This window comes from Pelophylax lessonae (genome assembly GCF_965119305.1).
Source record: "Pelophylax lessonae genome assembly, chromosome: 12".
Taxonomy (NCBI): domain Eukaryota; kingdom Metazoa; phylum Chordata; class Amphibia; order Anura; family Ranidae; genus Pelophylax; species Pelophylax lessonae.
Window position 1 is genome coordinate 106,949,290 of NC_138779.1, and position 144,179 is coordinate 107,093,468.

A 144,179-nucleotide genomic window follows, 5' to 3' on the forward strand; every position below is an offset into this window, starting at 1 on the left:
GATATCAACACTCTAACCGTAAGAATTTAATTAAAATATTGGCTTTTAAACAGTGACTTCTTTTAAAAAAATGCAGCTTGAAGGCAGTAATTTAGGACAGGAGTTAATAGCTCTAGCTCAACTTTTAAGAAAGCTTTATATGGATTACAGTGCAGTAAAATTGAGATATATTCAAAACTCAACAATATAAAACAAAGACTTCATTCAGATACAGTGAAAGTTATGTTGTGGGGGTGGGTAATGTTGCAACAAAAAGGACAGAGCAGTGATAATTTTGCACCCACTTACATAAGACAAAAACGCCTTAGTTTCACTTGATCCATGCTTTTGGCAATAAAACCAATGTATTGTGTTTTCAGCAACATACTGTACATTTGGCACGTTAAGGATCCAAACTATTGAATGATATATTGCGTCCTTTGCCAAAATTAGCCACATTTTAATAAAGCATCAACATTAAAGTGGAACTATAGGCAAAGCTTTTTTTTTACATTTTGGATAGAGCAAGGGAGGGTTATAAGTAACCCCTGTCAGATTTTTTTTCCGCCATCTGTGTCCCATTGGGGAGATTTCCCTTCACTTCCTGTGCCATAGCCAAACAAGAAATGAGAGGAAATCCCTGTAAATTAAGGTAATTACTTGGGGACCCCCGGGTCACCGGAACTAGTGTCCCCATTGGAAGACTTCCCCTCTATTACTTTTCTGGGGAATTTTCCATAAAATTTTAGATTTTCTTTTACTATCGCTGTCAATGATAATGGTAAAAAAGACAAATAGAGAGGGCAAATCTCCTTAACCACTTGCCGACTGCCGCACGACTATTTACATTGGCAGTCAGCCCCTCACAGGCAGAGTAACGTAGGGCTACGTCGCTAGCCTGTGAGGGTTTTGGGAGCGAGCGCGCGCCGCCGGAGGTGCGCTCCCGCGCGGTCACGGACCCGATGTCCGCCGGGCACTCGCGATCGTCCGTGACAGCGGGAGAAAGGCAGGCGGCTAGTGTAAACAAAGCCGCCTGTCAGTTCTCCCTGTGTAAGAATGATGATAAAATGGTTCTACTATGTAGGACCGTTGATCACTGTTCCTACAGCTCAAGCCACAGCCAATCACAGTTAGAAGCACGCCCCTAGGACACACTTAACCCCTCCCTCTCCAATACAGTTAACTCCTTCACTGCCAGTGTCATTTTTACAGTAACAGTGCATATACTGTATATAGCACTGATTACTGTAGTAATGTCACTGGTAACCCCAAAAGTGTCAAAAATGTCAGTCAAGGGTCCGATCTGTCCGCCCCAATGTCGCAGTCCTGCAAAAAAAATCGCAGATCGCCGCCATTACGCGCTAAAAAAAAAACAACAAAAATTACAAAATCTTTCCCTTTGTTAGTAAACACAATAACTTTTGCGCAAACCAATCAAAATACGCTTTTTGCAAAAAAAAATTGGCCTAAAATGTTAAAAAAATTAGATTTTTACATTTTTTTTGGGGAATTTCATATAAAAAAATGTGAAAAATATTGTTATTTTTGCAAAATTGACGCCCCTTTTTTGTTTATAGCGCATGATCAAAAAATCGCACAGGTGATCAAATACCACCAAAAGAAAGCTCTGTTTGTGGGAAAAAAAAGGACGCTAAATTAGTTTAGGTACAGCATCGCACGACCTCGCAATTGTCCGTTAAAATCACGCAGTGCAGAATCGCAAAATAGGCCCTGGTCAGGAAGGGGGTAAAATCTTCCGGGGCTTAAGTGGTTAACGGGGGCACAGATAGCAATACAAATCTAATAGGTGTTCTACTACCTCTCCATTCTATCCAAAACGAAAAAAAAGTTTTACCTTTAGTTAGACTTTAAGTGTAGACCTTCTGCTACATTATAGTGGTCCCTATGGGTCCTTTGTATTCCCAGCATCCTTCAAGGCCACTTGTAACTGTCTCTTTTCATGTCCCAACACCTTGATGTTTGATTGCTGCATTTTACATTTTTATACTTCTCATTCTCATACAGTCTTATTCAGGGAAGGGTTCCTAATTTAAGCTTTAAATCTTACATACAATATCCCACAGCAACCAATTAGAATTTATGGAGCTGAAGTAAGATGATCAGTATAAGATGGTCACAGATTGGTGGTTGTGGATTACTGTGTTTAAAGAGGTTGTAAACTCTGCAAAAAAAAAAAAAAGTAAAGGAAACCCTGTAAGACAAAGGCATAATGAGCTAGGATGCATTGCATACTAGCTCATTATGCAATACTTCTTGGAATGAAACTGTTCCAGCAGTGCCCGCCCACTGCTGACAGGGGTGACATTTTCCCTGGAGTTTCTTCCGGGTTCGCGGGCTCCGGTGCTGTGATTGGCCGGAGCCGCGATGACGTCACTCCCATGCATGTGCGCGGGAGCCGTCGCTCACGGCACGGGGCTCTGAAGGAACAACACCCGTGGCCATTCCTTCAGAGCGCATGCGCCAGTGATGTCACTGGTTGCATGTAAAGTAAATATCTCCTAAACGGTACATCATTTGGAGATATTTTCACTACCTATAGATAAGCCTTATTATAGGCTTACCTACAGGTAAATGTCTGCAGAGGAAGTTTACTTAGTCTTTAATTTAAGTAAAGGAAGTCAGATACTTCTGAATGCTGCTATGGCAATCACCCCTGAACCTGATATCCACCAAGAGTTCAGAGGTCTGATTTGGGTTTTTATGTCTGTAAAGGGAAAACCCAAGTATGATTTTGCAAAGTTGGATACAGTGGGTTCTCTTTACCAATATTTACCAAGTTGGATACAGTGGGTTCTCTTTACCAATAGATTTGGGCAACCCTAACTGCTTGATAATTAAAATAGAAAAGTTTACAGTGCATTATGTAGATGTAGAACATAACATACATTGTTATACCTTTGTACAGTATAAAATACATTCTTCCTGCATCTAAGAAGGTCGGAGGCTCAATCAAACAAGCATCCTTGTTATTCTTTTTGAGGCTTTATGAGCTCAAACAACTTATTGGGCATCACAATATGTCTCACCCAATGATATTAATTATTGTACAACTTTTTGCTTTAGAAAGTCTCATACTGATGGGCAGAGCTGGATTATCATAGCAGATTAAAAAAAGACTAGGGGTACTTGCTGTGTAATTCATCTTCTTTCACATTGTTTTTATAATATAAAGTTGATATATAAGTTTGAATTCCATTTTATCCATTCCACTGTCTAACGATAATTATACCCATATACTGCAGCTTTCTCTTGTTCAGTCAATGGCCTGAACGAGAGGAATCCAAGAGATTCCTTACAAGCTAAACAATGTGAATGAAGGAATCCTCCACACCGGGTATTGTATTCTGACAGCTGGCATTGAATGCTGTAAGAATACCCAAACAGTGACTGAATCTGATTGGATGTAGTCACTGTTTGGATGACAATTTTCCACTTGACTACTTGGCTATGCCAACATGACCAGTCATGGCTTGAATTTTGGTCTATTCAGCAGGATTCGGATGAAATATGAGCTTTCCATGGTGGCTTTAAAGTAAATTTATGGTCAATGAAAACACCTTCCTTTAATAACATCAGCATTGTAATAGCAATACAAACCATAGTTATTATTAACAATCCAATATAACCTTACTTGAAAATTCTCCTTTTTCGTGTTGTGAGTTCTGCCTGCCTCCTGGCCATCTCATTCCACAGTATCCTGAATTCCCTGCATGCATTGCAGCTTCCTCTCTGCTGCTCACTTTCAATTTCTAAGAACTGCATATCCCATGGTTAGGGATTTTTTTCTTAGAGAATATGTGCAGGAATTCAATCGCTCTCCCCACCTCCCCCTTAGGGGAGGCTTTAGCATACAGCAGCAAATGGTTGAGTCTTAGAAAGGGCATTAAATACCAGGAGTGTGATACATACAGAGGATTGTAATATATACACAGTGCATGGTTCACAAGTGTGCTTCATACAAAGAGCAGTTTAGGAGTGCACTGCTTACAGAATGCAGGGTTCAGGAGTGCACTGCTTACAGAATGCAGGGTTCAGGAGTGCACTGCTTACAGAATGCAGGGTTCAGGAGTGCAGACCTCACTGGTAAATTTAAACCAAAAATGATTCCCCCTTTCCCCACCAAATTGCCCCCCTCCCCCTGTACTTAGTTATCCTTCCACTCCCAAATCCCCCTCCATGTCATGACAGGGTGGACTACTGCCAGACCACCACAACTCTGTGCATCTCCTGTCCCCTCCTCTTATTTCATAGTGATGTGTACATTCTCTACCCCTTCTATGCTCTTATAGGTTTATACCGGGTCAGGGAGGTTTCAGTGGAGCCGCCATGAGAGGAGTGCTGTCACTGCTAACCACAGAAGCCACCAAGTTGAAAAAAAGTCCTGCCCAGGGTACTTTGAGGCCTACAAGCTGTGATTCCTGTACTGACTCCACCTTCTGAAGCCAGGTTCTGTGAAATGTGTGACACAGCAGTTTTTACGCATAGGACATATTTAATACATGTCACAGAGTTCAAGGAGGTAAATGTGCGGGGATCTTCGCAAAGTAAGTTGTTTTCAAACTTCTTAGATCATTCAGAATAATAGGGGTAGGCTAGAAATAATTGAAATTCAATGTGGAAATTAATAAATTGATTTACATTTTGGTCATAGATACCCTTTAGGACCGACATTCATGTCTAAACCTTGGGAGAGAAGCATATTATGAACACAAATGGCTCTGGCTTATGACAAAGTAGTGTAGAGATAGGGTTATCCCTCTATCACCACTCCCCCCACAAATTTGGTTTAGCCCAGAGATTTTTCACAGCCTCTCAAAACTGCACAGGCAGGCTGGTTACCTTTCTTTTTTCTACAGCAGTTAACCACTTGCCTACTGGGCACTTTTACCTCTTTCTGCCCAGGCCAATTTTCAGCTTTCAACGCTGTCGCACTTTGAATGACAATAGCGCGGTTATGCAACGCTGTACCCAAACAAAATTTTTATATTTTGTTTTTAGCCCTATAGAGCTTTCCTTTGGTGGTATTTAGACCCCGTTCACATTAGGTCGCTCTGACTTAGGGGGCGACCTGTGAAGTCGTGTGCAGCGCGACTTGCATGGACTTCACATAATGGAAGTCAATGCAAGTCACCTTCAGGTCGCCCCCAAGTAGTACAGGACCCTTTTTCTAAGTTGGAGCGACTTGTGTTGCTCCTATTAGAACGGATCCTGTACTACACAGTGGGAGCGACGGTGCACGACTTGTCAGGCTGACCAAGTCGCCTGACAATTCGTACCAGTGTGAATGGACACTTAGAGTCCATTCAGACTGGCGCGATCCGACTTCCAGGGGCGACCTGTGAAGTTGCGGTGCACAGCGTGCACCGCGACTTTGGCGCGATTTGCACGGACTTCATATAATTGAAGTCAATGCAAGTCGCTGCAGGTCGCCCCAAAGTAGTACAGGACCCTTTTTCTAAGTCGGAGCGACTTGTGTCGCTCCTATTAGAACGGGTCCTGTGCTAATCAATGGCGAGTGAGCGACCGCGACTTGTCAGGCGACTTGGTCGCCTGACAAGTCGCGCTAGTGTGAATGGACCCTTAGACCCCGTTCACACTGGGGCGACCTGGGCGCCTGACAGGTCGCCGTAGGTCGCCTGCCATAGATAAGCTGTGGACCCGTTCTAATAGGAGTGACACAAGTCGCTCCGACTTAGAAAAAGGGTCCGGAGCTTCTTTGGGGCGACCTGGAGCGACCTGCATTGACTTCAATGTTATGAAGTCCGTGAGGTCGCCCCGGCAAGTCGGATCGCCCCAGTGTGAACGGGGTCTAAATCACCACTGTTTTGTTTTTTTTTTGTTTTGTTTTTTTTGCTGCATAAACAAATAAAGATCGAAAAGTTTGAAAAAAAGAAAACAAAAGCTTTTTCATAGTTTGTTATAAAATTTTGAAAACTGGTAATTTTTCTCCTTCTCTGATGTGTGCTGGTTAGGCTTCACTGATGGGCACTGATAGGCTGCTCTGATGGGTAATTATGAGGCTGCACTAATGGGCACTGATTAGGTGGCTCTAATGGGCATTAATGGGCACTAATAGGCTGCACTGATGAGGTGGCACTGGTGGGCGCTGATAGGCTTCACTGATAGGTGACACTGATGGGCACTTATTGGCAGCACTGATGGGCACTTATTGGCAGCACTGGTGGGCACACATTAGCAGCACTGGTGGGCAAAGATTGGCAACACTGGTGGGCACTGTTGGATCAGTGCCCTGTTTATCAGTGTACATGTCCCTTTTAGAAAAGCCAGTTATTGGCTCTCTTATCCTCTCCTCATGCTGTCTGCATGAGGAAAGGAGTGCCAATAACCGGCTTTCTTTTACATCCGCGATCAGCTGTGATTGGACACAGCTGATCACGCGGTAAAGATCACACGGTAAAGAGCCACTGATTGGCTCTTTACCTCAATCTGTGATCAGCAGGGTCCTCCGAACACTGTAATCACAGAGTGCGCCACCCGCACCCCGCAGCGCGTTCGTGGCAGGCGCAATCACACAGGGGGCTGTCATATGACAGCCTCCCAGAACTAGCTGGCCACACTGTAGCCACTGTAACTTTTTTTGTTCTGACTATAGAGAGAGATTACAAAACCTGCCACATTTTTATTGCTGTCTGTGCCCCCCCCCCCTTAGGGAGATTAACCCACTCTATAAGTCCTGTTTATCGTTATTTTATTTATTACAGGTACTTATATAGCGCTGACCATTTACATATATATATCACCAAAAGTGAGCGCGAAAGAAAATCCCAAATTTTTGCTTTACATCAGAACACTAATAGAGCGGAAATCTTCTAATAGAGACATTCGGACTCTGGTGACAACTAGGGATTCCCTCACTTTGGAAAGATTTCCTAGCACATCCTGTTTTGGCTATGGGACTGAAAGTGAAGGGATATCTCTCCAATGAGACACAGATGGCAAAAAAACCCCCCCAAAAAAAAACAGAGATTGTTACTTTATCAGTAAGCAGCAGCAACAGCACACATGTATGCGCACACAGGGAGAGATTTACTAAAACTGGAGCACTCAGAATCTGGTGAAGCTCTGCATGGTAGCCAATCCGCTTCTAACTTCAGCTTGTTCAAATAAGTTTTGACAATAAAACCTGGAAGCTGATTGGTTTTTATGCAGAGTTGCACCAGATTTTTTATGCTCTGGTTTTTAGTAAAACCCCCCATAACCTTTCTATTTTTGCAACTTTATAAGATGTGTATATGCATCATGCCCTATTGACCCAGGGCACTGCCTTCCCCTCTTATAGTTCTGTTGTACATGGGATTGCAAGAAGGATCTCACCTGCTGTCTATTGTATTCAGACAGCCGACACAAGTCATAATCAGGTACTTAGTGTCCCACCCCTACCGAGGAAGTCAACATCTGGCGTAACGCGTATAGGGGGTGGAGCCTGTCCATCTATGTCACATTGCGGCCACGAGAGAGCTTGTTGTATCCACACTGCTGAAGTGCTTGTCTTGTAAGTTGCTGACTTTTTTAATAAACTTTTTGGATCTCAAACGGAGAGCACTAGATTTGTCTTTTCACCTTTTTGATGTATTTATGGCACAATACGGATTGAGATTGATTCCTTGATGAACCTGCCTAAGAGTATACAGCTAAAGATTCCCACCAGACTGCTATTATACCCAGAGGGGAAGTGCTTATCCTGACCCACTGGTGAGACAGGGTCAGAATGTAAGGTGAGAAGTTTAATTGCATGGGTGGCAGAGAAGCACTGAGCACTGAATTTTTGTGTATAAGCACTGAAGGTGGATGATAGTGTGTCAATTCCGACCCAACCTATATATATTTTATGAACATTTTATATTGCACTTTGTTTTGTACTGTTTAATTAATTGCTGTAGATATCTGGCGCAGCATTGTTTTTTGTGATTTATTGTATATTCAGGTACTTACACATGTTGCATTTAATATACATTTATTTTTTCTTATGAATATATAACTGCATTAAATTGTGTTTTTACATCTGCTTGGAGTTCAGCTTTCATTTGGCTCAAATGAGAAGAGGGCTAGGGATTTCTTTTATACTACGACAGGACTGGCGCCGCTATAAACATTATCTTTCCAGTGAGCACATTACCTTCATTCAGGTAATGAAAACACTACCCCAATACAAAAAAATATGAGCTTTAGAAGTATGATGCACCAAGGTTATTTTTAGTCATAGCCTGCTGCTGCTGAACAAGGTAAGCAACTTGATGAGCAGCAGAAGAATATGTAGTGTTTGCCTTTTTTTTTTTACAGTAAAAAAATATCCTAAACTATATATAAAGAATTCAAATGTTTGTTTTGCCTATATCAACCAAGCAGGTTCTTCTCTTCATTTTACAACTTGCATTTGGAAAATAACACCAAAAACCCAACAGTTTTCTTTTTAGAACATGAGCCCCACATTGTGATTAATATACAAATACATACCAGTAAATCTTGTGAAATATACTGCAAATTTGGATTTGTGAATAGGCTATGGACATTGTAATATTTACATTTGATTAATGTACAGTATATTTAAAGCAAGAGTTTTATTTTTGACAGAGTAGGGCCATCTGTATCTCATTGGGGAGATTTTCCTTCACTTCCTGTTCTGTAGACTCAACAGGAAGTGAGAAGATATCTTTTCAATGTAATGGTAATTCACATTTAGACAGCTGTCATGGGAACAAGTGCACACATTGAAAGATTTCCCCTTGTTCCTGTTGGCAAGTCCTAATTTTTGGATTTACCCTCACTTTTACTCCCAGATATACAAATAATCTGGGCAATTTAAATCAACCTAAGGAGTACAGACAGTGGTTTTACCGCCTCACCACTCTATCAAAATATAAAAAACAGTTTTCCTTTATTTATACTTTAACAATAAGTAAGTAAGCTTTAAAACAAGCATCTACCAACCTCTCTCAGACACCAGACACTGTGGAGTAATTCATTCGTAAATCTTACAAACCAAAAACCACTATCACTTTCATTTCAGCAACTCAGCTTATCTGCCCCCCCCCCTTCCTTCCCCAGCAGTGTGCAAGCTTTCTAGTGTCCAATGTAAACACAGAGCAGGTTCACAGGAAGAGAGGACCGCAGTGATTCTCTTGTGAATTTTGAGGATGTGTTGCTCCACAGACCACGCAGCTCCAAAGATCAGTGATGGCTTGTTTAAAAGTTTGTTTACCATTTGCCAGGATTATGTAAGTATCTAAATGTCAATAGCCTGGATAAAGTTCTACTCCAAATAGTGTAGCAAAAAAAAAATTGCAATGTCTTCCAATTAAAAAAGGTAGCAAAATACATTTAGAACCCTTTAAATTATTAGTGACCCTGTAAACTTTTTTCCTTCAAAACCATATTTTCTAACATGATAATAAAACATATTAGATGACTTCAGATTTAACACTGTGTATACACAACATGTAAAAGAAATAAACTATAAGTATTTTCATTAATAAAGCAAAGTGGAGTGTTTATATCCATTTTTACACTAAAGGAAGCAAAACCTAACTAAAATATTTTGAATATGGAATAATACTTATATTTTCACTTATGTGTAAATGAAATCTGATAGTGTTAACACTATTCAGACTTACATCAGCTCAATTTGAGAACAAGCAATTCCTTTTGTACTTCTTTCTGCTGTTCTTGGCCTACATAAAAACACTTTTTTATATGGCTTCTGTAGCATGGGGCTGTTCCCTGAGGGTATGCAGAAGCAGAAACCTATATTGCTCTGCATACAATAGCAACGCATATATGATCTAATAGGATGGGTTGTCTTCATGTGGAATGTTGATTAAATCCATTCTGAATCCAGCCGTACATACACTATACAATTTAGCATTATCCAGGACCTCATGGAATGGAATCCATGGAATGGAGATTGATAAAGATGACAACAGTGCCTTTGATTAATTTGATGGTGATGTTTAAAATTTGGCAGACCACAAGTTTCCAAAGCAGACTGATCCAGATGAACCCCAGAGGCAATATTCCATCCCACACAGTCTGGGCAAAGATCTCCTGATATGTGGAATAAGAAGATGTTTTACTGGTGTTACTGTCGTTTTCGCAGGTGGATGTACATGATTCCACTCACTAAACTGAGAGGAAAGGCCACCCAGGCCAGCACAAAGCAGTGACCAAAATGTCCTCCTTCAGGCTTGTTTTCATGAAACTCCTTCACATGGCTTGCGTAGATCACTGCTCCAGAGAACACAGTAAGACCTGTACAAAGGATTGGATCAGTTACTTATATTTTGATCATATAAATGTCAGACAGACAAAAAACAGATGAGTTGGAAAACAAGTCTGACCCCTAAAACCAGAAACCATCTGGGAGCCCTCCTAATGGTGGACTCTGTATAAAAAAAATCCCCCTTTATTGCTGTTTACTTAACCTTATTCCTCTAAGGCCTTCTCCTTTGTTTGCTGCCTATCGAACAAAAATTACAGAGTCCCTATTGACACCGATGGGGTCATGCGCAGGGAGTGGAGATCTTGCTAAAGAGAATTTTGTCCACCAGGCTGGAAACACTAAAAGAGGTCAAAGTTCTGGAACCAAGTAATTAGCTGAGGTTATGGTTGGCAGTTTAACTTGGGAGGTATATTTAGCAAATAAGTTTGTTGTAAAGGTACAAGCTGCCTTTAATTACTTTATGTAGTGCACTAAAATTATCATAAATATCAGTATAAACTACAAGGGGAGTATAATAAGAATGATAACAATGTCACTTAAATGTCTTACTTGCAAGTATCTGGAAGACACCTGTGGCATAAAAGAGTCCACCTTTCTCCATGGTGTAGAGCTGACACATGAATAGCATGAAGGCAAAGCTGGAGAATAGGACCGAGAGGACCATCAGAGCTTGAACAGCATGGAACCATTCTGAAGAAGACAAGACAAGCGTTAAAGATACAGTTTACTTGTGCATGCAGTTCAACTCTGGATATTATGATTAATGTTCTGTTCAGTAAGTTGACTATGAAGATAATTTAACTTAAAGTTAACTGAAGATGGCCTAGGACATTTTTAAAAATACCAACCACCTTGTAGCATCCGCCATTACCTCCATCAGTCTTTGTATGCATGTGCCCCTGTCAAACCCCTTGGATTCTTGGCCCAGACTGCATAAAAGGCCTCAAATTCTGACCATGCTGACTGCAAAATCATAAAACTTTAGTGAGCAGGAGATACTCTGGCATTTGATTGTTGAATGACCGAAGTGGATGTGGCTTAATCACAATCTAAGATAAAGTCAAGGTTCCATGTGCATCCTGGATCTACAACCAAGGAGGGCTTCACAGAGATACAAAGATCATTTTAAGGTACAGACACCATAAGGGTCCTGTGGTCCAGCATTGTTGTTACCTTAGAAACATTTCAGCTTCATTCCTAATATTAGTGTACATTTAGTTTCTGGCTAATACTCCTCCCTTTTTTAGTGGACAAACATGCTGAAATTCACACAGAAGGGAGTTACAAATTTTCCATGTTAGCTGTGGAAAATATCACTGCATATCTTTGGTGTACTGGGTTGGCATTTTAAAGTTGATATAGGTGCATGCCTTTTGGATAAAGCACTTAAGTCCCAGTTGCATTTTAATTGGTTCTGCAACAGTGGCTATTTGTCCAATTGCAAATTTAAAATAACACCAGGACCCAGCACTTCTCTTGAGTCCTGGTAGGGTTTGGTGTTGAAACCGCTGGCTCTCAGTGATAGCCAGGGTCCAGCACAAAGCCCAGAAACTGAAACAATCAGCTCTAGTCTTTCAATCCTGACAACTTCATTGGTGCACTCTAAAGCTTAGAATGTCAACTCAGTGATTCTGCAATGTATACAATGGAAGTAAAGGGATGTCACAAATGGTATCTAATCAATCATTTTTAGTATTGAGGCTCGAACAGAGCTGAAGCAGCTCGGCTTTGATTTATCCTGCAATAGCAGATCACTTCTACGATGATCGTTTGCTAGTTGATTGTAGACAGCAATATATCACCAGTAGAAATATTTTTTTGTGTGTGTATATATATATATATATATGTGTATATATATATATATATATATATATATATATATATATATATATACACAGTATCTCAGAATAGTGAGTACACCCCTCACATTTTTGTAAATATTTTATTATATCTTTTCATGTGACAGCACTGAAGAAATTACACTTTGCTACAATGTAAAGTAGTGAGTGTACAGCTTGTATAACAGTGTAAATTTGTTGTCCCCTCAAAATAACTCAACAGACAGCCATTAATGTCTAAACCGCTGGCAATAAAAGTGAGTATGCCCCTAATTGAAAATGTCCAAATTGGGCCCAAATTGTCAATATTTGTGTGGCCACCATTATTTTCCAGCACTGCTTTAACCCTTCTGGGCATGGAGTTCACCAGAGCTTCACAGGTTTCCACTGGAGTCCTCTTCCACTCTTCCATGATGACATCCCGGAGCTAGTGGATGTTAGAGACTTTGTACTCCTCCACCTTCCATTTGAGGATGCCCCACAGATGCTCAATAGGGTTTAGGTCTGGAGAAATGCTTGGCCAGTCCATCACCTTTACCCCCAGCTTCTTTAGCAAGGCAGTGGTTATCTTGGAGGTGTGTTTGGGGTCGTTGTCATATTGGAATACTGCCCTGCAGCCCAATCTCTGAAGGGAGGGGATCATGCTCTCCTTCAGTATGTCACAGTACATGTTGGCATTCATGGTTCCCGCAATGAACTGTAGCTCCCCAGTGGCAGCATCACTCATGCAGCCCCAGACCATGACACTCCCACCACCATGTTTGCCTGTAGGCAGGAAACACTTGGTTACCACCACACACGCTTGACATCACCTGAACCAAATACGTTTATCTTGGTCACATCAGACCACAGGACATGGTTCCAGTGATACATGTCCTTAGTCTGCTTGTCTTCAGCAAACTGTATGCAGGCTTTCTTATGCATCATTTTTAGAAGAGGCTTCCTTCTGGGATTACAGCCATGCAGACCAATTTGATGCAGTGTGCGGTGTATAGTCTGAGCACTGACAGGCTGACCCCCCTCCCTTCAACCTCTGCAGCAATGCTGGCAGCACTCATATGTCTATCCCAAAGACAACCCCTGGATATGACGCTGAGTACATGCACTCAACTTCTTTGGTCTACCATGGTGAGGCCTGTTCTGAGTGGAACCTGTCCTGTTAAACCACCGTATGATCTTGGCCACCGTGCTGCAGCTCAATTTCAGGGATTTGGTAATCTTCTTATAGCCTAGGCCATGTTTATGTAGAGCAACAATTCTTTTTTTTCAGATCCTCAGAGAGTTCTTTGCCATGAGGTGCCATGTTGATATTCCAGTGACCAGTATGAGAGAGTGAGAGCGAGAGCAATAACACCAAATTTAAAAACACCTGCTCCTCATTCACACCTGAGACCTTGTAATACTAACGAGTCATATGATACCGGGGAGGTAAAATGGCTAATTGCCCAATTTGGACATTTTCACTTAGGGGTGTACTCACTTTTGTTGCCAGCGATTTAGACAATAATGGCTGTGTGTTGAGTTATTTTGAGCAGACAGCAAATTTATGCAGTTATACAAGATGTACACTCATTACTTTACATTTTAGCAAAGTGTAATTTCTTCAGTGTTGCCACATGAAAAGATATAATAAAATGTTTACAAATATGTGAGGGGTGTACTCACTTTTGTGAGATACTCATATCTATCTATCTATCTATCTATCTATCTATCTATCTATCTATCTATCTATCTATCTATCTATCTATCTATCTATCTATCTATCTATCTATCTATCTATCTATCTATCTATCTATCTATCTATCTATCTATCTATCTATCTATCTATCTATCTATCTATCTATCTATCTATCTATCTATCTATCTGTGGTTACAAGCCTTGTGAAATAAAGGCCATCCTATTAGTTTGTATCCTTGACAACCTAATTTGATCTTCTTATGTAAATTTTAGCTGACTAATTTATTGTATGGTAGAATTTGGGGTAAATGTATGGGGCTGCACAAATTACGTGAAAGTTGTATAAGAAAAAAAATTTCACTATTCCTTCTAAATTAAAAGCTATAAAATAAAACGCACATTCCCAAATCTACAATCAAATTAAAGCCCTTTCTGTCCCAAGAAAAAAATCACATGATGTGTTATTGAGATATGGGGTGAAGGAATAAAATACTCTGGGACTCAAGGGGGTATAGGTAGAAAAAGTCTCCAGGACTTATGTGGTTAACAGCCATAAAGAAAAATGGCCCTGGATCTAAACCTAAAAATTGTATAATAGCAATTATATAATAGCAATTTTTTTTGTGATTTTCATCTGTATTTATGAGTTTTATACCTGGATAGGTGGATAAAGGTCACGTGTAATAGTCAGTGAAGGTTTTTTATTTTTTTATTTATATTATATGAGACTCTACAGACCTATAATATTTGCGGAGTATGTAATCTTTTGGTGGGAATGTACTTCTAAGGTCTCTTTTAGACAGGCAGTGCTTACCACACCTTGAAAAGTGTTCTGCAGTGGATCGTTTTTCAGGGAGCTGTAGAACAGCTGCTTGCAGGCATTCAGGAAGTTCTACTGCCGTCTCCTCATCTGATACCTGCTTTTTTTCCGATCACCTTGCTTTTTTAAACCCTTTTTTTTTAATTACCTAACAGCAATTTCACATTGTGGAATTGTGCCACAACTGTGAGCCAAGAGTTTGGATTGCAGTTGCAGTGTGACCCCATTGATCTCAAATGGCAAGTTTGAAACTGAGTTGAAAATGCCATGGCTGCAAAGCAAGGCATTGTGGCCACGCATTTACTGTATTCAGCCCTGTCAGGCTCTAATGTTAGAATTTGGGTAGTTGACCAGGGGGCTTAAAACCCAAGGCTCAGTGAAAGAGCCCTAAAAGAGCTATCAGTAAAAAAAGAGCTATGGACTAAAACATGTATTCGAAAAGCTGAAACAGTTTGCACAATCGAATAGATTTTCATCAAGATCACATTAGAATTGCAGACAGATCTTAGGAAGCTGTGTTCTCTTTATAGTTAATTGATCTTGATACCGTGACATTTTAAATGATTTAGTCATAAATTAAAGTGAAATGTTTTTCCGAAGAAAACATAAGTAATGAAAACAAAAGCTAGGTGAGGATGCCAAGAGGCCCTTGGCATAAAACACATTCTGGGCACTGAATGTTTTATTTTTCTGCTCATTAATCATCTTTCAGGGCTTTTCTAAACAGTACATCTGCTTTGTAGGCCCGCATGGAATTCACTATCTGTGCAACTAAAATAAAAAAAATAAAAAAAACGCAATGGAAAATATTTTAAAATACTTCCTAAACTGTCTTAAGCAGGGAAAGGCTAGAACCTTTGTCAGGTTTTTATTATTGTCAGGAGTCCCTACTGGGGACCATATCTTTCACATCATGAGATATATCTATAAAAACAGTGTGTGTATGATATATATATAGGTATATATATATATATATATACTATTGTCAAAACTATTAGGACTCTGCAGGTCAGTCAAGTTCCTCCACCCCAAACTCGCTAATCCATGTCTTTATAGACCTTGCTTTGTGCACTGGTGTGCAGTCATGTTGGAACAGGAAGGGGCCATCCCCAAACTGTTTCTACAAAGTTGAGAGCATACAATTGTACAAAATGACTTGGTATGCTGATGCCTTAAGAGTTCCCATCACTGGAACAAAGGGTCCAAGCCCAACCCCTGAAAAACAACTCCACACCATAAACCCCCCCCCCCCTCCACCAAGTGATTTGGACCAGTGCACAAAGCAAGGTCCATAAAGACATGGATGAGCAAGTTTGGGGTGGAGGAACTTTACTGGCCTGACTTAAACCCGATAGAACACCATTTAGGAAGAATTAGAGCAGAGACTGCGAGCCAGGCCTTCTCGTCTCAAATCAGTGCCTGCCCTTACAAGTGCACTTCTGGAAGAATGGTCAAATTGTATGGCGTGTGACTGGTGGCGTGCGCGCACCTACAATCGTTTCACCGGAAACCCAGCTTCTTCAGGACATAGCGCCCCCTGGCTGGGACGTGCTTAAATACACCTTTACACCCAGCTTGTCAAATTATTTAAAGGGGACATATATAATTTGCACAAAATATCAAATATAAAACATGTAAGTCCAAACAGTCACCAGACATTTATACTTGGCTGGTGGACATGCGCAACAGATGCCCACAGGGACATGCAATCAAAGACCATAAAGTAAAATCAACGCGGCAAAGCAGGAAAACTTTCTACCAGACTAATCATCCATGTTGAATATACTGTACCTCAACCAAAAGGATAAGGATAAGATTAGACAGAGTAAATCATTAGTCCAAAAATACCCATAAATTAGGTTCTTTTTTAGGGTATTAGATGCAAGAGTATTTAATTTAGAAATGCTAAATTTTTCTTTTTTGAAGAGGATTTTATCAAAATCACCCCGTTTATTGCTTAATTTAAGAGAATAAATACCCTTTACTTTTAAGCCAGTAGTGTTAGCTTGATGAAATTGGAGGACGTGCTGTGCCAAGGGACTATCTGGTTCTTGGTGGAAAGGAAGACCAGGAGGCGAGAAATGAAGGAACGCCACTGAGGGACAATCTTCATAGCAAAGTTCAGCATGCATAACAGGGACTACAGCTGTCTCTTGGTGCAACTTCGTAAGGTTGTGAATGACCGCCCTAATCCGGGACAGTTTGTCAGGGGGTAGGCTGGCCTGCATAGAGCAGGTGTCAAGGATAATTCCTAGGAAGGTGATCGACTGTGAGGGGCCTTCCACTTAAATTATTATATAATAATACAAATAATATATATATATATACAGTGGGTACGGAAAGTATTCAGACCCCCTTAAATTTTTCACTCTTTGTTATATTGCAGCCATTTGCTAAAATCATTTAAGTTCATTCTTCTTCCTCATGAATGTACACATAGCACCCCATACTGACAGAAAAACACAGAATTGTTGACATTGTTGCAGATTTATTAAAAAAGAAAAACTGAAATATCACATGGTCCTAAGTATTCAGACCCTTTGCTGTGACACTCATATATTTAACTCAGGTGCTTTCCATTTCTTCTGATCATCCTTGACATGGTTCTACACCTTCATTTGAGTCCAGCTGTGTTCGATTATACTGATTGGACTTGATTAGGAAAGCCACACACCTGTCTATATAAGACCTTCCAGATCACAATGCATGTCAGAGCAAATGAGAATCATGAGGTCAAAGGAACTGCCTGAAGAGCTCATGGACAGAATTGTGGCAAGGCACAGATCTGGCCAAGGTTGCAAAAAGATTTCTGCTGCACTTATGGTTCCTAAGAGCACAGTGGCCTCCATAATCCTCAAATGGAAGACGTTTGGGACGACCAGAACCCTTCCTAGAGCTGGCCGTCCGGCCAAACTGAGCTATCGGGGGAGAAGAGCCTTGGTGAGAGAGGTAAAGAAGAACCCAAAGATCACTGTGGCTGAGCTCCAGAGATGCAGTCAGGAGATGGGAGAAAGTTGTAGAAAGTCAACCATCACTGCAGCCCTCCACCAGTCGGGGCTTTATGGCAGAGTGGCCCGACGGAAGCCTCTCCTCAGTGTAAGACACATGAAAGCCCGCATGGAGTTTGCTAAAAAACACCTGAAGGACTCCAACATGGTGAGAAATAAGATTCTCTGGTCTGATGAGACCAAAATAGAACTTTTTGGCCTTAATTCTAAGCGGTATGTGTGGAGAAAACCAGGAACTGCTCATCACCTGTCCAATACAGTCCCAACAGTGAAGCATGGTGGTGGCAGCATCATGCTGTGGGGTGTTTTTCAGCTGCAGGGACAGGACGACTGGTTGCAATCGAGGGAAAGATGAATGCGGCAAAGTACAGTGTTATCCTGGACAAAAACCTTCTCCAGAGTGCTCTGGACCTCAGACTGGGCCGAAGGTTTACCTTCCAACAAGACAATGACCCTAAGCACACAGCTAAAATAACGAAAGAGTGGCTTCACAACAACTCCGTGACTGTTCTTGAATGGCCCAGCCAGAGCCCTGACTTAAACCCAATTGAGCATCTCTGGAGAGACCTAAAAATGGCTGTCCACCAACGTTTACCATCCAACCTGACAGAACTGGAGAGGATCTGCAAGGAGGAATGGCAGAGGATCCCCAAATCCAGGTGTGAAAGACTTGTTGCATCAAAAAGACTCCTGGCTGTATTAGATCAAAAGGGGGATTCTACTAAATACTGAGGAAAGGGTCTGAATACTTAGGACCATGTGATATTTCAGTTTTTCTTTTTTAATAAATCTGCAACAATGTCAACAATTCTGTGTTTTTCTGTCAGTATGGGGTGCTATGTGTACATTCATGAGGAAGAAGAATGAACTTAAATGATTTTAGCAAATGGCTGCAATATAACAAAGAGTGAAAAATTTAAGGGGGTCTGAATACTTTCCGTACCCACTGTATATTTATAAATATAATAGGTTTTTCCAACAATCACTGTGCTTCTGCAATACAGCCTCCCCATGAGGTTCCTGCCACAAGTTCTCAGTTACTGCTTATACCACTCATTACCCATTTACAGGCACCACAAGCTTCTGCTACACGTCCTTCTTCTCAAAGTTGTTTGCCACAAGCCCTCAGTCGCCACTCATACCACTCATCTGTTTACAGGCACTACGAGCTTCCGTAAAACGACCTCCCCCACGAGGTCCCCGCCACAAGCTCTCAGTCGCCACTCATACCACTCATTTGCCCATTCACACTTACAACTCATGCGACTTCTTAGGTTGCAAATGCCGACATGCTTCTGCACGCCTCTTTTCAGTGTCAGCTCATTTATTTACGTTACTTGGTCAGCATGGCCATGGTTATCCCCATACATCTTCCACTTTTTTCTACCGCTTGTTTTCGCCTCCCTTTGAAGCTACTTTCTTGCAACACGCAATGCAAGCTCGTCTCCAGTGGCACTCAACCCGGCCACTCACGTTTTCTTGTCTGTCTTTCTATATAGACCAGAGAGGTCAGGTTGTTCCATCCTGCATAAGGTTGGATGTTTTTTTTGCAGGTAATATGACATACATACAGACATGCAGGGCTTCACATGCTTTTGCCTGGGGGGGGTGGGGGTTGTCACATTTTAGGAGGAAGGTCGGGCTTAGGGCTCTTCTTCACGCCAGGTTAAACCTGGACCTCCATGTTATCTTTTTCAGGTTCCCGATCACAGATCAGTCTCGGCCACAACCAGGACCTCTATTCTATCAGGGCTCGAGTCAGGTGGGTAGTACATTGGATACTCCCCCACATCACCCTGCAGCACCCTTTATTCACCTTGATACCTCACATACACAAATTGGGCTGCCAATCTGATGCTTAGCTACTGTCTCATTTTTTTTCTTACCTATTTTCTGAAGGACATCACCTTCAAACTACCCAGACACCTGGTGACCTGTGGTTATCTGAGTTCCTCCCCTCTGCCCTGAGAAGACATGGGCTCACAAAAATTATGCTGTAGAAATGATGGTCTATACAGATTGATTTTAAAGATTATTACTGATTATGCAGGTAACATATTTTAAACACATGTAGTCCTGAAGAAAACAGTGAATGTTTAAAATGCGTCGAGCTTCCATGTGGACTGTTTTATCTGAGAACAGAAAATGTGCATTTTTATTTATCTACCCCTATTTGGAATACATGGATGTGGTCACATATGTGTCCTTTTTATTCTCTGTACAATAAAATGTGATGTTTTAACTGTTAGAATTTTTTGTTGCCACATTTTCTTTTTGACTATTCCCTTTAAAATCCTATGATAAAAATATAACCTTTTTAAAATAATGCCTAGGTTAGTCTTAAATTGATTCAGCAACTGTGATTTTTAGTTCTCTGTTGTCTGGACATACTCATGAAGGGTCTTCAGATATGTTTGGCTTGGTCTAAGATTTTTATGTGCATGCTCCTATGAAAACAATGACCACAACAGTTATAAACAGTAAGTAAACCCAACATGTGCTGAGATGTTTTCCCTTGCAGAATATTGATTTGTTAAGACTGTTTTAACTCCTTCAGAAATGTTATTACTTTATTATACTCTTCTGGCAGGATGGCCCTTTAAAATGCATGCACCAGATTAGTAAAACCCTATTGCCTGTTTCGGTAGCCTTACAATATCAGGTGGTTCTTAATAGCGCCTTTTTACAAACCGGCTATACAGGGCAGGGCAGAAGATGGACAGAGGGATCTCCACTACCCTTTAGTCTCTTCTAGGAGACACCCTGGCCAGCATGGGGGGACCTGGGCAGCAGTAGGCCTGAATAGCAATCTTTTCAAAAGCAGTAGGATTCCAGAGACAGTGTGAGTACCTCTACACTCACAGGGAGAAGAAAAGGGAGAAGGCTGCTAGATGCAATATCTAGCAAGCTTTCCAAGGGCAGTTCCAACAGCTAAACCCAATCCCTTGTCCTGGGACACTTTATGAGGCAGCCAGGTAGGCTGGTATTTTCAATAGAGGAGGCATAGAGCTCCTGCAAGTTTGGGACTTTGCTAAAATTCCACTATGGGGACGCAGAGCTCCTACAAGGGGAATTCTTATTGCCAATTCCAGAAAGACTTTTGTTGTTCCATCGGGAATACAGTCGAGGTGTTGCTATTTTGCGATGTACATAGTGAAGGAAGTTGTCCTCAAGTTGCTCTCCAAGTCAAGTTGTGCATCCTATAATCCCCATTTCCTATCCAAGTTGTTTTCCCCCAATAAAACAACAAAAACAAGCCCATGGACTGATTTATGTCTCAGAATGTAAGTTGGAAAAATGTGTTTTGTCTGGCTGTGCAGGAATAGGGGGAAGCAAAAATCCAGCAGCCCTCTTTGGGGTAGCACTACATAGTTTATTTTTACACAGCTCTTCACACCTTCCAGCAACTACTTCCTCTGCAGACTTTGGCAGTCAGTCATGTGACATCTCATACCTGGAACAGAAGTGCTGAAAAACCTCCCTCTGTCAGACACTGATAATGCAAGTCTGAATGGGGAGCAGGTAGTTAGATAGGGTCTAGCATATATCACTGACTCTGGTACCTGCTCATATAGTTGTCTGAATGGTGAAGTATCTTCACTCAGGGTCACCAACTTGATGAATCCTCTTGGTACTGGCCTGGGGGCAAAGATCACCCTATCGTCCATCCCATGGTGTTAGGGAATACTTAGAGAATCAAAGAAAGAATCTGGTCGTGCCAATATTTTCTTGCTTTAGATAATGTCATTTACCAGAAAAACAAAATGCAATGTGATAAATATAACTTGTTACTGGCATGGGACGATGATAGTGCTAGTGCTCCACGTGGCTTCTTCCTATAGGTAGTGACTCATCAAGTTCCATCTGCCTTGGTGCATTCCAAGGTATCCTCACTTATTGGACCTGTGATTGTCACCTTCTGAGTTGCTGGGGATGTCTTGAAAGGTGTCACTGTGGTCAGAATGGGACCGGTCACCTTACTGCCAGCAAGTTGAAGTGAAGATGACATCAGTCAATGGTAATGTTATCCTATCAATTCTACTGTTTATGCTGGAAAAAATACCAGCCTGGTGGCAAACATATGTGCACTAAAATGACAGCTAAATTCTGACTGGTTAATACGAGCAATATGCATTTTGTAAGGTGCTTTTAAAGAATGAGACCCCCTCTTTTTTATGGCCACAAAGCTAACATAACATTGATGACCTTTGCATATATAATATTTTTACATACCATTTCTAGATACAGAAGAGCACATCCAACTGTCTGAACTGTTGTTATAAATACAGTCATGCCAGAGGTTCAGTGTTTCATCTTCTGAAAGTACCCACCATGACTAGATTGGTGACAAGGGAAAAATAGAAAAAATTGTAACAGATAATTATGATAAACTGGCAATGACAATATACAGTACCTTTTTTTCTTAAAGTATAGTGTTTATTGAATGAATATATATTTGTAGTTATTGCAGTGTTTACCATCTTTCATTACCTTTAAAACACCATATATATATTTTATGGTATAGTGTAGCGGCTAAATTATTATTCTAGGTGGACAGTTTAATTAGGGAGCAGCAAAAAAGAATGTTACATAGTTGGTCGAAAACAAGACCATCTGGTTCAACTACTAAAAGGAAAATAAAAACCCTACAATACCCATAGTTGATCCAGAGCAGGGGTCTTCAAACTATGGCCCTCCAGTTGTTCAGGAACTACAATTCCCATCATGCCTAGTCATGTCTGTGAATATCAGAGTTTTCCATTGCCTCATGGGACGTGTAGTTCCGCAACAGCTGGAGGGCCGTAGTTTGAGGATCCCTGATCCAGAGGAAGGCAAAATAAAAACAGCAAAGCATAATCCATTATGCTCCAGCAGGGGGAAAAAATCCTCCTTCCTGAGCCCAGAGAGGCAATTGGATATTCCCTGGATCAACTTTACCTATTAATGTTAGTGTCCAGTTATATTATGTAAATTTAGGAAAGAATACAGGCCTTATTTTAAAGCAATCTACTGAGCTGGCCAGAACCAGCTCTTGAGGGAGTCTAGTCCACATTTTCACAGCTCTTACTATGATACTATTATGAAACCTTTCCGTATTTGGAGATTAAATCTCTTTTCCTCAAGATGTAAAGAGTGCCCCCTTGTCCTCTGTGATGACCGTAAAGTGAATAACTCAACACCGAGTTCACTATATGGACCACTTATATATTTATACATGTTGACATATCCCCCCTTAATCTCCTCTTCTCAAGAGAGAATAAATTCAGATCCTCTAATCTTTTCCCATAGCTGAGCTCCTCCATGCCTCTTATCAGTTTGGTTGCCCTTCTCTGCAATTTCTGGTGCCCATAACTAAACTGCATATTTCAGATGAGGTCTTACTAATAATTTGTATAGGGGCAACATGATATCTCTCTCTCTCTCTGCAGTCTACACTAGAGCCCTGCGCAGGACTGTTTTATTAAACCCGCACCCGCTGAATGTATGACCAGGACCGCCCGCACCCGCAATGTTTGTTTTCCACTCCCGCCTTCACCCGCAATATTTGCGTCCACTCCCACCCGTAATGTTTGCGTCCACTCCTGCAGTTTTGCCCTATACTCGCCGTAAAAAACTACCCCCTCTTCTGAGGCAACACCATTTCATAACATCAGTGGAGCCATCACGTCCCTATTAAATATTTTAGCCCGCTGGATGTGCCCTAATATGTACTGTAGCTTCTGCTACATACAGAACTTCTCTATAATTAATAGTTTAGCCCACTGGATGTGTATACAGCAAGCTTTGGCTACTTACAGAACATCCCTGTGCTGAAATACTCTATGTACCACGCTGAGCCAATCACGGCAAGCTGTGTATTCTATTATTGCATACAAAGTCTGCTCGGATTGGCAAAGGTTGTATAAGCCCGCCTCTCTGACTCAGCCAATCGGAGCAGGCTTTGTATGCAATTATAATAGAATACACTACTTGCTGTGATTGGCTCAGCACGGTACATAGAATATTACAGCACAGGGATGTTCTGTAAGTTGCCAATCACATCCAGCGGGCTAACATTTTTAATAGGAATATTCTGTAACTAGCTGAAGCTACAGCGTATAAGACGACCCCCGATTTTTGGGGTATCTTTTTTATCATTATAAAAAAAAGTCGTCTTATATGCCGGAAAATACGCTACACCAAATTACACCGTTCCCCGCGGGTACCCGCAAAATTTTTTGAACTGCCACTCCCGCCCGCAGCAGAGGTAAAACCGCCCGCTCCCGCAAGATTTGCATTGGGTCACGCGGGTCCTGCCATTGGCTCTTTACCTAGATCGGGGATGGGCTCTGTCCCCGATCGCCACGTGATTGACACAGCCAATCATGTGGTAAACAGCCAATTTCATTTCATTGGCTGTTTACCTTGATCGGGGTTGGGCTCAGTCCGAGGGACGAGCCTCACCCCCGATCACCCCGGGGGCGCGCAGTAGTGGCGAGAGCGGGCGGACGTCATATGATGGCCACCCGGATCGGCAAAGACTTCCTGCCGGCGTCATTTTATAATGGTCCGGTATGGAGGTGGTTAAGCAACTTGCCATGTTGTGGCATTGTGACTATTAGCCCTGTACCTGTTTCATGATGTACACTTTAGAAAATGTTGGTTGACCCCTGTTATTGTAATACCTTTAAATAAACAAGGAACAGACATATATTTTATCATGAAGCTCAGTTACAAATAGAAGAGCATATGATAAAACTTAAACTAATAACCATAGGCAAAGAATCTGCCTTAATCATTTTCCAATTCAAAGATTTATATTGTTTAGGTAAATAGTGGGCATTATGGTACAATCCAAGGGTATACATAAAGGAATAATCAATACAGGCACAGACCACCCTTACCAGATATGGATTACAATGAAGAAAGGATAGGGTGTTGACAGCTGAGGACTACAAGTAAGTCTGAAATGGGGAGGAGTGTCACTTGCCACATGTGTGCCACTGCTGCTGAACAAGAAAACATGTATATGTGAAAACGGCCCTCTGCTCCAGAACTAGGGACGGGAAAATCAATCCTACCCTCCGGGTATGAATGAGGCCACCAATTTTAGGCCCTTCTGGGAGGGCTTTAAATCAGGAGGGTGGTGGAGGGCTTTAAATCAGGAGGGTGGGACAAAAAATCTAACATAAATAATAGCTCCTTATTTTTGGAGTATTTGGCCCTGAGCCGTCACCTTTTTCTTTGTTTATTTATTTTATTATTATTTCTGCATTCTTTTTCTTTTTTTGGTGTTTTTTTTTCTCTCATTCCCTTCCCTCTTCTTTGCATTGTACATATGGCTATGTATATGTATTTTTATATTGGATATTTCACATAAATTTAGTTTTTAAATGTAAATTCCTTTTCAGGAGGTTTATAGATGCATTGGCATTTATATTGTTTCAAAATATGGATTCACCATCAGCGGGATCATGGCATGCAGTGAGGTTTTCTCTTTACTTCCAATTTTCACTGTTTTGTTTTTCTTTTTGTCTGTTTATCTTTTATTTTTGTTTTTCTCTCCTATCTTGTCTGTTTGTTCATTTCTATTCTGCTTCCCGGTGTCTCCCTCTTTCTGCAGTCCCTCCGCCTGGCGCCCAGGCGGCCATGGGTTTGCCGGGTTCCCCGCCAATGCAATGGCCGCACTTTTACCATCAGGGTGACTTCCTCTCTGACACGGCACGCGTCTGGTTGCTTGGCAACCAGACTTGCCAGTCAGATGTTTCCACCCCTCAATGCACCGGCTGTTTGTGGGCTCGGTAGGGGGCGCCAACGTCATTCTTCGGTGCCCCCCACGTGCAAACAGGGGATCTTCTGTCCCTTACAGGTGATGTTCTACAACTATGGGGATTCATTACCAATCACTTCCCCTATTTATAGGGAGCTATTTCTCCCTCAATTTAGGGGATGTTCATGGAGAATGCTGTTGTGCTGGTTGCTTTCAGGCTGTGAGCACAAACCACTGAGATTTTCTCTTTATCTTCGGGTTTCTATTTGACTCTCTGATCATACATAGGTAATGTATTTGGTCTTCACAGACTCTTCTATGCCTATATACCTTTGTATATTTTTTCAGAGCCATGAGCCTTTTTATTTTTTTTGATCCATCTATGACCTCGCTATATCTGTGATTTAAATAATACTTGGATATATGCACTATGTATTGTAGCTCATGCCCTGAACATATTTGATGAATCCCTGTTGGTCCCATTGGCCCTATTTGTTTATGGAAATACTTTTTTGATATATATATATATATATATATATATATATATATATATATATATATATATATATGTGTGTGTATGTGTATATCCACTTATTATTTTTAATTTGCATGGTTTACACACAATACTCATGTCTGCGGACACTATATACTCCTGGTGCTCTAATTATAGTCATGATTGCCTCTGGTAGTATATAGATTTTTATCTGTATGCTGTGGAGATATTAATTCTCACATGCATATAGATTTATACTCCACTTTGTCCTAGTCTTTCAGCTGCACGGTTTTTTTTTTTATCATCTTTTATCCAACAGACTTTGAGGTTTAGCCTTACTAATCCCCATGTGTTGATCCTGTTTTGGGCCTTTCGGATCTTGTTGGAGGAATTGCTGTTTGTGGGGGATTCTGGGATGATTTCTTCTTATGTGCTCATCACCCCCTGCTGCCAATTATCCCTCCCTTGGTTTTAAACTCTGGCTGTTAAGTATGTTCTTATTGGCTTTCATTATGTAAGTATTTATGGTTTCCATCAAATTTTGAGCTGGTCACCATCAGATTGACTACCTCTATGTACCGTAATTAAGCATTCACCTGCCTTTAATAATATGTATCTGTTTCTTAATAGAAACAACTAGGTGACTACAAGACGCATGTTACCCCCGCCCTGAAGAAGGAATAGTTATTCATTCTGAAAGGCGTTGGGTCTGTATGCCTTGTATTTCACTTGTCCATTTGTGAGCCATTGACCTTCATACATAAATTTTATATGTGCATCATGATTCTGCCATGTGAACAACCAGATTTTCATTGTCGTGTCTAATTTTGATATTTTATATTATCTACTCAATAAATGTATACCTTTTATATTATCTCTCTATGTCTACTTTTTGACTCCAGCTTGTCTTTTTTTCTATCAGGTTGAGGTCAGGACTATGTACAGGCCACTCAAATTTCTCCACCCCAAACTCGATCATCCATGTCTTTAACAGTAGATCTTGCTTTGTGCACTGGTGGGCAGTTATGTTGGAACTATCCCCAAACTGTTTCCACAAAGTTGGGAGCATGAAATTGTCAGAAATGTCTTGGTATGCTGACGCCTTAAGAGTTCTCTTCACTGGAACTAAGGGGCCAAGCCCAACCCCTGAAAAACCACCCCACACCATAATCCCCCCTCCACCCAGTGAGTTGGACCAGTGCAAAAAGTAAGGTTGTAAATATTAACAGCCAACTATGTTTTGTACATTTCTAACTTTTTTTCATTTTGACTGGATTGGTAGCTAATGATTTATTGTACTTTATACTTCAGCTTGTGTCTTCATATGCATTTATTAAATAAGCTACATTATATTATTGCTTACATTGTCAAGGGTGGCAACGAAGAGGATGATCAAGATGACGATGTGCAGGGCAGTTACTCCAAACAGCAAATAACTCATCTTTAAATCTGTAAGGGATGGAACAGAAAGCACAGTCAGTTATCACTCATTATTAGTGTTTTGTCCTGGGATTACTTCTTTTACCTTGGGAATACTGATGCCTGCTTGATGTATATGAGACCATACTGAGACCCCCAGGAAGTGATCGGAGAGGAGGCCCTCAGCCAGGGTGAACAGGCTCCCGGACCCCTGCTACATGGGAGCGATCCCCAATATCGAAAAGCAGTTTACCCCTGTAGGGGTATCTAGCTCTGGTAAGCGTGGGCTACATTGAGAGGGGAGCACAGGATTCTCACCCACACACCCACTCCGAATCACTTCAAGGGAGCATTCTATCAATTTTGTGGACTTTGCACCTGTACTGCTTTTGGACTCTTTTGCACATATACCGTATTTTCCGGCGTATAAGACGACTGGGCGTATAAGACGACCCCCCTAATTTTCAAGTTAAAACATAGGTTTTGGGCTATACTCGCCATATAAGACTACCCCCCTTCCGAAGCAAGGCAACACCATTGAAAAACATCAGATTTCTCATAGATCTCCAAGGTACGCCAAGTACTGTAATACATCTAATCTCTCATAATACTTAGGTTTCCTTGGAGATATTATACTCGGCGTATAAGACGACTCCCCATTTTTGGGGGATTTTTTTGAGGTTCAAAAGTAGTCTTATACGCCAGAAAATACAGTATTTTTATTTTTTATATATATATTTGTTTTATATTTTTATTATTTAATATATATTTTTTTATATATTTTTAGAATTTTTTGCATTTTTTGTATCTTTTTAAGGAGTTCTTTACACTTATTCTTTAATAGCTACCACACCACTTATTGAGTTTGCACCTTTATATTGGAACCACTAGTCTGTGGGTTTAGCACAGTTCTAGGAATCCCGACCACTATTCTTGGCTGCACACTGCCACTATCACCATAACTCTTATGTACCAGTTGTTTTGCACTTTATATGTCGGGATCTGTGCACACTGATCCTCCACTTTATTATTAATTATTGGTCAATTTATTCAGGATTGATCAAAACGAATTTATATATACATTTTTTCACTACCACTCAGCACTTTAAATCACTTAGATTTTTAATATATAATATTTATTTATTTTTTACCACTTGCTGTATATTGCACATATTGCACATTATATATTCTACGTATATGTGATATATGTAAGGAGAGTCCCTTGAATATATGACCACCTTATTTGCACTTGAGATATTTATGTGAAAACGTGTAGATATTTTTTGCACCTGAGATTTTAATCTTTATTTATACGACATATAGGAAAGCATTGGTCTGAGGCTACTGGTACACCATACACAGCCAGAGGACATTGATTGCTATTTATTGAATTAATGAAACCACACAAACTTAATAATACCAGTTTATTGGACACCATTTTTGGCAGCGCCATCACTTCACCCCCCTTTTTTTACACATTAGTGTTTAGTTTGCTGCTGCCGCTGCTGCTGCATATATAAAGTTAGTTTCTCATGAGGATCTGGAGATTCTGTTTTGCACTATATGGGTTATTTAAACATGTTAGGCAGATTGTTATACTAAATAATTCTACTGCGCAACCTAAACTCCGGGTAGGTAAAACAAAATATATATAAATGCAGCAATGTATTTATTATTAAATTACTACATTGTATGTTTTAAATACAGTTAGTGCAAATGCTTGATTTAACTAAGCCTAGTACATACAATAAAAATATTGGGTAAATGATTGTCCCTTTTTTTTTTGCATGCTAGTTTCATTGGAAAACCATTAGATTACTAAAGTTAAAACAATTCTCGTAGGACAGAATACAACTTCGGAAGTTAAGTAATGTATTGTATCATATTGTAATGTATTCTTTAATTTCTGAGAATGCGTAGCTTTGGCGACACAATTTTTTTCCTACAAATATTAACCACTTCCGGACCGCCCGCCGCAGATATCCTGGGGCAGGCAGCCCCTCCTGCGCAAACCGATGTAGGGGTACGTTGGTCGCGCGCCTGCAGCTAGAGGGTGAGCGCACGCGGCCGGTGGTGCGCTCCCATCCCCACTCCACAGCGGGGACTCCGATGCACGGGGCAAGTTGCTCCAATTGATGCCTGCCACCCGCAATCGCTCCCCGCTGAGAGAGAAGGAAGGGCAGCTGTTGTAAATACAGCTGACCGTTCTTCTCTCTGGAATGATCACAGAGCACCTGTGATCCTTCTACATAAGATCACAGGTCTCTATGGTCATTCCAAAAGCCCCACCCCCATACAGTTAGAATCACTCCCCTAGGCTCACATTTAACCCATTGATCACCCACAGTGTTAACCCCTTCCCTGCCAGTGTCATTATTACAGTAACAGTGCATATTGTTAGCATTGTCACTGGTCCCCCCAAAAGTGTCAAAAATATCAGTTAGGGGTCCGATCTGCCCGCCGCAATGTCACAGTCCTGCTAAAAATCGCAGATTGCTGCCATTACTAGTAAAAAAATAAATAAATAAAAATGACATAAATCTTTCCCATAGTTAGTAGACGCGATAACTTTTGCACAAATCAATCAAAATACGCTAATTGGGATTTTTTTAAATCAAATATATGTAGCAGAAAACAAATTGGCCTAAAATGTAAAAAAAAAAATTGATTTTTTAAAAATTTTTTTTTGGGAATGTTATATAGCAGAAAGCGAAAAATATGGGTTTATTTTCCAGGATTGTCACACTTTTTTGTTTAATAGCGCAAAAAAGTAAAAATCACACAGGTATTCAAATACCACCAAAAGAAAGCTATTTGTGGGAAAAAAATATGACACCATTGTAACAGAGAAAATGGTGCCATCTACCTGGTTGTGCTGTATGGCAGAGCTCCAAATCTCAGGTATGGATGGATAGAAATACAAAACCTTTGGCAGGTTAAACATCTCCCTTCTATGTATTTTATATGTGTTTTTAACAGTTTACCTAAAGGTAAACTTTTAACTTTGTCTTTTAACTATAAATTATGTTTTTTGGCTTTTATTTTTTGTCTTAGAATACGCTAACATATCCCAGTGACATAATAAAACAAATACATATAGGCCATTTGATCTTGCGAATAACTTTTTAAGTGTCTTTTGGTGAAAAGCATAATGTATGCAGATTTTAAATTGCCAGGCTCAAAATGGCCATTACCTAGTCTACTGCATAATTTCCAGCTTTATGGAGTGCACTGCTAAAATGTATCAAATATAATCAATCATCTATATGTACTGAACAAAATCTAAGAACTTCTTCTATAAAAAAATAAAAATAAAAAAATAAATAATACATATATATATATACACGTAGTGGTCACAACTAGTTTCCCGAGCTCTGCAGCCAAATTGTGCAGTTGGCCAGAACAGTATAATATTATACAACAAATGGCATTTTTCCACCTTCGATAACAGTACACTGCAGCTAGAAAACTGGGACTTTGTGTTTCCGTTCTTTGTGAAGTTTTAATCATCTGTTATTTGAAACTTTATGAGAAACTGTATGAAGTTATATTAAAAATCCAGCACTAGCTGCTATGTTAAAATAAATACAATTTAGGAATTGGCTTAAGGGGTGATCTACCAAATGCTCAAAGAAACACCAGTCCCCAAAAATGATTTGATTAGAAATTTGATTTGAAGAGACTCTGTTGTGTAGGAAAGAGCTGGCACTTTTTTTCCTATTGTGACTTTTGTTTTTTGTTTCTTTGCAATTTCCAAAGCTACAATTTTAACGCCATTTTGTCCCTCTCTGTCGTGCTCAAAGAAGCTTTGGGTAGTGTATAGTGTAAATCTCTAGATATGCAGTAACTTAGTAAACTTTAGTAACTTTAATAGAGTCTGATTTACAAATTTCTCACTAGGCTTCTGGTCCTTGAACCACACCCTGCAGATTTAAAGGGGACTTTCAATAACCCACCCCTTTTTGTTTTTCTCCTCTTATCTGTTATCCAGGGTTGTCTTAATTCACATATTCACCTGCAAAGCAAATCCTGCTTTGAACCACTGTGCAACTGCCACACATCTTGTCCTGCATGGCCATCTTTGTTCCCAGTATCATTTTGGAGCCTCCTTCTGGTTCAGGCAGCTCATCCCCTGATTATACACACCAGTCCTCCATGAAAGTAAAGTAAAGCATCCTGGGATATTTAACACACATATCCCAGAAGGCTTTAGAGCAGGGGTGTCAAACTCAATTTCATTGCGGACCGCATCAACAATATTATGGTTGCCCTCAAAGGGCCGATTTTATCTCTTTGGCTAAATGTCCAGAGCACCCCACCCCCCTTACATCACAGTGCACCCCCTTACCTTGTGCTATTGTTGGGAATAAGCTGGGGGGGCGGAGCTGGGAAGCAGAAAGTGCAGGGTCTAGAGGAGGATCAGATGAGGACTAGAGTCAGCTAAATTCTGAGACCAGGAGAGGCAGAGGTGCTTCAGCTGTACAGAGAGGCACAAAGTCTGTAAGAAGAGTTCTGTCCTCATTTCTGCTGTCCACTGCTGAAACAAGGTGGGGGCAGAGACAAGGGGGGGGGGGTATCACAGCTTCAGGAAAGGTGTGAGGGCCACATGAATGGGCTTGGAGGGCCGGATTCAGCCCGCAGGCCTTGTGTTTGACACATGTGATTCGGAGTGTTGAAGACGTAATTCTCACCTAGGCAAAAATGGTGGCCGGGGGTGGGGTGAACAAAAAATAATAAAAACTACAAACAAAGAAGAAAAAAAAAGCGTAGCTTTTGCATTGCAACAGGAGGAAGAAAGCAATGATGCCCAATGCATCCAGGAGATGAAGGTCCACTATAACTGAGCAGCTTCATAGAAGTCTGTGAGGATTTCTGAACTTTGTATTATGCTTCAAAACAGAGGGAAGGGTGCTGAACAATGAGAACACAGCAGCAGAAACCACACTTTAAACTGTCAGCCATGATTTTCTGGATTAACTGCTGTGAGTTCTGTCGCTCCTACAGTGATGATAGGGAGTTGCTAGCTATTCCACCACTCTATTCAGAAAAAGTCTTGCATTATTTTCACTAAATACAAGGCTTTCTCTAAAGCCCCGTACACACGTACCGATTGTCGGCCGTAAATATTCGGCGACGACCGATCGGCCGATTGTAGGCTTGTTAGTATGATGTTGCCGACAGCGCACTTTCGGCCGAAAAGTATCTGTCGTGTAGGCATTAAAATTTTTGTAGGCCAACACCAGAACGGCCGATTGTTCGCCAGTCAGTACAGATTTTGGCCGACAGACAGCAGATTTGCAAGACTGGGCATGCTCAGAAAAGAAAAAAGACAAGGAAAGTTAACCATCACATGACATCACTTCTGCAGTCGACTTTATGTGTCCACATCACAGCCCATGTATTTCAATCATAGTCAATGTAGTTCAAATCTATGTGACTTAAAGTTGCAGCGACTTTAAAAAGGTTCCTGCACTACTTTGATGTGACTTGAGTGAAACAGACTGCAATGTAAATTCTCAAAAGTCACATGAAAGTCGCATCTTATTTTTTCATGACAGTTGTGCAATAGTCAAAGCCAAAGTCAACAGCCAAAGTTGCATCCAAGTCACACTCATCCAAAGGTGCATTAAAGTTGCAATGCAAAGTCGCAATGGAACACGCACAACTTTGGAGTCGCATAAGTGTGAATGGAGCCTAACAAAGAAGAAAGGAGCCAGGAAATAACATTTAGCAGTAATTTGAATACTATTATTTTATTTAGAAATAAAATGGCTGGGATTCCCTTTAACATTAATACCAGACCTTATTCTATTTGAGGTCTGGTATGGATTGTAATGGGAACCCCATGAAACAAAACCCAATATAGGGTGCTCTCTAAGAACATATACCAGATTTATATCCTTGATGAGGGTCTGGTATAGTTTTTAAAAGGAACGCTACTCAAAAAAAGCTTGCCCTTTATTCCAAAATCCAAGTATGCCACACATAAAACAAGGGAAAAAAGCATGGCATCCCTCAAAAAAATCTATACCAGACCCTTATCCAAGCATGCAGATATTCAGTACCCCAACCCCCATGCAAATGAGTAAGGAGTACCCTTGGTTCAAAGAAGATCCACATCATCATTGATCGCCAACACAATGAGCTCCTAACAAAGTCTCACTGTGAATAATATTTCCTGGAACTGCAGCTGAATGTAAACAAAGTAGACCATATTTGGCCAATGACGTCACCTGAAATCCCCACCCCTTAGGTTATTGGGCCATGGATGTGGAGAAAGGGCCCTTGCTCCCATCAATAGGTGGACAATATGCTTAGACATAGGAGGTCCCCTGGCAAGGTACCCTCCACATGTTAAGGGCATGTAGGCTGATATGGTTTATGAGCGGGGGGGCGGGGCCCTTGCTGACCCACCTCCTTTCCAGGCAAGGCCAAGTTAAACACTCAGAAAAGGAACTGGTGTGGATTTGGGGGGGCCTGCTTTTTTTTTCCTTTGTGTAGAGAACCCCCTTAAATGTCATAACAGACCCCAAAAGGTTCTGGAATGGATTTTGGAAAGGACTCCATACTTTTTTTGTTTTTATTGTATGGGATTTTGCCCTAAATTCTATACCAGATCCCTATTCAGGATAAGGGTCTGGTATGGTTTTTGAGGGGAACCACTGTTGTTTTTCTTTTCAGACACATGGCTTCCTAGCAACCAATCATGTTATCAGTTTCTAGGACACATATGGTTAGCCGTACATAACATCCTTGGTTGCAAAATCTCAACTTTCGCTTTGATTTCGGATTGAGCCATGTTCGGGTTGGTCGTTGACAAGCAGAACCCCAGACACGATCGAGAGAGTGCAATGAATGCTGACAAAAGATCGGCAACTGACTCTACGATTGATGGAGGAGGAATTGGGCATTAGCAAGGATACGGTGTGCACCATCATCCGTGAAGATTTGGGCAAGCGAAAGATCTGTTCCCAGTTTGTGCAGCACAAGCTTACAGATGAACAGAAAGCTAAATGGATGGAAACCTCTGGAGATTTCATTACCATGTTTGACCAGGAACCATTCTATTTGCGAACAAACATCACAAGGGAAGAGACCTGGTGCCACCAGTTCGATTTGGAACAAAACAATTCCACACTTCCCTGATCTGGTGCCTGCAGGCTTCTTTCTGTTTACCCCCTGAAGAGCGTCATAAAAGGTGCACATTTGCAGACATGGCAGCAATCCAAGAATGTGTGACTGTGGTTCTGTGATCAATTCCTATTTGAGCCAATACAGGAAATGTGTTTATATCTACTGTTTTGTTTGTTTTCTGATATCAATCACAAAACCTTTTTGACACACCTCGTGCATATCAGCTTAAAGTGGAAATATAGACAATTTTTTTTTATTTTTAATTTTGGATAGAGCAAGGGAGAGTTATAACCCCTGTCAATTTTTTATTTTTTTTTCCCATCTGTGTCTCATTGCAGAGATTACCCTTCACTTCCTGTCCATAGCCAAACAGGAAGTCAGAGGAAATCCCTTGAAATTAAGGGAATTCCTTAGGGACCCCCAGTTTACCAGAACTAGTGTCACCATTGGAAGATTTCCCCTCTATTACTTTTCTGAAAATGAACCTTCCTAATGGGGGCACAGACAGCAATAAAAACTGATAAGCGTTCTAATTCCTCTTCACTCTATCCAAAATTTAAGAAAATCTTTTGCCTTTAGTTATACTTTAATTTACACTATATTAAAAAAAGTATTGGGACGCCTGACTTTACACACACATGAACATTAATGGCATGGATGAGTGAGTTTGGGGGGGAGGAACTTGACTGGCCTGCATCTCAACCCGATAGAACACCTTTGGAATGAATTAGAGTGTAGACTGTGAGCCGGCCTTCTCGACCAACAACAGTGCCTGACCTCACAAATGCTCTCTTGAAAAAATGGTCAAAAATTCCCATAAACACACTCCTAAACCTTATGGACAGCCTTCTCAGAAGAGTTGAAGCTGTTATAGCTGCAAAGGATGGGCCAACCTAATATTGAACCCTATGGACTAAGACTGGGATGCCATTAAAGTTCATATGCGTGTAAAGGCAGGCGTCCCAATACTTTTGGCAATATAGTGTATGTTACACACGTGTCTGTATTGACTCCTGACAGTATTTGCAGTTTCCCATTTGTATGTGTTCCCATCAGTGGTTGCATAGTCCTCATGTTTTGGTGTTGAGGACACCACAGATAAGTACTAATCCAGGGAAATGGAAGTGGGTTGGCCTTGCTTTGTAAACCTCATAGGTGCCTGGTTTGAAGTATGGGGACCGGGTGCATGGGTGTAAGGGAATATGGGTATGGGAGTATGGGTGAGGAAATGCATTATGCGCACACATGTTAGAATTATAGGTAAGGATGGAGCTACTTTTTCTTATTTGGATGTGGATCTATCATTTTTTCACTGCTTTAAAGTTAATTACCAAATCAGTTGGCAGTCATCTCATGTCTATAGCAGCTGAGATGTGTTGGTGACACTGGGGCAAATAGGAGGATTATGAGAATACATCATTAAAAGTGTACAAAATACAAAATGGAAAGCTCATGCATTAAAGACACAATGGGCTATAATTTTGAAAGATAAGAATTGCAACCACAATTTTACAGGAAATAATCACCTTTGAAATAACTGGAGGTTCAGAAGGTTAATTGCAAAAGTGATCAGGAGCTGACAGACATAGGGGTATGTTGAATATATACATAATGAGACAAATGGAAAAATGTGGAGGAGCTTGAGCTTTGCTGTTTGTTATAAACTACAGTAGATATATTTGTTCATCCTTAACTAGTTCAGATTTTAAAACGTGAAACCTACATATGGGTGAACTTAAGCAAATAAACGTAATATTCATTTATCCAATGCTGTAAGCCGCGTTCTAATGAATCGGTTTCAAACGGAGTCATTAGTGAAAAATGACAGAGTGAGTTCTGTCTATTATAATCACATTCCCTGTAGTATCTGTTCTAATACACTGTAATTATGATAAATGATACAATCTCCTACATCATATTTGATTTCAGAAAGAAGTCATAGATACATATATACATTTAACAAGCAAGAAAAAACTTTCAAAACTATATTTTTTTATTAACAGATTTTATATGCACATTTATTCCTTGTAATTTTATTTAATTGTGTATTTTATATATATATATATATATATATATATATTATAAACATATATATAGTCACAAAGCCCTCCATGGCGTCTCTTTTGTCCAAAACTCCCTTCTGCATTTCATTATGCATCCACCAACCCTTCGAAACCTTTGAAACCAATCTTTTGAGAAAGGCATAAAACACGACGTGTACCTACTGTAAATCTAAAACATTTTTTAGTTAAAGTCAAATGTAAGTTTTTTCTTCTGTCTGTGTCCATTTGGGGAGATATCCCTTTTATTTCTTTCCACAACACATAATATAAGGAGATCTCTTCCAAGTGAGGGGAGGTCCCCTCTTAGGCTCCATTCACACCAGCGCGACTCGTCAGGCGACTTGTCAGCCTGACAAGTCCCGCTCCCTCGCGGTCCATTGACTGCTACAGGACCCGTTCTAATAGGAGCGACACAAGTCGCTCCGACTTAGAAAAAGGGTCCTGTACTACTTTGGGGCGACCTCGGAGTGACTTGCATAGACTTCCATTATGTGAAGTCCATGCAAGTCGCTCCGAAGTCGTGGTGCATGGGAATGCACAAGTCGCCCCCGAAGTAGTACAGAGTCGTGCCGCCCCAGTGTGAACCGAGCCTTAGGGTTCATGCACATGGTCATATGATTTTATGTAGGGGCTTGCTGGCAGCTAGATACTTCATAAAATCTTGTCCTTACACTGTATGCAAGTAACGTTTGTACTATTGTTTACATGCATACACCATACAGCACAAATCCATGTCTTTGTGGACCTTGTTTAGTGCATGGGTCCAAATCATTTAGTAGAGGGGGATGATGGTATGGGGTTGTTTGTCAGGGGTTGGGCTTGGCCCCTTAGTTCCAGTAAAGGGAGCTCTTAAGGCATCAGCATACCAAGACATTTTGGACAATTTCATGCTCCCAACTTTGTGAAACAGTTTGGGGTTGGCCCCTTCCTGTTCCAACATGACTGCACACCAGTGCACAAAGCAAGGTCCATAAAGACATAAATGAGTGAGTTTGGGGTGGAGGAACTTGACTAGCCTGCACAAAGTCCTGACCTCAACCTAATAGAACACCGTTGGGATGAATTACCAGGCTTTCTCGTCCAACATCAGTGCCTGACCTCACAAATGTGCTTCTGGAAGAATGGTCATACATTCCCATAGACACACACCTAAACCTTGTGGACAGCCTTCCTAAAAGAGTTGAAGCTGTTATGGCTGCAAAGAGTGGGCCAGCTCAATATTGAACACTACAGACTAAGACTGGGATGCTATTAAAGTTAATGTGCGTGTAAAGGCAGGCGTCCCAATACTTTTGGTAATATAGTTTATGTCACATGCGTGTCTGTATTTTAATTTCAAGCAGCGATCGGCAGGCCATTGCTGGTGCCTGTCAGGCATTATGCCCAATGGGTCTCCTACTTTATTGTTAGAACTGGAAAAACAATTTTCAACCATAAGATGTACCTAGTAAAATATTGACTTCATAACAGAACAGGCATGTGGGCATTTGCAATCTCTTATGGAAATAAAAAAATAAAATTACGTTGATCCAGATCACTGTACAGTCATGAAGAAATTTTACCCTTAAGGGAAATTTTTACTCTACGTTATTGTTTGTTGTTTTGTCTTTATCAATTAGTTTTTGTTCTGTAGGTGAAGAATGCAAGACTTATGCCAGCTAACTCTGCTTTATGCAGCTTCTAATGCCAACTCCCCCCCACCCTCTGTTATATAGCTTTATGGTTTCAATTGTACTTGTTTTAAAAATACCAGGCTATAGCCCCCAAGATGGAAATATAAAAAACAAACAATATAACAGCACACACTCGGCGTTCATGCTCACTACTGTAACATTGTACAACCTGAACTTAAAGTGATAATAAAGGATATCTTTTTTATGCTTTAAAATAAAAAAAGATTTTATACCTTCCTGCTCTGCGCAATGATTTTGCAGTGAGCAGTCCTTTTCCTCTTCTTCTAGAGTCCCCTGTTGGCACTCTCCACGTCTAATATTGCTGAGTGCCCCTTTAGCAAGCCATGTGCTATGGGAGCACCTAAGCAGATGTGCGTCCACTCTGGACTGTGTGCGTCCATGGACACACACAGCAATGGTAAGCCACGCCCCGGTTACATCCTCAAAGGAGTTTGACTGACAGCAGCGGGAACCTATACAGTAGTTCTTACTGCTGCCTGTGTCTCCTGTAAGACCAGGTAGTGGAGGGGTGTTGCTGCAGCCGGGACAGTGCTGGATTGGTGAGAGGAACTAGGTAAATATTTATGGACAGGGAAGGCTAGGACAGTTAGTGGAGCATTTTTTACCTTCATGCTTAGAATGCATTAACGTAAAAACATTTTAACTTTAGAACCACTTAAACCCTAGTTTAAAAAAGCTAATAAGGGCAGTAAACTAAAAAGGTACTGACTCCAAGGTGTTCCATAAGATCATATCCTCACCCTAACCTGGGCTGCAGTTATGCAAATATTAAAAGGCCTCATTGGATGTCAATTTTGAAGTTTGGGCTTTCCTAGGCAAACTGCAATAACGTGCAGTAAAGCCAAAATGCATAGGCGTGTGCATAGGGTGTGCCGGGTGTGCCTGGGCACACCCTAATTACCCTGTGTGGTGTAGATTCACCCTGTTTAAACCCCTGATATTGTACCAAAGCCCCCTAACTGGGCTCCTAAAAAAATGTGTAAAAATAAAATTGACTTGACTTCTTCTTGACTTGACTTGACGGCTTGCCTTCCTGTCCAGTGGTCCCAAAGCAGGATACTACCACTGAAACTGTAAGGTTGACCATAAAAAATTTTTTTTAAAATCTTTGAAGCACCCCTCAACCATGCTGGCTTGGCTTTAAGAACCTCAAAAATGTATATCAATGCAGAGAGGAAGCAGGAGAATAATGGAATCAGGTTTTCCAAATATAATTTATATTTTCTCCACAAAGCATGATAACTGGAATTCATCTACCTACCAGCATAGACATGAGATTGTCACTCATTATGGCCCAAAAATGCTTGGGATATAATATTGTTAGAACTACAGGTAGGATAGAATGCATTTAATATTTTGTTTAGGTCCTTCCTGGTACCCTGTAATCCCATTAGTCAGTACAGACACTGCCATTGTCATACATTGAAGGTTCTTATGGTGTAGGCATGTAAAAGGAGCAAAAAGAACTATAAATGCTGAAAAATGTGTCTATGGCTTACACAGTAAAGCACGCCACTGCTAAATTATGACAATCAGCACTGTTTAAAATTAAAATTTTACACTTGACAGAGTTTTTTGCAATTAAAAGACATACTTCAGACATGGATGGAGTCTGGTGGGCTGAATCTCTGACTGATTTCTAAATCTTTAGGGAACTTCTGTAGGATTTCTTTGGTAGAGTTAAGCCTCGTACACACGCAACGATTGTTGGCCGTGAATTTTCGGCCAACGTCCGATCGGCCGATTGTCGGCTTGTTAGTATGATGCTTCCGACTGCGACCTTTCGGCCGAAAAAAATCTGGTGTGCATGCTATACAATTTTTGTTGGCCGTCAACAGAACGGCCGATTGTTCGTCAGTCAGTACAGATTTCGGCAAACAAAAATCAGATGAGCAAGACTGGGCATGCTCAGAGAAGAAAAAACACACGGAAAGTAAACCATCACATGAAATCACTTCTGAAGTTGGTTGTTGTTGGCCGAAAAAATTTGTGTGCAGTCTAGAGCACATTTCAACCAACACAACAACACTGGACAAAAGACGGCCGATCGGTCGGCCAACAATCGTTGCGTGTGTACGAGGCATTAGGCAGGCCATACATGGGATGAACTTCAATCCTGCAACCAAGGCTGGATTTCCCCAACAACACATTTAGTGTTGACAGGGGAATCCCTTCCACCTGGCCTGGAGGTGGGAGAAGCTGTCTCTGCCGGGAGAAGACAGTGATTATTGCTAGGGGCTATACCAGCCGCTAGCAATAATCGCAGGTAAAATCCAGCAGGCTGGTTGCCCCCAAGTTGATTGATCAATCAGCTTGGTACATTCAGCCTGCCCATACATGGTTTGAACCTTGGTTGGTTCCTGCTGAACCGGCCAAGATTCAGACCTTCTATGGCTGACCTTAACCTACTAAAGTAAAAAGTAGTAGAAAATCTTGATATAAGGTGAAGTGTGTTCAGTTTGAATACCCAATTATGTTCAAGAGAAATAAAAAATACATACATAAAGAAGATTTTTGCTTGCATGTGACTGGATGACTAAAGTGAACACAGTTTCACCTTATTAACTTTGCTAAGTGAAAACTTTCTTTGCCTTTAGTAAATCAACTCTGCTAGCTCTGCTTTATAAAGCTTATATTCTCTATAAGACCAGTGCACATCATCAGTCCTTGAGTACTGACTACAGATCAAGGTTGTTATACAGATAAGGCATCTTTATTCACTGACAACTACTCTGTATCATAAAATAATAAACCATCTATAAATCAAGAATGAGACCACATTAGACTGATCACTCTAACTAAAGAGTAAAGCTGCCCATACATTAGTAAGCTTTTTTTTTTCATTCAACCAGAAAAACAAATTGACCCGATTCCCCCATCCACATTTATAAGGGGGATCCTCCCGTTGTGTCTTTGTATTCTAACAGGGAGACTTCCCCGCTGCCAGAATACACATGGAGTCTATAGCCTGCAGTGCTGATTGAGTAGCCAAAAATCAGACAAAGCAGTTGAACAAATGTCAATCAGTAGATTGATTTCTGTTTAAACACAGTGGCCCTAAATGGTTTAACCACTTCTGGACTCGAAGGATTTTCCCGCTAATGACCGGGCCATATTTTGCAATTCGGCACTGCGCTAATTTAACGGACAATTGCGTGGTCATGCGACGCTGTACCCAACTAAAATTGATGTCCTTTTTTTCCCCCACAAATAGAGCTTTCTTTTGGTGGCATTTGATGACCTGTGTGATTTTTATCTTTTGCGCTATAAATAAAAAAAGCACGAAAATTCTGAAAAAAAAAAAAAAACAATATTTTTCACATTTTGCTATATGACACCCCCCCCCCCCCCCCCCAAAAAAAAAATATTTAAAAATCAAAATTTTTTAACATTTTAGGCCAATTTGTTTTCTGCTACATATTTTTGGTTAAAAAAAATCGCAAGCGTATTCTGATTGGTTTACGCAAAAGTTATTGCGTCTACTAACTATGGGAAAGATTTATGTAATTTTTATTGTTTTTTTTTTTTACTAGCAATGGTGGCGATCTGCAATATTTTGCGGGACTGCGACATTGCGATGGACAGATCGGACCCCTGACTGACATTTTTGACACTTTTGGGGGGACCAGTGACATTACTACAGTAATCAGTGCTAAAAATATGCACTGTTACTGTAATAATGACACTGGCAGGGAAGGGGTTAACAGTGTGGGTGGTCAAGGGATTAAATGTGAGCCTAGGGGAGTGATTGTAACTGGGTGTGTGTGTCTTGTGAATTGACCATAGAGACCTGTGTTCCTATATAAAAGGATCACATGGGCTCTATGATCATTCCAGGGAGAAGAACGGTCAGCTGTGTTTACAACAGCTGCCCCGTTCTCTCTCAGCGGGGAACAATTGTGGGTGTCAGGTGGCAATCAGAGCTGCCTGCCTGCTGCATCGGCTTCCCCGCTGACGAGGGGGAGCGGGAGCGCATGCTTGCCCCCTAGCCTACTGCGCGCGACCGACGTATAGTTATATTGGTTTGTCCAGGAGTAGCTGCCTGCCGCAGTATAACTGCGGCGGGCGATCGTAAAGCGGTCAAAATTTGGCCTGTCCCTACTGAACTGGCTGAATTTCAATCCATGTATGGCCAGCTGAAGAATAATGAATGTCTGCTTAGTAACGTGGCTGTTTACTTAGTTTAGGGAAAACAATAAAGCTGTATTGAAGGGCAACAAAAATAATTAGGGGAATGGAGGACATCGGCTATGAAGAAAGACTACAAGCACTGAACTTATTCTCTCTGGATAAGAGATTATTGAGGGGGGATATGATATCAATGTACAAATACTGTACTGGTGACCCTAGCATAAGGAACAAACTATTCAGAGAAAGGGAATACAATAAGACACGTGGCCACTCACTAAAACTAGAGGAAAGGCGGTTTAACCTTAAAATACATAGGGGGTTCTTCACTGTAAGAGCAGTAAGGATGTGGAATTCTCTTCCACAAGCAGTCGTATCAGCAGGGAGCATTGATAGTTTCAAAAAACTATTAGGCTCCATTCACACTGCCGTGACTTGTCAGGCGACTTTTCAGCCTGACAAGTCGCGGTCCGTCGCGGTCCATTGACTGCTACAGGACCCGTTCTAATAGGAGCGACACAAGTTGCTCCAACTTAGAAAAAGGGTCCTGTACTACTTCGGGGCGACCTCGGAGCGACTTGTATAGACATTCATTATATGAAGTCCGTGCAAGTCGCGCCGAAGTCGCGGTGCACGGGACTTCACAAGTCGCCCCCGAAGTAGTACAGAGTCGTGCCGTTGCAGTGTGAATGTGGGCTTAGATGGGCACCTTAAAGACCACAACATAGAGGGGTATACAATGTACGGTTAACAGCAAACACACACACACATCATAGGTTGAACTGGATGGACTGATGTCTTTTTTCAACCTCACTAACTATGTAACTATGTATTAAAATCAATCATCCAATCACGTGCAAGCAAAAATCCTGTTTTTTTTGTATTTCCCTTGCACATAATTGGGTATTTAAAATGAACACAGATTGACCTTATTACTTAATAAACAAGCAAAAAATTGGGGGAGCAAACCCTGAACATGTATATCTAAAGCCGGTGCAGCTATGGACCAAGCGACATGACCTTATTACGTGCCTTACATACAAGTTCAGAAGTGAACATTCACTTGACTCACAACAAAATTCACTCCCAAATGAACAGTTTTTATTTTTTTAGTAAATCCACCCCATGATCGTACCCACTGGCATCTACTCAAAGACTGAATTCTTTATTTTATGGTGGATAGACCCTTTAACTGAATACGTGCAGATGTAGAACTATGAAAGTAGGGGTTATATATATTTTATTGCTTTCTCTCTGGCAGTACCAACATTAAAAAGATGTATGGGAAGGACCTTCCTATAGAGTTGAGTCAAATTACCACTTTTCTCCTCTGTCATTCCGGGGGGGGTTACAAGAGCACAGTTGTTGTTGCTATATCCAGTGTTTTCTCTCTCAAACTAGCAGGAATGTGTGCAGGGTCATCAGGGTCTCCAGAGAAGCACTCAAGAATCCTATCCAGCAGTCTGTTATGGCCACCTAACAGTGAACGGCCATGGGATTATTTTCAGTTGCACTAATTTGGAGCCTGAAAGCTCTGATGGAGGATTCAGCCTGAGCACTCACACACTTAGGGACGGAAAGGAACAAATGATCTTATTTTCTGGCTTCCTGTGACTTGCACAAAAATGTCCTTGTGTTTTTATGAAAAGCAGATGGGAGTCATCTGACCACACAAAGCATTCCCTCTCTTGCCATGTGCTTTCTACGGTTCTGCTCTGAAAACTTCCCATTTAGTAGATTTTATTACTATGGAATGATAAAACTTTCTGCTTCCTTCCCCCATTCGTCACAGACAGCAATTCGACTTTCCTTTGCATGATCCAGACTATAAAGAAACCACTGATAGCATTCACAAATCATTCACATTGTTTACCAACATTCGCAAATGGGAATTAAGGACAACATAGGTCACACCCATAGAGTTGTGTTTCTTTTAATGCAGGGAGAAAATCATGCTGCGGGGCATTTCTCTAAATCCAGATGGGAATACATTATGGTCTGTGAACTGGTAGGAGAGCACCCGTAACAGAGGGAAGATAGAGATTAAAAGAAAATGTGACAGCAGACTTTCTATACAGTAATCTGACACGAATAAACTACCAACTATTATTTCACTGGCCTCTTCTGCCTAACATGGCAGTTAGGTCACTGTGCATTGAAAGGGGGCACGCTGGTCACTGCATTGAAAGGGGGCACGCTGGTCACTCTGCATTGAAAGGGGGCACGCTGGTCACTCTGCATTGAAAGGGGGCACGCTGGTCTCTCTGCATTGAAAGGGGGCACGCTGGTCACTCTGCATTGAAAGGGGGCGCGCTGGTCACTCTGCATTGAAAGGGGGCACGCTGGTCACTGTGCATTGAAAGGGGGCACGCTGGTCTCTCTGCATTGAAAGGGGGCATGCTGGTCACTGTGCATTGAAAGGGGGCACGCTGGTCACTGTGCATTGAAAGGGGGCACACTGGTCTCTCTGCATTGAAAGGGGGCACGCTGGTCACTCTGCATTGAAAGGGGGCACGCTGGTCTCTCTGCATTGAAAGGGGGCACGCTGGTCTCTCTGCATTGAAAGGGGGCATGCTGGTCCCTGTGCATTGAAAGGGGGCACGCTGGTCACTCTGCATTGAAAGGGGGCACGCTGGTCACTCTGCATTGAAAGGGGGCACGCTGGTCTCTCTGCATTGAAAGGGGGCACGCTGGTCTCTCTGCAATGAAAAGGGGCACACTATACCTTAATTACTGAAGGCCTCTTTCACACTTTTGCGACCTCAAAGTCACGCAATTTTTTTACAGCGTTTTTTGCCGCAAAGCAATGCCTATTACATTTTTCTGTTTGCGCCTCCCCCCAAAAATTTTGAGCACCAGCCGCCACTGCAGTTACCACAGAGTAGTAATGGGCCAAACAGGGCTGAGACAAGGGGTGGGGGTGGCTGCCCTGGGAGCAATGGTTTATTGTAGGGATGGGGACACCCTGTGCAAGGTGCTTCTGTTACAAGACTGACAGGAGTAGTGACAGCGACATCACTGCTAACCCTAAGGCAGTGGTTCTCAACTCCAGTCCTCAGGACCCACTAACAGGCCAGATTTTAAGTATTACCTTGGGGAGATGCAGACTAGAGTACTGCAATCACTGAGCAGCAAATTATATCACCTGTGATGTATTTTAGTTATCTTGCAAACCTGACCTGTTAGTGGGTCCTGAGGACCGGAGTTGAGAACCACTGCCCTAAGGGAAAAGGGGGGCGCAGTTCAGCATCTTTGCCCTGTGCACTGAATGACCTTGTCCCGGCACTGTGTACAGGTGTGATTATGGGTGTTATTGGTAGCTAGTAGAAATATTACATATCATATAACTTTCATTTAGGGTTTGAGTTACCCTTAGCAAGACTTTTATTCAAAGAGACCCTGTCAGGTTTCTTAAGATATAAAAAAACAGTACCTTACAATTGAGGACACAGTATCCTCACCCTTCTAGAGGCCTATATTTCCTACTTCCACTCCAATCCAGTGGTGCAGCCTCCACCAGTCTGTTCAACATTCAACACATCTGGGAGTGAGGGTTGCCAATGTAACCTGCCAAATACTGTGGTTCCATCCTTTAAGTCCCTTTCACCAGTGTTATGGCCTATATTGACATAGGGATCAGAGGAAGGAACTGTGGCGGCCCGTCCATTAAGGACGCAGGGGCGCCGCCCCCCTTATCCATGTGTCTGACCTCCTAATCTACATGCAGGCCACCGGATGCATGGATTGCAATGAGGGATTTTTTTTTGTTTTTGAAGCACGTGATTAGAGCCAGAGGCTCTAATAGGCTTCAAAAAAGGTGGACTCAGGGCGCAGAGCACTGCGCCCTGAGCCCACCCAGTTGTGTGACAAAAACAAATGATTTTTTGCTATTGCCACACTGATTCTCCTCTTGGCCAATCAGGAAGCGGGTCCTGAGGCCTGTTTCCCGATTGGCCGAAAGGAGAAGGCATCCTATTGGCCAAGAAGGAGGGAGGAGAAGGCCGCCGAGAGGGAACATGGAGACTGAGGGGGAAGTTGCCGCCACCGCTGCCTGTCAGTCCGGCGGAGCAAGGTAAGAAAACTGGCACGGTGGGGGGGGGGGATATGTTGGTGCGGGCTGGAGTGATGGGGGGGTCCATCTGCTGCCCGCCCCCCACTGATGCAGCACCAGCCACCACTGAGAAGGAACTATGGTATGTGATGGTAGACACCTTCATAAGCTCCCAGAACTGTCAAATACCTAAGATGTTTAGGCTTCATTCACATTTGTGTAAGGAGGCACAAGCAAAATTGTAAATTATCTTGCAGAGAACAAAAGCATGCATCCTTTTTGTAGGTGCACTGCAGCTCTATTACTTCTTTATGGCACCCCAGTGCACCTTGGTAATGTGTCTGAGAAATCAATAATAAATTACCATGCATTTTGGCGCAGCACAATTTAAAAAACAGGTGTTCCCACTTCTTTTATGCAATTTTCATGAGTAGGGGTGGGTATGAAACAAGATTGGGTTTTCAAAGTGAACAGGAATTAGCTTTTTTCATGTGATTGGATAATTAAAGTTAAAGCGGAGTTCCGGGCTCGGAAAAGTTTTTTAGAAAAAAATACCCCCGGGACAGTCAGGGATAGTGCATTCCAGAATGGATAGCCTCTGAACTGTCCCAGGTCCCACTTACCTTTTAGAAGAAATACTTACCTTGAAAATTCCTTCTCCAGCGCTGCCATCTCAGGTGTGGGCAGCTGAAGCCAGCGCGTCCTCTTCTGTGTCCTCTTCTGTGTCCTCTTTGTCCCAGAATGCGCCTGCACCGGCCCCGCTCGTCAGTTCCGGGGCAGGTGCGTCATCCCTGCACAGCTTCTGGGCATGTCCAGAAGCTGTTTAGCAGGGAATGACACGCCTGCAACGGAAACTGACGAGCGGGGCCGGTGCAGGCGCATGGACAGCGATGACGTTCATCTCCCAGGAGTCAACGCAAGCAGGAAGTGACGGCGCGGGCCGCGGCCGCAGAGGGAGGAAGTAGAAGGAAAGTAAGTATACTTTCTTCAAAAACAAGGTAAGTAAAGAAAAAAAATCAAGACTATCCATTTGTTTTTTAGGGCATTTAAAGCAAGCGGATGGCCCAAAGTCATTTTTGAGGCCGGAACTCCACTTTAATAGTGAAAATTCCTAAGCCCTTTAGTAAACTGGCAACGCTGTGACTTTTTTTTTTGCAGAGTTTAGAGTTCTGGCACCTTAATATTTTTAGAGAGCTGGCAGGATCTCTGTAAAGTGGACCTTTTAATAACTTTACAAGTTTCCATGAATAAAACCCCAACATATCACAATATAGAACAACAATATTGTTTTTCACAAATGCTTCACCCTTGTATCATTAAAAAGCCGTCCTTGTGACTTTCCTCAGTCCATTCACATAAAAGTGGTCCGTTATAGTGCATTTAAGGTGGACTGAATTATGAAAGCCCATTCGTTTAAATAGTGGAAGTCCAAATGCAGCGCTAACATTGAGGCACATAAATGGCTAAAAGTCCACACAGAAAAATGATGTCCCATCCCCAGCAGTCATGTGAAATAATGGCACACACCACCAAAAAAAAGTGTCTGCTTACCAGACCTCCATTGGCATGGAGCATGTAGAGAAAAACACAAGGGGGGATCAGCTATGTGAAAAATGATGGTTCGTCCTGCTCCTGGATTAAGAAAGGTTTCAGGTAAGTGTTTAGGGAAGTGGGGGCAATACAACTACTGGGAATTTTTTTATTCTAATGCGTTCAGATAAAAGAAAATCTTGACTTTAGAACCACTTTAAAGCAGTAGTAAACTCTCGGAAAAAAAAAAAAAAAAACGTTTCCTCTTGCAAGGCAATATCATAATGTGCTAGTATGCACTGCATACTAGCACCTTATTAAAGACTTACCTTGAAATGAAGCCCTCCAGTGGCTTGCTGTCACCGCTGCAGAGGCTTCCGTTCTCACCCGGTCTTCCTTCCCGATTCGCGGGCTGTGGCTGCTTGAAGGAACAATACGGGTATGCCATTCCTTCAGAGCACATGCACCAGTGACATCACCAGCTGTTTGCATGCTAGAATATCTCCTAAAAGGTAAGCTTTATTATAAGCTTACCTCCAAGTAAAAAAAGAGAGTTTACTACCGCTTTAACCACTTGCCGACTGCCGCACGATTATTTACTGCGGCAGTCTGGCTCTCCTGGGTAAACTGACGTAGGGCTACTTCGCTCGCCCAGGAGCCTCTAGGGGATGAATGCGCGCCGCTGGAGGCACGCTCCTGCCCCCGCTCGTTCCCGCACGAGTGACCGGCGGCTCCGATGTCCGCCGGTCACTCGCGATCTCCCACTGAAGAGGGAGAAAGGCAGGCGGCTAATGTAAACAAAGTCATTCTCCCTGATGTAACTTCAGAGACTACACGATCCTGCTATATAGGATCGTATGTCTCTGTTGTTACCTCACAAGCCACACCCCTTTACAGTTAGAATCACGCCCCTAGGGACACACTTAACCCCTTGATCACTAATAAAGTTAACCCCTTCCCTGCCAGTGTCATTTTTACAGTAACAGTGCATATTTATAGCACTGATTACTGTAGTAATGTCACTGGTACCCCCAAAAGTGTCAAAAATGTTAGTCAGGGGTCCGATCTGTCCACCGCAATGTCGCAGTCCCGCAAAAAAAAACGCAGATCGCCGCTATTACTAGTTAAAAAAAACAATAAAAATGACATAAATCTTTCCCTTAGTTAGTAAACGCAATAACTTTTGCGCAAACCAATCAAAATACGCTTATTGTGATTTTTTTTTTTACCAAAAATATGTAGCAGAAAACAAATTGGCCTAAAAGGTTAAAAATTTTTGATTCTTACATATTTCTTTGGGGAATTTCATATAAAAAAATTTGAAAAATATTGTTATTTTTTTTCAAAATGTACGCTCTTTTTTTTGTTTACAGCGCAAAAAATAAAAATTGCACAGGTGATCAAATGCCACCAAAAGAAAGCTCTGTTTGTGGGGAAAAAAAGGACATCAATTTCATTTGGGTACAGCGTCGCACGACCGCGCACTTGTCCGTTAAATTCATGCAGTGCAGAATCGCAAAATAGGCCCTGGTCTTTGAGCAGGAAAATCCTCCGGGGCTTAAGTGGTTAACAGAGATTCGTATCTGCTCTGCTCAAGTTTGGTTAGATGTATTCTTTAGGCCCAATTTATACCTGTGGTCAGGGGGTGAGAGAGGGTCAGGAAAATAGTCAGTTGAGCCACAGTTTTACCTCCCCCCAACCACAACTTTAAGCTTTTCAGAGGGTGATCCAAGTGAGAACAAGCCCTTAAAGTATAAGTATATGTGAACACAAATGTTCCTACTCATAAAAGCAGAATATATATATAGAAACTTTAGTCTTCTTTTTTATTTCTTTCCTTATTCAGTTGTTTTTTAATCGATCAGTGCACAGAACTTTCTCTACATACAACATATTCCTTAATGGAGAAACGGCAACAGTCCTCAGCCGAGACAGAGTTTAGGCAGGGGTGTTGTGTCAGTGGCTCATCCTATTGCTAATCTGTTGCTTGGATCCCAAGGAAAAGTATAGCTTCCCTTGGCTGTCTTCCATGAAGTCATCATCATGCTTGGCCTGCTAGGAGGCTACATGTGTAGCACACTAGCTACATCTGTTTAGGATCGAATACCCTTCCTTCCAGCTCCGTGAATCTGAGTATTCAGCAATGGGTGGTGCCCGTCTCTTCTTCTGAAGCCTTCAAAATATATACACATTCCCTCAGTATGACTGGAATGCTAAGATGAGGTTATGCAGCCAGAAATAGTCCCCCATGCTGAATTCACTGTTTAGAGAATGCCTACGCTCTAACTGGAATACAGCATTGTTTTAAATGTTTTAAAATGTATCCAATTAGGCTTTAACTTCAGGTATGGCATGAGGGGGGGGGGGGGGGGGACTTCTTTCTCACTTCTTTGTGACCCTCAGACAGTTTTAAACTGTACGTGGCCCCAGCTGTTCTCCAGATGATAATGGCTTCACTTCCTTAGATAACTATGCAGCGGAATACTTCAGGAAATGTTTTATGGCCCCTTTCTCCTCGATAAAATGCTGTATGTTGCAGTTGTTACCATGATGAGGGTTACTTGCTATACATTTCTGGAGTGAAGTAGGTGTGGCACTAAGTAGACATAATTTGTTTCTTGGAGATTTATTCCACTTAATTTGGCCCACAGTTTTATTTGAGTTTTATATGCCCACTTTGTCTTTGCAAAATATAGCACAGTACCTGCCATCTTTGTGTTTGTAACCCTAAAAAAAAACAAAAATGGATCCTGTTTCTTTAAAGCATGTTATACAGCACAGTGCTTTTATCACCTAAAACACCTGGCTGATCCTGCCAGTTTCTGCCCCCCCCCCCCAGTAAACTGACCACAGTTTATCATAGCTGCTGAACCCTGACACTGTGGTCAGATTACATGATCCACTGTGTCTTCTCTCTCCCCTGTCAGCTCCATCCACTTCACGATCCTCCCCTCCAGCTTGCAAAATATGTGTTGAGTCTCTACAATACCCCCTGTTAGAAAATACCAAATGCCCCACTGTATGTTCTTTATTTAAAAAAAGCCAATATCTACCTTATTTCAGAGCGCCTTCTGGCGCTCACGTGACTCCTCGGCTCTTTCCTCCTTTCCTCCCCTCCTCCTGACTGACGTCAGCAGGAGTTCTCTATCAGACAGGGAGAGGAGAGAGCCGAGGAGTCACGTGAGCGCCGGAACACGCTCTGATATAGGGTATACATCGGCTTTTTTGTATTTAGGGATTTTTTGTATTTTGTTTTTGTGGCACATGTTATTATATAACAGAGGGGATTGTAGAGACTTAACAAGTAACCAGCATTGTCAGCCCTGCCTGTTGGACTATAAACTTTGCCTATACCCCACCCGTCTGTCCTACTTCATAAGATTTATTTCCCAGCAAAACGATGCTACTGCAAAACAAGGCTCCCAGGAGCTTTCACACACTATGTGTGTAGGGAAAGGGTTATTGGGAGATGTAGGAATGGAGGCCTGACTACACCATTGGGAGCTGAGCTCCTAGCAGCTGCCTCTGCAAGAAATGTACAAGGCTAATGATGATGCCACCGAAAATAAAACTGTTTCTTACTACAGGAACAAGGTAAAAGACAAAATAATGCTGAGACTGGAATAGCAGGGGGTTTATGGTAAATATGCATAATGGCTGGCCTTCCCCTCAATGACTGAATTTAGAGATGGGTGGAGGATGATGCTAGTGATAATGTTACAGAAATAAAACGTGTTTCTTATTACAGGAACAAGGTAAAAGTAAAACTAATGCTGAAACATGCATAGACAGAGATTTTGGAGTAAATTTGGAAATTTGAGTAAAGGCTGGACTTTTCCTCAAAGACTTAGAGATGGGTGAAGGATGCTGGTTTCCTAATGGACCAGTAGACCTAAAAGTTCATATTCATTAACTGCTAATGCTTCAGTTTTGGACAGAAATCAGATTGTCTATAGCTAATAACCTATACTATCCTAGTGCCACCAAAATTGTAAGGAAATGTCTGCTGGTTGGCTAGAAGTAGGGCACACAGGGGTTGATTTACTAAAGGCAACTAGGCTGTGCACTTTGTAAAGTGCAGCTGCACTCTGCAAGTGCAGTTGCTCCAGAGCTTAGTAAATGAGATAAAGCTTCACTTTTCAAAGAATACCCAATCACATCCAAGGAAAATTAAAAAAAAAATGCATTTTTGCTTGCACATGATTGGATGATGGAAGTTAGCAGAGCTTCTGCTCATTTACTAAGCTCTGGGGTAACTGCTCTTGCCGAGTGCATTTGCCTTTAGTAAATCAACCTCAAAGTGTTTGCCTTGGAGACAAGCAGAAGAAGCAGAAGTAGTGGAGAGTCTGAGTCTTTTTTTTTTGGCTTAGTGCATTATTTTAAATTTTCTATATTTTTGTCTCCTAATTCAGTAACATGAATGGTAAAGCCACCCAATGTACTAAAGCGGTAGAAAGGGACAGAGAAGGTCGCTTTGCAGTAATTAAAGGAACAAAACAAATAAATAATTTCAGAATAATTTCATTATTATTCATAAATTTCTCACCCTAATGCTGGCCATACACGCATAGAATTTCGTCCGAAAATGGTAGTTTTAGGAAAGATCGTTCTAAAATCGGGCCGTTAGTGAACACAAGTTTACCGACGATTTCAATCGTGTGCCCGCCAATGTTGATGGAGCCATAGCGAAAACTTTTATTGTTTCAACGAAAGTTTATACGTGTATGGTAAAATTTAAACGAAAATAATATTCTGACTTGTATTGCGCATGTCTTTGAAATATCAGTTATGATCATTATGATCATGAAAACGATTATGTAAAAGAGTTTACTCTGTCAGTTAGTGGCCAATTCGCTTTCGAACGACGAATAATCGTTCAGTCTGAAATTCTGTGTATGGCCAGCATTAATCTTCATTCACACGGCTGAAAGAAACCACATATATGTGTTTTTTAATTACGCATCTCAAAACAGCTGCATTGTTTTCAATGGAGCCATTCACACAGATGCGTAAACATGATCTGCATTCAGATCTATAAGGCTCCATGTACACGGGACGCTGGAAATGGCCGTTTAGGAGCAGTTGGGCGTTTTTTTCAGAAGCCCCTGAACCCATCTACATTTTATCTTATCTGTCCATGTACACCAGGTCGTTTACAGTCATTTGCAGGCAGTTGCGTTCAGGGACTTTTTTTTAGAACGCAATTATTTGCGTTCGAACGTGTGTTTCCCGGCGTTTCAAACGCACAAACGCGTCTGAACGCGTCCAAACGCGCCTGAACGCGATGACCCGCGTTTAGCGTTCGCGTTTTTCCATTTTAAAGGGGAATAATTTTTTTGACCTCTAGGAACGGTTCTAAACGCAAACGCCCGCAAACGCCGCTAAACGCCCGCTAAACGCGGGTACAAACGCGACTGAACGGACCTTTCAAACGTCCTAAAAATTCCAGCATTCAAAGGGACTTTTAACAACGTCCCGTGTACATGGAGCCTAACACAGGACACAAAAAGCTGTGTCTAAGAACATGTGATGTGCATGCTTATGCATAAAAATGCATGTATACACATTTGTACCCCAGTGGGGGAGGTGATTCTAAGGGCTAATAGTGGATTTCAATTTTTTTATTTTTTTTATTTTACTAATGCTGAGGCTTTTTTCCTCAACATAGACATAAGGGCAAATATAAATGATTATAAAAACAAGGTATATACAAGGCATACACATTTTCACGCGTCTTTACACATTTAAACAAATCTATACGCAAGTATTTTCCTGATCCTTACACAGGAACTTCATTCCACATGTGTAATAACATCAGTAAAATTTTTACGCCTTGTGAATGAAGTCTTAAAATGGTTTCTGTAAGTACTACTGCAACGTTCATATGACATATAACTTTCAGGATGCGCTCTGTGGTTTTTAAGTACTTCATGTAAGGAGGAGCTGTTTATTTTTGTTGCCCTTGGTTAAAAATAAAAATTTCCTGAATAAATCTACTGTAAAAGCACAGCATAGAAAAATACAATATCCTTGGGCGAGCAATTCTAACAGATCGTATACACAACTATCTGAAAAGTTCATAAACAGACCACAAAGGCTGAAAAATGAAAAAGTAATTGCACTGCATTTCCTGCCAGAACTTTCTTTTTAAATTTGCATAGAGTAGGTTAGGGTTAGAACTCAATCAACTTGATTTGTTTAAGAAAAAAAAAAAAAGATCCAATCGGTTTTATTGCTGTGTCCAAGAAAAAGTCCACCTACAGCGTTGGAAAAACTGCCACTGCTGGCTTGTTCTGTTTGAGAGGTTTAGAAGTAATGAAGGTTATTAGTGTTTTCTGAAGGAGGCCAGCAATGGCAGCCTATATATTTCCTTCATAAGAGTTTTGATAGAGTACTTTTAATTTCTTTTTTTTTTTTCACAAAAAGGTGCTTTATTTAAGTAATTAAAGCATATGACAATATAAGGTAACAATCAAACAACAATCGAGTACAGAAATTGATAAGAAGAACGACAGTAACTTGTGTACAGATGATAAGTGAATAACATCTCCTTAGAGATTTAGACATTTAAGGAATAAGAAGAAAACAAGAATTTATCAGCTGGGGAATAGAGTTGTATAGAACTGTTCGCCGGCGGACAGTTCCCGGCGAACTTAGCATGTTCGCGTTCGCCGCTGCGGGCGAACATATGCGATGTTCGGTCCGCCCCCCATAATACATCATTGAGGCAAACTTTGACCCTGAACTTTACAGTCAGCAGGCACATTTCCAGCCAATCAGCATACCTCCCTCCCACACCCTCCCACCTCCTATAAATAAGCAAGGGCAGCATCCATCTTAGATCATTCTGAAGCAGTGTGTGTAGTGAGAGTAGGGAGAGAGCTGCTGCTGCTGCTGCTGCTGTTAAGCTAGGGACAGTTAGTCAGTGTTTCTGGTCTTGCAGTGTTCTTGGTCCACTACTGCTGTAAGGACAGCACCCCAAAAAGCCCTTCTAAGGACTGGTATTTGTGTAATTTTTTATATATATATATATATATATATATATATATATATATATCTAGTGTCCCCAAAAGCCCTTTTAAGGGCTGGTAAGGTAATAGAGTTTTTTCTTTATATATATATATATATATATATATCTATTGTACACTGCAGTTGCCTGCCCGCTGTGTGTGAGAGGCCACAGACCTACCACGGACTGTACTGTGTGCACACCACACTCATTTCAGGTGGCACAGGCACAGTACCTTGCATTTTAAAAAATATTTTTTTTTTCCTCTGTCATAATTGCAGTGAGTGCTGTGTCAGGTCCACAGAGTGCACTGTACCCACTGCAGTGCACTGCCCACCACTGATATATATACGGTGGCACAGCATCTTGTTGCAAATTGAAAAAAAAATATATTTTTTATTATTGCAGTTGCCTGGGCTGCCAGTGACTGTCAGGTCCACAGAGTGTACTGTGCCCACTGCAGTGCCACTGTGTGCCCACCCACCACTGATATATAAGGTGGCACAGCAGCTTGCAAAGTAAAAAAATATATATATATATTTTAATTGCAGTTGCCTGGGTGCCAGTGACTGCTGTCAGGTCCACAGAGAGTGTACTGTGCCACTGCCCACCCACCACTGATATATAAGGTGGCACAGCAGCTTGCAAAGTAAAAAAATATATATATATTTTTTAATTGCAGTTGCCTGGGTGCCAGTGACTGCTGTCAGGTCCACATAGAGTGTACTGTGCCACTGCCTACCCACCACTGATATATAAGGTGGCACAGCAGCTTGCAAAGTAAAAAAAAAAATATATATATTTTTTAATTGCAGTTGCCTGGGTGCCAGTGACTGCTGTCAGTGTCAGGTCCACAGAGAGTGTACTGTGCCACTGCCCACCCACCACTGATATATAAGGTGGCACAGCAGCTTGCAAAGTAAAAAAATATATATATATTTTTTATTTGCAGTTGCCTGGGTGCCAGTGACTGCTGTCAGTGTCAGGTCCACAGAGAGTGTACTGTGCCACTGCCCACCCACCACTGATATATAAGGTGGCACAGCAGCTTGCAAAGTAAAAAAATATATATATATTTTTTAATTGCAGTTGCCTGGGTGCCAGTGACTGCTGTCAGGTCCACAGAGAGTGTACTGTGCCACTGCCCACCCACCACTGATATATAAGGTGGCACAGCAGCTTGCAAAGTAAAAAAATATATATATATTTTTTAATTGCAGTTGCCTGGGTGCCAGTGACTGTCAGGTCCACAGAGTGTACTGTACCCACTGCCCAACACTCCTATAGGGTGGCACAGCACCTTGCACTCATAGTACACAACACATTAAAAAAAAAAATGACAGGCAGAGGCAGGCCACCCCGCAAGGGCCGTCGTGGTCGTGGTGCTGTGATTTCCTTAGGCCCTAGAATAATGCCCAGTGTTCAGAGGCCACCACAGACCCTGAACTCAAAAAATTCTGAGGCCATAGTTGACTGGCTTACACAGGACACCCAATCGTCTACAGCTTCCGCTTGGAACCTTAATGCACCATCCTCCTCCAGCTCAGCGCAGCTGCTGCTGCCTTTGCTGAGTTGTCAAGTGAAGCGGCTGATGATGACGATGTGTCTGTGGATGTCACCTGGGTGCCTGCTCGAAGAGCAGAAGAAGAGGGGGAAAGTTCAGATGGGGAGACAGAGAGGAGGAGGAGACGAGTTGGAAGCAGGGGGAGGAGGTCATCGCAAGGAGCTAGTGGCGCAGTCAGACAGCATGTAGATTCGGCACCCGGGGTCATCCAGACAGCACGCCAATCAACGCAAGCTGTTGCCACCACCAGAATGCCGTCCTTGCAAAGCTCAGCAGTGTGGCATTTTTTTTGTGTGTCTGCCTCTGATATCAGCGATGCCATTTGTAACCTGTGCCAAAAGAAACTGAGTCGTGGGAAGTCCAACACCCACCTAGGTACAACTGCTTTGCGAAGGCACATGATCTCACATCACAAACGCCTATGGGATCAACACATGAGTAAAAGCAGCACACAAACTGAAAGCCACCATCCTCCTCCTGGTCCAGCATCTTCAGCCACGTCAACCACTGCTGTCCTCCATGCCCCCTATCAACAACCCGCCCCTCCGCCTCTCACCTTCAGCAGTTCCTGCTCACCTGCCCACAGTCAGGTGTCTGTCAAGGAAATGTTTGAGCGTAAGAAGCCAATCTCACAGAGTCACCCCCTTGCCCGGCGTCTGACAGCTGGCTTGTCGGAACTCTTAGCCCGCCAGCTTTTACCATACAAGCTGGTGGAGTCTGAGGCCTTCAAAAAATTTGTCGCTATTGGGACACCGCAGTGGAAGGTACCCGGCCGAAATTATTTTTCACAAAAGGCAATCCCCAACCTGTACTCTATTGTGGAAAAGGAAATCATGTCACGTCTGGCACACAGTGTTGGGGCAAGGGTCCATCTGACCACTGATAGCTGGTCTGCAAAGCACGGTCAGGGCAGGTATATAACTTACACTGCGCATTGGGTAAACCTGCTGGCGGCTGCCAAGCATGGAATGCGTGGCTCTGCTGCAGAGGAGTTGGTGACACCGCCACGACTTGCAGGCAGGCCTGCTGCCACCTCCTCTACTCCTCCTACTCCATCCTCTTTGCTAACCTCCTCGGCTGAGTCCTCTTCTGCTGTTGCGTCTTGCTCCACACCAACTGCACCCCCCCCAGCTCCCCAGGGGCTATTCCACATGCCGGATACGACAGTGTCACACTGTCTTGGGGTTGACTTGCCTGAAAGCAGAGAGTCACACCGGACCAGCACTACTGTCTGCCCTGAACGCACAGGTGGATCAGTGGCTGACCCCGCACCAACTGGAGATCGGCAAAGTGGTGTGTGACAATGGCAGCAATTTGTTGGCGGCATTGAATTTGAGCAAGTTGACACATGTGCCGTACATGGCACATGTGTTGAATCTGATTGTGCAACGTTTTGTGCAGAAGTACCCAGGCTTACAGGACGTCCTCAAGCAGGCCAGGAAGGTGTGTGGCCATTTCAGGCGTTCCTACACGGCCATGGCGCACTTTGCAGATATTCAGCGGCGAAACAACATGCCAGTGAGGCGCTTGATTTGCGACAGCCCGACACGTTGGAATTCAACACTGCTAATGTTCGACCGCCTGCTCCAACAAGAAAAAGCGGTCAACGACTATTTGTATGACCGGGGTGCTAGGACAGCCTATGCGGAGCTGGGTATTTTTTTGCCACGTTACTGGACGCTCATGTGCAATGCCTGTAGGCTCATGCGTCCTTTTGAGGAGGTGACAAACCTAGTGAGTCGCACCGAAGGCACCATCAGCGACATCATCCCATATGTTTTTTTCCTGGAGCGTGCCCTGCGAAGAGTGCTGGATCAGGCCGTAGATGAGCGTGAAGAGGAAGAGTTGTGGTCACCATCACCACCACCAGAAACAGCCTTACCATCGCTTGCTGGACCTGCGGCAACACTGGAAGAGGAGTGTGAGGAAGAGGAGTCAGAGGAGGAATGTGGCTTTGAGGAGGAGGAACACCAACCACAGCAGGCATCCCAGGGTGCTCGTTGTCACCTATCTGGTACCCGTGGTGTTGTACGTGGCTGGGGGGAAGAACACACCTTCAATGACATCAGTGAGGACGAGGAATTGGACATGAGTAGCTCAGCATCCAACCTTGTGCAAATGGGGTCTTTCATGCTGTCATGCCTGTTGAGGGACCCTCGTATAAAAAGGCTGAAGGAGAACGACCTGTACTGGGTGGCCACGCTACTAGACCCCCGGTATAAGCAGAAAGTCTCTGATATGTTACCCAATTACCGGCAGTCGCAAAGGATGCAGCAGCTACAAAATAAGTTGAAAAGTATGCTTTACACAGCATATAAGGGTGATGTCACAGCACAACGGGAATCCAACAGGGGAAGAGGTGAAAGTAATCCTCCTCCTACCACCACAACCACGCCGGCAAGGACAGGACGCTTTACAGACGTCTTGTTGATGGAGGACATGCGGAGCTTTTTTAGTCCTATGCATCGCCACAGCCCTTCGGGGTCCACCCTCAGAGAACGACTCGACCGACAGGTAGCAGACTACCTTGCCTTAACTGCAGATATCGACACTCTGAGGAGCGATGAACCCCTTGACTACTGGGTGTGCAGGCTTGACCTGTGGCCTGAGCTATCCCAATTTGCCATTGAACTTCTGGCCTGCCCCGCTTCAAGTGTGCTGTCAGAAAGGACCTTCAGCGCAGCAGGAGGTATTGTCACTGAGAAGAGAAGTCGCCTAGGTCAAAAAAGTCTTGATTACCTCACGTTTATTAAGATGAATGAGGCATGGATCCCGAGGGGCTGACAGTGAGGGATGCATTTGACTAAAAAAGGCCTGGTGATGACTGAGATGCCTTGGCCTAAAAATGGTCCACACGCTGCTGTCTTTAATCATTCTCTGCATGCCGGATGACTTACGTGACGTCTCCGCCACCAACTACGGTTCAAGCCGCAATGTTTTAGTGCACTTTCTGCCTTGAAAACCTCAATTTTTCAGGCCGCTGCTACAGCAGCGGCTGCAACAATACCTGCTTTTTCATGCATGTGTACATGCCTAATTTTTCTGGCCTCTGTGGCTGCAAAAAAACAAAAAACAAAAAAAAGGCACATACATGTGTCAATTCCCCTTCGTGATCGTTACCTTGTCGTGGTGAAGGGGCTTGTGTATCACAATGAAGCGATCACCTCTAGGAGTGTGTTGGCACACCCCAGATGATAAGGTCGTTGCTTCATTGTGAACAGACTAAAAGCGATCTGCAGGATAATTTTTCATAGAAAAAACATTCATTTTCTTTCATTCTTTCTGCGGAGCTGGGTATTTTTTGGCCGCGTTACTGAATGCTCATGAACAATGGCTGTAGGCTCATGCATCCTTTTGCGGAGGTGACAACCCTGGTGGTCAGTCGAACCCAAGGCAACATCCTCGACCTCATCCCATATGCGTTTTTTCTATAGCGTGCCCTGCGAAGAGTACTGGATCAGGCTGTAGATGAGCATGAAGAGGAAGAGTTGTGGTCCACTCCCCATCACCACCAGAAGCAGCCTTGTCGTTGTCAATTGCTGGACCTGTGGCAACGCAGAGAGAGGAGTCTGAAGAAGAGAAGTCAGAGGAGGAAGGTGGCTTTGAGGAGGTGGAATACCAGCCACAGCAGGCGTCCCAGGGGGCTTGTTCTCACCTTTCGGGGACCCTTGGTGTTGTACGTGGCTGGGTGGAGGAAGAGACCTTCAATGATGTCAGTGAGGACAAGGAACGGGACATGGCTAGCTTGGTATCCAACCTTGTGCAAATGGGGAGTTTGCGGTTGTGCAAATGGACTGACTGACTGTTGTTAAACGGGGAGTTTGGTCTGTCAGAGTTTGGTCTGTCACTGTGAAGCGGGCGTAACCCTTACACTACTTGACCGATAAAACATCATACCTGATCGTATTCACACACTGGATGTTTTAAAGCACGTTATTCCAAACAATTTAGGAATGTTAGGTGATTTATGCCCTTTATGGATCAAAACCCGACTCTGCGTCAACTACGTAATTTTCCATGGGAGTTTTGCCATGGATCCCCCTCCGGCATGCCACAGTCCAGGTGTTAGTCCCCTTGAAACAACTTTTCCATCACTATTGTGGCCAGAAAGAGTCCCTGTGTGTTTTAAAATTCGCCTGCCTATTGAACTCTATGGCGGTTTGCCCGGTTCGCGAACATTTGCCGATGTTCGCGTTCACCGTTCGCGAACGGCGAATTTTAGGTTCGCGAAATCACTACTGGGGAACAGCAGAAGTGAATTACACATCTAGTGTTTGAAGAACAAAAATGTGAACTTGTACATTGAATAGATGTGAGTGTTGGGAACACTGTTGTACATTACTATCGGGATCGATCGCCTTACGGCATCTTGCATAATATATATGTCAATGTATATAAAACTTCCCTTCCCAGGTAGGACCAGATCGTCCAACTGAGAGAAGGAGTTGATAGTATGCGAGAAGAGAGTAGATATAAGATGGGAAAGAAGAAAAGAAGGGGAAGACAAACAAGTGAAAGAGGATTTGTTGGGGATAGGTATGGGGAAAAGGGAGGGGGTGTGGGAGGCGGAGGAGGGGGCGGAATATGTGTCGTGCGGTACTGGCAGGAGAGAATTTCAGTCGCTTTCAGTTCGGAACCTAGTTTAAGATTCAAATCTATATTCAAGAAAGGGGATCAAGAATATTCATCCATTTGCATTCAAGCCAAGATATTCTTGGGTTGTCGAGAAGAAGGACCAATTGGACCACATTCTATGGAATTTATCATTCCTCTCGTATCTCATGGCTGCAGTCTTCTCCATCTCATAGACCTGATAAATTTTTGTGATCCAGTCTCTGAGACATGGGGTATTTGCTGTATTCCAGTGGATGGGTATCAGACATTTAGCTGCGTTGAGCAGATGCCTTACCAACGAAAATTTAATTTCACCTGTCATAGTGATAGGAAATTAGGGGAAATCACTTTAACAGGAACATTTATTTTTAGCTTTAGAATAAGCTTTGGAACCTCTATTAGGGAATGCTATCTGTATTCCTTGCAGGGAAGATTTCCCCTCACATTCTGCTTCAATGACATGTGTCAATGAAAACGGTGGGAAATGCTCCTTATGGAGGGCACAGATAACAGTAAATAATTGATGTAATAGTTCAAAAAGAGTGCCCAATGAAAAAACCTTAGGAGTCCGAGGTTTTGATGGTCCAGCTGGTTAAAACAAGCAGAACAAGAGACATTCAACACGTTTAAGGGGCCACAAAATCCCCCTTCATCAGGACTAGGTAAAATGGCAGAATGTAAAATGGACTCAATAGAACTCCTAGGACTTGGCCGACTGATCTGTAGAAAGAGGATGTTATAAACAACCGTCAGAGCTGGTGTTCACTGGAGAAGCGGCAAGGGACCTCCTCAAGATTTACACTTGACTTTCCAACTCAGGAGAATGTCCACTGCTGGGGTTTCCCATCTTTGAGAGGAGGTGCCGAACACAGCCCAATTGGGCTCAAGTAAGAACTTTTTCCACAAAACTGTGAAAATCCCCCTCAATCATCCACCCCTCCTCTTCAGCAGCAAATTCGTGAAAGAGGTTCTAAATTTTCCAACAAATTTTGTCAACAGAAATGTGGTCATTATATCAAACCTTTTCTATAAATGTATGTTTATGGCATTACGTTTTTGCTGCTGTTTGTGCGCATGCCTCTATTTTAGCATGCCATTGCTAATTATTTCTGAACTATTAATGGTAAAGCACAGTATTCATGATACAATGCAAGATTCAGTGTCCTTTCCTTCCTTGATGTGCCATAGGTCATGCTAGAGAGAGCACAAAACTAAAAAATTTACATTTTCCTAGCACTGCTATGAAACCCCCTACCCTCTACCCCTGAAAAACCTTAGTAGGGGTGGACTAGGCCACACGGCAGACAGGGAGGCATCTGATCACTCCCTGCCCCAGTGTGGTATCTCTAAAGTGTATTTGGGCAGCCCAAACAGACCTCAATTAAAATTGGGACCTGCACATACGTCCAGGTCTTTCTGTTGTCACATGTAAGCGAAGAGCTTTTAGAGAAAGTTTTGTACAATCCTCTTTCTTTGTGGCTCTAACAGATCACACGAGTACCTCAAAGGAATTGAGGAGTGTAATGCCTCGTACACTCGTTCAGATAATCGTACGAAAAAACTCGCTTTCGACCTGGTTGCACGATAATCTGATCGTTAGTACACAACTTTCGACAGCCGATCACAACAGTTCGTCCAACAAAATCCGAAGGGACAAACAGGAAAACTTCTGTCGTACGATAGCCTAGCGAACGACAATCGTGTAATCAGTACACTATGTGTCCGCTAAAGATCGTTCGACAAAGACCGCGCATGATCGGAAACACCGAAATAACCCGGAAGGGGATTGGAGAATGTAAACAATGGTGTTACGACCCGACAATAATATTGCAGCCTATTCCCAATGTTTTCCCGAACGCTCGGTCAGTAATAGTAAAATCCAGCTATAATGATCAAGCCTGGTTATTATATTTGTTACCTAATTTTACCTAATTTTAGCAAAGACTGGCATAAATGTTAAAGATAAAGAACTACGCATTCAGGTTGCTTTCACACAATCGTACGACAGAAATCATATGGTTAGTACACATGGTTGAATTCAACATTTTGTAGCATGCTACTTTACTCAAACGATACATCGTACGATTATCTGAACGTGTGTACAAGGGCATAAGACTTCCTCTACCAGCTCTGATTTACAGGTAACAATAGAAGGAGGGTGAGTTAAAGTATGCTTAGGCCCTGCTCAGTCTGTGGTCTGTTGGGTGGCCCAAATAAATGACAGAAACACCATCCCCAGTGGAGGAGGTAATTCTAAGGGCTAATAATGGATTTCATTTTTTTTTTCCTTTTACTAATGCTGAGGCTTTTTTCCTCAACATTGATATAAGGGCATTTTTCCAGACACTGATAACAGGGGGATTTGTTTTCATCCCAATAACACCATGGCAGTTTTTTCTGACCACTTATGCCAGGGCATTTCTTTCTTCACACTTTACATTGGCATCAAGGAATTTTTTTACAAACACTGATACTTTGGTCATTTTTTCTGTCACAAGCTCTTTGGCATTTTTTTCTGAACACTGATACTGGGGAATTTTCTTCTCCTTCTAAAACCCAGGCATTAGTTCCTCACATTGACGTGTATTGTATTGTATTGATTTGTTTCTCTCCATTGTCACTGGGGCATATTTTCTTCCCGCTGACCACCAATGCCCCGGCAGTCTTCCTCTCAGTAACACCAATACTCAGGCATTTTTTTCCTTCCAGCAGTGAGTAAAATGGCTTGCACCAAACCTAGAAAGACCCAGACCTCCACATTCATTCTAGGTGAAGTGGGTGGAAAGAGGGGGGCCTTATACTGTAACTAATATTTTTAGATCCAATGTTGCCTGCTGGAATGTGGTTGCAGCACTGCTCAGGCCACAGGGCACATGTTTGAACTGATGTGGGCCTATGGGTATTACAAAGGTCTTTCCTTGTCTGCCACTTTTACCAAAATCCAATCACCATATACAGAGGAAAGTCCCCAGAATCCATCAGTACTGTTATCATTTAGGGTAATTGGTAGGCATACAACACCTGGATAGCGCTACGCATTTGACAAATGCAGCATTTATGCAATGATATAAGCAAGGTGCCATATTTTTTTCTCAGCATTATGGGGGCTTCTCAGGGGCATATGTACAGAAGCATGGGAGTTGCAGATCAAACAGAGACTAATGCCTCGTTTCCACTGAGCGGATCGGTTCGGGTTGGTTCGGTACGGTACGCTATTTTGAGTGTTTCCATTATGAAAGTGGCCCATACAACCGAACCAAACTGCACCATTCCTGGTCCTCCTTCAGATGTAGGGCCATAGGAAATGGTGCGGAATGGTTAGGGCAGAGCTACTGGCGTCACACGATACATTCCACTGATTGGCGGACAGGGAAATGTCAATGTTCAAGTCAAGCGAAAAGCTCAGTCCAGATTATAGTCCAGACTTGCAGTGGAAACGCTCACCTGAATAGGCCGGACCATTATAACCCTTCCAAACTGTACCAACCCGAACCGTTCCGCTCAGTGGAAATGAGGCATAAAGATGGCAGCTTCCTTGGCTGAAAAGGATAGGAGGATTTAGTTCCGCTATAACACAGGATAGACTAGCTTCATGGATGGCCACTTCCTTGGTCTTAGTCCACCAGATCATATGCTTACTTTTCTGTGCAATCATTTTTATTTAGTTTTCCAAAACATAACAAACTCCAAGTTCGTCCCACACAGGGGATTGTAAAAAATTACACAGAATATATAGTATACTTAACAACCAAAGTAACATAAACATGGTTAAGTACAGCCAACTGCTTGAGAGTCTGGATCATTCACCGAGTATGTATAAACCATCGAGTTACATAAAGGCAGGCTTCCTGATAGCAATTTTAGCCAGTAAAATGTAGAGAAATTAAACAAAATGAAAGTAAGGAGAGAAAAAGGAATAGATAGAATAAAGGCGGGGTACCATAGACTCAGGGCTGTCTGAGGCTGCCAGCTATAGATGGCCTAAACTCGGCGGATGTAAAGAAGGGCTGGAATAGTAATCCAGGGTACAAGAAACAGGGAACAAGAAAGCAGTAAAAAAGATCCCCTGCAGCCAGCAACAATAGACCCCCCTAGCAACAGTAGACCCCCATCAGTAACAATAGATCACCAACACAACAATAACCCCCTTCAACAACAATTGACCCTCCTAGCAACAAAACACCACCCCAGCAACAATAGACCCCCTGCATCTACAACAGATCCCCCAGCAACCAGTATCAATAGACCTTCTAGCAGCCAGCAAAAACCTCTCCCTCAACAGTAGATTCCTCCCAGCAACAATTCACCTCTCTAGCAACAATAGACCCCCATGCAAAAATAGATCCCGGCTAGCGACAATAAATCATCCAGCAGTCATCATCAATAGACCCTCCAGCACCCCTTTCCATTACATACATTCAGTGGTGGAGGTGTCAGAAACATTCCCCACGTTCCCCCTGAAAAAAAGCCCTAGAATTATCTCAAATTTCGTATTGGCTGCGCGGGAGTAATTATTTATATAATGCACAGAGTATGTTACATAATTCTGACTGCTGTACTCTGAATTGCTATGCTGCATGTTGTACACGTCTAACTATTAAACTCCCAGTATACAAAGTGCAATGGTCAGGAGTACCTAACACACAGCAATTCCTGCACACTTCTTTCATAAAAAATTACATTTTCGATATGACGCACAGGATTTTACTGAACTTTACCAAGAGACAAGGGAATGTTGTTAGTGGGCAGTGCTTAAACCGAGAGTCCACCCACATTTTACCCCTTTACATGATAACTAGGTTCTTCTTTTTCCATACGTAAGATGTGTTTGTTACCATGGAGATAATATTCAAATTATTGTACACACAGGGTCACCCTGGTTACTGGAGGTAAGCAAGTAAATAAATGCATTATACATCTTGCTAAGAAAAGGGAATCATATCTTCTGTTTTCAATAGGAAATGATATCTCACCATAAAGTAACATCAATCAAATATGCCTGTATTCATAGTGCCATATACCTAACAACACTTCTACTGAATTATACGCCACAGTCCACAAATCACTAATTTGCAAAACCCATACATGGCCAGCCATATCACATTCTAAATAACCAATCTCTTTGTGGTACATGGAAAAATCCTACTTACTTCTACAAAGCGGGTATTTCAGCCTAACCGTTCTTTTTACACATACACTTTCACCGCTGCATATGGAACCCAACGACCAGAACTGTTAAGGAAGGAGAGTATTTTTTTTCATCTAAAATGTGAGCCACGTGCAGGGCGAAATCTGTTACTCATGAAGTCTATTTAATGCATCCCCCTACATACCGGGGCCCCTCATCCTAGACTATTTCCAACATCTGTCTCTTTTTACTCTGCGAGAAAGAAATGTAAAAACCAGAGAAGAGCAAACCAGATCCTAGATCACCATTTGATCCTGAATGTTTCCATTTACAAATCAGAATGATTTCCAATAGCTCGCTCATTTCTCATTATAATAGGAAGGGTTGAGGGACAAGATCACTAGTATTCAACATAGATGTAATGGATAATCCCTTATTCTGTGTAATCTCTGCTCTTTACAGGAGGACTGCATAATAAATACACAATTCATTTGGTCCACAATACAGGATGCAATGTGGGCGTATGCAGACTAACAGCGTGTTGTGCCTTCAGGAATGTGTGAATATGTACTCATCATGCAATCTTCAAAAGCCTTAGTTGTAAAGTAGTGGTCCATACCATTCAATGAGGTCGTGTTGCTAAAGGCGTTAGGAATCCTCATTCGGTTCACTAAAGGAGTTAAGAATCTTCACTCAATTTAGTATAGGAGTTGAGAATCTTCACTCAATTTACCAAGGGAGTTGAGAAACGTCACTCAGTTCACTCTAAGAGTTGAGAATCGTCACTCAATTTGCTGAGTTGAGAATCTTCACTCAATTTGCGGAGTTGAGAATCTTTACTCAATTTAGTATAGGAGTGGAGAATCTTCACTCAATTTACTAAGGGAGTTGAGAAACGTCACTCAGTTCACTAAATGAGTTGGGAATCTTCACTCAATTCACTCTAGGAGTTGAGAATCGTCACTCAATTTGCTGATTTGAGAATCTTCACTCAATTTTATATAGGAGTTGAGAATCTTCACTCAGTTTACCATGGGAGTTAAAGCGGTAGTATACTCCGCTTTTTAATTTTTATCTACAGGTAAGCCTATAATAAGGTTTACCTGTAGGTAAAATGAATATCTCCTAAACCTGCACTGTTTAGGAGATATTCATCCTGCATGCAGCTGCTGACACCGTCGGCGCATGTGCTCCGAAGGTCCGGCGTATCTTGCCGGATCTTCAGAGCTCCTTACCGGCTCCTTGCCGGAAAGTGAACTCCCGGCTTCGGCTACTCACAGTGCCAGAGCTGCTGAACCTGGAAGAGGTGCAGAGGGAACATGTCAGCTCCCTCAGCGGTGTCTGGGCGATCGTATGGGGGCTTTGTTCTAAGGCAAGTATTTCATAATGTGCTAGTAGGCGATGCATACTAGCACATTATGCCATGGACCTGCAGGGTTTTGTTTTGTTTTTTTGGGGGGGGATACAACCGCTTTAGGATTCCTCACTCAATTTCGCATAGGAGTTGAGAATCTTCACTCAGTTTACTAAGGGGGTTGAGATAACTCACTTCGTTTACTAAAGGAGTTATGCATCTTCACTCAGTTTACTAAGGGATGTGAGAATCTTCACTCAGTTTGCTAAAGGAGATGAGAATCTTCACTCAATTTACTAAGGGAGTTGAAAATCTTCCTCAATTTACTAAGGGGGTTGAGAATCTTCACTCAACTTACTAACGGATCTAAGAATCTTCATTCAATTTACTATAGGAGTTGAGAATCTTCACTCAATTTACTAAGGGAGTTGGGAATCTTTACTTAATAAAATTAGTAAAAATTCACTTTAATGATGCAGTCATGTAAAAAGAAAATTCCTATTTATTTATTTAATCTTCTCATGATTAGTCATTCAGAGTAAACACAGCTAAGATCCTCAACCAATGTGTAAGGTAAAGATTTACCCTATCCGTAGTCTATAGCTGTTTTACGAATAATACCAGCATAATAAAATAAATTCATATTCTCTTCTCCATCGTAATTATATGTTTCTGTAGCTCGAAATAACTTGCCAAAGTTTACTTATATTTGTAGTTCTCCCGCAGATACTGGGATAGCTGGCTATGTGTCGTTCACACTAGTAAAAAAGGCGGTAAGAATAAAATAACTCACCGTTTCTAGGTAAAAAAGTGAATAAATAGTCCTCTTGAAAGAGATGCTTTTCTTGCACTCCCCGCCTGTGTCTGTAGACCTCTGTTCACGTACAAGTGATGCCTGAGAGCGAGTTTACACAAAGTTGTTTGCACTAAGGCACTCCTCCCTTCTCCAAAACTTGAGGAGACCTATACCCTCCCTCCCCACACCCTTCTCAACCACACGTCAAAGAGAACTTTGCTGAGCGTATTAATCACATCTCTCCCCCCCCTTCTAACACCACCACCCTTCCCCTTTCTAGAACTGGGCAGTTCTCCAAAACTCACTTTCTGCAACTGTCTTCGCAGACAGATGTTTTCAGTTAACCTAAAAAGTGCATGCAGTTAGGACAGCACATCATTCTAAGCATTAAACCTTGTGGTTTTATAATGTTTGTATGCCTACCTTAGACGTACAAGGTTATAATTGTTACACAAGCCTAAATTTTAAATATTTATGACTTTTTATTTTATCATTATATACAATTTTTATAATTATGTTATACAGCAATGGAAGTAAATTGAGGATGCTAGAGGTGGAGTCATTTATTTTATTTCTATGATGCCGAATTTGAAAAACCCAACATGTTTTACGTGCTTTGAGTTACATGATTTCTTTTTCCAAGCTGACTAACTGACAAACGAAATATACAAGTAATCTGTTCATGAACTGCAGATATCCAAAAATAACATCCAGTCTTTTTTTTTGTTAAAGTACATAGTTACATAGTTAGTCAGGTCGAAAAAAGACACAAGTCCATCCGGTTCAACCAAAACAAAAAAAAACAGTATTCAAAACCCAACCATACAATCCCATAAGTAGAACTATAGCAAAAACATTTCTTTTCAGATTTTTAATTTTTTTTTGCCATCTGTGTCCCATTACGGAGATTTCCCTTCACTTCCTGTCTCATAGCCAAACAGGAAGTTGGAGAAAAACTCCTGAAAATTAAGAGAATTCCTTGGGACCCCCCCCCCCCCCCCCAGGTCAGCAGAACTATTGTCCTCATTGGAAGATTTCTCCTTTATTACTTTTTTGGGGACAACCCAAAATGTGGGATTTTCTTTTACTTTCACTTTCAATGATAATGGTAAACAGGACAAATAGAGAAGGTAAATCTTCTTAACCACTTAAGCCCCGGAGGATTTGGCTGCTCAAAGACCAGAGCTATTTTGCGATTCGGCACTGCGTGATTGTAATGCTGGATACACACTGTCCAACTTTTGTGGTTAGATTTCCTTCCGATTTACCTTTTCTATGTAGTGCAAGGGCCTGCCAGATTGCATACAAAGTGAAAGTGTTTAGGTTTGACCTCATATTATATGGTTTTGGTAAGTCTAAAGGAAAAAGTCTTCAGAAAATCTTATAGTGTGTATGGCCCATAGCAGACAATTGCACGGTCATGCGACACTGTACCCAAATTAAATTGACGTCCTTTTTTTCCCACAAACAAAGCTTTCTTTTGGTGGTATTTGATCACCTGTACGATTTTTACTTTTTGCGCTATAAACAAAAAAAGAGCGAAAATTTAGAAAAAATAACAATATTTTTCAAATTGTTTATATGAAAAAAAAAAAAATGTAAAAATCAAATTTTTTAACATTTTAGGCCAATTTGTTGTCTGCTACATATTTTTGGTAAAAAAAATTGCAATAAGCGTATTTTGATTGGTTTGCGCAAAAGTTATTGCGTTTACTAACTAAGGGAAAGATTTTTGTCATTTTTATTGTTTTATTTTTTAACGAGTAATGGCGGCGATCTGCGATTTTCTTTGCGGGACTGTGACATTGCGGCGGACAGATCGGACCCTTGACTGACATTTTTGACACTTTTGGGGGTACCAGTGACATTACTACAGTAATCAGTGCTATACATATGCACTGTTACTGTAAAAATTACACTGGCAGGGAAGGGGTTCATTTTATTAGTGATCAAGGGGTTAAGTGTGTCAAGGGGCGTGTTTCTAACTGTAAAGGGGTGTGGCTTTTGATGTAACCACAGAGACATACGATCCTACGTAGCAGGATCGTACGATCTCTGCAGTTACACCAGGGAGAATGACAGGCGGATTTGTTTACATCAGCCGCCTGCCTTTCTCCCTCTCCACCGGGGGATCGTGAGTGACCTGCGGACATCGGGTCCGCCGGTTACACGCGCAGGGATTCAGGGAAACGAGCGGGGGCGGGAGCGCGCCTCCAGCGGCGCGCGCTCGCCCCCTGCAGGCTCCTGCGCAAGCCACGTAGTACTACGTCACTTTGCCCAGGAGGGGCTGACTGCCGCAGTAAATATACTGTGGGTGGTCGGCAAGTGGTTAATGGGGGCGCAGACAGCAATCAAAACTGACAGGCGTTCTAATCCCTCTTTACTCTATCCAAAACTAAAAAAAAAAAAGTTTTTCCTTTAGTTATACTTTAAATCAGTGGTTCTTAACCTTTTTTTGGAGTCACAGACCCATTTAGGATATGAATCCGATGAAAACTATAGACCCCCTCCCCAGAAATAATCACATAAACACAACGTTGCATGCAATATGTACTTTGTTTTATTGACATTTGATAACTTCATACATACAGGACATACACAAAGTTTGAAAAAAGTAAATGATCTTGAAGTGTTACTAAACCCACAGCAGTAAAATCAGTCTGTATATGCAGTAAAGCATGCTTGTTATACTCACTGTGGAATCTAAGGGGTTAATCCTCCGCATTGTGTAAAAAGGCTGTTTGATCCTGTCTTCTCTGATTCTCCCCTTCTTTTACAGTCCCTAATCCATCTCCTGTTAGTACAGAGCCTTGGGGGCACTCTGCACATGCTCAGTTTGGTGTCTATTTCTAGACAGTTTTTTTTTCTTTTTTGGGAGGGAGCATGTGTTCAGCACAGGGCCAATCAGTACTGTCCAGATAGAGGGTCAGGAGTCATGCAGCCTCATAGGACTACGTTCGCGTGTCATCATGCCGGCGCCTGGAACACATAACGCGGTCATACTCTTGGTTTCTGGCCGGCGTGCATTCCACAGACCACCTATCAGACTTCCACCATCATTCACAGAATTATGATTGTTGCTTGAGCTCTTGCACTATGCAATTACAGTCTGGCACCCCAATCTATTGAACATCTTAGATGACTAATATATGGTAATTACTTGATTGATTAACATTCCATCCCACCTGATTTTATTGAAATGTGTAGGTCTGTAGCCAAAATACTTACCTTATTTTAAATTGTGCTTCTTAATTTAGGAAAGGATATAGATGTATGCACATATTATATTTTTTTACATACAATATGTCTCTCTTACATAATGCTTTGTGATGTCAAGCTTATTGCAGGGGATTCCCATGTGTATGTTTGCTTGTGTAGCACCCTACAAGTATAATGGGCCTTAACTGCCTAATAGCAGGGCCATGATTTTCAGCTGGGCTGTCATGTCTCCCAGGTGTAGCTGTTGAGATTGGGGAGTCTCCCCACTGTGCTCCATGAGAGGGTTCTCATTGGGCAGTGGAGGAAACCCAGCCAATGGCACACTCAGGCCTGTATCTACCCAAGAAAGGCAGATTCTGCCACACAGTATTCTGGAGTGGGTATAAGTTTTAGGGGAGCGCATGATGCAGTGTCTTTGGCAGGAAGCAGAGTCCCAGGAGGTAGGGTACGGCTGTCTCTCCTCCTGTCAGCAGGATCGTGTGTCCCGGGCGGCTTGCCTGAGGGGACAGAGTGAACTGAGCTGCAAAGAGGATCTGGTGTTCCGAGGACCAGCGGAGCAGAGGGGTTCCCGTTTCAGGAAAGCATTCCCAGTTCGTGAGTACTGTAAACTGCCCCTGGGGGTCTGCCTAGCAGAGGGGACCACTCCGGTGAAGGTCCAAGGGATCCAGGAGCCAGCTAGCGGTAAAGGGGTTGCCAGTGTTGACCCTGAAGTGTAGAGGCGGTGCCTAGTGAGAGGACCCTGAAGTTCAGAGGGGGTGCCCAGTGAGAGGACCCTGAAGTGTAAAGGGGGCGCCAGCGGTTGGGCCCTGAAGAGTTAAAGTGTACAGTGTGCAGTGTTAAGAGTTGCAGCAGCACAAGCAGTTACAGAGAGCTACCTCAGTCAGCGAAGGGCTGGAGGGGAGCGGTTTACAGGACTTTTGACCTAACCAGAGTGTCAAGAGTCAAGTCTCAGTCTAGTCCAGGACTTTTGAGCTAACCAGAGTGGTAAAGGTCAAGTTCAAGCACAAGTTCAGCAAGTCAGTATTTTTCAAGCGCCAGCAAGTGTTGGTCGGCATTAAGCTGGCGTCAAGACAGTGCTAACAGGCATTTTTCTGCAAATTGTCCCAGTTGTACTTAGTTGAGCCAGAGGAGTATTCCACTCATTCCCTTCTCCCATGCCCATTATCAAATAAACAAAACAAACCAAAGATGCCGGAATGGTCATTGTCTCCAATCTCACACTTGGGTATTCAGCCTAAATGGGCTGAAAGTGTCACCGGTAACAATGGCAGACCCACATCAGGCCCAATGCCTGGAAAACCTGCTACACTTTTGTATATATATATATATATATATATATATGTATATATATATACACACACACATTTTTTGTTTACCTACTCATATGACTTGATCTCATCAGCCTGCCCATTGTGGGAGGGGCTTGTAATAGAGGTCACATCGTTTTATGATTATATAAAGAACAGCTACCTGCATTCCCAATCCAGCTCTGAAGAAGAGGGGACACCCCTCGAAATGTGTCAGCTTTATTTGGATGTTTCCATTCCACAACTGTCACTAACCAGCAGACCTTGCAGAGTGGAGTATCTGTTGGACATATATATATATATATATATATATATATATATATATCGCTTGACATTTCATCCTGTTTGTGAGTATGATGTGTATACATTTTTTAAAAATAAGCTGTCGCAAAGGTAATGTGCTAGGCTGGTGCGCCCTCTGTTTTTCTTTTTAGAATTTCACTTGGTCCCACACTGGCACTCCTGGTTCCTCCCTCCTGCCTGGTGCACCCACAGCAAGCAGCTCCCAAGCAGACACGCTCCCGACCCGCAGCCCTGTGTGTTCATTTACACCCAGAGCCGTGAATTGGCCCCGCCCCCTGTCTCCTAAATGGCTCACTGGCTGTAATTGACAGCAGCGGGAGCCAATAGAGCCAATCCCATTCCAGCCTTGTGCATGTCTACAGTCTTGTCCCTGATGTCCTTTGACGGCTCTTTGGTCTTGTCTATGATGGTGAGGTTTGAATGGAAGAAACAGATTCTGTGGACAGGTGTATTTTATACACAGTCTTTTATATATATATATATATATATATATCTATATATATATATATATATATATATACTGTATATATATATATATATATATATATATATATATATATATATATATATATATATATATATATATATATATATAAATAACAAGTTCTTAAATTGACAGGACTAATCTGTGTACTAGATGAACACATACTGTAGCCAGTCTGTGGGAGCCAGAATTATTCTTGGTTGGTAGGGGATCAAATACTAATTTAACTTACTGAACTGCAACTCAATTTATACCATTTGTAACGTGTTTTTCTGGATTTTTGGTTGATATTCTGTCTCTATCATTAAAAATACACCTATGATAAAAAAAATTATGGACCCTTAATTGCTTTGTAAATGGAAAAACGTACAAAATCCGTAGGGGATCAATAATTATATTTGCCACATTCCCTTTTTTTAGCATTTATGAAAAAATTCAACAGTCCACAATTGCTCTTAGCACTAGCCATGGCTACCAGCCATAAGAGAAATGTGCAATAATAAAACCTAGCAAGCACATGGGATGTTGCAGTTTTTTCCAACTATAGTCAGTTATTGGTGCTCCAGGTGTAAACACCTAAAATCAAATAAATTCCATGTTCATTTATTAGGTTTATTAATTTTAATCAATTGATTTTTGAATTATGTAATCCTGGAAATGATAAATACAATCATTACTTATCAAATATTATCTTGTTACGCTACATTTTGAGAAAGGTTTGGTGATTTTTTTTTTGCCCAAGCGATTATGTTAAAAATTTTGTATAGAGTAGAGAGGGGTTAATATATCTTTTAAATTGTCATTGCTGGAGCAAGAGGGAGAATGAATGACAATAGGACATGGGTGGGTGCTGGAGGGTTTGTGTGAGTTAAAGGATAACTGTAGTAAAAGTACAATATCATTTAGTGCTTGAAGTTGAGCTTAATTAGAAGTCAGTAATTTAAAAAATTACCGCTTATGTGAGAGAAAAATAATGATGGCAGACAAAAGTCTGTTTATTTCTTAAACAGTGTTAAACGCATTTCACTGAAGCATGATGTAAGCTATTAGTGTTATCACAGGAAAACAGAAAGATTTCATCTGCATTCAGCACCACTTTATATTGGCATTGGTTTTTTTTATTTTCTGATATTTACCACTGCCCTCAAAAGGATATTTTTAAACTCCTGCAGCTTAGGATTTATTGTGCATTTCTGTGTTAGCAATGACTGATTTGCAAGACCTACATACTCCTTGGATCGTGGGTTACATGGACACATGCCATTATCTATAAATTCTTCTAACCAAGGAGTAATAACTGTGTTTTCTTTATTGTACAATACATCCCAGGGCACAGGGCTTTCTGATCATTACCATTGGGTTATACACTTATTTATTTATTTATTTATTTCAGGTACTTATATAGCGCTGTCAATTTACGCAGCGCTTTACATATACATTGTACATTCACATCAGTCCCTGCTCTCAAGGAGCTTACAATCTAAGGTCCCTAACTCACATACATACACAGTAGGGCCAATTTTTTTATACAGGATCCAATTAATCTACCAGCATGTCTTTGGAGTGTACACTTCAGGTGAATGGACATTGACACTCAAAGTGAAACGGGGCTGGCCTTATCTTAGGCACATAAATCCTCCTAGGCCAGCTGGCTCTCAGTATTTTGACAGTGTCTTTGAATGTTAGACCTAGTCCTGTGTTCCTATTCTACAAGGATGTTCTTTTAAATACATAGACCTATGCTGTTAGGCAGGGTTGCCTATGTCCAGATTAGTTCCTAGAGGAATCTCTTGATTAGTTATAGGGATCTGCCCATAAGTTGCTGCTTAAGCTTTGAACCTGTTTTGGGGATAATGTATGGATCCAGGGAAGAGGTTTGCTGAGGTGGCGCCTAGTCCCTGAAGACCTTGGGATAGGCCGACCAAGGAAGGGTGAAGATTGAACTGGCTCTGTTAAGAGTATAGCTTTGCATCTTTCAGGTATAACCTGAACCTTACCTGTGAAAGAAGCACCTTAAATTGAACCATTTCCTAAAAAAGGAAATGCTGAAAAAAACACAAGTTTCTAACTGATCCATCTAATATCAGTAGAGCAAGGGGGCTGATTAAAAGGCTGATTGTCCCACTGGATCCTGACAGGATAACCCTGAAAGCGGTTTTCCAGTATAAAGCTCACAAATTAAAAGTCAGCAGCTACACAAAATAATAGGACACTTACCTGCCCCAGGATCCACTGATGTCATCATGCGACTGGCTTCTTCACCAGGCTTCAGCCCCTGGCTCCGGCATATTAGCTGTGGGCAGCCAGCTGTTATTGTTTGCAGCTTCACCCGAGCTGTGCTGAGCTATTGGATGCATCCCACAGCTTTCTGGGACCTGTGACATGTCCCAGAAGGCTGCAGGGAAAGGAGAGGTGGGCGGGGGCTGAACATCCGTTCAGATCCTCGTGGCAATCTGACCAGAAATAGGGGAGTGGGTACCTGCCAAAACCAGATACCCGCTCCACCCCCCCTCCCCCCCCCCCAAAAAAATGATGTCCCAAATGTTAAGGAGGAGAAGGGGAGGAGGAGGAGGAAGAGCGGAACTTCTCCTTTTGGGTGATGTTCCACTTTAAGCTGCAAAGTCCAGGATTGTAAGCAGTTCCAGCATACTATTTGGAAGAAAAGCCTCCTTTGCTGACCAAGTACTCTGCTATTGACAGGGACTTTCAAACTGCACCCCAATCTATCAGATCCATAGTTAGAATCTCCCAACAAATTTACCTTCCACCTCTAATAGAATTGCTTGGGGATTTCCCCAACACCAATGGCTAGAAAGTCCTGTGACCTAGCATGGATGACAAAGTAAACAACATATTTGACTTGGCTATTAAATCCTTTTTTTGAAGTATATCATAGGACAGAAATCTCGCCCATCTGTGTCTATTCTCCTTTCACTTGCCACTAAAGTGATAGCCTGCTGGGTTAATTAACCTTGCATAAGGCCAGCCCCTTTTTCATTTTGAGTGTCAGTATCCATTCCACCTGAAAGTGGAAGTACTGTATATGTAGCAGGATTCCCAGATGTTTTGCTGGATGTGGGTCCGCCATGGTTACCGCTAGCGACAATAGCACATCTAAGCATGTTCTCCAAATGTGAGCACTGAGACAGTAAACAGTCCAGCATATTGGGATACTCCTCTGGCTCAACTATGCACAAAAGAATGGGACACTGTGAAAATGCCTCCTGACTTGACGCTGGCTGGATGCCGGTCAACGCCGGTTGGCGCTGGTTAACACTGACTCCTGGCCGAGGTAGCTACTTGTGAACACTGCTGCAACTCTCAACGCTTCAGGGCCCGCACCAGCACCTTCTTTACACTGACTTCTCCTCAGGGCTTAGACTCTGGCACTCCCTTTCTAAGCCTTTTCTACTGGTTAGCTGGCTCCTGGATCCCTCTGACCTTCCGAAGGGGTCCCCTATCCTAGGCAGACCCCTGGGCAGTTTACAGTACTCACGACACTGCTTTCCTGGAAAATCCTGCCCCAGCAGCTCTGCTTGGTCCTCAGCATACTGGATCCCTCTCTGCAGCCCAGCTCAACCTTCCATCCTCAGGCCGACTGCCCAGGACACTTTCCTCATGCTGACAGGAGGAGAGACAGCCGTCACCCTCCTCCTGGGACTCTGCTTCCCGCCAAAGACACCCTGTCATGTGCTCCCCTCAGACTTATACCCCATCCCAGGATGCATTGCTGCAGATTCTGCCCTCTGGGTTAGATACAAGCCCTGGTGTGATATTGGTCAGGTTTCCTCCACTGCCCAATGAGAGCCCTCATTGGGCAGACTCCCCAAGTTGAGCTTGGGGAATCTCAGTGAGGAGACTCCCCAAGCTCAACAGACACACCTGGGAACACATGACAGCCTAGCTGAACAATCAGACCCCCTTGATAAGCAGGCAGCCCCCCCTATGGGTTTTCCTAGCACCTACCTAGGAGGGTGTTACATATAGAACTAAACAGTAATGATACGAAAGCCCTGTCCTGTGATGTACTTCATGAAATAGATTTTACAGGTAAGTCAAATGTTTTTTTTTTCACAAACATGCCCTCAACTATGTTTTTTCTAATCTTAATATTATGACTCATCCTGGCAGTTCCCTGGTGCACCCCCCCCCCCATTTCTAGAATGTTGGAGAATTTTCCTGAAGATAGTGGGAGGAGGCTAGGAGGGATTGTCTTGAATATTTAGGGGCCTTTGGCAAATCCCCAGGTTAGGGCTCTGGCAGGGAACCAAGGAAGTCCTAAAATAGAAATAAGCCATGCCAGAAGGGGAGTTGGGTGGAAGATGGAGAAGCAGTGCTGAGAAGAGGCTGTTGTGGCCCTTGAGGGCCCCTGTCGAGGAGGGGTTTTACATCAGGCTGGAGCCCAGGAAATCCGGCTTGGTAGGATCCCACAACAGGAGGCAGTTGGAGGGATTCATACTGGAGAGGTAGTGGGAAAAGCAAACAGAGACACTGAGTAGATCAACACAGTGCAGAGAATGTCAGTTCTAACAGTGCTCTCTTGAAGATTGCAGTGTGCCAAGTCTTCATCTAACCTTGTCCTGGGGAGTCTCCATGTGTGTGTGCCATTTAGGAGGACTGGGGAAAGCAAGCAGCCAGGTGGGCTGGTAGTCTTCTGCAGTGGTAGAATGGGGCTCAGTGTCTACAGGGAAGCAGAAGGAGATGCTGTTCACTCCACAGTGTGCTATCTCATCCACAAAGGGACAGGATGTTCCTAGCCTGTAATGGGCTGCTGCTGAATTGACATAAGACTGTTAATTCCACCGGAGTGATCAGCAAGTGCTGTACATAGTGCACCAAGTTTTTGCAGGAGGAAGGAAGAAAAATGTAAATAGTGAGAAAGTTGTGCCCTTTTGTTCTGTGTTCTGGGCATTTTCAAGTTGGACATCCCATAATTCCCTACCTCTTCCAAGTTATTATTCCCTAATAAAACAACAAAAACAAGCCAGGGACTGTTTACTGTGTTTAAGTGAATAAAGTAAATGCTTTGTTATTGGCTGTGCAGCAGTGGGGACCTGGTGTTCTGCCGAAAACTCCAACTTGCCGAGATCTCCAACAACTTTACTTCCGGTGAGTGTACGCCACTACGTTACTTCCGGTGAGTACGTTACTTCCAGGAATAATTGGAGATTTTGACCACTTGGTGTGTTCACAGAACACTGGCAGCCTTTACACTCTGGTAGATGCTATAATTATGCAGATTGTTAGTCCGCCCGCTAGTAACCAAAACCATGGCTGCCTCCAAGGCGGCGACAACTAGTGGGCGGACTAACAATCTGTACTAATTATAGCATCTACCGGAGTGTATAGGCTGCCGGTGTTCTGTGAAAACACCAAGTGGTTGAAATCTCCAATTACTCCTGCTGTACACTCACCGGAAATAACGTAGTTGGAGAATTCAGCAAGTTGGAGTTTTTTCGGCAGAACACTGGACATCAGCGACTCCTCTGGGGGTAGTGCTAAACGTGTATTTAGAGCATGAAATGTATATTTGAATGCAGGCAATGGAATAAAGTAGAGCAATGACTTTGAGGGGAAGCAGCTTTTGGGGCCAATCAAGTGTCCTAAATTAACATGTGCTGACAATGAACATGCTGACAGGTAAAGATAGCAGATCAGAAGATTGATTTATCAGTCTGCCATTTGACTGTCCAATTACACACTGAGGAAAGAGAGGTGCTGCTTAGGCCGGCCATGCCTGGAGCGAATTTCTTTCCGGCTGCAAGTATGGGTTGCAGGAAAGAAATTCACTTGATTCCCCCATCAACACAGACAATGTTGACAGGGGAATCCCTCCTGGTTTGGGGGTGTGGAGCGGGCCAGGGAAGCAGTCCCTGAAGGAGAAGTCAGTGATTATCACCAGTGGCTATAGAAGCTGCTAACAATAAATCGCAAGTGGATCCGGCAGGCTGGTTGTACCCAAGATGATTGATCGATCAACTTGGTACATCCAGCCTGCCCATTAATGGTTCGATTCTTACTCGGTTCCTGCTGGACCGGCTGAAATTCAAACCGTGTATGGCTGGCCTTTATTGCAGTAGAGAAAAGTCAGGTCACCAACCAGGCTGACTGTGCTGGGAAATTTTCTCCAAATGATGGAAATTCCCTCTCAGACAGTTATTGCTGGAACAGGTGCCCTCAGTGTTTTTTTTTTTTTTAACCTAACAGCTGTTGTAACATTTCCACACTATATCCAAAACTATATCCAAAACTAAGATAAAAAGTTTTGACTTTACTATATTATTTTATTGTATCTAAAAACACCATCTACATGCAGCTCATACCATTAATAATGTAAACTTCAGACATTTTGAACAGTGTAAGGTCAGATCCAAAAAGAAAAAGCCAATGAAGCACACTGATTTTCCAATTAATACAACTCAACTTTCCTCAGAAGTAATTCAGACTCCCCACTCTAACCAGAGACCCACTATTCACCTGTCTGAAATCCAACCTCCCCTTTCTCTCCCCCAGTGCAATAGCTAGATTGCCACCACCCACTCACTCCTAATTGTTCTCTAGACCTCCATTTTCCTATCCCGCTCCCACTTCCATCCCCCTCCCCTTCCCACCTTTTGCCCATCACAACCTGTCTCTCTTCCCCCCCCCCCCACATGTTTACACCCTGTTCTATAAACCACAAAGCATAAAGAAACAAATCTGTTACATGAGTTACTCAAGCTACATCTTCATTTGATTGGTACAAAGACATGTGGTCAAACTGAAGTACCTACACAATGTCTTCCACATGTCTAATCATCAAGATTTCTCTTATGTCCTCCGACAGTCGCCGCCCACTCATACAGTCTTCACCAATGGGTATTGACTTCCTCTCCGCAGGAGTAGCTAGGCATAAGACTTGTTAAAAACAAAAGCATTTAACATAGACACACCCATGGGGGCTGTCCCACTGGTCAATACCCCCCTGCAGTAAGCCATCCCACTTCAGTTTGTCTTCTGCCTAGCGTTAGGAGTAGATAGGCTTCCCTGTGCTGGGGCTACAGTCTCATCCTTCTAATCTTTTTGTTTTTTCTGTTACCCAGAAGGTTCTCTTATTGTGCGTGTAAGGTGCCTTTCTCTGATGTGGGTACTGCGTTGCCTTTTTATACGGTTGCGTCTCCCACCCCTCATGTCTGCACTGCTTTGGGACATCCCATTGGTGAAGACTGTATGAGTGGGCGGCGACTGTCGGAGGACGTAAGAGAAAACTGAATTTTTGTAAAATCTTACCGTAAAATTCCTTTCTCTGAGTCCTCCGACAGTCGCCGCCCCCGCCCCTCTTTTGGGGTTTTTTCTTGTACACTTACTGCAATGCTACCAAACTGAAGTGGGATGGCTTACTGCAGGGGGGTATTGACCAGTGGGACAGCCCCCATGGGTGTGTCTATGTTAAATGCTTTTGTTTTTAACAAGTCTTATGCCTAGCTACTCCTGCAGAGAGGAAGTCAATACCCATTGGTGAAGACTGTGTGAGTGGGCGGCGACTGTCGGAGGACTCAGAGAAAGGAATTTTACGGTAAGATTTTACAAAAATTCAGTTTTTACCATCAAGTGTCCATGTATGTAGTCTACCATACTCTCTGTACAATGTTTTCATGAGACGTTGATGTATTTCATAGTTTACTATATTTGTATTGTGGAAAATTAATAAAGATTTTAAAAAAAGAAGCATACTCATTTCTCAAGGATAAAACTTTCTGTAAATTTAGGCTCTGCTAGTCCTGTAAAAAGAAATGTTGAGCAAATGATAATGGTTGTTTGTTTAGTCAAACAGAAGAGGATCAATGTTACTGGCTTTGTCAAAGGTAGAATACAAGCTTATGATAATGGTCTTTAGGGGTGGAGAACAACAACTAGACTAGGAGTTCCTGGCTTCTGGTCATCTGAGCAAGAGGATATAGAATAATTCTATAAACAGAAATTGTTGAAAGTATTATTGGCTGGAAAGATGAGCATTCCTGCTCTTCCTTACCCTTGGCGTTTTTGGTGTTTTTTTTTTTCTTTTCGTGAGCTGAAAAAAAAAAACATGTTTCCATAAAGTTACCATATGAGTCCTCCAAATCCAAAAAGAGTAGAAAGAAAAGCTGTTCTTGTTAGGTAGTTAGTGAACACTTTCAGGGACATCTCTGCAAAGTTTAAACAAAGTTTTTCATGCTTGGACATAGAGTAATGTCATGCTTCTTGAACTTGCCCTATTAGCAGAGACTGTGGTAAATCGGGTGACTCATAATAAACACAAAAGTCTGATTCAACTGTGATCCATGTATTCTGACAAGGAACATTTAGGCCAAATACACACGTGCTTGATGTTGTCCATGTTGTTATGAAAGATTCAAACAAGGGCGGATTCTGGATCCCCCAGTCAATGGGGGCCTCCCTCTGTACTCATGTGTAAATTAGTCTCAGCTTACAATATGTTTTCTATACCAAGTGCAACCCATGATGCCTGCTTAATGTTCTTCCTTAAAATCATCAATAGGATAAATAGTGTAGGTTGTAGATGTAATAATAAATAAAATGGATGAGTAATGTAGGTTGTGGATGTAATAATACATAAAAAGGATAAGTATTCTAGGTTGTGGATGTAATAATAAATAAAAATGATAAGTAATGTGGCATACCTTCTATAGCATGAATTGATTATTTTTTTTTTAATTATTCTGTTCTCTTTGACTGAATTACTTTCTGTATTAATAACATCAGACATAATACTAATTGCCAGGCAGAAATGCACCCTATTGCATTGATAATCAGTGTTACAACTCACCCTTTTATTTTGTGGTCAGTGTCATGCCCCCATACATTACTAGTCACTGTGGTACCCCTTTACATTGGAGATCAGTAAGAAAAGCACCCCCTTACATGCCTAGGTAATGGACCCCCTTACATTGATGCTTAGTGGAAAAGCTCATCCTTTTTAGTTTGGTAGTCAGCATAAAAGTGCCCCTTAGATTAGAGGTTAGTGGAAAAGCATCTGCTAATATACAGTGCCTTGCGAAAGTATTTGGCCCCCTTGAACTTTTCGACCTTTTGCCACATTTCAGGCTTCAAACATAAAGATATAAAACTGTAATTTTTTGTGAAGAATCAACAACAAGTGGGACACAATCATGAAGTGGAACAAAATTTATTGGATATTTCAAACATTTTTAACAAATAAAAAACTGAAAAATTGGACGTGCAAAATTATTCAGCCCCTTTACTTTCAGTGCAGCAAACTCTCTCCAGAAGTTCAGTGAGGATCTCTGAAGGATCCAATGTTGAACTAAATGACTAATGATGATAAATAGAATCCACCTGTGTGTAATCAAGTCTCCATATAAATGCACCTGCACTGTGATAGTCTCAGAGGTCCGTTTAAAGTGCAGAGAGCATCATGAAGAACAAGGAACACACCAGGCAGGTACTGTAGCAGTCAGTGTAGTGACCCCCTTACATTACTAGGTAATGGGGGAATAGTGCTCCCTTACATCGATGGCTGGTGGAGAAATGCCCCCTATACATTGGATCAGTGGAGGATTGCCTCTTACATTGATAGTCAGTTACAGGAGGATCCCTCTATGTTTGTGATTAGTGGAAAACTGTTCCACTATATTAGTTGTCAATTGAAGAGATGCCTTTTACACTGATGTTAAAGAAGAATTACAGCTTTTCCTCCCCAAACCAACAGATGCATTCTGCATGTAAATGAATCACAACCCTACTGTCAGTGTATGTGTAACTTCCCTCCTTTACCTGCATACAGCAGGTTTCTATGTCTGTGATGTCACTCCTCCTCCTGGCTGAATTTCTATGTTCTCTGACTTCCTGTTTCCTTTTTTCAGTTCAGATACTACATCTCCCACGATCCTTTGAGCCTCTGTAGTTTCAGGGGGAGCTATGGGAGTCACTTGTTCCAGTTCTGGGAGTTGATGTGGGTGGATCCTAGAGTTAATGTGGGTGTTTCTGGGTCTTCATATGGGTGGTGAAAGGTATAAATGTGTCCTCCTCCTGTGTTCTGCTGTGAATAATGACTTACTACAAGACTACAGAGGAAGGGCTATGGGAGGTTATTATAAAGGGGTTTCCTTCATATATACATTTATCACTTCACAGAGAGCAGGGTTCTTAGAGTGCGGAACTCTCCCTGTTCATACTGGTCTGCATACTTAACTGGGCAGGATTAAATTCTAATTGTGATCCAATCAATCCTGCCCAGCAGCATCACAGCTATCTTTCGGAGTAGGCTGTGTATGAAGGAGTTTCCTTCTTGAATAATGCTAGGATCTGTGAAGCAGGACTTGGGAGGTTTGGACCCTTCCTGTAGATGTGACTGTGTGGGATTGAATGCTAATTAGGATGTGTTCAATCCTACCCACCATCAGAGCTGTGAAGGAAGTTACATAATTTGCAGAGTCTGAAAGACTACAAAGGGGAGTGTTATAGGCTCTAGCTGCTGCACAAAGTTGATGTGGAAGGAACAGAGTCTATCAGCAGGATATAAAGAGTGTCACATGACACAAAATCACAACTACACCCAGAATATCAAGGGATCTTCAGACAACTGAGCAACATGGTACAGAGGTATGATCTATACTGGAATTTATCATTCCATTCCATTCTAGTGAAAAGAAAGTTGGAGTTCAGCTTTAATTTAGAGAAGAATTCCCTTACATTGGTGGACAGAAAAAAAGGACCCCCCCCCCAAAGCTGGTAGTCATTTTGGAAAAATGTACTTCTTATAGACAGCTAAAAAATATAATTGGTGTCAGAGGTTACTTACCAGAGAGGTAGGCCCACCTGGCCCCAAACCACCTATCACATACCTGGTATTAGAGACTAATTGTGAAAGGGCTTGCGTCTAAGCTCCAGGCACCCCTGAAGTTGATAACAGGAGGTGCCAGGCTCGAAGAAACATGGGTCACCTGCTGGAACTGCTAGTAGGGATGTACCCAGTGGAGTGCTGTAGAAGAGATGTTCAGGTATACAGGTGAGACACTGAGGTAGAGGCTATAGACCGGTAGTAGGTAACAGGTTCCAGGTAGAGTAGGAGTCAGAAGAGAAATCAGTTCAAAGTCAAGATTGGGTACCAGATGTGGACGTAAGTAAGCATTGTCAGGAGGATAGCCAGAGTCATACAAAGAAGAGCAGCAAGAGAAAGTTCATAAAGCAAGCTCAAACCAGGAGGCAGGCAGAAGATAGGGCATGGGCAAGCAGAGTCAGTGACAGGAATCCACAGATGCAAGGTTTCACAGGAACAAATGCACTAGAGAGCCGAAGATCAATCAGCGATCACATAAGGCAACTAGCTCCCTTAGCATTCTCCTTCATCCATCATGTGCTGGCATGCATTCCTGTGGCCATGTAAGATACTGGCAGGAATGCCAGTTCTTTGTAAATCACTGCTGCAGACCGTATCCTGACACCACCATTGACTCTGCCATGTGATATCACGTGCCACGTTATATCAGTGCCAGAACTATGTAGACTCTGTCAGAACAAAAATTAATTCTCCGCATGATCATTGCTCAAGAAAACTCCTAGCAACCTTTAGTGACAGCATAGGGTTCCACAGAATTCTGATTGTGAAAAACGACTTTAAATGATTGAAAATGAAAACTCCCTTTTCTGCAGTGGAAGACTGCCATGGTGGGGAAAATGCCCATTAGCATCTACCTATAACTGGCTCCTCAAATCTTTATAAATTGACCTAGTAAAGTAAAGGCATTTTTTCTTGAAAAAATCAGATACCATAACATGACACAGCAGATGGCATTTAAAATATGGTGGCATCGTTTCTTTTTTTTATGACTTGCTGAGATCACTTTGCGGGTTAGTGCGAAATTCGAGTTTCCCTACAACAGGCTAGTGCAGAATTCTCCACTTCATGTTGCATGTTCATCTTAGTGTATGTGTAATGCAGCTTTGTATCTGTCATTTTAAGTTATATGCAGTTAATGTAGCTATTAAAACGCACTTTTTTTAAACTCGATCTTCCAGAAGCATTAGTATACAGCAATCGTCATGATTTATCACACCAACTGTGTTTATCTGGGGCACTGTAATAGAGACATTTAGTCATTTAGAAATAATGGATGAGTGTTTTATTACATCAGTATCAACATTAAACTATACTCTCACAACTGTGCAGCATTAAATATTAGTGAAAGACTGCAGGCAATCTTCAGACTGCACTATTTACAAGCAGAGCTGCAGACAAGTGTTCATTAGAGATTACTTGGCTGTCACAGCAAATTTTAGTTTTACACTAGCTGATATATATATATACTGTATAGTATGTCCACCAAACAAGACACATTGAATTACAAAGAACGGTACCCAGCACATAGGAGCATCATGGACCCAGGACACACCATGGTGATGCCCTACCAATTTTTTCATGTACTAGGTAGATGCAGATGTAACACACCCCATAAGGAGCCAAAAATAGAAAGGGATCTGCCACCCTGCACAGCCAGGCAAACAGTATTTTTACAGTCATTCCAGAGTCAGGGAATAGTCCAGTACTTTGTTGATTTGTTTTATGTTCTATTGAGGGATTAGAACTTGGATAGGGATTTGAAAATGATGGGATGCCCACTTAACTTCAGAACAACTTCAGGGACAACTTTACCTATATACAGTCTATATACACTCCTCTGCTTCCTCCAGCACACTTGCTTACAGATATCCCTGTGTCATTTTAACCACTTGCCTACTGGGCACTTAAACCCCCCTCCTGCCCAGGCCAATTTTCAGCTTTTAGCGCTGTCACACTTTGAATGACAATTGCACGGTCATGCAACACTGTACTCAAATAACATTTTTATCATTTTTTCAAACAAATAGAGCTTTCTTTAGGTGGTATTTAATCACTACTGGGGTTTTTATTTTTTGCTGAACAAACAAAAAAAGACCAAAAACTTTGAAAAGAAAAACAAAAAACAAAAAAAACAGTTTTTATAGTTTGTTATAAAACTTTGCAAACAGTAATTTTTCTCCTTCATTTATGGGCGCTGATGAGGCGGCACTGCTGGGCACTGATAGGTGGCACTGTTGGGCACTGATAGGCGAAACTGTTGGGCACTGATAAGGCGGCACTGATGGGCACTGATAAGGTGGCACTGATAAGGCAGCACTGATAGGTGGCACTGATGGGTGGCACTGAAGGGCACTGGTATGTGGTGCTGAAGGGCACTAATAGGCAGCACTGATGGGCACTGATTGGCACTAATAGGTGGCACTGATGGGTGGCACTGATGTGCAATGATAGGCACTGGTAGGTGACACTTATGATGGGGCACTGATTGGAACTGATAGGTGGCACTGGTGAGCACTGGTAGGTGGCACTGGTGGACACTGGTGAGCACTGGTAGGTGGGACTGGCAGATGGCACTGGTGGGCACTGGTAGGTGGCGCTGGTTGGCACTGGTAGGTGGCACTGGTGGGCACTTGTGGGCACTGGTAGGTGGCACTGGTGGGCACAATTTGCCCTCTCCTCCTGGGGACCGATGTCCCTCTGACAGCAGCCTGCAATCGTTCTCTTTTTCTCCTCACACTGACAGTGTGAGAAGAAAAAAACAGCTGATCGCAGGATGCTGTTTACTTCACATGATCAGCTGTCATTGGCTGACAGAAGATCACGTGGTAAGGGGGCAGGGGACTCATGTACTCGCTGATCACAGAGCGAGCTGGGCCGCAGGGAGTGCGCAGTCCGCTCGTGCACAGGAGGACGTCAGTGTACACCCTCCCAGCAATTTAGGTCCGCGCTGTAGCCGTCTTTTGGCTATAGCGCGGGCGTCATGTAGTTAAAGGAATTTGTAGCAATGGCCTATTACAGGCAGGGACTTGCAGACCCTATACTTGTAGAACGCTGGAGTTACACAGCTAACACATTTCCAGCACTTCCTACTGTGGTCACTCCTCCCAGCACCACCTCTTCAGGCCCTGCCAGTCCTCCTGGCTCCAGCAGCCCCTTTCAGTAGCCCTCACGGCTAACTTCTCCTACAGTCCTCCAGACTGACACTCATGATGTGGCCTGCCCCCTGCCAGCCCATTTGCTGGGTATTGGCTGGGGCCCTCATATTAATGCCAAGCAGCTCCTCCTAGCCTCCACCCACTACATCTGGAAGCTTCTGCAAGGTTTCAGAAAACAGGGGAAAGCACTAGAGATGCTGCTTGCTGAGTCATCCAGCCTCCCTGAGTCACTCAACCCTGACCCAGATTCAACCCAGGCCTGGCTCTCAGCCGAACCAATTTACCTACACTAACAGCTAACTATATACACTAGCACACTAGCTAGAGGGTACACAGAGGCATAATATTTGCAAACTATAGTGTTTTAATATTGACTGTTCATTGGGATAAGATTATGTGGGGAACTGTGAAAAGAACATTGGAACATTCCTCATATCTGGAGGAATACAGGCACAAAAAGCTATATATATATATATATATATATATATATCTGTAAGAAAATGTAATTAATGCTCAAATGAACTTTAATTTCAAATTAGCTAAAAACATTCCAGGTGCATAAAAAAACAGCCATAGCCTGAATACAAAAGTCTGTCAACTGCCAGCATGCTGCAGAGTGGGACCCTTGCTTTCCGTGGGAAAGAAGCCTAAGTAGAAAAGCTTGACCCCTACTAGCATTCTGCAGAGTGAGACCCTTGCTTTCTGTGGACAAGGCCTGCCACCATCACTACCACCACCCCTCACACCGAGTTAGAGCAAGAGCTCAGCAAACTGTGGCGAGCATGAGCTTGCAGATCTATAGGTTTGTCTTAGTAGGGGGTGTGTCGGACCTCTGCAAAGAGACTACTGCTTTCACACAGAGAGAGCAAGAACTCAGCACTTTGCAGCTGCAAGGGAACATACTTTTTTGCTTATGCTGTGACTGCTTTGATAAGAAAACATATTGTAAGACTACAAACAACATTTGCATCAATGCACCCCTGGAATATATTTAACTGATTTAACCACTTAAGGACTGCCTGTAGCAGTTATACTGCGGAAGGCAGCCCCTTCTTTGCGAACCGCCATAAAGTTACATAGGTCGTGTGCCTGGTGCTTCCACCCCCACTCGGTAGTGGGGATGTCGATGCACGAGACCGGCGCCCGCGATTGCAGCCGGCCACCCGCGATCATTCCCCGCTAAGAGAGAGAAGGACGGTCAGCTGTTGTAAACACAGCTGACCGTTCTTCTCTCTGGAATGATCACAGAGACCTGTGATCCTTCTATATAGGAACAAAGGTCTCTGTGATCATTTCAAAAGTCCCACCCCCCACAGTTAGTAAACATGCCCCTAGGCATACATTTAACCCCTTGATCACCAACTAGGTTAACCCCTTCCCTACCAATGTCATTATTACAGTAACAGTGCATATTTTTAGCACTGATTACTGTAGTAATGTCACTGGTCCCCCCAAAAGTGTCAAAAATGTCAGTTAGGGGTCCGATATGTCCGCCGTAATGTCGCAGTCCCGCTAAAAATTGCAGATCACCGCCATTACTAGTAAAACATAAATAAATAAATAAATAAAAATGACATAAATCTTTAACCTAGTTTGTAGACGCAATAACTTTTGTGCAAACCAATCAAAATAGGCTTATTGCGATTTTATTTACCAAAAATATGTAGCAGAATACAAATTGGCCTAAAAGGATGAAATATGTTGATAATTTAATTTTTTTTTTTTGGGGAATGTTATATAGCAGAATGTGAAAAAATACTATTATTTTTTTTTTTCAGAATTGTCGCTCTTTTTTTTGTTTATAGCGCAAAAAATAAAAATCGCGCAGGTGATTAATTACCACTAAAAGAAAGCTCTATTTGTGGAAAAAAAAGGACTTCAATTTTATTTCGGTACAGCGTCGAACGACTGCGCAATTTTCCGTTAAAATAGTTCAGTGCCGAATCGCAAAAAATGGCCTGGTCATTAAGGGGCCAAATCCTTCCGGTCCAGAACTTATTAAACTGAAGGTTTGATTAGGCATTAAAAACACTCCAAATACTCCAATAAAATTGCAGCCTTAATATCAATAGAAACCAAGGCATATTCTGCATCCATGCTTATAAAATAAAAAGTAGGTGCTTGCAATAATTAAATAAAAATCAATAGTCCATATGAAAAGAAATCCGTTGCTTTAAAACCGTTGCTTTCTCTCAAGTCCCGACTGCTAGTGCCACAATGTGGAGTGCTAAATGCTCACTCACCAGAGTGCTGATTGACAAAACTTGTTGAGACGGGACCTTGGCTGTCACTCCTGGAAACCACTGATGTCACGTCTGGGCAAGTACTTCCTGTATTTGGAGGGCATACTGGCTCCATTGGGGGCCTGGAAACCCAGTTGTTCCCCAATTAACTGTTACCATTTTGACCCTATTATGTCACACCTATCGTTAATCCATTTATGTTGCATTTTATTGCATAATATATGTGTTACTTTTTCAGTGCTGACTTTTAGTGGTAACTCAGCAATAATACAACTTGTCTCTTCCTATATTTCTCAGTGGTATGGCCCTGTTCCCTTCTCTGTTTAGGTAAGTTAGTTTAGTTTTTTAGGTAGACCCTCTCTTCTTCTCCATGTTTCCTCACTGGGCTTCTAGCTTTCATAGCAAACCTAGGCCTGAGAAGATTTTTTGTCTCTTTATGCTACAAATGACCAGTAAACATCCCATGTACTGCACTTTAAAGTGTTACTAAACACAGGACCCTGCATTCACTATATCTGGTCTCCTACAGTACATGGAAATGCAATCATTTTAGTAAATATAAACAGATAACTACCTTTTTCTCATCAGCAGTATGTAGCAGTCTTGTGACTTCTATTAGTGTCTGGTTAAAGCATCTGGGAGGAGTTTTAATTCTGTTCAGACTGTCCTATGAGGCTGCAGGACCCCTGCCCCTCTGCTTGGACAGTGCTGATTGGCCTTGTGCTAATCAAATGCACTCTCCCAAGAAAATAAAACTCTTTAGCGATACACACCAAATTGAGCATGTGCAGCCTGTTCCCTAGCCTCTATTCTATCAGGAGATGGATTGGGGACTGTGAAAGAAGGTGAGGAAAAGAGAAGACGGGTTCCACAGTGCAGTGAGTATGACAAGAATGCTTTACTGCATATACAGACTGATTTTACTGTTGTGGGTTTAGTAAAACTTTAAGATGTAAAACTGTATTTGATTAAACTTCTATGCCCTATTAGAGGGTTACGCTGTCTGTGGAGGTTGCTTATTCAGCAGGTGGCCATACAGGATAAATGTGCTGAGGTCAAAAGAAAAGTCAAAAGGAATGTCAATGCAAATAGTGACAGCTGAAATAGAAACAGCACAACCTGACAGAACACCTTTGGGATGAATTAAGCCCCGTACACACGTCCCGAATGTCGGCCGAATGATCGGCCGTCTTGTCGGCTGAAAACTGGAAAAGACTGCACATGAATTTTGTCGGCCAACAACAGCCGACTGCAGAAGTGATGTCATGTGATGGTTAACTTTCCTTGTCTTTTTTCTTTTCTGAGCATGCCCAGTCTTGCTAATCGGCTGTTTTATCGGCCGAATTCTGTACTGACTGGCGAACAATCGGCCGTTCTGGTGTTGGCCAACAAAAATTTTAATGCCTGCACAACAGATTCTGTTCGGCCGAAAAATCGCTGTCGGTTGTCGGAAGCATCATACTAACAAGCCGACAATCGGCCGATCGTTCGGCGGCCGAATATTTATGGCCGACAATCGCTACGTGTGTACGGGGCTTTAGAGTGGAGACTGCGAGCCAGGCCCTCTCGTCCAACATCAGTCCCTGACCTCACAAATGTGCTTTTGGAAGAATGGTCAAGCATTCCCATAGACACCCTCCTAAAGGCCCGTACACACGAGTGGAATTTTCGTCCGACGACCGATCTGCCGATTTTCGGCTTGTTAGTATGATGCTTCTGACAACCGACTCTGACTTTTCGGCCGAAAAAAACCTGGTGTGCAGGCTATAAAATTTTTGTTGACCGTCAAAACACGTCCGATTTTCATCTCATTAGTACAGATTTCGATGGGGAAAAATCTTATGAGCAAGACTAGGCATGCTCAGAGATGAAAGAACACAAAGAAAGCAATCCAACACATGACATCACTTCTGAAGTAGAATTCTGTCTTGCGGGAAAATTCGTGTGCAGTTTAGAGCACATTCCAACCAACAGACACGACTCTGGACAAAAGACGGACGACCGGTCGGCGGAAATTCGCTGCGTGTGTACGAGGCTTAAACCTTGTGGACAGCCTTCCCAGAAGACTTGAAGCTGTTATAGCTGCACTATTGAACCCTTCGGACTAAGACTGGGGTGCCTTTTAAGTTCATGTGCTTGATACAGTCCTAAACCTTGTGGACAGCCTTCCCAGAAGAGTTGAAGCTGTTATAGCTGCAAAGGGTTGACCAACTCAATATAGAACCCTACAGACTAAGACTGGGATGCCATTAAAGTTAATGTGCGTATAAATGCAGGCGTCCCAATACTTTTGACAATATAGTGTATGTGCATTCATTCTTTTTTTTTTTTATGTTTAAAGGTGAACTTAGCCTTTAAGAGACAACAAGTAGCAAAACTTGTTAGGTAGATACAAATTTTGCTCAACTTATTTCTTGATGTTCCATACTCTTCTGTCGGCTTTTTCATAGATTATGCTGTGGTGATTTATTTTGTTGATAAATTTACAAATGTATGTCTTTGTTTTTCAAATGGCAAATAAAAAATATATTTTTACTGTTAACTTCAGGCTTTTCTTTCCTTGAATTTGGATATCCAATACTGTTATGCTGGCAACCATTTTTAGTGAGGGCAGAAGATTAATTCTCCCCTTACTTCCCAGTATGGTTGTTAAATTCTAAATAGAGGATAGATTTTTGATATGCCATGCTTATGTCGTAAATAGTTTTGGACTATAAATAGTGTATTATAAATTATATTTTTAAAATTCTGTTGTTTGGTTTATTTGACCCTGCAGATACATATATAAATTGTTATACACCACAGCAACATAATGTATCAGCGTAGGTTGTTACACTGGATATGAATGTGCTTATGCTTTCAAAATTGAGAAGAAATATTTACTATTACTTCTTTGTTCCTAATTTCCGTGCTTCACAAAAATAAAGGTTCTTCTTAGTTGTAGGGAATATATTTTTTCTTCTTTTCTTCATGCTAGGTATGCCAATATATTATTTCATTTTAAATGTTTTTATATGGTTGTTTTTCTAGGGATAATCGACTATTTAGACCCCATTCACACTAGCGCGACTTGTCAGGCGACTTGGTCTCCTGACAAGTCGCGGTGGGTCGCTCGCCATTGATTAGCACAGGACCCGTTCTAATAGGAGCGACATAAGTCGCTCCGACTTAGAAAAAGGGTCCTGTACTACTTTGGGGCGACCTGGAGGCGACTTGCATTGACTTCAATGATATGAAGTCCGTGCAAGTCACGCCGAGGTCGCCCCACCAAGTCGTGTCGCCCCTGTCTGAACGGGGTCTAAGGGTATGTTTTTTTTTGTTGTTGTTGTTGTTGTTTTGCCACAATTTAAAGCTGAGTTCAGCTTTGGGGCATGTTATATGTTACAACAGTATTTAGGGTGTAACATGTAAAATGTTAAGTTTCACAAGTTTCACAAGTGCTTTTGTGACCATGTTCCTATTTTCATGGACAAGTGATCTCTAATAAAATGTGGCGTGGTGAAAGGAATTTAAAATGGCACTCTGTAATGTTGTTCCCTGGGGTCTGTAAATAAATCAAGTGTCTGTTGCTTTCCCATCCATCCAGCTTTGAATTGATTCTTTCATTGCTATGCAGTGGCCAGTGTTTGTGTTTCACGAGTGTTGTCAATGGCTGCTGCGTATTTGCAAGATTCATTCAGAGTGAAACCTTTTTTTTTTTTTTTTTTTTTTTTTTATTATGAAACCACCAATCATATGATCTGCTCATAAGACTAGTTAAATCAAAAATCTGCAAATATTATTATTTATTTTTTTTGAACAAATTCCACATCTCCGCTATTAGCTATTTTGCTGATTTCTTTTTTTCCTTTCTACTTTTTAATACAATTCCTTTATGTTTTCATATATTATGTTTGTTCATTTTCTACCATTGCATTGAAAACAATACATATATAAACAAAAAAAAATCTTTTATATGATTTATATATAACTTCACCATGCTTTTATCTAAACTATTGAGAATAAAATTGGCACTTTTTCAGGAGAGAATTTTTACCTACTTGAAGCCTTGTTCGCTTTAAATAGCTTGTTTGAGCCAAGCTGGGCCAAAGAAACTGTTTCCATTACTAATTCATGCAGCTACTGTGAGCGCTGTATAAACTGTACGTAGCTTGCAGCGCAGTGGTGTGAAATTAATTTATGGGATTCAAGGTAAATTCCCTTATCTATGTGTTACGGCGGAATCGGGGAGAGAAGCCCAACATGGCCCAATGCATAAGGTGTAAACTGGCCCTAGTGTCTTTATCTATGGAGTAAAGGCGTTGTCACCCTAGGCTGCCAACCTGGCTAGGGCAACAAACACCACTTCTTATCTCTGTTACATAGCAGGGAGGTGTTTTGTAATTCACAGGAGAAAGCTGGGAAGATTATGTTATTTGTGATTTCAGTTCAGTGCACAGGCATTTAAAAGGACACTGGATTTCTGACAGGATCAATCTGTATTTTTCTGTAATTGCAGAACATGTACTTAACCTAAGGAGAAAAAACAAAGGCAGCCATCACGTCCAAGAAATGGTAAGCTGAAGTCTATACATTTTTGCTCTTTAGTTAGGATATACTCTAAAGCAGTGGTCCTCAACCCTGGTCCTCAGGGCCCACTAACAGGCCTGGTTTGCAAGATAACTGAAATACATCCTAGGTGATATAATTTGCTGCTTAGTGATTGCAGTACTCTAGTCTGCATCTCCCCAAGGTAATACCTAAAATCTGGCCTGTTAGTGGGCCCTGAGGACCAGAGTTGAGGACCACTGCTCTAAAGGACAACTGTAGCTTTGCATTGCTGAACTGAGTTTACCCAGCAACCCTGTTACTTTTCTTACTCCTCAATCAAGGGATCTTCACTGTGCAGCCCTGCCTGGCACCACACAGCCTTTCCATCAAAAACATTCTCTTTCTGTGCATATACACACTGAGGTTCTTTTCATTCTTGCGGGTAAGCCATGTACTGCTGGACCGCTGAAGTCATACATGAGTATGGCTTACCCATAGGTATGAATGGCTCGGATATATTTTTGTTGGAAAGGATGTGTGGGCAGGGCCACACAGCAAATAATTGAGGGAAAGGTAAGTATTTGGGCAGGTGAACTGCCTTCAGGGGGGATTGAGAAAAATGTCCTTTAACCACTTCCCATCTGCGTTATAGCCGAAAAATGGCTACAGCGTGGGCTTACTTTGCTGGGAAGGTGTCCATTTATATCCTCCCTTAACCACTTGCCGACTGCCTAACGCCGATCTACGTCGGCAGTCAGCCCCTCACAGGCAAAGTGACGTAGGGCTACGTCACTAGCTTGTGAGGGTCTAGGGAGCGAGCGCGCGCCCCCGGAGGCGCGCTCCCGCTCCCGCGTGGTCACGGACCCCCCCGCGCGTGTGACCAGCGGACCCGATGTCCGCCGGTCACTCGGCGATCGGCGGGGGAGAGGGAGAATGTCAGGCAGCTTGTGTAAACAAGCTGCCTGTCATTCTCCTCGCTGTAAAGACACTGATAAAACGGATCTAGTATGTAGATCCGTTGATCAGTGTCCTTACAGCTCAAGCCACAGCCAATCACAGTAGAAAGCACGCCCCTAGGGATACACACAGCCCCTCCCTTCCAAATAAAGTTAACCCCTTCACAACCAGTGTATTTTTACAGTAACAGTGCATATGTATAGCACTGATTACTGTAGAAATGTCACTGGTAACCCCAAAAGTGTCACAAATGTCAGTCAAGGGTCCGATCTGTCCGCCCCAATGTCGCAGTACCGCAAAAAAAATCGCAGATCGCCACCATTACGCGTTAAAAAAAAAAACAACAAAAATGACAAAAATCTTTCCCTTTGTTAGTAAACGCGATAACTTTTGCGCAAACCAATCAAAATACGCTTTTTGCGATTTTTTTTTACCAAACATATGTAGCATAAAACAAATTGGCCGAAAATTTAAAAAAATTTTGATTTTTACTTTTTTTTGGGGGGGAATTTCATATAAAAAAATGTGAAAAATATTGTTATTTTTGCAAAATTGACATAGAAACATAGAAACATAGAATGTGTCGGCAGATAAGAACCATTTGGCCCATCTAGTCTGCCCAATATATCTGAATCCTATGAATAGTCCCTGGCCCTATCTTGTATGAAGGATAGCCTTATGCCTATCCCATGCATGCTTAAACTCCTTCACTGTATTTGTAGCTACCACTTCTGCAGGAAGGTTATTCCATGCATCCACTACTCTCTCAGTAAAGTAATACTTCCTCATATTACTTTTAAACCTTTGCCCCTCTAATTTAAAACTGTGTCCTCTTGTGGTAGTTTTTCTTCTTTTAAATATGCTCTCCTCCTTTACCGAGTTGATTCCCTTTATGTATTTAAATGTTTCTATCATATCCCCTCTGTCTCTTCTTTCTTCCAAGCTATACATGTTAAGGTCCTTTATCCTTTCCTGGTAAGTTTTTTCCTGCAATCCATGTACTAGTTTAGTAGCTCTTCTCTGAACTCTCTCTAGAGTATCTATATCCTTCTGGAGATATGGCCTCCAGTACTGCGCACAATACTCCAAGTGAGGTCTCACCAGTGTTCTGTACAGCGGCATAAGCACTTCTCTCTTTCTACTGCTTATACCTCTCCCTATACATCCAAGCATTCTGCTGGCATTTCGTGCTGCTCTATTACATTGTCTTCCCACCTTTAAGTCTTCTGAAATAATTACTCCTAAATCCCTTTCCTCAGATACTGAGGTCAGGACTGTGTCAAATATTCTATATTCTGCCCTTGGGTTTTTACGCCCCAGGTGCATTATCTTGCACTTATCCACATTAAATTTCAGTTGCCAGAGTTCTGACCATTCTTCTAGTTTTCCTAAATCCTTTTCCATTTGGCGTTTCCCTCCAGGAACATCAACCCTGTTACATATCTTTGTGTCATCAGCAAAAAGACAAACCTTACCATCGAGGCCTTTTGCAATATCACTTATGAAGATATTAAACAAAATTGGTCCCAGTACAGATCCCTGAGGTACCCCACTGGTAACATGACCTTGTTCTGAATGTTCTCCATTGACTACAACCCTCTGTTGTCTGTCACTCAGCCACTGCCTAATCCACTCAACAATATGGGAGTCCATGCTCAATGACTGCAGTTTATTGATAAGTCTTCTATGTGGGACAGTGTCAAAAGCCTTTATTTTTTGCTTTGACGCTCTTTTTTTGTTTATAGCGCGTGATCAAAAAATCGCACAGGTGATCAAATACCACCAAAAGAAAGCTCTGTTTGTGGGAAAAAAAGGACGTCAAATTTGTTTAGGTACAGCATCGCAGGACCGCGCAATTGTCCGTTAAAGTCACGCAGTGCCGAATCGCAAAATACCCCCTGGTCAGGAAGGGGGTAAAATCTTCCGGGGCTTAAGTGGTTAATCAAGCTGTCCATGCACCACTTGCAGTGAGTGTGTGGCAAGCTCTGTGATTGCTGCATCATTCAGACACAGTTGATCGCAGATCGGGGTAAAGGGCCAATCACAGCAGCCCTTACCTAATGATCAGCTGTGTCCAAGAACAGCTGATCACGATGTAAACACAAACCGGTTATCTGCATTCTTTTCCTCATGCTGACAGCAAGAGGAGAGGAGAAGAGAGCTGATAACCAGCGTGTAAGAAAGGGACATCTACACTGATAATCAAGGCCCTGAATATCAGTGTCCTGATTATCAGTGAAGTCCCAACAGTGCCCATCAGTGCTGCCAATCAGTGCCCATCAGTGCTACCAACCAGTGCCCATCAGTGACTCCTAATCATTGTCACCTATCAGTGCTGCTTATGAGTGCTCGTCAGTGCTGTCTACCAGTGCCACTTATCAGTGCCCCCTATCAGTGCCCCTCAGTGCAACCTAACAATGCCTAAATGTCATCTATTGGTAGAAATTAGGAAATGACAGGTTGCAGCTGCTGCAATCACCAAATGTGCTCCCTCCAGATGAAGCCGCATGCATTGGTGGCGTAATGCGTAGAGGTTTAGCCTGGCAGCAGGACTTTTCACTGGATCACATCAGAAGCGGGATTTTACTACATGCTTGTTTTTACCTAATAAATGTGAGTGCATTTTATGAAGTGGGTTCTGTGCTGTGTGTTGAGCTCAATAACCCAGGTACTGCACTATTGGAGGCTGTTTTTTGTTGCCTATGGCCTATGTCTGAGCTGTGTGGAGACATCTTGGAGAGGGAATTCAATCATTCTTAAAGGAGCCTGAACACCAGAGTTTGGTCCAACAGATTGACCTGCGTTTATGCTTTGTTTACCCTTAGGGGTCAATAATGGAGGTGAGCTTGCACTTCACCTGGTGAAAAGAGCACGAGTGGAAAATTGTCGTTACGCTGTGGTGTCATCCCTATGAAGCACCTTATCAAATAGAGACTTTTCTGATTGCAAAAGCTATAAGAAGCTTTATTATTTATTGCATTGGCCTTATTTGCAATATATGTGTGTTTATTAATTAAATTTGCACTGGCACTTTATATATATGAAACACCTATTTAGTCATCTTTTTGTCACTTTATAGTTGTTATTTTAACCTATCAGTGCCCATCAGTGCAGCCTATGAGTGCCCATCAGTGTAGCCTAATTAGCACACATCAGTGAAGGAGCAAAAGTTCCAATTTTAGAACAAACTATGAAAACAGTTTTTCATTTTCAAAATTGTTTTTTTTTTCCTTTGTTTAGCAAAAAATAAAAAACCCAGTGGTGATTAAATACCACCAAAAGAAAGCTCTATTTATGTGAAAAAAATGATAAACATTTCAAATTTGTACAGTGTAGCTTGACCGCGCAATTGTCATTCAAGGTTTGACAGCGTTGAAAGCTGGAAATTGGCCTGGGCAGGAAGGGGGTAAAAGTGCCCAGTAGGCAAGTGGTTAATAACACTGGTTTAACCACATCCATGATCCATGTCAACCTTGGAATAATTCCCCCCACCCCTCACCAATGTCAAGGTGACAACTCTAAATGTCAGCTCCTGGTATCAGACACATGTTCTCATTTTCACATTTTTCTGTTTATAAAAACAAATTTGAAACAAGACTATTTACATCACTAAGCTGCTTTGACATGCTTTTGGATATTGTTTTTTTGTGTCTGGTAGGGTGCATTAAGCAGGCTCTTTGAAATGGTAAATGTGGAAAAAGACATGTATTATGTATCAAAGTACCCATTTAGCACAAACCTTACTATTGAAGCTCTATGTCCTTGACTATACATAATTGTGCTGCAGTGCTGTGTTCTTTTAAATGCCTGCATATTTTATTTTGTGTGCAATAAGGTGCATTAAACAGGCTCATTAAATTTACTGGTAAATGCACAAGAACCCGTGTCTGGTGTATCTGTGTGCTCATTTAGCACATCTGCACCATTGATGCTCTTTGTTCTTCAAGGTTCATCTCACCCGTTTTGCATAAGCATTAAAAATGCACATCACCATATATTAAAAGTGCATTACCAGAAAAAGGTGGTATAGCCCTTTGCTATCCTCAGATGGCTTTTTTTTTTTGGCATCTCAGCTGGTCAAGACAATTTTCTCATTGTACATATAACCAAGTATGGAATGCATATGAACTAAATGCTTACTAAAGACCCATCAAACTATATATTTTTGAAGGCATAGAACCAAAAGATAGGATCCCTGATTTTGAATTACTTTTCCTGAACATATCTATCAAACTATAGTTTAAATTAAAACAAATCAAAAGATAGTAACACATAAACCACTATAATCTCCAAAATGTCCACTGTATACATTTTTTTTTAAATAGATCCCCTAAAACTCCAATTACAGCTGTATTGAGTTTATAAATAACTAGTAAGTTCAAAATGCATTTTTATTTTCAATCTTTCTTTTATTATTATGATCAAAAATGAGGTACAAAAAAGTAAGCCAAAAAATAGCCAAGGCATTGGCGAGTCATGAATAAAGAGCAAAACAGAAAAGTCACAACAGTGGGGTACATACCAAAATCAAATTGGCATCACAAATAACATCAGCCCAATATGGGGCTTAATATGATTCTAATATCAAAAGCTTCGGAAAAGGTTCACCACACTTAACTAAAAGAGTATGGTAAGGGGCGCAACTTAAAACTCCATGAGCCGCACAAATTGCAAGATTGGGGGCAATACTCCAAAGATAATAAAAGAAAGAAGTAGAGAGAAGCAAGAACATGGAAGAAGAGAACGAGGAGAAAAAAAAAAAGGGGGGATTGAAGAACATGAGGAAGAGGAGGATGGGGGGGAAAGAAAGGTAAACCCAGGTGAGACAGATCAAAATGTCTCGGTCAAACTAAACAGCACAGTACATGGCCATGGTCACTACAGTTCAATATGGAAATAATGTAGTTGGCCCACAAGCTCAAAACCATTTCAATTTTCATTAAGTATGTACCAGGATATTTTATGCTTAAACATAGAGATAGGCATTGTAGGCTTCTTCCACAAATGAGCTATGGTGAGCCTGGGCACCAAGAACATAAATAAAATCAGTTCAGGATTTGTTCGGTAAGGCAACACGAGGCAGTTGAGGGACTGGTACACCGGAAACTCTTCAAATTAGAGCAAATACCTTGTTCAAAAATACCCATTATTTAGGGCATTCCCACCAAACATAGTGCCATAGGAATGACAGCCTCGAAAACACAACATTAAGGAGGTCAGATATAGCCTTGAGAGAGGAAGAGAAACCATATACCATTCGGTCTTGACCTTTACGTTTGCCTCCACCAGAGACAAATTTAGTATTTCTTTGTATGCAACTGGAAACAATTATGCCACTGTTCAGGTTTCCTCTCAGAGGCTAAATATGAGTCCTACTCCCGCATATATGACATCTGCTGTGTCAAGCAATAGCCTGTAGATGAGAGAGATCCCCCCACCTCTGACCTGCATTCTGCGCACGCCATCGCTCAAAGGGGTCACCTTTGGGTCCTTAGTCACCCTAGGTGCCAAGGAGCACAGAAAATGTAAAATTTGATAGAATTGGATGGTCTCCAAGGCAGGCATTATCAGTTTTGAATGACAATGTTGTAGGGTAAATGGACCCATAGGCATCAGAAAGTGACCAATCCTATAAAGACCTTTATTTAGCCACCATCTAAAGGCCTGCAGATCCTAGCCAGGTGGGAAAGCGGGATAATTGAAAACCTGAGCTAACGGATAAAGGGGTGAAACCAAATTTGGGTTGTTCTGCACCCTGTCCCAGACCGCCAAAAAATTAGGCAAAATAGGAGCCTAAATAGCCGTCGTTTCACAGGTTGCCATTTTAGGAAGTCCAAAGGGACCAAGTGTACCACAAAAAAAGTGGCTAAGGACCTGCGTCAATGGGCATTGGGCTAGTGTTGAAGGGCAAATGTATCTGACATCATTTGACATTCTTCTGAGATAGTTCAGAGGACAATGAAGGTGCATTTGATCTGCAGTTGACTTCTTATGACCTGCATCCCTCTCAGCTGCACTAATTTGTTTTGTGCTGCTTTTGTATATGAGCAGAGAAGCAAGTTGGGAGATGGACAAAAGTCTGGTGGCACAGGCCCTAACACTGTCAGTATAGGTCTGCTTCTTTTCATACAATGTGTGCAAGACTAAGGCCTCCCGATAATTCCCCAAGACAGAAAAATTGCATTCCGGGATGTGTGGTAGATCTAAGGGCCAACTTTTAGTAGGGTGCCAATTGATGCAGTTTGGGGGTTTGAGGTATGCTGAGGTATACCGGATGGGCAGAAAGAGGAATGCCTTGAGCTGCAGGCGTAGCTTAAGCTGAAAGCAGACATGACCAGGTTTGCAATTAGCATGGAGCTAATGTAGGATTAAAGGGTGGGGCAAGGTGGAGCAGGCTGGGAATTTTAAGGGGTGGAGACTTTGCCTCATTGTCAGTTGGAGCAGGGACAGTGACAGACGAGCTTCTCCTGCCCTCTCTCCCTACGTGTGTGAACGTGTTGGCAGGTTTTTTTTCTTCCATTCCTTTATTGGGCTTGCTTTGTCTTTGGCTTTGTTGAGTCTGTATTTATAGGATGGATATTTGACACTACATTCTGTCCTGATTGTTTTCTTTATCTACAGGTTTGTCATAGCAGCAAACAGAGGTTTCTGGGTCTTCAAAGGTGGTAGATGGTGGTTAAAAACTTGGAGAATAATGGGTTGGGCCCATCGTAGGTTTGGATGTACCTTCTCGGTTCTACTTAAGGCAGTAAGGTGTTAATGGTTATGTGGCTGATAGATAGGATAGACTAATACAGTGCTCCCCAACCTTTTTATGGCTGCGGACCGGTCAACATTTGATAATTTTTCCGTGGCCCGCTGAGGGGGGGGGGGACGTCAATGCAGAGTGACCAGCGTGCCCCCAATTGATGCAGAGTGCCACAGCGTGCCCCCATCAATGCACAGTGACCACAGCGTGCCCCCAATCAATGCACAGTGACCACAGCGTGCCCCCAATCAATGCAGAGTGACCACAGCGTGCCCCCAATCAATGCACAGTGACCACAGCGTGCCCCCAATCAATGCACAGTGACCACAGCTTGCCCCCAATCAATGCACAGTGACCACAGCATGCCCATAATCAATGCAAAGTGACCACAGCGTGCCCCCAATCAATGCACAGTGACCACAGTGTGCCCCCAATCAATGCACAGTGACCACAGCATGCCCCCAATCAATGCAGAGTGCCACAGCATGCCCCCAATCAATACACAGTGCCACAGCATGCCCCCAATCAATGCACAGTGCCACAGCGTGCCCCCAATCAATGCACAGTGACCACAGCGTGCCCCCAATCAATGCTGAGTGCCACAGCATGCCCCCAATCAATGCACAGTGACCACAGCATGCCCCCAATCAATGCACAGTGACCACAGCATGCCCCCAACCAATGCAGAGTGCCACAGCATGCCACCAATCAATGCACAGTGACCACAGCATGCCCCCAATCAATGCAGAGTGCCACAGCATGCCCCCAATCAATACACAGTGACCAGTGCACTTACCTGATTTGCAGCGGCGGCTTCTCCTCAGTCTCCCTGCGTCTCCTCGAGTCTTCCCGCGTCTCCTTGAGTCTTCCCGCGTCCTCCTTGGCCAATGGCATGGGTTCGCCTTTCGGCCAATCAGGAAACGCGTCTCGGACCCGCTACCTGATTGGCCAGGAGGAGGATCCGTGTGACAATAGCGAATATTCATTCGCTATTGTCACACAAATGGGTGGGCTCAGGGCGCACTGCTCTGCGCCCCGGGTCCACCCTTTTCTGATTTTTTTTTCTAAAATGGAAATAATGTAATGTTCTTTGGGCGGACCGGTACCGTTTGATCCACGGACCGGTACCGGTCCGCGGCCCAGGGGTTGGGGAACACTGGACCGATAGACTAATAGTTAAAGTGTCCTTGAGTCAGTGTAGTTGCAGCTGAGGGCCTTCAAGTGAATTTTTGTGGCAGATACAGCTGGTTGATAAAATACAGGTGAATTCTAAGACCGTAGACCTAATAAAGTAGGTCAGTAATTGATATCATTGTTGGTAATGTATTTGAAAAAGATGTATTTTTGTATTTTGTTAGTTAACAAATGGCTGCTCTGGCCTTTCAACCCCAAAATAATGCTTCCAGTTATTTATTATTGGGAAGGTTGGAATTTTGTTGGGTGGGGGCAACTTTTAAAGGTCATGACAGCCATAATACTTTGCAATACCTCAATCATGAAATATACCTCAGCAATGTGCATTGGACAATGGTTTATAAACCTTTTTGTCATGCAAGGTTTGCTTTAAACTTTTGACATGCCTTTAACACAGGTCATGCTCATAGCATGGTCAAAAGACCACAAGGTCTTTTTTCACTCCCAGCAGGTGAACCCCCACCCAATACAATACTGCAAAAAGGTTGTTGTTTTTTCCTTTCACCCCAATGAGCTCAACCTTGTGGTCAAATGTGACTACATATAGACTTGTACAAGTAAACATATCCTTCTCAGAAGTAAAGATATTAAAATAGCTGATTTCTGTGAGTTATTAATGAAATAATGCTGGCCATACACTAGCCAAAAAATCGTTCCAAAATCTGTCATTTGGTCCGTTCATTGGTTTTTTTTCGTCCAGTTAATGGGCACAAATAGAAAATCGGTTTTAATTTTTCAGAGCTGAAAAATCGAGGAACAGTTTGGAAATTTCTGCCGAACGAACGATAAATTGAAAGGTTAATGTGTTTCACGCCCCAACTGTTTGCCCTAGGTATATGTGACAAAATTAACGAAAAATTTATTCATTTATGTCCATTGAACGATTTATCGTTCAAAATTTGGTCATTACATGATGGCACGATCGTCTGCTCTCACGGCCGAGTGTTCGTTTTTCGACAATGAGTTTGAACAATTTTTCGGCTAATGTATGGCCAGCATTATTTCATTAATAACTCACCGAAATCAGCTATTTTAATATCTTTACTTCTGAGAAGGATATGTTTACTTGTTACAACCAACTGCCTAGAAATGACTCTATGTTCATCTGGAACAGCCTATAAAACTATAAAACGTTTCCTTAGAATGCAATGTCATTGTAACAACTAGGGCCTAGAAGGGTGTCTTACATTAAACGCCTGTGAATTGCAGAAGCACATTAATTAAAGTCAGGATTGATTGATGTGGGCAATTTGATGCAGAATTTGTTCAAAGCAAAACCTTAAAAAAATAAATGAATGAATACACGCCAGAGTGAGACTAATATAGCAGGGACAATTGAGTAATATGCAGTAAATCTTTCTTGACATTGAAAGCATCTTTTTTGTTAGTATAGAAGTTATTAAATCCCTCCAGTCACAAACGTTTTGCAACTATCAGGCACCTTCCAATACCACATCTTACCAATAGTAAGCCTGCCTCCCCTATCTGCATAAAGGAGAATGGCAGATGTGCTATAGTACGATTTGTGAAATTTAAATTTCTTAAATTGTGCCTTCCACCTTTCTACCCTCATCAATATGGAAAATGACAATTTGTCAAAAACCTTTCTGTTTTCATTGCATACCTTATTGTAGTCTCAGTGACATCTTCACTTGGTCTCTGCGCTTTTCTATGCAATGCAGCGCAGAGGCGGCTCTAGGCTTTGTGAGGCCTAAGGCAAAACTTGGACACTCACGCCCATAATGGGAAAAATAATTAATGTGATAAAAATGAACTGTATAAATTGCATATATTAAGAGCCTTAAAGCGGAGTTCCGGGCAGAGAAACGATTTTTTTCTGAACATACCCCCGGGACAGTCAGGGCTAGCACATTCCACAATGGCTAGCCTCTGATCTGTCCCGGTTCGCACTTACCTGTAAGAAGAAATACTTACTTAGAAATTTTCTTCCACAGCGTTTCCATCTCGGTTGTGGGCAGCTGAAGCCGGCGCGGTCCTCTTCTCTGTCTTCTTCCGCGTCTTCGTGTCCCAGAATGCACTGCACCGGCCCCTCTCGTCACTTCCGGTGCAGCGACGCATTCCTAAACAGCTTCTGGGCATGCCCAGAAGCTGTTTAGCAGGGGAATGCGGCGTCGCCCGGAAATGACGAGCGGGGCCGGTGCGGCGCATTGATTCCTGGGAGCTATGACGTTTAGCTCCCAGGAATCATCGCGAGGCAGGAAGTGACGGGGTGAGCCTCGGCGCTGGAGGAGGAAACTGTCATAGGTGAGTATTCACGATCTTCAATAAAAAGGTGAGTAAACAAAAAAAAAAAAAAATAACTATCCAATTCCTTTTCAGGTGAGGCATACCTAGCGGAGGGGCACAAAAAAAAAAAATCTTTTTTGTGCCCGGAACTCCGCTTTAACCTTTGTACTATGAATTCACAGTTTGTAGAATTTTCTCTAACCAATTCTTCTTTAATCAAAGAACAATAAACATTGGGTATGTATGTATGTACAGTCCCCAGCATTTCCCTATAGGTCATGATTCCCTGAGTCCCTCCTTACATCAGAGTTCAGTTTACCCCTTACATAAGAGTTCTCCTTTAAATCAGACCCCCCCCAGCATCTCCTCCTTACATCAGAGTCCACAGAATTCCTCTTTACATTAGAGTCCCCCTCTTAAATCCAATTTCACAGAGCCCCCTTTACATCAGAGTCTCCAGAGTTTCCCCCTTACGCTGTAAGAGGGAACTCTGAATACTCTGATGTAAGAGGAGTTCTGGGAACCCTGATTTAGGGGGATGATGGGGACTCTGAAGTAAGGGGAGTTCTCTGGTGTAAAAGGGAACTCTGGTCACCAAAGCTCCCCCTTGCATCAGAGTTTCCAGAGACCCCCTTACACTTCCCTTCCTCAGTCCGCCACAGTCTAGGGCATGACAAGTCCCACTGCAGAAGGCTGCCATACCTGAGTCCCCCACAGAGGGCACTGTAAATTCCAGTATAGTGCACTGCCATGCGTTACTTTAACAGACAATTGTGCTGTAGTGCAACTCTGTACCCAAAAAAAAATTAATGTTGTTTTTTTCCCCACAAATAGAGCTTTCTTTTGGGGGCATTTGATTGCCTGTGTGATTTTTTATTTTTATTTTTTTGCGCTATAAACAAAAAAAGAGTGACAATTCTGAAAAAAAAAACAATATTTTTCACATTCTGCTATATAACATTCCAATCGAATTTTTAAATTTTAGGCCAATTTGTATTCTACACATTTTTGGTAAAAAAAATCCCAACAAGCGTATTTTGATTGCATTGCGCAAAAGATATCGCGTATACAAACTAGGGGAAAGATTTATGTCATTTTTATTTATGTATTTATTTTTTATACTAGTAATGGCGGCGATCAGTGATTTTTAGCAGGACTGCGACATTGCGGTGGACAGATTGGACACCTAACTGGCATTTTTGACACTTTTGGGGGTACCAGTAACATTACTACAGTAATCAGTGCTAAAAAATTGTACTGTTACTGTAATAATGACACTGGCAGGGAAGGGGTTAACCCAGGGGCAATCAAAGGGTTAAATGTGAGCCTAGAGGGTGTTTTCTAAGTGTGGGGGATGGGCTTATGGAATCAATACAGAGACCTGTGATCCTAAATAGAAGGAGCACAGGAGCTCTGTATTGATTCCCGTGAGAACAACGGTCTACTGTTTTTTACAACAGCAGACCACCATTCTCTCTTCACGGGGAGCGATCGCGGGTACCCGGCGGGAATCGTGCCCGTCGGCCCCGTGCATCGACTTTCCCACTAGCGATTGGGTGCGTGAGCATGCGCCCCCAGGATCGCTCCCGCTAACCGACGTACAGGTATGGCAATTTTCAGGAACCTACTGACCTGCTGCTGTATATAGGCGGCGGCTGGTCGGTAAGTGGTTAAAGACAGTGGCGGCTAGTGCTCAAAATTTTGAGGGGGGGGGCGCAAACAGAAAAATGTAATAGGCATTGCTTTGCGGCAAAAAAAGCTGTAAAAAATTGCGTGACTTTGAGGTCGCCAAAGTGTGAAAGGGGCCTTCAGTAATTAAGGTTTAGTGTGCCCCCTTTCAATGCAAAGAGACCAGCGTGCCCCCTTTCAATGCAGAGAGACCAGCGGGCCCCCTTTCAATGCAGAGAGACCAGCGTGCCCCCTTTCAATGCAGATAGACCAGCGTGCCCCCTTTCAATGCACAGTGACCCCCCTTTCAATGCACAGTGACCAGCGTGCCCCCTTTCAATGCACAGTGACCAGTGTGCCCCCTTCAAAACAGTGACCAACGTGCCCCCTTCAAAACAGTGACCAGCGTGCCCCCTTCGAAACAGTGACCAGCGTACATGCCCCCTTTCAATGCAGTGACCACGTACATGCCCCTTTCAATGCAGTGACCAGCGTACACGCCCCCTTTCAATGCAGTGATCAGCGTACATGCCCCCTTTCAATGCAGAGACCAGCGTACATGCCCCCTTTCAATACAGTGACCAGCGTACATGCCCCCTTCAATGCAGTGACCAGAGTACATGCCCCTTTCAATGCAGTGACCAGCGTACATGCACCCTTTCAATGTAGTGACCAGCGTACATGCCCCCTTTCAATGCAGTGACCAGCGTACATGCCCCCTTCAATGCAGTGACCAGCGTACATGTCCCTTTCAATGTAGTGACCAGCATACATGCCCCTTTCAATGTAGTGACCAGCATACATGCCCCTTTCAATGTAGTGACCAGCATACATGTCCCTTTCAATGTAGTGACCAGCGTACATGCCCCCTTCAATGCAGTGACCAGCGTACATGCCCCCTTCAATGCAGTGACCAGCGTGCGTGCCCCCTTTCAATGTAGTGACCAGCGTACATGCCCCTTTCAATGTAGTGACCAGCCTACATGCCCCTTTCAATGTAGTGGCCAGCATACATGCCCCCTTCAATGTAGTGACCAGCATACATGCCCCCTTCAATGCAGTGACCAACGTGCGTGCCCCCTTTCAATGTAGTGACCAGCGTACATGCCCCTTTCAATGCAGAGACCAGCATGCGTGCGTGCCCCCTTCAATGCAGTGTGCCCCCCCAGACCAGTGCACTTACCTGGAGCCCTGGAGCAGTCCCGGCGGGGGCTTCTCTTCAGTCCCCTGGCGGCGCGTCTCCACAAGTCCTACCGCTCCCGCCTCCTCCTCGGCCAATGGCATGGGGTTTACTTGCGGCCAATCAGGAAGCGCGTATCGGACGCGCTCCCTGATTGGCCAGGAGGAGGATCCGTGTGACAATAGCGAATTTTCATTCGCTATTGTCACGCAATGGGTGGGCTCGGGACACACTGCTCTGCGCCCCGGGTCCACTCTTTGCATCGCCTCTGGCTCTAATCAGGTGATCCCAAAAAAAAAAAAGCCCCATTGAACTCCATGCGTCCGGCGCCCCTGCATGTAGATTAGGGGGCCGGACGCATGGATGGGGGGGGGTGGTGCCCCTGCGCCCCCAACGAACCGGCCGTCACTGGTTAAAGATAAATAGTATATTTATATACAACTATATAGATCAGACCAAAATGAAGGACAAATGAGGAGGAAAGAGGGACAGGAGGACTTTGTTTCAAATCAGGGACAGTCCCTCAAAATCAGGAACAGTTGGGAGCTATGCACGTGCGATTCTAAACCTCCATGATCCATAGAACTGAAATCTAATGAACGAAAGAGGTGGGCCAGGGATGGTAAGGCTTGAGAGGAAAGAGCTGGAGGTAACTGGACGTATCCCAGCCAAGAAATGGAGCAGGCTCAATATGACTTGCTGTGGCTTCTGATGCACACTGTGAGAAGCTCACAGTGTACAGAGAAATCAGAGTAAACAAATTCAGTACAGGAGAGGGGCCTATACAATTGTGCAAGACTAAAAGCGAGGCCAGAATTCAGCTGTAATTGCTTAAGCAATGTACATTTTTTAAGCCTTCAAGGCTAAGTTCACCTTTTAGAAAAAAATAATAAATACGCTTATTTGTGCAAGAAAAAAAAATTAAATTCATTTTTTTTTCCACAGGAGCTTGCAAAGCATTGAACCCACGATCAGCCACCCAGTGACATATTGCAGAGGAGGGAGGCAATGGCTCGTTACTCAATAAACAGTCCAGGGCTTTTGGTTTTATATTTATTATAGAACTTGGATAGGAGAATGGAATAGTGGGATTACTCCAACTGGAACTATCTACAGTTGATAAGGACAACTCTCACTTGGCCTTTGTGGAAGCAGTCAATCTGCATTAACCATACTGCCACTTGGAAGGGTTAAGTCTTCTTGCTCTATCCAGCAGCAGACTTGATGCAACTACATTATCTTCAGGACACTCTCTAGCATCCCCTTGACTGACATCTGTCCACTGACTCTTCTAGCTGAAGGGATGGCCCTCTCAGGACAGACCCCATGACACAGATCTGTACTCACTGTATGCAGAATCAGATCCCTTCCAGTCAGCTCTGCAGGACCTCTGGGTTCAGTTCCTCTCTGACTCTCAGGCCCCCAGGTCGACCACCTGAGGCCACATGGTAACTTCCACAGAGGAGGGGCAGCCGCCCCCTACCTCCGGAACCCTGCTCTCCAGCAGAAAGGCCCCCAAGCACATGTGCCCTTGGCATTTATACAGTATTCCAGCATGCAACAAGGCACTTTCCTCTGCCAATCACCTAAGCTGCAGCTGAGCACCATGAGCAGACCTCACTAGCAGATCCTGCTCTCTGGCAGGCAGAGAGCAACATAGATTTACCTGGCAATCTCTCTGGTAAGCAGAAAAGATCCAAAGCTATACTCTCTCTCTAGCACCCACCTAGGAGGGTGCTACACTAGTAGAGCAGGTCATAGACAGATGGTGGCTCAAAGTCTGTATCAGGAACAGTCCAAGCTGTGATATGGGAAGCTGATGGCCAGGGGAGTCCTGCCCTACTTCTCTGTACCCTTCAATATATGCAGCCAGTACATGCTTCTCCACAGCCCCTTATCAGCTTCTACCTGCTGGTTCTCCACACCAACCAATGTATACAGCCAGCCATTGCCATGCCATATCCCTCTGCCAGCATCAACTTGTTACTTCTTTATAACCACCAATGTATGCAACTAGTCACCATTGCCCAAAAGCCCCTTGCCAGCTTCTGCCTGCTGGTTATTTACACCAACCAATGTATACAGACAACCCCTGCTGTGTCATATTCCCCTGCCAGCTTCAACCTTTTACTTCTTTATACCCACCAATGCATGCAATTAGTCACCATTGCCCAATAGCTCCCTGCCAGCTTCTGCCTACTGTGAACTAATACATACAGCCAACCCCTTCTGTGCCATATCCCTCTGCCAACTTCAGTCTGTTACTTCTTTATATTTACCAAAGTATGTAACTAGTCAACATTGACCAACAGCCCCTTATCAGCTTCTACCTGCTGCAAACCATTGCACACAGCCAACCCCTGCTGTGCCATATCCCTCTGCCAACTTCAGCCTGTTACTTCTTTATATTCACCAATGTATGTAACTAGTCAACATTGCCCAACAGCCCCTTGTCAACTTCTACCTGCTGCCAACCATTGCACAAAGACTACCCCTGCTGTGCCATATCCCTCTGCCAACGTTACCCTGTTAACTCACCAATGTATGCAACTAGGCACCATTACCCAACAGCCCCTTGCCAGCTTCTACCTACTGCAAACCCCTGCAGTGCCATATCCCTTTGCCAGCTTCAACCTGTTACTTCTTATTAAACACATCAATGTACGCCACTAGGCACCCAATGCCCAACAGCCTTCTGCCAGCTTGTACTTGCTGCTCCTTTATAGCCAATACCCCTCGGTGCTAGGTACAGCACCAAACAATGTGAGTAGGAAGAGGGGAAGTTTTTGTAATTTTCATAAAAGTTTAATAGGTTTTACACTATATTGATTCTCCATACTTTTCTATGTAACACTGGAAAAACCCACGTAAAAGGGATACTGGCTAACAATATAAAAAGGAACAGAATCCCTTGGTGGAAATTGAAAGATAATATAGTTAATGGAAACTCCTTGCTATAAACATGCCTTTCATGACTCATCTGTAGTGGGTGGTCATGGTAATCTGGTGAGTTTTCCAGCTTGAAAAAGGTGGTGGAGCACTGAAGCACTTTTCTGAAGCACATCTTGTGTTGTTTTGGATAGCACTTTGTTTGCACTGCACGCTGGCACTTTGGAGGACTGTGGAGTTGAATTTTGCACTTATTGAGGATGTTTTTATAGTATCATTATTTGCACTGGCACTTTGTGTGCAGGACTATAGAATTGCACTTTGCACTTATTGTGGATTTTTTTTATAGCAATGTTTTTGTTTAAATTTTTCATTTAGCACTTTATTTCTTTATGAATTTGCACCTGCATGTGATGTAGCACTGTTTGTTAAACACAAGTCAGTGCTGTTCATAGAGCAAAGGTATATTGTAACACTCCCTAATTAGGGAATATAGCAGAGCTACTCTAACCTGTTATTCCCATGTATCCAAAGCTTGGGGAAATTCATGATTCAGTGCTAAACTGATGACACTCCAAAGGATCTAAAGTCTAAGCCCGCCTATACTATTGATCCTACCACTGCGCCATAATAAATGCAATAAAGATGAATAAATGAGAAACTAGCTGCCACTTTAACCACTTAAGCCCCGGAGGATTTTCCTGCTAAAAGACCAGGGGGTATTTTGCGATTCGGCACTGCGTGACTTTAACGGACAATTGCGCGGTCGTGCGACGCTGTACCTAAACAAATTTGACATCCTTTTTTTCCCACAAACAGAGCTTTCTTTTGATGGTATTTGATCACCTGTGCGATTTTTTGATCACGCGCTATAAACAAAAAAAGAGCGACAATTTTGCAAAAATAGCAATATTTTTCACATTTTTTTATATGAAATTCCCCAAAAAAAATGTAAAAATCAAATTTTTTTAACATTTTCGGCCAATTTGTTTTATCCTACCTATATTTGGTAAAAAAAATCGCAAAAAGCGTATTTTTATTGGTTTGCGCAAAAGTTATCGCGTTTACTAACAAAGGGAAAGATTTTTGTCATTTTTGTTGTTTTTTTTTTAACGCGTAATGGCGGCGATCTGCGATTTTTTTTGCGGTACTGCGACATTGCGGCAGACAGATCGGACCCTTGACTGACATTTTTGACACTTTTGGGGTTACCAGTGACATTTCTACAGTAATCAGTGCTACACATATGCACTGTTACTCTAAAAATACACTGGTAGTGAAGGGGTTAACTTTATTTGGGAGGGAGGGGCTGTGTGTGTCCCTAGGGGCGTGCTTTCTACTGTGATTGGCTGTGGCTTGAGCTGTAAGGACACTGATCAACGGATCTACATACTAGATCCGTGTGATCAGTGTCTTTACAGCGAGGAGAATGACAGGTGGCTTGTCTACACAAGCTGCCTGACATTCTCCCTCTCCCCCGACGATCGGCGAGTGACCGGCGGACATCGGGTCCACTGGTCACACGCGCGGGGGGGTCCGTGACCGCGCGGGAGCGGGAGCCCGCCTCTGTGGGCGCGCGCTCGCTCCCCAGACCCTCCCAGGCTAGTGACGTTAATTAACGTCACTCTGCCTGGCAGGGGCTGACCGCCGCAGTAAATCTACTTGCGGCGGTCGGCAAGCGGTTAAATAAACAAAAATGATAACACATCTACCAAAGAATAAATATACACTGCTCAAAAAAATTAAAGGAACACTTTTTAACCAGAGTATAGCATCAAGTCAATTAAACTCCAGGGATATTTATCTGGTCAGTTAACCACTTAAGCCCCGGAAGATTTTACCCCCTTCCTGACCAGGGGGTATTTTGCGATTCGGCACTGCGTGACTTTAACGGACAATTGCGCGGTCGTGCGACGCTGTACCTAAACGAATTTGACGTCCTTTTTTTCCCACAAACAGAGCTTTCTTTTGGTGGTATTTGATCACCTGTGTGATTTTTTGATCACGCGCTATAAACAAAAAAAGAGCATCAATTTTGCAAAAATAACAATATTTTTCACATTTTTTTATATGAAATTCCCCCAAAAAAAAAAAGTAAAAATCAAAATTTTTTAAAATTTTCGGCCAATTTGTTTTATGCTACATATGTTTGGTAAAAAAAAATCGCAAAAAGCGTATTTTGATTGGTTTGCGCAAAAGTTATCGCGTTTACTAACAAAGGGAAAGATTTTTGTCATTTTTGTTGTTTTTTTTTTTAACGCGTAATGGCGGCGATCTGCGATTTTTTTTGCGGTACTGCGACATTGGGGCGGACAGATCGGACCCTTGACTGACATTTGTGACACTTTTGGGGTTACCAGTGACATTTCTACAGTAATCAGTGCTATACATATGCACTGTTACTGTAAAAATACACTGGTTGTGAAGGGGTTAACTTTATTTGGGAGGGAGGGGCTGTGTGTATCCCTAGGGGCGTGCTTTCTACTGTGATTGGCTGTGGCTTGAGCTGTAAGGACACTGATCAACGGATCTACATACTAGATCCGTTTGATCAGTGTCTTTACAGCGAGGAGAATGACAGGTGGCTTGTTTACACAAGCTGCCTGACATTCTCCCTCTCCCCCGGCGATCGCCGAGTGACCGGCGGACATCGGGTCCGCTGGTCACAAGCGCGGGGGGGTCCGTGACCACGCGGGAGCGCGCCTCCGGGGGCGCGCACTCGCTCCCTAGACCCTCACAAGCTAGTGACGTAGCCCTATGTCACTTTGCCTGTGAGGGGCTGACTGCCGACGTAGATCGGCGTTAGGCAGTCGGCAAGTGGTTAAGTAGCGGAGGGGGTTGTTAATCAGTTTCAGCTGCTTTGGTGTTAATTAAATTAACAACAGGTGCACTAGATGGGCAACAATGAGACAACTCCCAAAACAGGAAGGGTTTTACAGGTGAAGGCCACTGACATTTTTGTTTTCCCTACTCATTTTTTTCTGATTGTTTTTCACTAGTTTTGCATTTGGCTAGGGACAGTGTCGCTACTGGTAGCATGAGGCTATACCTGGGCTCTATAGAGGTTACACAGGCAGTCCAACTTCTCCAGTATGGAACATCAATATGTGCCATTGCCAGAAGGTTTGCTGTGTTTCCCAGCACAGTCTCAAGAGCATGGAGGATATTTCAGGAGACAGGCAGGTATTCTAGGAGAGCTCGACAGACAATAGAAGTTCCTTAACCCATCAGCCGGACCAGTATCTGCTCCTTTGTGCAAGGAGGAACAGGATGAGCACTTCCAAAGCCCTATAAAATTACCTCGAGCAGGCCACTGGTGTGAATGTCTCTGACCAAACAATCAGAAACAGTCTTCATGGAGGGTGGCCTGAGGGCCCGACATCCTCTAATGGGCCCTGTGCTCACTGCCTGGCACCGTGGAGCTTGATTGGCATTTGCCATTGAACACCAGAATTGGCAGGTGCTTTTCACAGAGGAGAGTAGGTTCACCCTGAGCACATGTGACAAACGTGAAAGGGTCTGGAGAAGCCGTAGAGAACATTATGCTGCCTGTAACATCGTTCAGCATGACCAATTTGGTGGTGGGTCAGTGATGGTCTGGGGAGGCATATCCATGGAGGGACGCACAGACCTCTACAGGCTAGACAATGGCACCCTGACTGTTATTAGGAATCGGAATGAAATCCTTGGACCCATTGTCAAACCCTACGCTGGTGCAGTGGGTCCTGGGTTCTCCTGGTGCAGGACAATGCCCGGCCTCATGAGGCGAGAACATGCAGCCAGTTCCTTGAGAATGAAGGAATTGATTCCATTGAATGGCTCCATGCTCGCCTGATCTAAATCCAATAGAACATCTCTGGGACATTACGTTTTGGTCCATCCGATCCCGCCAGGCTGCTTCTCAGTCTTTTCAGGAGCATAGTGATTACGTGGTCCAGATCTGGGAGGAAATACCCCAGGACATCATCCGTCATCTCATTAGGAGCATGCCCTGGCATTGTCAGGCATGCATACAAGCATGTGGGGGCAATACAAACTACTGAGCACCATTTTGAGTTGCTGCAATGAAATTTCAGCAAAATGGACTAGCCTGCTGAATTATGTTTTTCACTTTGATTTTTGGGGGTGTCTTTGAGCTCAGCCCTCTGTAGGTTGATCATTTTCATTTCCATCAAACGATGTAACATACTTTTATTCCTAACACATTACCGAGTCCATATCAGTATAGATATCCAGCATGATATTTTTCCCCATTGAGATCTGATGTGTTTTCAAAGTGTTCCTTTAACCGTCTTAAGCAGTCTATATACGATAAATAGTGTTGCTATAACAAACTGATAAACACGTGCAAAAAACTTATGATGATAAATTATCACCCAGTGAACAAGTGAATAGAGTCCAATGTAAATACAGTCCTAAAGTTAATACATAAATGTGTTCAATTGTGGAATCCATGATGAGTCAATGATGTTGCTTGAAATCTTCACACCACACCACGTGAAAAGTGTGCCACCACTTAGGGTATAAACTCACCAAAAGATATTGACTCACATTCTCATGCTCGGCAAATTAGAAATGTACCCCTCAGGGTTAAATACCAGTCAACACCAATCTCCAGTCTTCAATGGTGACTCACAGATATTCTATGTATGTGAAACAAAGGAAAACTCCAATAGTGCAATATCATTTAACATAAATGTATTTAAAATAAAGTTAAAACCAAGTGCAAATATTGCACTTACATTTAACACAATTAATACTCGCATGTAACAAAGCGGTAATGAACTGGCATATCAAGCATTGTAAGCAATGTCTCACCTGACCAATGTTTCCTTCGCCGGAACGTCACTTCCGATACTACGTGTTGCGTCACTTCCAGTTGCCGTTCAGCCACATCCCGACGTGTTTCATCATTATGACTACGTCCAGGGATTCAATGCTAAACGTAGCCTGATCTTGTACAAGGCATGCATGAGATCAGGTGCAAATGTCATCGTGGCCGGCTTCTTCCGAGTTATTCTCTTCCAGTCCAATGGTGACTTTTTTTAATGGCAGCACAGGTTTCTGACCCACGAGGGGGGAGAGATCAGTGAGACTCAGGAAGGATAACGAGAGACGCAATTAACTTATAACAACCCTATTGTTTTTAATACCAAAGGAGGTCTATTTTAACACAATTGTCCTCATCCAGAGCAGCTAACATATTTTTTGTGACCTGGGGATTAATTGGGTGAGCATATTTTTCTTCATTGCTTAATTCAGTTTTTCAGTTAATTCTGATATTTTTTTTTTTCATAATGTTATTAAATTATATATACCTTTCAACTTTTTAAGATGGGAATGAGGGACACCTATTAGCAGAAGTATATAGGCATTTGATATACTTCCCAAATTCCACAAGCTATGTGCCAGAAAGAGACAACAGAATCATCGCTGTCGTCACTTTCCTGACCTGGTGACGAATTTTCCCACAAATCGCTGTTGCTCAGTTCTTCAAGTAACTCCATTTCACTGTTACTGTTTTCCAGTTTGTCTAAAAGCACTTTTGCGCAAAAAGAACGCTTTTTGGACGCCATGGTCATTCAAAATTTTCCAGGCACAAAGCACTGGAAAAGCACAGGCAGTGCACTGGAAAAGGCACCAAGTGCAATCCTGTGGTATGATACATTGTAATCCATTAGGATCACAGCTTTGTATCATGTAATTTGTGTATTTACACTTTTGAATTTGCCGCCGGTTCCACCCCCTGCGTCGCAACGCTCGCAGGGAAGGGAACCAGAGGGCAAGTGCCGGCAATCGGCCGTGCACAGAGCGGGAGAGACTGTGAGGACGGCGGGGGAGCGCAGGGAAGGTGAGTAACATTGCGGGGTAATCCCGAGTGTGGCTCGGGGGTTACCGCTTTTGGTACTGAAATTTAACCCCGAGCCACACTCGGGAATACCTCCAGGGAGGTTAAATCATAATGAAAACAGAAACTACCCAAATGAAATTTAACCCCGAGCCACACTCGGGAATACCTCCAGGGAGGTTAAATCATAATGAAAACAGAAACTACCCAAATTACCCTGATCAAAAGTTTACATACCCTGGTGATTTTGGCCTGATAAAATGCACACAAGATGACACAAAGGGGTTTGAATGGCTATTAAAGGTAACCATCCTCACCTGTGATCGGTTTGCTTGTAATTAGTGTGTGTGTGTATAAAAGATCAATGAGTTTCTGGACTCCTGACAGACCATTGCATCTTTCATCCAGTGCTGCACTGACGCTTTTGGATTCTGAGTCATGGGGAAAGAAAAAGAATTGTCAAAGGATCTATGGGAAAAGGTAGTTGAACTGTATAAAAATAGGAAAGGGATATAAAAAGATACCCAAGGAATTGAGAATGCCAATCAGCAGTGTTCAAACTCTAATCAAGAAGTGGAAAACTAGGGAATGAGGAGTTCTGTTGAAACCAAACCACGTGGTTGTAGTGATGAGGCCACAACCATAAACGCTACACTTGGAGAGGAGTCGACAAGGCCTATGATGAAAGGTACACCATTCCTACTGTGAAACACGGAGGTGGATCGCTGATGTTTTGGGGATGTGTGAGCTACAAAGGCACAGGAAATTTGGTCAGAATTGATGGCAAGATGAATGTAGTATGTTATAAAAAAAATACTGGAGGGAAATGTGCATTCATCAGCCCAGAAACTGCGCATGGGACGTATTTGGACATTCCAAAATTACAATGATCCTAAACACAAGGTCAAGTCGACCTGTCATTGGCTACAGCAGAATAAAGTGAAGGTTCTCTCTGGAGAAGAGACGCTGGAGGGGGGATATGATATCAATGTACAAATACTGTACTGGCGACCCGAGCATAAGGAACAAACTATTTAGAGTAAGGGAATACAATAAGACACGTGGCCACTCACTAAAACTAGAGGAAAGGCGGTTTAACCTTAAAGTGCGTAAGGGGTTCTTCACTGTAAGAGCGGTAAGGATGTGGAATTCTCTTCCGCAAGCAGTCGTATCAGCGGGGAGCATTGATAGTTTCAAAAAACTATTGGATGGACACCTTAAAGACCACAACATACAGGGGTATACAATGTACGGTTAAAAGCAAACACACACACATAGGTTGAACTGGATGGACTTGTGTCTTTTTTCAGCCTCACTAACTATGTAACTATGTTCTGGAGTGGCCATCTCAGTCTCCTGACCTCAATATCATTAAACCACTCTGGGGAGATCTTAAACGTACAGTCAGGGCCGCTGATAGGCCAGTACAACCAGCCCTGTTGTACCGGGCCCGGCGTCCTCGGCTCAGCAGGGGGGGCCCGGGCAGCTTTGCAGATGATCAGTGCAAAAAAAAAAAAAGGTCTTTCTAAATTATACCCCCGCTCAGCTGCTCCTTCTAGCTTATGGTGGTGTATTATTACTATCTTCTGAGCCTCTCTTTGTTAATGTATGTTGGTGGGAGTGGAGGGACTTTTTTTTCATTTTCGGGCGCATGCCCAGTGTATTCAGCTCCTGCTCTGCTTAAAGTTCGGCTGCCTGCTGCTGTCTGTTTCCTTCACTGGCAGAGTGATATCCCTCTGCTCCTCTCCCCACTCAGTAGTCGGCTTGAGAGAGATAAGGGAGTGAGAGGCTGTGAGGTGGGCGGTGGCATCAGTCATGTGACAGTGTCCAGGAGGAGAGGGAAGCTAGAATTCATAGTGGCTGCTTCAGCACAGGGGTGCCTGGGGGTGGGTAATATATTTATATCTTTATATATAGCAGTGATTGTAATGTACATTACTATGTCACTATCTATAACACACAGGCAGGTGCTCTATCATGCTCTGTCACAGTGTTTTACATGACATGGCTGTTGGGTGCTGATTTTGTTAACTTATTGGTCATAACTCATAAGTTAACAAGGTCAGCCACCAACAGCCATGTCATGTAAAACACTGACAGAGCCAGCCATGATAGAGCACCTGCACCTGCCTGTGTGTTATCATAATCCTGATGATTTTAAAATGCCTGTGTTGCTGTTATTAAGGCTTCTTAGGGCAGAATCTGCTTGTTCAAGTGGAGTTCCACCCTAAATTTATACTTACCTCCATCTTCTCGCTCCGGGTCACCTGAAAAAGAAATGGATAAATCGCATATTTTTCTTTTTTTTTACTTACCTCGTAGCGAAGAAAATATACTTACCTTACTTCCTTCTTCCTCCTTCCTCGGCCGCGGCCCGTCGTCACTTCCTGGCTTTGCAATGATTCCTGGGAGCTGAACGTCATCGCTCCCAGGAATCATTGTGCCTGCACCGGCCCCGACGTCAGTTCCGGGTCGCGCGCGTCATCCCCTTCTAAACAGCTTCTGGGCATGCACCGGAAGTGACGGCGGGGCCGGCGCAGTGCATCGTGGGAACGAAGAAGGCGGAAGAAGACGCCGAAGGGGATCTCGCCGGCTTCAAGCTGCCCACATCTGAGATGGCAGCGCCGGACAAGACGTTTTCAAGGTAAGTATTTGTCCTAACAGGTAAGTGCAACCCGGGACAGATCAGAGGCTAGCCATTGTGGAATGAACTAGCCCTGACTGTCCCGGGGGGAATTAAAAAAAAAAAAAAAATCCAGGGTGGAACTCCGCTTTCAGTGGGGGATCTGTCCACTGATCCCCCTGCTGAGCATAGTGGGCAGATGACAGGTCATCAGCCCAGGACAAAGCCCACTCTGCTCAAAGGGCATCTGGTGTAAACAAACCAACTGTCTGTTTACATCTGACTTCCCTCCAATCAGATCCACTAAACCAGGGGTGGGGAACCACACGATCGTGACGTCCGCCCCACCTCCCCGTGCCGCTGTGTCAGAAGGAGCCGATGGCTCCGTCCTGACACTGAGTCTCCAAAAAGGGTGGACCCGTGGCGAAGAGCAGTGCACCTCGAGCCCGCCCATTTGTGTGACATTTGTGTGACATCAGTGTGACAACAGGTAAGTCAAGTGCACTGGTCTGGGGGGCTTGGCACACTGTTCACTCTGCATTTTAAGGGGGCACGCTGTTCATGCTGCATTGTAAGGGGGCACGCTGGTCACTCTGCATTGTAAGGGGGCACGCTGGTCACTCTGCATTGTAAGGGGGCACGCTGGTCACTCTGCATTGTAAGGGGGCACGCTGTGGTCTCTTTGCATTGAAAGGGGGCACGCTGTGGTCACTCTGCATTGAAAGGGGGCACGCTGTGGTCACTCTGCATTGAAAGGGGGCACGCTGTGGTCACTCTGCATTGAAAGGGGGCACGCTGTGGTCACTCTGCATTGAAAGGGGGCACGCTGTGGTCACTCTGCATTGAAAGGGGGCACGCTGTGGTCAAATATAACAGGCTAATTTTTAAGTTGATTATTTCGTACGGCCCTCAAATGATGTTACAAAAATCCAAATGGCCCTTGGCAGAAAAAAGGTTCCCCACCCCTGCACTAAACAGAGGGGAACAGATCCCTTTCTGTTTTGCTTAGCAGATCGGATTGGAGGTAGGCGGTTGTAAAAAGTCAGTTTAGATCCATCGCTCTTTTGTAGTGAATGGGGGGTCAGATCAGGTCAGCCTGGAAAATGGCTGATTGTACTCAAGTGATAGATCGACTCGGGTACAACCAGCCTGTCTGATTTTTACATGCAATTATTGTTTCAGGGCGGGTCTGGGGAGGGGCCAGGGGGGGTTGAGGCTTGGGCTAAAGGGGGCCCTGTCAGGTAGGCTGTAGGGGGCCCCATGATTTCTATCAGCGGCCCTGCGTACAGTTCATGCAAGACAGTCCAAGAATTTACAGGAACTGGAGGGCTTTTTGCCAGGAAGAATGGGCAGCTTTACCATCTGAGAAGATAAAAAGCCTCATCCACAAATACCACAAAAGACTTCAAGCTGTCAATGTTAAAGGGGGCAATACACGGTATTAAGAACTGGGGTATGTAAACTTTTGATCAGGGTCATTTTTGGTAGTTTCTATTGTCATTATGATTTAAAAAGAGTAAACACAGTTGATTGATAATAAATGGCTTCAGCCAAACACTAACTATGAGTGAAAGAAAAGTCTTGTGTTACCATTCATATTCTCTGAAAAATGGCCATGAAATCATAAATTCTGCCAGGGTATGTAAACTTATGAGCACAACTGTATATATATATATATATATATATATATTAATTATATGATCCAACACCACATTGATTCATCAAAAAAAAAAAAAAATCTCTATCTCTCTCTTTGTGTAAATGTATACACTTTATTACGAAAAGTATTGGGACACCTGCTTTTACACGCACATGAAATTTAATGGCATCCCAATCGTAGTTTGTAGGGTTCAATATTGAGTTGGTCCACCCTATGCAGCTATAACAGCTTCAACTCTTCTGGGAAGACTGTCCACAAAGTTTAGGAGTGTCTATGGGAATGTTTGACCATTTTTCCAGAAGCGCATTTGTGAGGTGAGGCACTGATGTTGGATGAGAAGGCCTGGCTCACAGTCTCCATTCTAAATCATCCCACAGGTGTTCTAGTGGGTTGAGGTCAGGACTCTCAAGGCCAGTCAAGTTCCTCTACCCCAAGCTTGTTCATTCATGGCTTTATGAACCTTGCTTTATGCACTGGTGCAAATCATTTGGTGAAGGGGGGATCATGGTGAGCGTGTCAGCGTAACAAGACATTTTGAACAATTTCATCCTCCCAACTTTGTGGCAACAGTTTGGGGATGGCCCCTTCCTTTTTCAACATGATTGTACACCAGTGCACAAAGCAAGGTCAATAAAGACTGGAATGAGCGAGTTTGGGGTAAAGGAACTTGACTGGCCTGCACAGAGTCCTTTGGGATGAATAAAAGCACCATGCCTTCTCATCCAACATCAGTGCCTGACCTCACAAATGCCCTTCTCAAAGAATGGTCAAACATTCCCATAGACACACTCATAAACATTGTGGAGGGCCTTCCCAGAAGAGTTGAAGCTGTTATAGCTGCAAAGGGTGGGCCAACTCCATAGTGAACCCTACGGACTAAAGCTGGATACACACTATACAATTTTCTTTCGATTTTTTTCCTTTAGACTTACCAAAACCATATAATATGAGGTCAGACCTAAACACTTTCAATTTGTATGCAATCAGTCAGGCCCTTGCACTACATAGAAAAGGTAAATCTAAAGGAAATCTACCGACAAACGTAGTATAGTGTGTATCCAGCTTAAGACCCCAGTCTTGCCATTAAAGTTCATGTGCATGCAAAGGCAGGCGTCCCAATACTTTTGGTAATAAAGTGTGTGTGTGTGTGTATATATATATATATATATATATATATATATATATATATATATATATATATATATACATATATATATATATATACATACATACACAGTATCTCACAAAAGTGAGTACACACCTCACATTTTTGTAAATATTTTATTATATCTTTTCATGTGACAACACAGAAGAAATGACACTTTGCTACAATGTAAAGTAGTGAGTGTACAGCTTGTATAACAGTGTAAATTTCCTGTCCCCTTAAAATAACTCAACACACAGTCATTAATGTCTAAACTGTTGGCAACAAAAGTGAGTACACCCCTAGGTGACAATGTCCAAATTGGGCCCACAGTGTCAATATTTTGTGTGGCCACCATTATTTTCCAGCACTGCCTTAACCCTTTTGGGCATTGAGTTCACCAGAGCTTCACAGGTTGCCACTGGAGTCCTCTTCCACTCCTCCATGACGACATCACGGAGCTGGTGGATGTTAGAGACCTTGCGCTCCTCCACCTTCCCTTTGAGTATGTCCCACAGATGCTCAATAGGGTTTAGGTCTGGAGACATGCTTGGCCAGTCCATCACCTTTTCCCTCAGCTTCTTTAGCAAGGCAGTGGTTATCTTGGAGGTGTGTTTGGGGTTGTTATGTTGGAATACTGCCCTGGGGCCCAGTCTGGGAAGGGAGGGGATCATGCTCTGCTTCAGTATGTCACAGTACATGTTGACATTCATGATTCCTCATGCAGGCCCAGACCATGACACCCTTATCACCATGCTTGACTGTAGGCAATACACACTTGTCTTTGTACTCCTCACCTGGTTGCCACCACACGTGCTTGACACCATCTGAACCAAATACGTTTATCTTGGTCTCATCAGACCACAGGACATGGTTCTAGTAATCCATGTCCTTAGTCTGCTTGTCTTCAGATAACTGTTTAGCTTTCTTGTGCATCATCTTTAGATGAGTCTTCATTCTGGGACTACAGCCATGCAGACCAATTTGATGCAGCGTGCGTTGTATGGTCTGAGTACTGACAGGCTGACCCCACACCCCTTCAACCTCTGTAGCAATGCTGGCAGCACTCATATGTCTATTTCCCAAAGACAACCCTGGATATGATGCTGAGCACATGCACTCAACTTCTTTGGTCGACCATGGCGAGGCCTGTTCTGAGTGGAACCTGTCCTGTTAAACCGCTGTATGGTCTTGGTCACCGTGCTGCAACTCAGTTTCAGGGTCTTGGCAATCTTCTTATAGCCTAGGCCATCTTCATGTAGAGCATTAATTCTTTTTTTCAGATCTTCAGAGGGTTCTTTGCCATGAGGTGCCATGCTGAACTTCCAGTGACCAGTATGAGAAATTGAGAGCGATAACACCAAATTCAACACACCTGCTCCCAATTCACACCTGATACCTTGTAACACTAATGAGTCACATGACATTGGGGAGGGAAAATGGCTAATTGGGCCCAATTTGGACATTTTAACTTAGGGGTGTACTCACTTTTGTTGATAGCAGTTTAGACATTAATGGCTGTCTGTTGAGTTATTTTGAGGGGACAGCAAATTTACACTGTTATACAAGCTGTATACTCACTACTTTACATTGTAGCAAAGTGTCATTTCTTCAGTGTTGTCACATGAAAAGATATAATAAAATATTTACAAATATGTGAGGGGTGTACTCACTTTTGTGAGATACTGTACATATATATATATATATATATATACTGTATATTTATTTATATATACTGTATATTTATTTATTATTAATATACTGATTTAGAAACACCATCAGGGAGCATATAGGACTTAAGTTTATTTGAATATTATTTACCAACATCAGCACAATAAATTGTAGTTCTTATATATAATTCTAAACAATTTTCTAAATGAAACTGATGTATCTCATTATAGGTAGCTATGTGTGAATAATCATAAGATAGCCATCACAATATATTTCCAATTCCAGTACTAGCCCAACAGGGGAATTCAGAGGAAATATAACATCATTATGATTCATCATGCTGCAAACTCCGGAAAACATTTTCTTAAAAGTATTCAAAAACACTTGCCAAAGTTGATGCACTGGTTCAAGAAGTTTATTAATGAGACGGGAGAGAAAGGAAGCGGGTTATTAAAACTCTCTTTTGATTTTCATGAACTGAACATAACATACTGAAAACTTTTTTTTTTACACTCGCTCTGACTCGTTCATAATAAAAATGACACTGGTTTGTAAATATTTCAGTTTTATTTACAGTAAATGAGAATTTAATTTTAGAAATAATTGTGGTTTGTTTCATTTTGCCTTTGTATAAGTGATTATTATGTTTAGAGGTGGAACATTAAGGTCACCAGGTATCACAGATTAGTATTTACTTGTTTTGAGATTTGAATACAGGCTGAACACAAATTTGACCCTACTTCCAGAATCAAATGAAAATAATAATAATTTGAAATGAAATCGTTGAATTTTTAATGTCCTGTGCACTCTTTCACAACTGTTAACCAGCCATTAATTATAGGAGGGAAGGCCATAGTGACAGTGTTTTGGAAATGGTAAAGGACAGGGACAACTGATTTATTAGGAGAGAAAGTCTAGGTTATTTAGTGAACTGTGCTTGAGTTCTGTATTTTTCATTGGTGGGGCACACTGCTCTTCAAACTTCTTTGTCACAGTTTTTAAAGCTCTAAATATTTAGGGAGACACCTCACTGAGGTTTGTGTCCCCACATTTGGTCTGTTGCCAAACTGGTGTCACTGGCCAACTTTTTACCTCACAGACTTAGAACTCTAGCTCTAATATGTTAGGAATACAGTTGGCCACCCATACCTAAGGGTTAAGATGTTTTTTCTGTAGCTTTTTGACTTAGCATTTAGAAGATGCAACAGAAAATCTCAGAAGGGTATTCTTGTCTTTATCCACTACAGCCCTGTTTGTTAAAGATTGATGCATGTCAAACTCCTATGTCAACTGCCGTTAAGACACCAGCCTCCATATCCCCTTAAAACTTCCAGAACTAGCAGACATTAATCAAATAAAACTTGTTTGATGGTGCTGATTAGTGATGGGCCAAACACCAGATTTGCACCAGAACTCCACAAATGGAGGAAAGTTTGTTCGAACAATCGAACTCCATTGAAGTCTATGGGACTCCAACGTCAAAAATCAAAACTTCAACTTTAAAGGCTTAAATGTAAGTTATTGCCCAAAAAGTGTATGGGGTTCAAGTACTGACGTGGGGGACATGTACCAATGCAAAAATTGTTTTTAAAAACTATTGTTTTTAAAGGAGCAGTGATTTTAATGATGCTTAAACATATAAACAATAAAAATGAAAAATTCCTTTAAATATCGTGCCTGGGGGGGTCCCTTTAATGTGCCTGCAAAGTGGCGCGTTTGTACGATGTATAGATCTTGCTACAGCAATACTGACATTTCAAAAGGAAAAAATGTCATTTAAACTTGCTTTCGGCTGTAATGTATTGTTAGCTCCCCGCAATACAGATTAAAATAAAATAAAAAAAAAATGGCGCGGGGTCCCCCCCAGTCCCTACCGGTCTGGTATGGATTTGGATCTGGTACGCCAAAATTGTAAAAAAAAAAAAAAAAAATGCGCAGGGTGCCAGAACAAGCCCTGCTGTTAAAAATTCCATACAAGTTTGAAATTGCATGTACTTGTCATACAGGTGCAGAAAAATTGAACCTTGGTTGTTGGTGGTGCCTTAACACCGCAAGTCCTCACAGTTACTCTTGCTGGGCGCAGGAACGGGCCCTGCTGTTAAAAATTCCATACAAATGTGAAATCGTATGTACTTGTCATACAGGTAATAATAAAATAAAAGCAGCGCCAATGGTATATACATATTAAAATATATGCAAATAAAAATGTTTATATGTAGATAAAGTCCCAAAGTCCTTGAAAAAAGAAAAGAGGGAGGAGACCAATCCTGATCATCCAATCACCGGTGTACGCAATAGGAAAATCATAATATCACCCAATAGTGACAGCCAAAACTGCTTACCAGAAAGTTTGACCCTCCTGTTACAGAGCGGTCAAACAACGCCAGTAAAAACAGGATGCACTTAGTATTGAAGAGGATCCCTCTCAATTCCTCCAGCCAATGATAGCTCCCAGGCTCTTATATGCAAGGACAGTATGGATGAAAAAGCAAGCCTAAGTCCCTCTGAAACTCCAGCATGAATGACACCACCTGAGAAGGACAAAAGCAGGCCAATAGCATAATATGTACAAACAGAGCAATTTTATTGAAAAAGTATTGCACTGACATGAAAGCTGTTTAAAAAGGCATACAGAGTAAAAAACCGCGGTATAGGAGAATCGTGCTACACATCGGAGTGCCCGGTCCGCCTTACCATTGAGAGTAAGACCCAGAGTCCCCATTGATCCTGACCGCTTTAGTTTCTCCTTTATTACCACCTATTCCAAACAATACCAGGATGTGAAACGTATATTTAAGAAACATTGGGGAGTTCTCAGGAATGATAGGGTGCTGGGCCCCTGATTGCCTGAGGCTCCTCCAGTGGTCTTTAGAGGTGTTCAACCCCTGCATTTACACATCGCTCTGAATGTTTTGGACAGGCCTAATCGTGTGTCTTTTTTTCATAACCTTCATAACCTTACCCTTTTTTTTCCCTGTAGGAGGTGTGTGGTTTGCCAGGTAAATGCATTGCCTGGCAGGAGAACCTGTGAGGTCCGTTCCACGGCCACCTCCAAGGATTATGCAATAAAGCCTTTTATCAGTTGTTTTTCTACTAATGTGGTTTACCTCCTTCAATGTCCATGCGATCTACAATATATAGGCCGCACTATCAGGACTTTGACTGTGAGAGTGAATGAACACTTTGGGAATATTAGAAAAGGTTTTCCTAACCACAGCGTGTCCAAGCATTACGCTAGGTATCATGATAAGAACCCTGCTGGCACTAAGGTTTGGGGCATTGACAAATTCACCCCTCACTGGAGAGGTAGTCAGGTCCGGTGGGAAATTTCAAAACTAGAAACCCACTGGATATATGACATGAAGACTAAAGCCCCGTACACACGTACCGAATGTCGGCCGAACGATTGGCCGTCTTTTGTCCGGTGCTGTCCTGTCGGTTGAAAAGTGCTAAAGACTGCACACGAATTTTGTCGGCGAACAACAGCTGACTGCAGAAGTAAAGTCATGTGATGGTTAACTTTCCGTGTGTTTTTTCTTTTCTGAGCATGCCCAGTCTTGCTAATCTGCTTTTTGTCGGCCGAATTCTGTACTGACTGGCGAACAATCAGCCCGTTCTGGTGACGGCCAACAAAAATTTTAAAGTCTGCACACCCGATTCTGTTCGGCTGAAAAGTCGCTGTCGGTTGTCGGAAGCATCATACTAACAAGCCGACAATCGGCCGAATATTTACGGCCGGCAATCGGTACGTGTGTACGGGGCTTTACTCTCCGCGGGGTATGAATATAGAGTGGGATGTAAATTGTTACATTAACAATAGTTGATTTATTGTGGCAGGCCATGTTCATATTCCCTTTTTTTTTTATTATTGTACTCATTTTGAATTCGTTGTATGCTATTTATTTTGATTTATTTTGATTTTATGCTTTTGAGGACTGCCATTTATTACATGTATGTTATAAATTAAGAAATTAAGAATTTTTTGGTATATTATAACTATGTTCTTTTTTATTGCTTTGTGGTCTCAATTAGGTTTTTCTGGCTCATGTCCGGCTCAGGTATATTGGATTAATGTGTAGGCTTAATTGACTGCCATCTCTGGTTTGCCTGGTTGTTTTTTCTGAGTCGGTTTGAGCACAGGACATTGTTTTTGTGCATAGTAATTAACTTTATTTATGTTACTTTGTAGAACATGTTATGTTCTTTATCTTTTTGTGGCCCCATTAGCGCTCTCTCTGGCTCATTTCCGGCTCTAGCAAATCGTATGAGTGTGCGGGCTTAAGTGACTGCCACTTCCGGTTTGTTTGGCTGCTGTTCTGGGCTAGGTGGAGCGCAGGAGTTGACTACTTCCGGGCATGTCACTTCCGGGCCGGGTGTTTTTAATGCGTGCTCACATCTGACGGCCACGCCTCTGATGATGTCAAGTGTATGACGATACGCGTAAGGCGGACCGGGCACTCCGATGTGTAGCACGCTTCTCCTATACCACTATTTTTTACTCTGTATGCCTTTTTAAACAGCTTTCATGTAAGTGCAATACTTTTTCAATAAAATTGCTCTGTTTGTACATATTAAACTATTGGCCTGCTTTTGTCCTTCTGAGGTGGTGTCATTCCTGCTGGAGTTTCAGAGGGACTTAGGCTTGCTTTTTCATCCATACTGTCCTTGCATATAACAGCCTGGGAGCTATCATTGGCTGGAGGAATTGAGAGGGATCCTCTTCCATACTAAGTGCATCCTGTTTTTACAGGCGTTGTTTGACCACTCTGTAACAGGAGGGTCAAACTTTCTGGTAAGCAGTTTTGGCTCTCACTATTGGGTGATATTATGCTTTTCCTACTGCGTACACCGGTGATTGGATGATCGGGATTGGTCTCCTACCTCTTTTCTTTTTTCAAGGACTTTGGGACTTTATCTACATATGAACTTTTTTATTTGCATATGTTTTTATATGTATATACCAATGGCACTGCTTATATTTTATTATTGCTTTTTATCTACTTATGTAGCTGGCTGCCTCTGTTGTCAAAACATTCAACATTTTTTGTGTGTCACTTTGTGATTCTGAGCGCAGATATCTCTCTCCCTTTTTTCTGTTTGTCATATGTGCAGAAAAATTGGTCCTTAGTTGTTGGCGGTGCCTGAACACCGCAAACCCTCACAGTTACTTTTGCTGGGCGCAGGAACGGGACCTGCTGTTAAGAATTCCATACAAATGTGAAATCACATGTACTTGTCATACAGGTGCAGAAAAATTGGGCCTTGATTGTTGGTGGTGCCTGAACAACGCAACCCCTCGCAGTTACTCTTACTTGGCGCATGAACGGGCCCTCCTGTTAAAAATTCCATACAGATTTGAAATCGCATGTACTTGTCATACAGGTGCAGAAAAATTTAGCCTTGGTTGTTGGTGGTACCTGAACAACGCAGTTACACTTGCTGAGCGCAGGAACGGGCCCTGCTGTTAAAAATTAGATATGAAATTGAAATTGCATGCACCTGTCATACAAGTTTAGAAAAATTAGGCCTTGGGTATTGGTAGTGCCTAAACCAAAAACATTGTTGGAAGCTAGCATTATGAAGATTGAGGAATAGGATAGGCAGCATATGCAGTCTTCAAGGGATGGTGGACCCCTAGCAAATTAAATCAGTTACATCAGCATCAGAGGCTTGATAGCTGCTCTTGATTCAGGACAGATTAATTTTAATAAAAGTCAGTAGACAGACACACTCTTTTGTCCATCACAAAACCTCCAGCAGCACTAAATGTCCATTCGGAAAGCAGGCTGGAAGCAGGACAGGCCTCATGACCCAGTAACCCAGTGGTTGCTCAGATGGAAAGTTCTCCAAGTCTATTCTTACTCCTAGATAATCCTGCGCCATATGATGGATACGCTGCTGGTGGTTGCTTAAACCTAATAGCCCTGGGCGCTGAGGACTAAAGAATTGGTTAAAGGCATCAGTCAGCTGGCCGCCTTCTCCACCTCTCCTCCTTTTTTTCTTCAAGGAATCCCCAATATGTTTCATCCTCTGCTCCCTCTGTGAAGGCAGGATTAGCTCTGCAACTTTACCCTTGTAATGTGGATCAAGAAGGGTTGCCAACCAGTAATAATCCCTCTCCTTGATACCACAAATCCTCTGGTCCTTTCGTAGGCTTTGCCGAATCAGGGAGCCCATACAGCGTAAGGTTGAGGAGGCATGAGATTTTGAGTCCTCTGGGTCACTAAGGATGACATTGTCAGGAGAAACCTCTCCCCAGCCATGTACAACTCCTGGAGTTTCTGGGGAATGACAACCATCCCTTGAAGACTGCTTTATGTTATCCTCTACATCCAGGCTGCCACAATCCTCCTCCTCCTCCTCTTCCTCCTCTTGCTCCTGTGTGTTTTGTCGCCCCACAGGAATGACATCTGCATATAGGGGGCCTTGTCAGGAAAGGAAGTCCTCCTCTTCCTCCCGCTGTTCTGCCTCATGTGCCCTGTCCATGATTCCACAAAGCGTGTGCTCCAGCAGGAAGACTAGAGGAATAGTTTCACTGATGCATGCCTCATCTCTGCTCACCATCCTTGTGGCCTCCTAAAATGGTGACAGGACAGTGCATGCATCCTTTATCAGTAGCCACTGGTGTGGCAAAAAGAAGCCAAGCTCCCCTGAGCCTGTTCTTGTGCCATACCCACACAGGTACTCATTGATGGCCCTCTGCTGCATGTGTAGCCACTGCAGCATTGCCAATGTTGAGTTCCACCTGGTGGGCATGCCACAAATTAAGCGGTTGGTGGGCAGGTTGAATTCCCGTTGAATGTCAGATAGCTGAGCACTGGCCTTGTACGACCACCGGAAATGGCCACAGACTTTTCTGGCCTGCCTCAGAAGATCTTGTAAGCCCGGGTACCTTTTCAAGAAACACTGCACCACCAAATTCAGGACATGTGCCAAGCATTGAACGTGTATCAAGTGTCCATGTCGGAGGGCGGTAAGAAGGTTGGTGCCGTTGTCACATACAACCATTCCTGGCTTAAGCTGCCATGGCGTCAACCACCTCTCCGCCTGCCCCTGCAGAGCTGACAGAATCTCTAACCCCGTGTGGCTCCTGTCCCCTAGACAGACCAATTGAAGCACAGCATGGCATCTGCATAGCCCCTTAAAGACTTAGGGAGCACTGCTGGTTCAGAGGACAATTCAGCAGAAGAGGACATAGAGGCTCAAGAGGAGTAGGGGTTGGAGTAGACAGATGTGGCAGAATCAGCACCAGCTTTTTGCAGGAGTGGGGACAGAACAAGCTCCAGCACTGAACCCTGTTCTGCATCCTTCCCAGCTGCCAGCAGAGTTCCCCAGTGAAAGAAATATATTGTCCCTGCCCATGCCTGCTGGACCAAGAGTTAGCAGTAATGTGAACCTTCCTGCTAACTGCTCTGTCCAAGAAGGGCAAAACAATACCTTCCACATGATTGTAAAGAGATGGAATGACCTTACATGAAAAGAAATGTCTTTTTGGAACCTGCCACTGTGGTACAGCACATTCTGTAAATTTATGAGAGGGGGCATAGTCTACCAGATGAAAAGACAGCAGTTGTAGTGCTAGCAATTTGGCCAAGCTAGCATTTAGACAATGAGCATGTGGATAGCTGGGACAGTATTTCTTTTTAACGGTTCAGCAACTGGGGTAGCGAAATTTGCCTGCTGGTCAAATCAACAAGCGGTGTACTGCTAGCAGATTGTGTGCAAGTATCTGTGGCACTCATTGCTATACCATCATCCCTCTCAGTGCAGGTTTTTGAGAAGACATAAGGTATAGTAGGGGTAGAGATCTCAGATGAGGAGCAAGGTGAAGTATGTTTTTTTTCTGATGTTGGTCTTTCAGGTGCTGTTGCCAATGGACTGCAGGGCAGGTCGTCATATGTCTTGTCAAGCATGTAGTGCCCAAGCAGCTGGTGTTCTGGCCATGCTTGATCCACTTCAGACAGAGGTTGCAAAGAGCATGTGTTGAAAAAAGCCCACACCAATGAACTTTTGGAAGTCAGCGGGGAGTTAGCAGCGACCTGCACCTGTGGAGCTCTGTGGTGTGATGCAATAGGGTGGCTTCTCTTAAGGCGGCCCCTGGAGCACATCCTGCCTCATTGGAGTTGTGCCACCTCCTCCTCTTCACTTTCCTCCTCTATTCTCTCAGGTACCCAAGTACAGTGAGTGACCTCATCATCCCCTCCCTCCTCATCACTAGAGCAAACTTGGCAGAAAGATGCAGCTGTGGCAACATGACTGCTAGTTTCTTGTCCCTCATTGTCACCCCCTCTCTCTAGGCTCACGTTATTCCCTTTCTCAATCTGGGAACCAACATCAGGGTATTAGAGTTGCTGCGCATCCTCCAGCATCATGCAACTGACACTATGATCAAATAATTCAGGCGACATGCATGATGGTGAGGCTACGGAAGGAGTAGCTGTAGACAAGGAGCCTGTGGAATGGGCCACTTTGGCAGCTGCGGATCAAGGAAAACTAGTATGAGCCTGTGTGACAGAGGACGAGGAGGAGGAGGAGGACGGCTTAGTTATCCACTCCACCAACTCTTCTGCATGTTGTGGCTCAATACCACAGCCAGCACCGGAAAAAAAGGACAAGTGTGCCCCGCCTGCAGAGGATGCACCATGTCCATGGCCACCACTTTTCACTGTGGACACAGAGAGCAGAAGGAAGAGCGCCTGAGATGCACAAGGGGGTACAGTAATTATGGCCCTAATATTATTGGTGCTGGTTCACCACCAAAAAAAACATCCACGTCTGGAGCAGAAGGAAGAGCGCCTGAGATGCACAAGGGAGTACAGCAATGATGTCCTTAATGTTATTGGTGCTGGTGCGCCAACAACAAAAACACCCACGTCTGGAGCAGAAGGAAAAGCGCCTGAGAAGCACAAGGGGGTACAGCAATTATGCCCCCAAAATTATTGGTGCTGGTTCACCACCAAAAAAAAAAAAAAAACACGTCTGGAGCAGAAGGAAGAGGGCTTGAGATGGACAAGGGGGTACAGCAATTATGCCCCTAATATATTCGGTGCTGGTTCACCACCAAAAAAAAAAACAGCCACGTCTTGTGCAGTAGGAAGAGCTCCTGGGATGCACAAGGGGGTACAGCAATTATGCCCTTAATATTATTGGTGCTGGTGCGCCAACAACAAAAACACCCATATCTGGAGCAGAAGGAAGTGCGCCTGAGATGCACAAGGGGTTACAGCTATTATGCCCTTAATATTATTGGTGCTGGTGCCCCTACAACAAAAACACCCACGTCCGGAGCAGAAGGAAAAGCGCATGAGATGCACAAGGGGGTACATCAATTATGCCCTTAATGTTATTGGTGCTGGTGCGCCAACAACAAAAACACCCACGTCTGGAGCAGAAGGAAAAGCGCCTGAGATGCACAATGGGGGTACAGCAATTATGCCCCCAAAATTATTGGTGCTGGTTCACCACCAAAAAAAACGCCCACGTCTGGAGCAGAAGGAAGAGGGCCTGAGATGCACAAGGGGGTACAGCACTTATGCCCATAATATTATTGGTGCTGGTTCACCACCAAAAAAAAAAACACCCACGTCTGGAGCAGAAAGAAAAGCGCCTGAGATGCACAGGGGGGTACAGCAATTATGCCCCTAATATTATTGGTGCTGGTTCACCACCAAAAAAAACACCCACGTCTGGAGCAGAAGGAAGAGCGTCTGAGATGTACAAGGGGGTACAGCATTTATGCCCCTAATATTATTGGTGCTGGTTCACCACCAAAAAAACACCCACGTCTGGAGCAGAAGGAAAAGCGCCTGAGATGCACAAGGGGTGCAGTAATTATGCCCTTAATATTATTAGTGCTGCTGCGCAAAAAAAAAAAAAATCGCTTCTGAGGCAGAAAGACGTACTACCACCTGTGACAAAGAAGGGGCAGTGCTAATATTGCAGCAACAGAACCTGGTGCTGCTTAAAAAAAAAAAAAAAAGAATTGAAAAGAAAAAAATTATATATATATATATATATATATATATATATATATATCAATGAAATAAAAAATGGTATCACTGGGGGTGACACAGACGTGTTGTATACAATACACTTCAGTGGTTCCACTACAATCACAGCACAGCAGTACACTGTGTAACTTAAGAATCTGCCCTACACTACACTGCAATGCTGATATATATATATATACTCTGATGGATATATACACTGAACTTGGCTGATATATATACTTCACTGGTGGCTATATAGCCTACAATAACTGATAAATATATATACTCCACTATCTCCTGAAAAAGCTGATAAATATATACTACACTGGCTGATCTATTAATGTATAAACCGCACACTCCACTCCTAACACACTACACACAGCTGCTGTTTAACCAGATGCCGCCCGCCCGCCGTCATATGACGGCGGAGCGGTGCGACCATTATCCTGGGCCGCCGTCATATGACGGCGGCACTTGAAGCAGGGCAGGCGCGCGATCACGTGCGCGCCGCCCTGCACTGCCGCTGCCGCTGTCGCTGTCCCCGGGACACCCCCCGTCACCGGCAGGGGGGAAACAGCTAATGGGCGTGGCTGTTTCCCACATGATCGGCTGTGTTCCAATGACACAGCCGATCACAATGGAGGCGCCCACAAGATGACCACGCATGCGCGATCGGGAGCGTGCAGCGCGGTCACGTCGGTGGCACTGTGTTCCGTAGGAACACAGCTGTCACCGGCAGTAGTAAACAGTCACTGACAGTGACTGTTTACTATGTGATCGGCTGTGAATCCATTCACAGCCGATCACAAAATGTAAACAAAGAGCAGTAACTCACTGTTACTAGCTCTTCTCCCCTCATACAGTTTCCAGTGTGAGGAGAGCAGAGCTAGAAATAGTGAGTTACTGCTCTGTGTACCTTGTCACAAAGTAAAATCACACCAATAAATGTCCCCACACAGTCCTTAGCCCCCCCCCCCCCAATGTCACCTGTCACCCAACAGTCACCTCATCAGTGCCCAGAAATTGACACCCATAAGGCTACTTTCACATGTGAGCGTAGCGATCGCAGGCAGAATCACAGCGATTCTGCCCACGATCCGGAAATCATTGCAAATCGCGGGACGCCTGTGCGTTGCCCGTGATTTGCAATAGCATCCCAAACGCTGTGCGATGTTGCCGCCATTTCCACCTGCCGAATCGCGGTAACATCGTGCAAACATCGCATGATGCCCAAAAAAAGTACAAGAGTTTCTTTGGGGCGTCATGCGTTGTTTGCGTGATGTTACCGCGATTCGGCAGGCGGAAATCGCAGCAACATCGCACAGTGTTTGGGGTGCTATTGCAAATCAGGGGCAACCCCCAGGCGTCCCGCGATTTGCAATGATTTCTGGATCGCGGGCAGAATCACAGTGATTCTGCCCGTGATCGCTACGCTCACATGTGAACATAGCTTAAAGTTCACTGGTCACCAGAGACTGCCATCAGTACCGCCGTGCACCATCGCCTGTCACCTGTCACCCATCAGTGACCATCGCCCGTCACCTGTCACCCCATCAATCACCGTCACCTGTCACCCCATCAGTCATCGTCACCTGTCACCCCATCAGTCATCGTCATCTGTCATCCTATCAATCATCGTCACTTGTCACCCCATCAGTGATCGTCACTTGTCACCCCATCAATCATCGTAACTTGTCACCCCGTCAGTGATTGTCATCTGTCACCCCATCAATCATCGTCACTTGTCACCTCATCAATCATCGTCATCTGTCACCTCATCAATCATCGTCACCTGTCACCCCATCAGTCATTGTCACCTGTCACCCCATCAGTCATTGTCACCTGTCACCCCATCAGTCATCGTCACCTGTCACCCCATCAGTCATCGTTACCTGTTTGCTATATACATGCAACCACTTACCGACCGCCTAACCACTATATGCGTCGGCCATTAAAAGCTAAATACTGGGGTTATGGCAGCAGGTATTTTTTTAAACGGCGGGCGGTCGGCTTTCAGATAAGGGTGGTCCCAGTGGCAGATTCGCAGCGTAATTACCCTTACGGTGCAGGGGAATAGGTGCCCCCCCCCCTCCCGCCGCGTCCCAGATGTTTTCCCAGCTTACCGGACCAGCCGGCAGCAGGGAAAACTATCCGGCCCCGGATCCTCAGAGACAGGAAGTCGAGTGAGGGCAAGATGGCCCTCATTCGACTCTATGGTCTTGGAGGACAGGAGCTACGTCAAAAGTCGTTGCCTAGCAACCGGTTTAAAGGGCCGTTTTTTTTTTTTCTTTCCTTTTTCAACAGTTTTTTTTTTTTTTCTTTTTAAGGCCCCATGCACACGGGGCGTTAGAAAAAACGTACGTCAAAGTTAGTTCTGACGCCGGAAAAAGCAGCTGTAAGGCCCCATGCACACGGGACGTTTTTAACGCTGCTGTAAGCAGCGTCAGGCGTTTTCTTTTTGCAGCCTAAAAACGCCCCTCCATGTTATTCTATGGCCTCATGCACACTCAGACGTTTTTGAGCTGTAAGTGGCTTAGGCGTTTTTAGGCTGCAACAAGAACCCACCACCTGCGCGTTCTGAGGACCAGCGTTACAGCGTTAAAAACGCCTGACGCTGCTAAAAGCTGAATAACTTTGCTATAACGTTGCTTAACGTGCGTTAAGCCACGTTATACGTTTTTTTTTCTTCCATTCAAAATCAATGGTTCCCTATGGGAGCCTATTGATTTGAATGGAGGTCGCACCGCAACACCGCAAGTCGGATCCGACTTGCGGGGTGACTTGCGCTGTGGGAATCTTGAGGGGGAACTCCACGCCAAAATGTGAAAAAAACGGCGTGGGGTCCCCCCCCAAGGTTCCAAACCAGGCCCTTCGGGTCTGTTATGGAATTTGAGGGTAGCCCCATGCCGAAAAAACGGCGTGGGGTCCCCCCCAAAATCCATACCAGACCCTTATCTGAGCATGCAGCCCGGCAGGCCAGGAAAGGGGAGGGGACGAGCGAGCGGCCCCACCCCCCCTGGACCACACCAGGCCACATGCCCTCAACATGGGGGGGTGTTGGTGCTTTGGGGCAGGGGGAGCTCTGCACCCCCCACCTCAAAGCACCTTGCCCCCATGTTGATGAGGACAAGGGCTTCATCCCCACAACCCTGGCCGGTGGTTGTGGGGGTCTGCGGGCAGGGGGCTCATCGGAATCTGGAAGCACCCTTTAACAAGGGGGCCCCCCAGATCCCGGACCCCCTCCCTATGTGAATGGGTATGGGGTACACTGTACCCCTACCCATTCACCCCATAAAAGGCAGTGTATGGAAATAACGACAAGAGACGTTTTGGAAAGTTTATTAAAAATCTTCATCCGACTCTTCTTGTCTTCTCCTCTCCGGGGTCTTCTCCGGGGTCTTCTGCTCTTTTGCTGTCCGCCCTTCTTGTCTTCTCCTCTCCGGGGTCTTCTGCTCTTTTGCTGTCCCCCTCTTCTTGTGTTCTTCTCTCCGGGGTCTTCTGCTGTCCCCTCTTCTGCTGTCCTCTCTTCTTTTCTTCTCCTCTCCGGTCTTCTGCTCTTTTGCTGTCGGCTGTCGGCTGTCTTCTTCCTCCGGTCCTCCTCCTCCGACGTCTCCGCTGATTATGCCTATCTCCGGTCTCTTCAGCTTATTATATAGCCATTAGGGGCGTGGCCCCGATGACGTCATCGGGAGGCCCCGCCCCCTCATGTCACAGATGACGTCATCTGTGACATGAGGGGGCGGGGCCTCCCGATGACGTCATCGGGGCCACGCCCCTAATGGCTATATAATAAGCTGAAGAGACCGGAGATAGGCATAATCAGCGGAGACGTCGGAGGAGGAGGACCGGAGGAAGAAGACAGCCGACAGCCGACAGCAAAAGAGCAGAAGACCGGAGAGGAGAAGAAAAGAAGAGAGGACAGCAGAAGAGGGGACAGCAGAAGACCCCGGAGAGAAGAACACAAGAAGAGGGGGACAGCAAAAGAGCAGAAGACCCCGGAGAGAAGAACACAAGAAGAGGGGGACAGCAAAAGAGCAGAAGACCCCGGAGAGGAGAAGACAAGAAGGGCGGACAGCAAAAGAGCAGAAGACCCCGGAGAAGACCCCGGAGAGGAGAAGACAAGAAGAGTCGGATGAAGATTTTTAATAAACTTTCCAAAACGTCTCTTGTCGTTATTTCCATACACTGCCTTTTATGGGGTGAATGGGTAGGGGTACAGTGTACCCCATACCCATTCACATAGGGAGGGGGTCCGGGATCTGGGGGGCCCCCTTGTTAAAGGGTGCTTCCAGATTCCGATGAGCCCCCTGCCCGCAGACCCCCACAACCACCGGCCAGGGTTGTGGGGATGAGGCCCTTGTCCTCATCAACATGGGGGCAAGGTGCTTTGAGGTGGGGGGTGCAGAGCTCCCCCTGCCCCAAAGCACCAACACCCCCCCATGTTGAGGGCATGTGGCCTGGTGTGGTCCAGGGGGGGTGGGGCCGCTCGCTCGTCCCCTCCCCTTTCCTGGCCTGCCGGGCTGCATGCTCGGATAAGGGTCTGGTATGGATTTTGGGGGGGACCCCACGCCGTTTTTTCGGCATGGGGCTACCCTCAAATTCCATAACAGACCCGAAGGGCCTGGTTTGGAACCTTGGGGGGGACCCCACGCCGTTTTTTTCACATTTTGGCGTGGAGTTCCCCCTCAAGATTCCCACAGCGCAAGTCGGATCCGACTTGCGGTGGTGCGACCTCCATTCAAATCAATAGGCTCCCATAGGGAACCATTGATTTTGAATGGAAGAAAAAAAAACGCTGCTAAAAGCAACGTGGCAAAACGTGCAATGACGCCAATGGAAAAAGCTACTGAAAGCACGTTTTTACAGCTGCTTTTTCCGGCGTCAGAACTAACTTTGACGTACGTTTTTTCTAACGCCCCGTGTGCATGGGGCCTTAGTGTAGTTGTGAGGTGTGAGGTCTTTTTGACCCCAGATCTCACAATAAAAAGGACCTGTCATGCCTACAGAGATGTATAGTAACGAAGTAGAACTACTTAAGTACTGTACTTAAGTACCGAAATGCGGTATCTGTACTTTCCTAGAGTAGAATTTTTTTCTCCTACTTCTACTTTTACTTCACTACATTTTTTCGATGATTTCAATACTTCTACTCAAGTATTTTTTTTTTGTGCTGCATAGTTACTCGTTACTTTTAAAAAAATTACCACTGCCAGAACAGTAGATGGCAGGTTGCATAAAGCTCAAAAAAATGTGTATAATGTCATTTGTAAATCAGCGCATACGAAAATAAAGGCTGTGTATAATAAAAGCTGCTATACCAAATCTTTCCAATAAAAAGAAAATATGAAACAAACAAATAAATGGTGCTACAGCGCTTAAAGTGCATCAAGAAACTACTAACAAACACAGGTTAATCATTTGAATAAATCATTTGAAATAATAAAAACAATATGATGTTCAAACTTTTGACTTATTTCTTTAATAACTACATAACACAGTACTTCTACTTCTACTTTCAGTACTTGAGTAGAATTTTTTTTTCAAAACTACTGGTACTTTTTACTTTTAGTACTTAAGTAGCAAATTTTTTGAAAAAACTACTTGCAATACTTAAGTAAAAAAAATGTTGAATACTTTAGTACTTCTACTTAAGTAACTTTTTCTGTGAGCACTTCCACTTCTACTCAAGTAATTTTTTGATCGAGCACTTGTACTTTTACTCAAGTAGAAATTTCGAGTACTTTATACAAGTCTGCATGCCTATTTCTATTACAAGGGATCTTTACATTCCTTGTAATAGGAATAAAAATGATCAAAACATTTTTTTTTTAAACTGTGTAAAAATAAAAAAATAATAAATAAAATAAATAGGAAAAAAAAACAAAATTAAAGCGCCCTGTCCCCGTTAGCTCGCGTGCAGAAGCAAACGCATACGCAAGTCCCGCCCACATATGTAAACGGTGTTCAAACCATACATGTGAGGTATCTCCGCGATCGTTAGAGCGAGAGCAATAATTTGAGCCCTAGACCTCCTCTGTAACTCTAAGCTGGTAACATGCAGAAATTTTTAAAATGTTGCCTATGGGGATTTTTAAGTACCAATGTTTGGCGCCATTCTGTGAGCATGGGCAATTTTGAAGCATGGCATGTTGGGTATCTAATTACTCGGCATAACATTATTTTTCACATTATGGAAAAAAATTGGGCTAAATTTACTGTTTTCTTATTTTTTAGTTCAAAAAAAGTGAATTTCTTTCAAAAAAATTGCATTTGGAAGACTGCTGCGCAAATATGGTGTGATAAAAAATATTGCAACGATCTCCATTTTATTCTCTAGGGTCTCTGCTAAAAAAAAATATATAATGTTTTGGGGTTCTAAGTAGTTTTCTAGCAAAAAAAAATATTTTAGCTTGTAAACACCAAGTGTCAAAAATAGGCCCAGTCTTAAAGTGGATAAATGGACAACTTTGTGAAAAGGGCTACTTGGATGTTAGGCGTCTGTATGTGGCTAGGCTGTGTAAAAGTGTTACACATGTGGTATCGCCATACTCAGGAGGAATAGCAGAATGTATTTTGGGGTGCAATTTTTGCTATGTACATGCTATGTGTTAGAAATATTGCATAAATGGACAGCTTTGTGTAAAAAAAATGTGTTTTCATTTTCTTTCCACAGTTTCCAAAAACTTGTGGAAAAAAATGACAAGTTCAAAAGACTCATTATGCCTCAAAAATTATACGTTGGGCTGTTTCCTTTCCAAAATGGGGTCATTTTATGAAGGTTTCCATTGTCCTGGTGCTCCAGGGCCTTCAAAAGTGCGATAGGTTGTCAGGAAATTATATGTGTAATTTGTGCTCCTAGAATGCCGGACGGTGCTACTTGGATGTTAGGCCTCTGTATGTGGCCAGGCTGTGAAAAAGTCTCACACATGTGGTATCGCCATACTCAGGAGGAGTAGTAGAATGTGTTTTGGGGTGTAGTTGCATGTATACATATGCTGTGTGAGAGAAATAACCTGTTAATACGTCAATTTGTAAAAAAAAAAAAAAATCTTCATTTTGCAGAGTTGTGGGAAAAATTACAACTTCAAAAAACTCACCATGCCCCTTATTAAATACATTGGAATGTCTACCTTCCAAAAAGGGGTCATTTGGGGGGTATTTGTACTTTCCTGACTTTTTAGTGTCTCAAGAACTGAGATAGGCCTTCCGTACATCAGGTGTGATCAAGTGTGATCAATTTTCAATGAATAGCACCATAACTTTCACAAAGACCAAATAATATACACTTATTTGGGTTATTTTTACCAAAGATAAGTAGCAGTATAAATTTTGGCCAACATTTGTGAAGAAAAATTACTCATTTGCTAAATTTTATGACAGAAACAAAGAAAAATGCGTTTTTCACAATATTTTCAGTCTTTTTTTATTTATAGCACAAAAAATAAAAAACCCAGTAGTGATTAAATACCATCAAAAGAAAGCTCTATTTGTGTGAAAAAAAGGACACACATTTTTTATGGGTAATTGTCATTCAAAGTGTGAGAGCGCTGAAAGCTGAAAATCAGTCTGGGCAGGAAGTGGGTGAAAGTGCACTGTAGGCAAGTGGTTAAGCAGCCTTTATATAGTATGGGGCCTGGACTTAGCCCCTGAGCCATGATTGGCTAAAGGCACCCTGCCTTTGGCCAATCACGGACATTGTGCTGTGATTGGCCAAAGCATACAGGTCAACGTGCATGCTTTGGCCAATCACAAGCATTGCATTATGGCGGGTGAATTTCCTGCGAACAGCTCCATTTGTTCGATGTTCTATGAGCGAACTAACACCCAATGTTTCAGTCAAATTTTTTTTTTTTTTTTTTTAATTAAAAATTTTATTGAACAATTAAGACATAGCATAGATATACACAACCATGCAGAAATGCCATTTTAACATATAGAACAAAAGCAACAAAGGGGGAATAAGAGGAAGGGGTTAAGAGAAAGGAGGTCAGAACTCGATGACCTCTCAGTGGGTAGGGGTCCTCAAGGCTATTTCCTTAGATGGGTCCGTATATGAGAATGCTGAACAGTAGTCTGATAAGTCAGAGTCTTTCGAGGTTGAGGAGAGGTAAATTGACCATTTATTGTAGAATCGGCTTTGGGAGGGAGATGAGTTAAAATCCGTGTTAATGCAGTCGACATTAAGGAGAAGTGTAAGCTCTTTTCGTACCTAAGATATGGAGGGGGGAATTGTAGTCAGGATAACCCTCCTAGCCACCAGCAAACAAGTGAGGATCCAGAGGCGAGGAGTGGCGGAGGGGGTGCCAGACCATTTCTGCAAACGTTTATCCCAGTAGCCAAAAATAAGAAGCAAAGGGTCTTTAGGAATGTGGAAAAGCATGATGTCAGTGATGAAAGATAAAAGCTGATCCCAAAACATAGAGATAAAGAGGCAGGACCAAAATTTATGTTGTAAAGAAGGTCTCTTGGCAGAGCATAGAGGACACTTGCTAGCGGAGGGATTTGTTTTGTCAGACAGAAACGGGATATGTGCTCGATGAAAAATCTTTAGCTGGGTCTCTTTCCAAATTTAATTCGGAGTGAGGCTAAGAGTGGGGCGGAGGCCTTGGAATATGCTGGGAAGGATGTTGTCTCCTAGGAAATCCTTAAGCCAGTTGGAGCCAGTAGAGGTTGAATGTGCCGGAGGGCAAGTAGCCAATAAAGGTTTGTAGATATTTGAAATATTGAACTTCCAACAGGCTGTCTATGAGAGATGGCTGAAACCTGCTTGAGTCGAATTTACGTTCAACTCGAACTCAAAGCTCATCCCTAGTGCTGATTGCTGTAAGCAAAGTTAAATGTAAAAATATAATAATAAATATATAATGATATATATATAGAATATAATAACAAATTACACAGATAATAATGCACTGCCAAAGTATGCTGTTGCTGAAAATAGTGGTAGTTCAGTAACACTATGTTAGGCATCCCTTATAGCTTTAAGTTAAAAGGATTTGTGCATTCCCCATGCTACCCTCAAAACTACGTGAAGTGGTCCCTCCCTTCCTCGTGCATTTTTTTTTTTGTACATTGGCATAGGTCTCAGCTGTCTAGCAACCCTCCAATTTTCCCCATCAGAAATGTCACCCCATTATTAAATGTTATTTAGATTTAAAAACGCAACTTTTCTTTTTTTTTACATTTGGTTTAAATTTTGCCATGGTTGCGTATCACTAATGTATTCATTTAAGTCGCAAGAACATGGTATAGTCTTTTTTTAAAACTCTACTGGCAACATCAGTCTTCCAAAGAATGCAGTCCACAGGTTTTTTTTTTTTTTTTTGCTGGCAACACCCAACCTGCAGGCAAATAAGAATGAATTCAAATGAACAGTAAATAAGATGAGCTCAAGGCACATGGCATTCTGGCAGAATCATACCATAGTCATACCACAGGCAGGCTGTAGGTGGCAAATGAACAGCGAAATCCAGAGCATATGCCAGGTTGTGACCAAAGTACCAGCAGGAATTCCATATCCAAATTATTATACATGATTTATATAGCGCCAACAGTTTTCACAGCGCTTTACAATGTGAGGGAAGACAATACAGTTACAGTACAATTCAAAACAGGAGGAACTAGAGGGCCCTGCTTGTTAGAGCTTAATCCAAATAATGAAGCATCAGCTGGAGGAACATTGTTGCTTCTCCATGGTCTCAGTTCACAGAAATGTTACATCTGTTCCCTGCTGATACCCTAGGCACAGTTTAACACCCAGATCCTGCTAGCATGTACAGAGAAACAGCCCTCCTTGCCAGGGGAAGAAGCTATTATAGTTGCAAAGGTTGGGCCAACTCAATATTAAACCCTACGGACTAAGAATGGGATGCCATTAAAGTTCATGTACGTGTAAAGGCAGGCGTCCCAATATTTGTGGTAATATAGTGTATCATCCCTTTTGACTCACACTGCTCTTTTTAGCTGCAGGGA

The 144,179-nt window shown here is 43.0% G+C and overlaps 1 protein-coding gene across 1 annotated transcript; it reads right to left on the reverse strand.

Moving 5' to 3' along the window:
- Window positions 1-8,845: 8,845 nt before the first annotated feature.
- EMP3 (epithelial membrane protein 3 (MAM blood group)) lies at window positions 8,846-68,449 on the reverse strand. The gene is made up of 5 exons (XM_082274541.1): window positions 68,306-68,449; window positions 27,188-27,273; window positions 21,815-21,917; window positions 10,787-10,927; window positions 8,846-10,266 (listed from the first exon to the last, which is right to left on the reverse strand). Exons 2-5 carry the CDS (start codon window positions 27,263-27,265, stop codon window positions 10,097-10,099), a joined length of 492 nt encoding a protein of 163 aa, XP_082130667.1. The 5' UTR covers window positions 27,266-27,273; window positions 68,306-68,449; the 3' UTR covers window positions 8,846-10,096.
- Between the last annotated feature and the right edge of the window lie 75,730 nt (window positions 68,450-144,179).

Bases quoted from the DNA above. Each gene is read 5' to 3' on its own strand.
- EMP3 (XM_082274541.1), bottom strand. From the start codon at position 27,265: ATGAGTTATTTGCTGTTTGGAGTAACTGCCCTGCACATCGTCATCTTG. The intron at 21,918-27,187 runs GTAAGCAATAAT...TCACCAATCTAG, and splicing joins TCGTTGCCACCCTTGACAAT to TCATGGTGGGTACTTTCAGA. The intron at 10,928-21,814 runs GTATGTAAAAAT...TGTCTTCTTCAG, and splicing joins CTCTTCTGTATCTAGAAATG to AATGGTTCCATGCTGTTCAA.